The sequence below is a fragment of the Punica granatum genome, chromosome 6, assembly GCF_007655135.1.
Source record: "Punica granatum isolate Tunisia-2019 chromosome 6, ASM765513v2, whole genome shotgun sequence".
In the NCBI taxonomy this organism is placed as follows: domain Eukaryota; kingdom Viridiplantae; phylum Streptophyta; class Magnoliopsida; order Myrtales; family Lythraceae; genus Punica; species Punica granatum.
Window position 1 is genome coordinate 6473395 of NC_045132.1, and position 144179 is coordinate 6617573.

Consider the following 144179-nt stretch of genomic DNA (forward strand, 5'->3'; position numbering starts at 1 on the left):
TATGGTACCCGGAACCGATCACCCCTATTTAAAATGGTGAAAGAAAAGGCAACACATTGTTTTCACCCTGCCCAGCTGGATGAACAATCAGGTCATGCAAAGATAATTAGACGTAACTAAAAGGAGTGCGTTCTTGATAATGTCATGCTATAGTATAATGCTTCAAATCATGGACTTACATGGCTATATAATTAACTGTTTTTCCACCTCCAACTATTACAGGGTATATCACAAAGATATGTTGCCGAGATTAGCGGAGATATGTTGTATCATATATGTCAGCACCCAATTTCGGTCCATCGGCTCCAGGGGGCAAAATCGTCATTTTTCCAATTTATTACCTTTTCTAAAAATATATATATAATAACTAATAATAATAATAAATAAATAAATAAATAAATAATATTTTTAAAAAAATTTTAATTTCCGGGCAAGGCCGGGCAGCCCTCACCGGCTGCTCGTGAATTGCCGGTCCATAAAAAAAAAAAAACTCTTCGGGCAGGCCGGGTAAGGCCGAGCAGCGCTCGCCGGCTACCCGCGATCCCCGCCGGCCCGGAACCCCCCAAATCGCGGATTTCCGCGATTTTCTCCAAAATCGACCGAAATCTTAACGGAAACGAGGAAGAGATTACAATTAAATGGACAAAAATACAATTCGGGGAAGGAAGAATAAGGCCCAGTAAGAGAAAACGGGAAATTGGCTCTCGTTTTAGAGAATTTTGAAATCGGGGGAATTCGGGAACCGTCGCCGGAAAATCGAAAAATTCCCCCGATTCCGACCGCTTAAACTCCGGTGAGGCCCAGATCGACCACGGCGAGGCGTCGGCGGTGACCAGAACCGTCACCGACGTCCATTCCGACCCTCACCGCGGCGTCCAGAGGCGAGAACCGCAGCCCGCAGCGCCGCCACCGCCGTTCCCAATTACCTCGATCGCCCGCCGGCTAACGGGCCTCGGCCCCTTTCTCTTTCTTCGCAGGTCCAGTCCAGAAGTTCGGCCTATTCCGGCCCAACATCCCCAATCTAGCCCAACGCTCTTCCGGGCGGTTTCTCCTTCGGGCGGGCGATCCGATCCGATCCGATCCGACCCGATTCATCCGGCGATATTTTTTTTTATTTTTACAGAGAAGCCCCTCAACTTTCCGAATTAGGTAAATTCTCGACTTAGTGGCATAATTAGGGCTCCTTTCCTGAATATTATTGCTTGCTTGATGGATATAATGTGAAATGAGTGTTCTTCAGTCGCATGGGTGATCGGATTTGTCCCGAACTCGATTTTACGAACTTTCTGTTTTGTCACATTTCAGTCCAGATGACGCATTTTATTTTTTTTAGATCTACCCTGATTTCAAAAATTCCTTTCAATCAAGTCCCGACCATTTTACTATTTTCCAATCAGTCCTTAGATTTTCCAGAATTTTTCTAAACACCCCAAAGAACTTTTCAAATTGTTTCAGTTTAGTCCCGGGTCCATTTTTCACCATTTTCAAATCTACCCAGAATTTCAAAAATTCTTTTCAATCAAGTCCCAGTCATTTTACTATTTTCCAATCAGTCCTGGAATTCCCAGAATTTCTCAAGAATCCCAAGGAACTTTCCAAGTTGTTTCAGTTTAGTCCTGGGGCCATTTTTTGTTTTCAGATTAGTCCAGATTTTCAAATTCATTTCAATAAGTCCTAAGCCATTTTCAGTAATTTTTACACAGTCCCCAATTTTTTCAGAATTTTCAAATCAGTCCCCAATTTGTTTCAAAATTTTCAAATCGATCCCCGAAACTTCATCCGAATTTTCAAATCAGTCCCTGCTCTTTTAAAATCGTTCAATTCAGTCCCCTGGACATTTTCTAAAAATATCCGACCCTTTCCTACTTGGATCACCCACCGACAATGTATGTGTCCCATTTAAATATTTTATTTTCGTAATTATATGTATACAACGTGATAATGTCGAAATTAGAGTTTATCGGGCGGTCAACTAATGGCTATCTCAACGACTCGAAATCCGTAGACTAAAACATTCGGCAAATTTCTAATTAACCTAAAATTCTACATACGGGATAATCGGGACGTTAAATTTGGCTAAATTAAATCACTTGACTCTTTTAAATGAATTATACAAACCGATTAATAATCTGTAATCGCGTCGACAGTTCAAGAACTGTTAGTCACTCTCTTTTTAAATTCACAATTTCAAAAGTATTGAGATAGGTGCTACGTAATCTTGATTTTTCATACACACATATTTTTCGATTTAAGGGGGATAACTATCGGTTCTTGTCTTGCCGTCACTCTAGTATAGGTTTGTGTTTAGAACGGGTTAAAACATGGAAAAACAGATTAATCTCAAACTCGGCTTAAATCAAACATGGGCAATAGTCAATTAGAGGGTTAGGTTTTGGGTTTTAGGTGAAAATATTCTTAATCTGTAAAAGCCATATTGTCACGATACATAATAATCTAGAAATAACCCACACATTCGAGACTTGACTACAGACATCATGTCTGTCGGGTCCTTTAAAATAATGCCGAATGCTACACGTCCTCTCCATCACCCTGTTTGTTTGTTTTAGGGTAGGATTTGCATGCCAAGATACCTCGGTTAATAATTGGTTAACTCACGTAAATTCGGTAATAACAAAACTCCATTATTTGTTTATTTATGCTTACTTGTTACATTTGGGCACTTGTTTGTTATGCGGGTCAAGCCCAATCCTTTAGGACACGATTCACACAGGGTCCAACGCCCATAACTGTCGATCACGGGGTCTAATGCCCCCACACACCGAGTGCGCATTTAATTTAATTTTCGGTCTTTTCCAAAATCATACGGTGAGCATGAGTGAAATCATGGCCGAACGCGAACCGACCGGGATTTAGTCATTGTAGCTTGTCTTTTATTTATTTGAGAGAACAATGTAAGGGTTTATGATGTATATTTATTCATGTAATAATCCCGGTCGGAGAGTGGACGGTTCAAGTGTCTCTTCAAATTTATGGTGTCAAAACGGACGAGTCGAGTGTAATTCTAAATCATGCGGTAAATAAATAAAATGGCAAGCCTAGCAAACTAGAGTACCGAAAGGGCGTGTGGGATATAGGCCCACACGTAATAGAACCCCCGAATTCGGAATTTCCGGTTCCGTACAAGACCATTGCCTTAGCATACTAGGTGTATCAATACCCCTAGACCCGAGCAACTCACCAGCCCTCGACTTTCGGGTCGTAAACAGGTAGTGGCGACTCCTTCTCACGTGCGTCCGTCGCGCGTCCCCGGGAAGGTGGACACTCCCAAGCCGCGTTGCATAGGCACGCGCATGCGTGCCCCGACGAGATTAAAATTCTGGTGTGCACAGCTTGGCGACTCCACTGGGGACACTTAGAGGGTTCGGGCTCGTTCTCGCTTGCTTTGTTTGCTTGTTTATTTACCGCTTTCCGTAATTTCCTGCTTATCTACTTTTCGCACTTTCATTTATGCACTTGCATTGCATATCATGATAACTCTAGGTACCTATGGGTCGCGTCCCACGACCGGAAATAGGAGCATAGGTTAGATAGGGGTTCGAAGTAGGGGTACGGCGCGCAGTTCAACTGTCGCTTAGGCCTTGAAAAGAATCCCGCTCGATTTCAAGGAATTGACACCCTTGAGTCGGGGGCCCCCATCCTTAGGCAGCACGGTCATTGTAGTGCCGAAACCATGCATACTGCAGGAGTTTCATGCCATCTTCCAACCCAACTTCAATAATAGTCCATCGAGTCGGCCTGCGCGCCATTTGAGTCCTTGTCTGTTTTGAGAGAGATGTACGTTGTATACATTAAGCCGTTGGCATTTATTTTTTGTACCCATACATCATCTAATTTCAAAATTAGACGTCATTTGTATTAACTAATCCTAAATCGGTTTTCTTTTCATTTTGGTAAGAGATTGCGCGCTCGGTCTCCTTTCTACACCTCGACAGGGTCACGCCACCACTCGAGGAAATCAGTCACATCTGGGCTTATCTACGTCAAGTCGACCGCGATTACATCAGGACCTTTGTTGGGGATATACCAATGCTAGCCACGTGCCGAGTGGATTGGAACTTCTTGGGAGTAGTGGTGACGTTTTGGGACCCAGTCCACGCCGTCTTCAACATCCAAGGTACCGAGCTCACACCTACCATCGAGGAATATCGCACTCTCGTCGGAAGAATTGCAGCCATCCGCGGCATTGTGGAACCTAACTTCGACACCACCCGACCTGTTTTGGTATCGCGTCTACTCGAGGTGCATAGTTCGCAACTACAAGCCGAACTTGCATATTTCAGTAGCACAGAGATAGTCAACGCGAAAGTCCTCCGTTTTATTGAAATACGAGCGCACGAGGTTCAAGGGAATCTTTTACAAAAAAAATTTGTCATGCGATCTTATTCTTAATTTTCGGGACTCTATTATTCCCTCGCTCGACCGGTCAAATTGACGCAGCCTTAGCTAGCGTTGTCCTCCAAGTGGTTGGAAGCCGCGAGTACGAGGTGGCCTTGTTGGCCGAGACCATACGGTCCCTTGATCGCGTTACGAGAAAGATCGATCGAAGGTTGAGAGGGTCCCCAATCCTTTTGCAAATTTGGCTCCAAAGCCATGCAAACCCCTTTGGCCTTGTTCGTCCGGTTATGTTTTTCACACGTCCGGAGTCTATCATTTTGCGGTTACTACCTCTGTTGCGTGTGGAGGAACGCAAGGTCTCCGAGTGGATCAAAATTTTTCGTGAAATAGCACCAAAGGGCTTTAAATGGCGCGCCGCGTGGATGCCCCCCAGACCCATGACTCTTAAATGTCCTTATTTTAACGGAGTACCACTCGTGAGCCATACAGGGTCCACCACCTATTTTCCGGCACGAGTAGTGAGGCAGTTAGGTGGCTTACAGACGGTTTCCAAAGGTACGGCGCGAACCAAGTTCGAACACACTTGGCGGGAGGACCAGACGTCCATAGATCGCCTAAGTGAAATCGAACGGGTTATGACCGCGTGGCAGACTACAGTCATTGAGCATCCTTACTTCCCCAAGCACTCGACCCAAGATGAACGGGACTTTCAAGCCACGGAGGAATATATCCTCCGCTTTTATCGATGGGGTCCATCAGAGAATGATAATTTCACAGACTCCCCTCCGGTCGAGAGTAGCACATCATCTGAGGCACCGGTATCGGACATGACCATCCAAGCCGAGCTCGTCAATCTCAGGGCTGAAAGGGATCGCCTCCGCTGAGAGATCGCCGAGAAGAATGAGCAGCTTGGCGATCAGCACCAACTATAGAAGGAACTTGCCCAGGCCTGCGCCCAACTGCAGAGGCGTGATCAGGAGTTGGCGCAAGCAAACACTGCTTTGGAAAGGTTCAGGAAGAGGGCCCGTGGAGGTCCACGCACATCCTAGGATAGACACCTCTACCAGCCCTCACTTGGAACCGGTGCTTTCCATGGCGACGGTCGCTTGCACTTCGGGCACGTTGGAAGACCGACTTAGGACTATCTTTTCAAAATTTGTATTTCACTTTGAACCATTCGGAGTTAATACGAATGACAGCATTAGTTTTTGAAAATTCATGCATCTCATGCATTTCTTCATTTATTCATTGCTTTGCATGTTATTTTAAAGATAATTTTCTTGCATTAAACTCACGCACTTATGGAATCCAAGTGTTAACAACTGGCGGCACCTCATCGATATCCCACTCGTTTCCAGCAAAGAATGGCAGAGGAAAATCAAGTAGCTGTCTTTGAGGAGGATACGCCGCTCACCCCAATTCATTCTTAATCATCGACTATGCATGCGCCACCACCACACGTGTCCCCTACAGGCGTGTCACCAGCACATTGGGGAGCTTCCCCGACTCATCTTCCGCCACCTGCATTTTCGGGCCCATACCCGGCATATTCAGGAGGGCAGCCATCTTCTGCAGCTGATGATCGTGCACGTATTGCAGTACTCGAGAGCACGGTCAATCAATTGGCTGCCACCATGGCTACCAATATGGCCGAGCTCATGGCCCTACTCAAAGGCCCAAATCGCGTTTCTTCGAGCTTCACCCCACCTCCTGGGTACGGCGAGCGGTCGATCCAAGCCCATGGGCCAAGCCGACCTTGATTCCTGCTAATGGAGATACGTTTGCTCCAATGATAGTGAATGCGCCGGCGGCCCATCCGGTTAACAATCTTCCAGCACCACCTTCTTTCTCGCACCCGGCTAATCTCCCGGCGGTCAATCCTATCACTTCGGCGACAATGTTGGAACTGCCTATGCTCGTACCCCCATCGATCTCCACGCCAGTCCCAGTTTCGGTCTCTGCGTCAATCCCAGCTCCGACTTCTGCTGTTCCACCGCCAATTATATTCCTGCCTACAACTGCCCAAGCTCCTACTCACACTGCTGAACCTCCCCCGTACCAAGCTCCACAACCCCATATCGGTCTTTCTTACCAAGCTCCACCTCTCATAAATATCGCTTACTCTAAACCAGGCACGCTGAGCCACGCGGCCCTAGAGCTCCACCCACAAATTTTCTCCCGGAAACGGGGACTGAACAGGAACAGAGATTGAAGAAGTTAGAAGAGAATATCCGAGCCCTACAATCAAGCGGCTCCCGCCTCGATGCCGGCGACGGTGATTGGAGTCTCTTCCCAGGTATGCAGCTACCCCCAAAGATTAAGGTGCCTGAATTCCAGAGGTACTACGGCACGACCGACCCTCGTCACCATCTCCGTCACTACCGAAGAAAGATGCTGCAGTACTGGGACTATGAAGAGTTCGTCATCCATACGTTCCAGGATACTTTGGCAGGAGCGGCTCTTGATTGGTACATGTCACTGAAAGTTGCGGATATCCCTACTTGGGCAGACCTCTCAAGCAAATTCATCGACCAGTACAAGTACTGTGCGGAGACGCCCCCGACTCTGCTGGAGCTTAGCACGATGGAGATGACCGAAGACCAGGGCTTCGAGGCCTATGCAGTGAAGTGGCGGGCTAGAGCGGCGAAGCATGCCCCTCCGATAGGTGAGGCACAACAGATCCAATTATTTCACTCCACTCTTAAAGGGGCCTACTACTTGCACTTGTTAGCCCACACGTCTTCATTCTCCAACCTTATCGACGCCGGAAAGAAGCTCGATATCGGCGTTAAGCTCGGCAAGATAGAAGGTCCGGCCGAGAAAAAGGAAGGAAAGTCCTCAAAGAGGGCCGCCACTAGGACAGCGAGAAGTAGGAGAGGGAAAGACACGTCCGTCAATGCTGTCAACTCAGGGCGCCAGGCCCCCCAGCAATATTCCATAAGCTACACGCCCGCACCACCGGCCACTCAAGCGTATGCCCCACCTTCGATGCATTATCAACAACAACTCCCAGCGCAGCAAGTTTACTATTCCGCCCTGCCGACTTCCTTTCCGTCGCCGGTCCCGCAGCAATACGCCCATAATTATGCCTCTGCTCCTCCTTCGATTCAACGAAGTAGGCCCCCTGCTTCGAGGAACTCCTCAGCCGGTGCAACGGGCTCCGACCCCACAGGACCAACAGGGCATCGCAACACAAACGCGGCGTAAACAGCTCACACCCCTGCCGGCTCCGCTCTCCCACATATACCGACAATTCCTCGCAGGTAACAAGATCCGATCGGTAGCACCTAAACCTGATTTCGACCCAACTATCCAGGATCAGAGTCGGCGCTGCAAGTACCATCAGGGCGCACCCGGTCACACCACCGAACGCCGTCAAGCAACTCACGTTCAACGCCGTCAAACCCCCGAACGTGCAATCAAATCCTCTTCCCGATCACGGGTCAAGATCAGGACCAAACATTAACATGATCGGTGATTGCGCTATAGGGGAATACGAGACTGAACAGGAGGCACCGGCCCCGTTCGTAATCGAATATGTTCCTGCGGAAACCGGTGTAGGGTATGCAGGGTTCGATGCCACGCCCGTCCCATTCGTGATAGAAGTCCCCGTACGAGAGCCATATCAAGATAGCAAGGTCCCGTGGACCTACGAAGGGAGTGTCGGGAACCTCGAGCGTCAATTTAGCATCATGGGCGTGACGCGCTCGGGACGAGTCTACGAAAATCTGGAGGCCGCAAACAAAGGGAAGGCCCCTGCTGCGGCGTTGGGAATCGCCCTGTAAGCTACACCGATTCCCCAGAAGAAGGTGACTGAAGAAGAAGCTGAGGCCTTCATGAAGATAATTAAGGCGAGCGAGTATAAGGTGGTAGAGCAAATAGCCAAGTCTCCGGCCCATATTTCGCTACTCGCTCTCCTCCTAAACTCGGAGGCCCACCGAGAAGCCCTTTTAAGGGTCTTGATAGCAGCGCAGATCCCCAAAGAGACGGCTCCTGAGCGGATTGAGGAGACTATTGGTTCGATCTTCTCCAACAACATTTCATTCTCAGATGATGAACTTCCCTCAGAAGGGTGGGCATACTCGCGGGCGCTACACATTGTCTGCAAGTGCAATAACTTTATCATCGGTCGGGTCATGATCGAAAATGGCTCAGCACTCAATGTTTGCCCGGTTTCCACGCTGAAGCAGATGAACGTGGACTTTAACCGCATCCGTCCGAGCAAGACTGCGGTTCGAGCCTTCGACGGCTCGCGGAGGGAAGTAAATGGAGAGATCGACCTAGTGATCGAGGTGGGTCCCTGCTCATTCGCTGTTACGTTCCAAGTCCTAGACATTCCGAATGCTTTCAGCTTGTTGCTCGGGAGACCATGGATCCATGCGGCTGGCGCCGTTCCTTTGTCCCTACACTAAAGGATCAAATTCATCGCAGAAGATCGACACATCACGGTCAATGGTGAGGAGGACTACGCCATTTACAAGGAGACGTCTGTCCCCTATGTCAGCATTGGGGACGATGAGAACCTCCCCTTCCATTCATTTGAAACCATTTCCGTCATTCGGGACTACGGGGAGATTGATCCGACCCGTGCTGACCGTATGATTGGAAAGGTTTTGCTACGCAACAATTACATCCCTGGCACCGGACTCGGAGCACATGGTCAGGAGATCAGTCGCCCCATCGAGATTGAAGAATACAATAACAAAAGGGGACTCGGTTTTCGCCCTTCCTGTCACGAGATTATTGAGGCTCGCAGGGGCAAGCACCTTCACTGTCTCGCTGCACGCTATAGGAAGATCAACAGGGGCATCTTGGTTCATCCGCTCTCCTACTTTTTTCCTAGGCCGCCACACATCGTCGGAGGTACTCTTGACGGTCCCTCCTCGGATTCAGACAGCGAGCCTGTTGACCTGCCAACCATACACCGTCACCGAGGAGACTACTCTAGGGGCTTACATCCGCCTCGCGCAGGAAAATGAGGAACTCAACAACTGGACCTCAGTCCCGCGTTACTCGGCTGTAATCGCCGATGTGTAAGGCCATCTATGTTTTGATATTCCCCGCGTGTCGGCATAGCCATAAGCCACACGACGGAAGAGGGATTCTTGTTATGGCATTGCGCCCTCATCATTAATAAAATCCCTACATGCATTTTTCAAAATTCTCGCGTCTACTTTCTTTTTCTCTCTCACTTATTCGCAGCACTTTAAAATTTCTAAGACAATTTATTTAAATCGCCAGGCTCCACTCGAATCTGAGTCTTCGACGCGTCGATTTGAACCCATCCGAGGAACTCCTTGAAGAGTCCTGACCCATATACTTCGGGGAATGACTCGACGAGGATGGTCGAGTGCCCGAGATAAAAGAGAGTTTGCGCCGCCTTGAGAACCGCCAACTCACTTCTGTGGAGCCGACAGAGGAGATCATTGTGGGTATCGAAGAAGAACCTCGCATCCTAAAGATCGGGACGGGTCTCAACCCTACACAACGAGCCAGGATGATCGAATTTCTAACCAACTACCAAGAGGTCTTTGCTTGGTCCTACGCTTGATACAGAGAGGTTTCCACCCAAACGACAGCACTTACGGCGGCAACGTGCCGGCCTTCTCCTCCGCATCAAAGAGGAGATTATTAAACAGATCAACGCAGGGTTCTTGGAGGTTTGCAATTATTCTGAGTGGGTAGCGAATATCATACCCATGGAGAAGAAGGATGGAAGAGTTAGAGTCTGCGTCGACTACCGAGACCTCAACAAAGCCAGCCCCAAAGATAACTTCCCCCTGCCTCACATTGACATCTTAGTCGACAACACAGCACGCCACACATTGTTCTCCTTCATGGATGGCTTCTCCGAGTACAACCAGATTCGGATGGCCGAAGAGGACAAGATCAAGACGACGTTCATCACAATGTAGGACATTTTCTGTTTCCGAGTCATGCCCTTCGACCTCAAAAACGTCGGGGCAACATATCAGAGGGCGATGGTCACCCTATTCCATGACATGATGCACAAAGAGATCGAGGTCTACGTTGACGACATGATTGCCAAATCCAAAGAAGGAGAGGACCACCTTTTTGACCGCCTCAAGTAGTACAAGCTCAGACTCAACCCGACGAAGTGCATATTCGGCGCTAAGTCAGGGAAACTGTTAGGATTTGTGGTCAGTGAGCGAGGCATTGAGGTTGATCCGGACAAGGTGAAGGCAATCAGGGATCTACGTCCGCCATCAATAGCCCGCGAAGTACGAGGTTTCTTGGGACGGTTGAACTACATTGCAAGATTTATCACAAACCCGACAGACAAATGTCAACCACTCTTTCGTCTGCTTCTAAAAAATGCGACAATTGAGTGGGACGAGGAATGTCAGAAGGCCTTCGATACTATCAAGGCATATTTGGCTCAGCCACCAGTGCTAGTTCCGCCGACACCAGATCGTCCGCTGATCCTTTACTTGACAGTGCGCCGGCAATCCTTGGGATGCATGTTAGGGTAGGAAGACGTGTCCACGCACGCAGAACACGCCATTTATTATTTGAGCAAGAAGTTTACCGAATGGGAGTATAACTACCCGGAGATTGAGAATATATGTTGCGCGCTAGTGTGGGTTATGCAGAAACTTCGACAATACACGCTCTACCACACTATCCACTTATTGTCAAAAGCGGATCCCCCGAAGTACTTGCTTGATAGTCCATCTTCCATAAAGAACATTTCAAAGGGGCGATGTCAGCTAACGGAATACGACATTGAATATGTGCCCCGCACGTCAGTTAAGGGGCAGGCAATTGTGGATCACTTAGCGGAGTTCCCAATCGAAGACGACACGCCGATCAACTCTGACTTTCCGGACGAAGGGACCCTCCAAGTGGATAGTGAGGAGAACAAATTCGCATGGAAAATGTATTTCGACGGCGTAGTAAATTCCACTGGGTCCGGCATTGGTGCAGTACTGATATCCCTCGACGGACGCTACTATCCGATTGCAGCAAAGGTTGATTTCCCTTGCACTAATAACGTAGCCGAATATGAGACATGCATCCTTGGCCTGAAAGCGGCGATCGACTTCAAGGTGAAGGAACTGGAAGTGTTTCGGAGATTCTATGCTTACAATCTTCCAAACTCTGGGGCAATGGAAGACGAAGGACGAAAAGCTAGTGCCATATCACGAGTATTTTGAGGAGTTAGCGGAGAACTTCGAGAAAATCTCATTCACATACATACCTCGCATCAGAACCAATTTGCAGATGCACTCGCGACGCTCGCATCCATGGTGAGCATCACGAAAGAAAACCTTATTGAACCACTCAAGATTGAGATCGCCAAAGGCCCTACTCTCTGCAACGCAATCGAGGCGACCGATGAGCAGCCATGGTACGAAGACATTAAGCATTTCTTGCAAACTGGTCAATATCCTACAGTCGCTAACCGTCGTAATCGAAAAACACTTTGGCGACTCGCAGCACATTATTTCCTGTTTGGAGAAACTCTCTATCGCCGTTTCTTTCGATGCCACACTACTCCGGTGTGTCGACGAAGTCGAGGCACAACGTCTTATGGGAGAGATACACGAGGGGAGCTGCGAACCCCACATGAGCGGGCTTATGCTTGCCAAGAAACTCATGCGTTTGGGTTACTTTTGGTCCACCATGGAAACCGATTGCGTCAAACACGTTAAGCATTGCCACTTGTGCCAGGTATACACCGACTAGATCAAAGCACCGCCTAATGAGTTGCGCCCGATGGCCCTTTTCAATGTGGGGTATCGACGTGATCGGTCCTATCAACCCCAAAGCATCTAACGGACACCAATTCATTTTGGTGGCGATAGACTACTTCACCAAGTGGATCGAGGCTGTAACGCTTGCTTCAGTCACTGCTAATGCCGTGGCACGTTTTCTCAAGCGTGACATCATCGCCCGATACGGAGTCCCCGAGACAATCGTCACCGACAATGCCAAGAACCTGAACAACAGGATCATCGACGAGCTTTGTGAGCGATTCAAAGTGCATCACCGCAACTCCACTCCATACCGTCCCCAAATAAACGGTGCAGTGGAGGCTGCAAACAAAAATATCAAGAAGATCATCGAGAAAATGACGGTGACTTACAAAGATTGGCACGAGATGCTTCCTTTCGCGCTCTTGGCATACCGAACATCTATCCGCTCTTCAACCGGGGCAACCCCGTATTCTTTGGTCTACGGCATGGAGGCCGTCCTCCCGATCGAAGTGGAAATTCCTTCCATAAGGGTCCTCGCCGAGACCGAATTTGAAGAAGCAGAATGGGCGAAGCAACGTTGTGAATAGCTCAATCTCATCGACGAGAAACGGCTAACAGCACTCTGTCACGGGCAATGCTACCAACAGAGAATGGCCCGAGCGTTCAATGCTAGAGTCCGTCACCGCGAGTTCAAACCCGGTGACCTCGTCCTGCGGAAAGTCCTACATATTACACCTGACTCTCGGGGCAAGTTCGCATACAAGTACAACGGGCCTTTGTCGTCAAGGAAGTCTTCTCCGGAGGGGCAATTATCTTAAGCGACATAGACGGGACCGAAAATGCGCTCCCAGTCAACGCCGATGCCCTTAAGAAGTATTATCCCTGATTGGGTGCTTCGTCGTTCTACAGCCTTTGCATGTCCCTGCAAGCTACAACTCACACTTCCAACACTTGTCTCTTTCTGTATTCTTCAGGCTCCGCGCCCATTTCACTTCAACGCATTTTCTGTTATCAGCATTTATGCCATCTCCATCCAATCCTTCCATATAAGGGCATCTCTGAGAGAAAAAGAATAATTTTTCCGCTAGGTCGAAAACCTTCTCGAGGCGACCTAGGCAAAAATTAGGGAATGAGGGGCACGGCTTAAAATCCCGCAAAGGGGAGCCGTGACAAAAGGAGAGCATGAATTATATCCTTGCTAGGCTGAAAACCCACAAAGGGTGGTCTAGGCAAAAGTTAAAGGAACCGAGAGGTGCAATCGAACCCTATCTTGGGCGGTCGCAGCAAAAGGTGAGCATTTATAAGGGAAAAATGAAAATAAAATACCCCGCTAGGTCGTCACACGTCTTGCGACCTAGGCAAAATTTAAGGGAAATTGTCGGTTCAACCACGAAAGAGCTGCGACACCTCGTGTGGAGTTATGACAAGTAGTGGTTTAACGGTTTTCAACGCAAGCAAACTCTCTTCGACTCTTCGGGTGCAAGACATGCCTCGAAATGAGTTCGAATCGTTGTATCCTTAATTTAGAGGATCCCTAAAGATCATTCCTTTTACTTTCATACAAAAACTCTGCGGGTCATGCCCGCCTTGCAAAGGCCATTCCTTTAAGTCAAATACATGTCATACTCGGGGACGCGACCACTCCTCAAACAGCCACTGAATTTAAATTCCCGGAATATCATTACATAGATTTATTTACATATCGCAATTTCAGCAAGTCCTGCGCGACTGACAACGACCATTGGTTATCGTTTTCCTGCATACAGGTCTGAGTGTACAGGTCCCGGGAGGCGTCCCCCGAGCGGGCGTATGTCTGTCTCGTTCGACAAGTCGCAATCCCTATCCGGGTGAAGGGCCCGAAAAGGAGCACACGTCAACTTCGCCAAACAAACCCATAGACGCACGACCAGCGACAGGGCGCGGTTATCACTGCATTATTTCAGTACAATACCGGCTTAACACCGAACAGATAGCCCTACACTATCCCATAATAGTGATTCTTACTCTTGCATTTTACCGCTTTCCGGACTTCGTGTCCACATTTACTGCCTTCCGGACTTCGTGTCCGCATTTATTTACTGCTTTCCGGACTTCGTGTCCGCATTCACTGCATTCCGGACTTCGTGTCTGCATTTACTGCTTTCCGGACTTCGTGTCCGCATTCACTGCATTCCGGACTTCGTGTCTGCATTTACTGTTTTCCGGACTTCGTGTCCGCATTCACTGCATTCCGGACTTCGTGTCTGCATTTACTGCTTTCCGGACTTCGTGTCCGCATTCACTGCATTCCGGACTTCGTGTCTGTATTTACTGCTTTCCGGACTTCGTGTCCGCATTCACTGCATTCTGGACTTCGTGTCTGCATTTACTGCTTTCCGGACTTCGTGTCCGCATACACTTTTCTTCGGACTTCGTGTCCGCACTTACTGCATTTCGGACTTCGTGTCCGCATCTACTGCTTTTCGGACTTCGTGTCCTCATTTACTGCTTTCCGGACTTCCTGTCCGCATTTACTGTTTTCCGGACTTCGTGTCCGCATTCACTGTTTTTCGGACTTCGTGTCCGCATTCATTTACTTCTTTCCGGACTTCGTGTACGCATTCACTGCATTCCGGACTTCGTGTCCGCATTTACTGCTTTTTGGACTTCGTGTCCACATTTACTGCATTCCGACTTCGTGTCCACTTACTGTTCTTCGAACTTCGTGTCCACATTCAGTGTTTTTCGGACTTCGTGTCCGCATTCACTGTTTTTCGGACTTCGTGTCCGCACTTACTGTTTTTCGGACTTCGTGCCCTCATTTACTGTTTTCCGGACTTCGTGTCCGCATCTGCATTTCGGACCTCGTGTCCACATTTACGGTTTTCCGGACTTCGTGTCCGCATATACTGCTTTCGGACTTCGTGTCCGCATTTACTACTTTTCGGACTTCGTGTCCTCATTTGCTTCTTCCCGGACTTCATGTCCGTATCTACTGCTTTCCGGACTTCGTGTCCGCATTTACTATTTTTGGACTTCGTGTCCTCACTTACCACATTCCGGACTTTGTGTCCGCGTCCATTATATTTGGACTTCGTGTCCTCATCTACCACTTTAGGATTTCGTGTCCTCGTTTACTGCTTTCCTGACTTCGTGTCCGCATCCACTCCATTTCGGACTTCGTGTCCTCATTTACTTCTTTCAGGACTTCATGTCCGCACCTACTCCGTTTCGGGCCTCATATCCTCATTTACTACGTTTTAGATTTCGTGCCCGCATTTACTGCATTTTGGACTTCGCGTCCACTTTTACTGCTTTTCGGACTTCGTGTCCATATCGCTTTCTGGACTTCTTGTCCACATTTAATGTCCTTCAAAGTATGCGTTCACATTTACTAATTTATGGTTTTTACTATTTTGCAACAGGCCCACATATTAGCAAAAACGAGGAGAATGGCCAGACGATCGGCAGGACCAAACGAGGTGCTTCTCATAGTCTTTGGCTGCATCCTCTATCCAAGCACACAACCAAAAAGGGGTAAGCTGTCAGCACCCAATTTCGGTCCATCGGCTCCAAGGGGACAAAATCGTCATTTTTCCAATTTATTACCTTTTCTAAAAAATAATTATAATTATAATTAATAAATAAATAAATAAATAATATTAAAAAAAAATCTTCGGGCAGGGCCGGGCAGCTCTTGCCGACTGCCTGCGATCCCCGCCGGCCCAGAACCCCCGAAATCGCGGATTTCCGCGATTTTCTCCAAAATCGGCCGAAATTTAACGGAAACGGGGAAGAGATTGCAATTAAATGTACAGAAATACAATTCGGGGAAGGAGGAACAAGGCCAAGTGAGAGAAAACGAGAAATTGGCTCTCGTTTTAGAGAATTTTGAAATCGGTGGAACTCGGGAACCGTCGCCGGAAAATCGAAAAATCCCCCCGATTCCGACCGCTTAAACTCCGGTGAGGCCCAGATCGACCACGGCGAGGCGTCAATGATGTCCAGAACCGTCACCGGCGTCCATTCCGGCCCTCATCGCGGCGTCCAGGGGCGAGAACCGCCGCCCGCAGCGCCGCCGCCGCCGCCGCCGTTCCCGGCGACCCCAACCGCCCGCCGGCTAACGGGCCTCGACCCATTTCTCTTTCTTCGCAGGTCTAGCCCAGAAGGTCGGCCCATTCTGGCCCAACATCCCCAATCCGGCCCATTGCTCTTCCGGGCGGTTTCTCCTTCGAGCAGGCGATCCGATCCGATCTGATCCGACCCGATTCATCCGGCGATTTTTTTTTATTTTTACAGAGAAGCCCCTTAACTTTCCGGATTAGGTAAATTCTAGACTTAGTGGCATGATTAGGGCTCATTTCCTGAATATTATTGCTTGCTTGATGGATATAATGTGAAATGAGTGTTCTTGGGTCGCGTGGGTGATCGGATTTGTCCCGAACTCGATTTTACGAACTTTCTATTTTGTCACATTTCAGTCCAGAGGACGCATTTTATTTTTTTTAGATCTACCCTGATTTCAAAAATTCTTTTCAATCAAGTCCCGACCATTTTACTATTTTCCAATCAGTTCTTGGATTTTTCAGAATTTTTCTAAACACCCCAAAGAACTTTTCAAATTGTTTCAGTTTATTCCCGGGACCATTTTTCACCATTTTCAGATCTGCCCAGAATTTCAAAAATTCTTTTCAATCAAGTCCCAGTCATTTTACTATTTTCTAATCAGTCCCGGAACTCCCAGAATTTTTCAAGAATCCCAAGGAACTTTCCAAGTTGTTTCAGTTTAGTCCTGGGGCTATTTTTTGTTTTCAGATTAGTCCAGATTTTCAAATTCATTTCAATAAGTCCTAGGGCATTTTCAGTAATTTTTACACAGTCCCCAATTTTTTCAAAATTTTCAAATCAGTCCCCAATTTGTTTCAGAATTTTCAAATTGATCCCCAAAACTTCACCCGAATTTTCAAATCAGTCCCTGCTCTTTTAAAATCGTTCAATTCAGTCCCCTGGACATTTTCTAAAAATATCCGACCCTTTCCTACCTGGATCACCCACCGACAATGTATATGCCCCATTTAAATATTTTATTTTTGTAATTATATGTATATAACGTGATAATGTCGGAAATTAGAGTTTATCGGGCGGTCAACTAATGGCTATCTCGACGACTCGAAATCCGTAGACTAAAGAATTCGGCAAATTTCTAATTAACCTAAAATTCTACATACGGGATAATCGGAACGTTAAATTTGGCTAAATTAAATCACTTGACTCTTTTAAATGAATTGTACAAACCGATTAATAATCTATAATCGCGTCGACAGTTCAAGAACTATTAGTCACTCCCTTTTTAAATTCACAATTTCAAAAGCATTGAGATACATGCTACGTAATCTTGATTTTTCATACACACACATATTTTTCGATTCAAGGGGGATGACTATCGGTTATTGTCCTGTCGTCACTCTAGTATAGGTTTGTGTTTAGAATGGATTAAAACATGGAAAAACAGATTAATCTCAAACTCGGCTTAAATCAAACATGGGCAATAGTCAAATAGAGGGTTAGGTTTTGGGTTTTAAGTGAAAATATTCTTAATTTGTAAAAGTCATATTGTCACAATACAGAATAATCTAAAAATAACCCACATATTCGAGACTTGACTACAGACATCATGTCTGTCGGGTCCTTTAAAATAATGCTGATTGCTACACGTCCTCTCCATCACCCCGTTTGTTTGTTTTAGGGTAGGATTTGCATGCCAAGATACCTCGATTAATAATCGGTTAACTCACGTAAATTCGGTAATAACAAAACCCCATTGTTTGTTTATTTATGCTTACTTATTACATTTGGGCACTTGTTTGTTATGCGGGTCGAGCCCGATCCTTTATGACACGATTCACACAGGGTCCAACGCCCATAACCGTCGATCACGAGGTCTAATGCCCCCACACACCGAGTGCGCATTTAATTTAATTTTCGGTCTTTTCCAAAATCATACGGTGAGCATGAGTGAAATCATGGCCGAACGCGAACCGACCGGGATTTAGTCATTGTAGCTTGTCTTTTATTTATTTGAGAGAACAATGTAAGGGTTTATGATGTATATTTATTCATGTAATAATCCCGGTCGGAGAGTGGACGATTCAAGTGTCTCTTCGAATTTACGGTGTCAAAACGGGCAAGTCGAGTGCAACTTTAAATCATGCAGTAAATAAATAAAATGGCAAGCCTAGCAAACTAGAGTACCGAAAGGGCGTATGGGATATAGGCCCACACGTAATAGAACCCCCAAATTCGGAATTTCCGGTTCCGTACAAAACCATTGCCTTAGCATACTAGGTGTATCAATACCCCTAGATCCGGGCAACTCACCGGCCCTCGACTTTCGGATCGTAAACAGGTAGTGGCGACTCCTTTTCACGTGCGTCCGTCGCGCGTCCCCGGGAAGGTGGATACTCCCAAGTCGTGTTGCATAGGCGCGCGCATGCGTGCCCCAACGAGATTAAAATTCGGGTGCGCACAATATATAATCATAGCTACCCGTATTGGTTACATGTATATTAGACAATAGATATCTTAGAAATATTTCCCCTTTTCCCCTATAACCAGTAATATATGTACATGATCAAGTAATGAAAGATTTTAAGCTTCCAGTTTGACAAATTATCACTGACTAACAACGTCATTTGATTCTCCAAAAGCAATTTCTTCTTAAAATTTGGTGTTTCTCTCATTACACTGATGAAAATAAATTAGTACAAGAAAAATGTCATTAGCACAACAAAAAAGCTCATTTGCATATATTTAGATTAACTTTATGTACCTATTCCTATAACAATATGTAAAAAGAGTAAATAGAAAGATATATTCTGGAATTGCTCTTTAAAACAACATACCTCATTATTCCCAGATTGTTTCCGTGACCAAGGTATTAGGCATGATCATAGAGTTGCGCTTCTAAGCGTACGTCTTCTAAAACTTGCAACAGATTACCCAAAAATAATAATAATAAATGAAGATTAGTGAGAAAAAAGAAAAGAAACTTGCAACAGCAAGGGAAAAAGAACCAGACAGACGTTTGAAGAGTTTCTCTAACGCATAACGCAAGCTAGTGGCACAAGAACGAGAAAAGCCGGACCGAAAACAATGTTCTTCCAAAGGAACTGCATTCACGGCCCTATATTGACTTCAGGTTTGAAATTTCATTGATTTTACCACCTTACATCACGAGGATACATAGTCGGATCGGATCTTCCAAGATACCCATCAACAAAAAGAAAATAATATATACAGGACCAGTTATAACAGAAATTACGTACTATATATGATTTATTAAGGGCTGCCAAAGACCTATTCTCAGACTACGAACTCCTGCAATGATGGTCCATATCCCTTCTCCGTATTGACCCCGTACTCTTGCGATTTCCTGAAAGAAGAGGGAGGATGCGTTAATATTCGCCGCAGTATCAAGTATGAACATGCAATGTAGGTGATCCATCAGACGGGGAAGAGGCAGCGAATAGAGGCACACAAAATATATAATAAAATATATGACTTTGAGATAATTAAGTTGCAGGTTGGCTCATGCATGTATGAGTCATCCTTTCGTTCCTGTAGTTACATCTACCGCTAAATCATAGAGTAGGTATCTTTTATCTGATGACCAATAAAGCAACACTAACGCAAAATTACGGTCTAATATCTGCATGAAATCGGGTTTTTCTTAGCATGGTTTCATGGACAATATGTAGTATACAAGTGTAGCATATTGGATTTAACATCCTGCGGCTACTTGATATATACTATCATATAATTGAAGTATATCTAGTTATCTTATTGGAAAAAACGTCGAACGACCAATGTACCCTTGTATTAATTCTTTGCGAATAGTTAGATATCTATTTGGAATTGTTTAGGAATGAGATGATTGGTCGGGATCCTAGGTTTCTAAACCTCTGATTTAGCTCACTTATGTCCTTGTTGATCCAAAAAGAAATAAAAAATCTTTATTGTGTAACTTAATAGTATAAAATATTTTACGTAAGTTACATGATAGTGCAAAATTTACAGATCTTATAAAGGACGTCTTGACGGCATCAACGGCGAGATGACGGTTTGTACTATACTGAAACAACTTTGAGACATTTTATACCATCAAATAGCAAAAAAAAACTTTTTGTACCATTGTAAAACATTTTGGACTACCCGTGCAATTTATCCTATTTTTCACTAACAATAAAATCAATCTCCATCATATTCCATAATTTCTTTTTTTTTCCATATTTTTCCACTTACAATTGCACGTTCTCTCTCTTATGTTTAAGCCTCTCTTGCTTGAGAGATTATTGGGTGATCCTTCCTCGCCACATGCCATGAGAAAGAACTAATTAAATTACAATAAACTAAATAATAAGTGTTAATCACTCGATTAATTGTGATAAGTTTTCTTAATTGAAGCAATCTTATTGGTTCTTCCTCAACACATCATTATGAAGTAGGATCATTCAAAATTTTCTGATCTCTCACACAAACACATATCACATGCTTATTTTTCCGATTATTACGTCATGGCACCCCATATTATTTCGCTCGTTCATCACCATGGCTTAGATATTATTTGATAGTTCATCACCTTAGCTTTGAAAATTTATCGAGATAGGATAATTTCTCTCCCCTCACTCATTGACCAATGATAGCACCTATATGATACAAAACTCTGAAAGAAGAAATCATCTAGCTGCCTATAATTTTATCTCTACGAAAAACGAGTCAATAGAAAAAAGGAGATAAATAACAAGAAGATAAATACAAGAAATTTATACTGAGTTTGAGATGATCTCATCTTTACTTGTAATTAGCTAAGTTGGAGTCCTTTCTTTGAAACGCGAGAATGAAAGAGATCCATAGTTGATGGGCCTTGCTCAGTGATATTAGAGAACTGCATCAAGAAGCAAGTGGAAGAGGTTCAATCATCATCAACGCGAAAATTCGGAGCCTCATCAAACCCATGGTTGAATCATATGTGACAGGAGGATTTTGGCTCATAATTTCGGGATTCTACACATAATTATTATGCCCCTGTTTACATTATGGTGTAAACTTTTCTGGTCCAGGACTCAAAATTCAGCTTATCCGACCAAGTTATATATACTAAGTTGTTTATTCCCAATCGGAGGGCCTCTCTAAGCAATTCTGGACTCTCCATTTGCACAGAGAAAGTGAAACAATCAAATAAGCAGCGTTTCCTTTATTTTGCTCATTGAGTACTTTCATTATTGAAATCTTCCGCTCATGTCTTTATTTTGAAAAGAGAAAAATGCATGACATTTTCTTGAAATCCTTTTATATTTTTATTCGGCAACGGTTCCGATTTGGTGAGAAAATTAAATAAGCAATCTCATATATATAAAGTAAATTAACATTCTATAATAGTACTTAACAAAAGCAATATCATATAGTAAGAGTAACATGCCTTCCATTTTCTCACTGTATAATCCCACTATAAGTTTATTTTATCATCCATGTCGAGGTCTTTCAATTTTTTTTTAAGATCCTCTCTTTCCTTTTTTTTCTTTAAACATTTTAAATCACTAAAATGATCCTCATGCTTTTCCCCGTCGTGCTTATTTTCTTAACTATTTATTTATATATTAGCTTTTTCATTGGGTGTCCTCTCTACAATATCTCTTTTCAATAGTTACTTTCAGAAGGGAATTACGTATAAATGGCAGTCTGTTTCGGCAAAATCATAGCCCAAAAGGTTAGTGAGTATCAAGTCAAATGATATTTTATTTGGTCTTCCAATTGTCAAAATGAAAATATTTCATATAACTAAGTCAGAGACCTTTCATCACAAAATGAAATCGGAAGAAACCTGCATTGGACGGCCTATGAAGTGATATTATAGATCGTACCCCGAAACAAGCAAAAGAGGATGCAACATCTCTTTAGTGCGACAATTATTGAGCCTATCAAGCCCATTGTCAAATCACATGTTACTTTGAGGGTTTTGGCCTGTAGGGTCAGGACTTTCCACATAACTTTGACTAGCTTTAATTATGGAAAAAAGTTCTTTAGTGTACAGACAATTTTAGGGATACTTTTGCTTATTTTTAGAGCCAAATTATATGTTTCTAATTGCACTACTTAGAAATAAATTAAAATTCGTTGCAAATTTATCTCTAAAGATCTATAGAATCAACAATAACATGGTCAATTGATTTATCTGTCAATGAAGGTTTTAGAGATAAAAATGGCCTAGAGACATAATAACGTTTCAATAGCTCACTAGTGTTGTAAAGAGAGATGGTAGAATTGCTTACAGGGGCCCTCCGATTGTGAATAAACAACTTAGTACAAGATGGTCGAATAAGCTGAATTTTGGATCCTTGGACTAGGAAAGTTTATACTCCATAATCTAACCAGGGGCATATTAATGATGTGTAGAATCCCGAACCGAGCTACAAGCCAAAATCCTTTAGTAACATGTGATTTGAGCATGGGTTAGACGAGGCTTGGAATCCTCGCACCAATGATGATTGAAGCTCTTCAGCTTGTTTTGGGCCCAAATCTTTAGCATATATGCATTCCATCAACTGTGGATCTCTTCATTTTAACAAGTTGAAGTACAAACATAATCACATTGATTCACTCCGAGACTTTCTCAGTCTTGAGTCAAGATGGAGTGCTTATGGAATAACCACTTCCCAAAAATCCGTAATATATATATATATATATATACACACACACGCAAATATAACTAAAATCCTAATATGTAAGAGAGATCACTATGAGATAATTAAGTAGCAGGTTGGCTCATGCATGCATGAGTAAACCTTTTGGTCCTGCAGTTGCATTTACCGTCAAATCATAGAGAAGGTATCTTTTATCTGATGACCAATAAGGCAAAATTAGGCTCTAATACCTGCATCAAATCGGGTTTTCTTGGCATGGTTTCATGGACAAGGTATAGTATACGAGTGTAACATATAGGATTTAACATCTTGCGGCCACTTGATATATACTATCATACTATTGAAGTATATCTAGATATCTTACTGGAATAAAAGTCGAACGACCAATGTGCCCTTGTATTAATTCTTTGCGAATAATTAGATATTTATTTGGAAGTTAGAGTGAGATGACTGGTCGGGATTCTAGGTTTGTAAACCTCTGTATTAGCGCACTCAGGCCCTCATATTGACCCAAAAAAAAAATACAAAAGCAATTAATTATAAGAACAGAAAGAACATATACATGTATGTATAGTAGGGGAAAGCGCGGCACGGCTGCGACGGGATTATAATTTTTCCACTAAAATACTTTATCCATACTTGGAATCATTGCGTTTAGACATTACTTCGGTAAATTTTAATCATTTCAAAATGACGGCAACATGCCTCTTTTAATTGACGCTCAATCAAACACATAATTTCATTATATAATAATAACAGAATTAAAATCAATCATTCTTAATTGTGAGCAGAAATTTTTAAATTTTAGATTAAAGTCTGTTTCAATAGCGAGCATTGAACCGTTCATTTTCATCCATTTAGAAGACAATTTTGCACGCTCACTCGCTCTCGATATTGCTTTTCTGGCACGCTGGATCGAACATCCTAAAAAATTTTGAAGATTTGACTCAGACTCCAATAGTATTTCGGTAATATAATTATAACATTCTCTCTCATTTTCTTTCCGTTAAGAAGGCAGGAAGGGAATAAAAGTCCGTGTTGGCTTATAGGCACAACTCATGGGAATGGAAAATATATCACCGAATTCAAAGGGTTACAATTGCAAACTTAGCTATTTATAGGCAAAATGTCGATTAGAAAATAAAAAAGATCACCTAACTAATATGAAATAAACCAAATATCTAAAATCTAAACAAACCAAATATCAAATTATTATTATTTTTTTATTTTTTTTATTTGCATGCTGGTATCCGGAAGTTCAATGAGTTCCGACTAATTTACTAAAGCCGGGTCAGCTTACTAAAGGTAAAGTTCTTCCGACATGAATTTTCTCCATTAACAGTTGTTCACAAGAAATAAGTCGAATCACTTTAAACCAACTCACATTGGTGAATATTATTTTCTGATAACAATAAAATCAATCTGCATCAATTTCCATATTTTCTTCTCTCTCTTTTTTTTCCATATTTTTCTCCTTCCACATGATTCTCCTCTCTCTTCTATTCAAGCCCCTCTCTATTGTTTGAAAATTTTTTAAATCCCGAAAGTGCACCGGTCGTTACAAGTAAGATAGTAATGAGTAAAGTATTATTCCCACGAGAACTTAACATAAAATTCTACTAGCGTTTGAAATTCACAACTCAATTGAATATGAAAGTTAGTCATGTGCTAGTTGAAATAAGTTGGTCTACAGTAGTGCCCATTCCAATTTGAACAATAAAGAAAAGGGAAAAAAGACATTTTTTGTCAAATAAATTTAGCCTTCAACAATTTTGATACTTTAAACTTTAAAAATGTCGACTTAGTCCTATTGTTTGCTTCATAAGGTAATTTTGATCCATTTCGTGACTTATAAGATCAAAAATGTCGTTCTTTTTCAAAACTTATAGAATCACATTTTAATTTAAAGTCAACTTATAGGATCAAAAATGTTTTTTCTTAAATTTATAAGACCGAAATGATCTTATGGAGCAAATGTATTATACTAATTCGGTAGTTTTAAATATTATAGGATTAAAATTGACTAAATGTCAAACTTATAAAATCAAAAATGTCTTTTTTTTCCCGTAAAAAATTACTTTTTTTATTAGATTTAGCTCATAAGACTATCTTGGGTTTATGTCTAGTACTATTTTAAGTTGATTCTCCCATAATCTTCGAGTTCAATTTTTTTTACAAGGGAAGCATGTGCATTTAGTACGAAGAACTAGAAATCCTAATAGTTAATAAAGGGGCATGGATATTCCCATTGAATATCAACCATCTTGGTTACCATGCGAGAGCGTATGCCACTACGTTATACTCTCTTTTGATATCTTTGAGGTCAATTTCATTAGTATTATATTGCACATATGCAACTGACTATAATAAAAAAGAAGAAAAGTAGGGGTATGCATGGATACCGAGTATATCCGAAACCGGTTGGAACCTACCCTTTATGGTAGGATCCGAGTAACTCCAACTGAAAATATGGTAGAATCTGAATAGTAATTTAAAGAACTGATAAAAGAGATTTCAATTCTAGTACCATGTACAAAAACGGTATCTGAGACCTATATTTTTCTAAAGAAATTATTTTTTATTTACATAGTTTTCTATGTGCAAAATAGTAACGTTAAAATCCTAAGAACAACTTATTTGCTTTGTCGACTAAGAGGAGCTAGATCATCTTTTTTTTGCTAAATAGCTACATAATCTTTTAGTTGTGTAGTTGTTTTGTCTATTATATAATATTAAGGAGAGATACATAATCCTTTAGTTCTGTGGATGGATGTGATCCAATTAATCTATGTTGACTATTATTTATTTTGCGTAATTGTGAATGAGATCTTTTCGATTTTAGTTATTTATATTCATTTATTGTGCTTGAAGAAAAAAATTACAGGTTTCAACAGAGTATCCGAAAAAACTATAATATAATTCAAGTTCCAAGTAGGTTCCGATTTCAGGTTCTAACAAGATACGGTCCGGTTCCAAATCTTGAAACATGTTTCCGACAAAATAGGGTTCAAGTATGTTAAAAAAAAAAAGTACCTAGGTCCGCACACCCCTAAGAGAAAGGGACAAATGCATTATATGACACAATCTTTGGACTTTGTGTAAAATTTGATATATTTTTAAAAATTGTATAAAAAGACGTAACTTTTTATATCTTTATCAGATTAGACACTCTTATATTTTTTTTAATTAAAAACTTGATGGTTTTTTTTATGCGACGTGCAAAGATTTTGCCTAATCGAGCGGTCACAAGTGTGCTATGTTTTCCAAATAAGTAAGCCGTCAATTTAGGGGAAAAATATTAGAGTGTGCCATATTTGATACGAAAATAAAAAGACCCAACCTTTCATATATTTTCAGACAATTTTTAAAGGTTTTTGTACCAAAATATATATATATATATATATTCAACATATAAAATCTAAGATGACACTACTTATCATGCCCCGTTGAATGGAGGAGGCCTTCTATTGAGTGGCCATATTCATATTCTAGCCAATCGATTAATGACACTTATCTTATAAATCGTAATGACGCATCACAATTCATTAAATACATTAAAATATATGGTATAAAAGAAGTTACGAGTCTAAACAATGTATTTGAGACGACCTTCCAATCGTTTCCATCTACATAAATATTAATCATATCGAGTTTTTCCAGAAAATCTGGATAACAACAACATATAAGAAGTAGAGTGACAGAGAGTTGGAGGCGCGTGCGAGATTGTGATACTTCACTTCAATCAAGTGAAATTTTTTTATTCTCTCACGAAAGAAATGCACAGCCATTCATTCGATTATCTAAGCAATTGTTGGTGGGAACGGAGAACCATGTAAGATTAAAAGGATGCACAGAGCCTACCCCCGTACGTTGATTTTTCCTACGCATGACAGGCCTTCATTCATTTATGAACGCGTATTTTTGTCAGATTTTTTTGGCTGATAGAGGGATCAAATGGTATAGCTCACTCTATAATTTCACAGATAATTATAGCTCTCTCTATAATTATTATTAGAATTAAGATTCGTTCAAAAAACATCGATGATGATTCGTGATACAGAGAAGGTCATGAATATTTAAAGAACCCTTCATACATTATTTATGTAAGCTACGACTGTTTCCTTATGGCTTGGATGGTCTGGTGGCATGCGTCTGCTGAAGTATGAACATGGCAAGGTCCGTCCTCATTTCGATTATTTAGAAATTAATCAATCGTCCACGCCGATCAACAAAATTAATCAATATCAGGGTCTAAAATTATTTCTTATCATAAACCGAGCCGAACCAAAAATTTACACTTCAAATATTTTGTATAATGTTAGCACCTCATTCCCTTATAAATTTACACCTTCTAATATTATGCAAAATATGTTAGCACCTCATTCCCTTATAAAATATGATTTTCTCTCCCATTTAATCCCACAGAGATGCTATGCCGTTCAGAAATTACCAGTTTTTTTTTCGATATGTAACATAATATCTGAAAGTCTAACGTGTCTTGATTAATTTAATTCGAGGCGAATCGGCCTACTAAAAATAAACTCATCCAATTATAGATTTTTTGTGTGTGCTAAACTCAAATTTGCAACCTTATTTAAGAAGATAAGTTTTAGATCACTTTCTAATCCATTACTTTTAAGGTTAAATTTATGCATTGCATGTGTGACGATCACACGTCCTCCCAATCTCATTGTCACCTTGAATTAATTAAAAATCTCTGTCCAATAATAACCTTGTTTTCGGGGCAACCCTTCCCCAATTACACTTAGTCGTTTATTAAGTATGTATTGTTTTTAATTTTATTGGTGCAAAATTACTTATAATAAGAATTCTCTTTACTTCAGCCGCCAATAGAGAAAACAAAAACGTCGATTAGAAATTATTTCTAAGCAGTTGCTCACATCATCAGCACAACCTTGCTCAATGTCCACTCTAATTGATAAAACCAACTGGCTTACATTAATTAATTAATTATTGCTTTTTCTGTGGACAAGCTCTTTCCTGTCTGTCCTGTCCTCTTGCACGTTCAGCCACAATATTGATGCTTTCATTTTCGATGGGACAATGGTTGTGCTTTGATTTTATCTTTTCATAATCATGGTCAATTAAATAATTAATTAATAAGTGTCCTATCTCGACTTCCCAAAACATGCAATTAAAGTCAAGTTAGTTCAAAGAAATTGGAACACTCAAAGTGAGAAATTCTTTTTTTCAAACCAATAAGCTGTCATAAATTACGATGTATGATGCGATAAACTGCCTTTCAAAAGTGAATTTGAATTACCAAAAGCACAAGGGTTTGGAATTAGTACGCATATGTTTATTTTTATACAACAATAATATAACTTACAGTTTTTAAACTTTAATATACTACTAATATTAAAATTTATATTTCATTGTACTAAACTCACGGACCCCTTATAATAAAAAAAATATATTTTTTTTCCTAACATTTCAGTAGCATATATTGCAACTTGATCAAAACACTTTTTAATGTACAGTGTAAGTTTACTAATAAATGAATAGTGTAAAATACAGTCTCATTCCTTGAGGTTTTACCTAATGACACTCCAACCAAATCTTAATCGAAATAGACACTACACCCTCATTCTCAATCGTAAAATTGATAATCCATTTCATTCTCCATGTTGACCTAATTGGAAAAAGTTTTTTTAGTCCTTCATCTTTAGTTTATTTTTCAATTTTGTCCTAATTCATACTATTTTTTAATATTGTTTCAAGGTTACACAATTAGTCCATGTTTGGATCATATTATTTAAATCATCAATAAATTTGTTGACATACAAATTTTTTATGGATGAAAAAAGTTCGAAAATTAGTTTATACATAAAAAAAAAAGAAGAAAAAGAAATGCTTATAACTACTCTATTGGAGATTATCGGTGATCATTAAGGTGTTTGATTACCTATGGTGGAGCATTTGTCATTGGCGGGGCTCTACTTGTAACACTGACATCTTAAATTAGGACCTCTAAAATCTTAGTATAGGGCTGATGTTATAAATCTTGAAAATAGTCGCCAGTAACTTCGTGGGAGTGTTGATGGTATTTATTGTGAAACACGAGTATTCGGTATACGTACGATCTCTTAGTGTCAAATGTAGTGATTTTGGATATCAATCTCGAGGTGTGGATGTTTGGTTGTCGGACACCCTTACTTTATTTTTCTAATGAATGGACACATTGGCTTTAGACTGTTGAGAGCTCTAATGGTTATTGACGAATTATTCTCTTCTCTTATTTATTTGAAAATATTTCTTGTTCTTAAAAATATTATACATTAATAAGTTTATCGAAAATTCAAACAGTATAATCAAAGGAAATAACACCGTAAAATGTTAAAGATCAGAATAATTCAAAAGCATAAAAATAGGATGAAAGTGAAAAGAAAATAAAAATTGAGCGTCAAAAGAAATTTATCTTATTAAGTCAACAAGTTCAATGGTAGGAGTGTTTATTTTGATTAAGAATGGAACAGAGTGTCATTTTATAAAATCTCCTAGGCGCAGAGTGTATTTTACCCGGATAAATAAATAATAACGGAGTACAGGTTTGATACAGTATCACACGAACAAATAAGGAATCAAGTAGCCTTCAGGTCGGCATAGATTCATGCATCGGGACGTAAAAGCATACAGAAAGACTAGCAACAGGGTGCAATTGTGGAAATCTTCATACCTAATTCACAACACAAAACTAAAAAAATACATGATCAAGACAAAACATCACTAGCAATGTCCTCAGATGATTAGTGACAAATGTTTTCTTTTATCTGAAATTTTTTTTTATCGATTAATTCAACTGCTTCATTAACATTTCATTCCATTCCACTCGGACGTGCTAGCTCAATTCTAGCTAGTACATCAATATGTCAGCAGGGGCCATGATAGGCTGGGTTGCCAGGAAGGAGTCGGTCCACAGACTGTTGTTGTTCACCGCGATGCTTCCGGCACCGCCGATGTCATCATCTTCCTCTGGGAAATAGATCACTGAGTTGATGCAACCAACTATCTGGTCGAGGGACTCAAGCCGGCGGGTCAACTCGGCCACCTGGGCCTGGAGCACCGAGTTCTCTGCCTCCACGGTGAGGTAGAGCTGGACGGTGGTCCCGACGGCAGCCATGAGCTTGCCGTTCTCAGCACGGAGGGATGCCAGCTCCGCTGTCAAATCATTGAGGTGCTTCTGCTTCCTCATCCTCGACCGGCGGGCCGACTCGCGGTTCGAGACCATGCGCTTCCGCTTCCTTTGTTCCATGGTGAGCTGCCGCTCCGAGTTGCCTGAGCTGCCCGAGTTCTGACTCTTAGCGCTGACTGACGCGCTCGAGTAAGACGCCATGGGAGAACAAGAACAACAAAGAACAACTGAACCCTAGATCAAACTAAAAACACCTAATCGCGTTACAGAAGAAGGATTACGATCGTTCAATCGAGATGAATGGAGGGTTTGTTGGGTGAGGGTCAGTTCATGAGAAAACGTAGAACCAGTAGAGGAAGACGACGGAGAAGGACTGGACGAGGTGGGTGCGGCGGCGGAGGGTGGAGTTGACCATAAAACCGGAGCGGAGGACTTCGCTCAGAACCGGAGACATGGAATGGATTAGCTTATTGCCTCGTACATACACACCATAGCCGATCTTGATTGATAAATGGCAAGAGCTTCAGAGGTTGGGAGGCAATTCGAGAGGTACGTATTAGTGGCGGAGGAGAAGATGGGGAAAGGGAAGAGGTTTATAGAAGGAGGGGAAGAAGGAATATATAGACCAGAGGGCGCTCACTGGAAATAATTAAAAAGTTGTATATTGCTTTTCTTTAACTTTTTTTTTTTAAATTTCTTGGGTGGACAAAAAGCTATAAATTAAGTGGGGTTGCAACTATAATTACTTTAAACCACGTACTGCTGGCAGCATAAATTATTATAATAAAATAAATAGTGTGGGCTCGGGGGGATTCTGCCGTTTGACAGTTTTGAGTGAGTTGATTTGTTTGTGGCTCTTTATCATTTATGAAATTTAGATAAAACTATCAAGGTTGCTTGAGGTTGAAGTCTGATGTTTCTCTTATATAAAGAAAATACATGGAAAGTTTTACCTTTCAAATATTAGGTGCCCATTAAAATATAAATTAATAGTAAACTGTCATTTTAATTCTCTTGCTTTTGCTATAGACTAGCCAACATGAATTAATTTAAACAATTGGACATTTATTAGGCTTAAGTAAAATCTCGGATTCGAGTTTTTATGAATGCACAAAATTCATGCTAAAAAACCTTTATCCCTTAGTGGGTCGACCCGACTCGACTGAATTAGTTGGGATCCAATTAAATTTTTCGGATATTAGAATTCACACCGAAAAAATAGTTTTAATTCTCTTCATCTAGTTAAGGACTAGCCAACATTTTTGGTTCCATATTTGATTGATGAATAGGAGTAGATTTGAACACATCAGGCTTTTAACGGCTCGCAAACTGAACTAGGTAGGCTGGTAACTTTAGCTCAGGTCATGAGCAGGATCAGGTCGGCAATAGGACGGGCAACAGTCGATGCAACTAGACGCGTAGTGCGCACTAATGTACCCAGTGACTGCATATTGTTGTCCTTAATAGCGAAATTCACTTCGATATAAAAGAAAGTTATGCAGATTCATGTGATTTCAGACTTTTTGGGATTTTGACTAAAACGCGGAGATCAAATGACCTGAAACACTTTTGAAACCAGAATGAAGGGAAGATTTTTGAAGAATGATTTTACCATCGGAAACCAAACAAAGTCCTGGATTTATTCTATATAACTCCAATAGCATGAGGGAAGTGGGGAGAGAGAGGAGAGAGAAGATTCAGATTGGGGTCAATTTCTGAAAGGACAACAAATTTGGGCACTTTTGAAATATTAGGATGGCACACTTTTGACGCGTCAGTCTTCTAGTGGATAATTCATAGATGACGTGGTATAAATTCTACCGTTGATCATGTTGGCGCAGTCTTGTGATCAACGGGTAAGAAAACTTGGGTGCATATATACTAATTATCGTAATCGTACTGGAGAGTTCCCTCTGAGGAATGGCCACGGACGCAGTATATGGCAGGAATATATGATGGAGAGATTGTTGCAATCTTGTACGGTACCGACATCATGTGCGTCGTCTCAGTAAGGATAGTGGGCAAGTTGATGATATCAAAGAGGATTTTCAGGGAACAAATAATCTTGCCCACACGAACCAGGTTCGAACTCGGGTTTCGAAAGCGGTTTTGAATTTGAGCTCTCCTTAGCAGTTTTTATGGTTGAGCTCTTTTTGAGATCGTACTAGTAAGAGCAATTAGATCTTGAGAAATGGAGAATTGGATTTCAAAGTCGTCGTATGATCTTTTTTTGAATAAAGTAAATTTCGATAATATCCCTTATAATTTATGAAGTGATTATTACACAAACCGATCTCTTATCTGATTTTTTTACCGTAACCAAATTTTATCATATTTAAAGGAAAAATAATAGAAATCAGTGAAATTAAGGATAATGTATAGTTAATTTTAAAAGAAGAGGTGTTACTGATTATTTTATAAATTATAGGGGGTATTGTCGAAATTTATCATTTCAAATATAAAGTAAGCTCGCAGACTTAGTAGGGATGGGAGTGAGGAGTTTAAGCAGCGGATAGAACCTCATCAGTAAGAATCAAACCTAATAATTCTTTGTCTTTGGCCGAAAATAATATCACCCCATCAGATTTCGTTTCTCAGTTCATCATCATATACTTTTTAGATGAGACTATGAGACGTAATTGAGTTTATTGGTTCCGTAAAATATATATATATATATATATATTATTTATTTGCACACTGCACTGCGGACATCGTCCAAATTTTATAGTTTATTAGTCAAGAAAATTCACAGGATGATCTGACCATAGAAAAAAGTCGAGACACAGTAAGGTGGTCGCCTTTATCATGCTGGAGCTAGAATTAGAAGGCTTGAATTTCCACGTGCTGCAAATGTTACCGCAGTATCCTCCTACGTACTCCCGGTGCACCGTGGGCCCAAAGCACTTTCGACAAATTTGCCCCGCTGGTCATTTCGAGGTGTATCTGGACCGGGAACGGTAACCTTTTTTACCATTAAAGCCAATCGACGACTTGAGGCTGCGCGTCTGTTTCGACCCTTTTTTTTTTCTTTCACGATCTCTGTATCTCTTCGTCCAAATTTACCTCCTCTTTTAAGTCAGCCCAATAAATCGTTCTTATCGGCTTATGTGGCTGCGCTTTCTTTTTTTTTTTTTCGATGGATTAAGGGGCAAGTCTTAAAGCAATTTACAAATTACAAAGAAATGGTATAATAGCCCCTACAATGCCGTCTGCTAATAACAGACCTAACGTATCAAATGTAGAGTATAGATGCTTAATGAAAGACCGATTTCACATCTCGCCAATCGATCCGTACAGCGATTTTCCTCTCGACAAATATATTGTATTCATACCTCTAAGCTTGTCAAGATTAAGAATTTCACGGACCGATATTTCATTATTTTTCCCAATAATTTATTATAGCACGCATGCATGATAGCTTGCTGCTGGTATTGTTAAATATTCATTAGATAAAGCTGTTTTATAACATATGAAATAAAAGGACGAGAGGAAAAGATAAGAATGCAGACAAGAAAAGTGGGCTGCCATATTTTATATGCATGCAAAGCAATAAAAAGATACAATAGAGAGAAAATGCTTTTCAATATCTGCATTCCTCATCGAACATAATTTGTTCATTAAAAAACCGAGGGTTTTCAACTCTTGTGGGCACATTAATTTATTACGACGTTTGTTTGAATTATGCATGCGATTTTTATTAATCTTAGTGGTATATATCAATTTGCCTAGGCATATAAACTGTTAAGAAGTTACCAATTAAGTGTTGGTTTAGACGGTTCGAATATCAGTTTTGAATATTGTAAACAAAAAATCCACCATCATGTGAGTTTTTTTTTTCCTTAATGGGTCAACTTGTCTCAAATTTAGTTTAATCAAGGCACATTAAACTTCCAGATATTGGATGGTCTAAATTAAAAATTATCGAAAGATTATTAAAAGGGGATGTAGCGTAGCACATGCTCTCTCCTGATAATAAAGAGGTTATTGGTTTGATACTCATTGGAACTCTCTGTATCCCTCTATTAGCTATTAGTAATTATCTTTCGTCATACTAGGTCTCTAGACCTCCCTTATAACAAAAAAAAATCAAAAAAATTAATGGCATATATCAATATTAAGCATTCTGTGACTTTTAGGGCTTCAGTTTCTTCATGTGCAGGAGGCAGTGACATCAAGATTTCTTTTTTCCTTTTACGTTATTTTTCAAAAATTCAATGAATGTAAACTAATTCAGTTCGAGTCATGTTAGTATATTAATGAATAAATTTCTAATAACCTTGATTTTTCCCACCCATGACACTAACAATTTGACTCTTTTGTCCTATCTTTATTCTCTCGATATATCATTTCAGATAATGTTGGTACATCAAGATTCCATTCAATTTGACTGTTTTGTCCTATCTTTATTTTTGTTAATTATTTTTTCCATATATATATGTATATCACATGTCCCGATTTGACAATTTTCTTCTTAAAATAATTCTAAAAAGTATTTCCATTATAGTTTTTGTTTAATAATTCCCTCCTCTTTTTGGTATCATTAAGAATTCCCTATTTTAAAGTTGGTAAGGAGGTTGGAAGCTTCCCAACTGCAACGATCCCCCTTTTGATTAACTTTTCTTGTACATAATTTTCCATAGAGATGCACCACTTCAGACTTCTATAAAGAAGTGGACTTACGCACGCCTAATATTTTCCAAGGATAAAGTCCAATGATAAGTTCAGAGACTACTTCTTGGTATTCACCTACATTGTGTTCAAATTGGCGACTCCTTTCTTACGACAAATAGTAATTTTTAGAGTCCACATAACTTGATATCTGTATTTAGTCAATAAATTGAAGGCACTATATTTATAAAAAGAATAATTTTTACAATTTTAAAGCGCTTTTAGAAATCTCAAAAGGAGAATATTATTAAGTGCATGATGACCATATATCCTTGACCATTTTGGATTTTTTTAAAAAAATTATGAAGGAAACTCAATAGTTTAAAAAAGATAGATAGGAAAGGGGAAGTAACAGGACACGAGAACTTCCATTGGTGAAAATCAAATCAAGATATTTAATTAACATGTCAAAAGTGATGTCACCATACCAAATTCTCTTTCATCATTTTCGATTTAATTCATATATATTGAGTATCTTCGGAAAGGGGAAGTAATAGGAAACGAAAATTTCCATTGGTGAAAAATCAAGTCAAGATATTTAAGTCACAGGTCAAAAGTGATGTCACTGTACCAAATCCTCTTTCACCGTTTTCGATCTAATTCATATATATTCAAGGTATCTCAGTTTTGAAGCATTAATTATTCATCTCTAAAGGAATGTGATTAATTGTTGAGATAATTGCATCTATAGTCCAAAATGTTTTAGAAACGGTAGATTTTGATCCAAAATATTTTTTCTACTACTTGTTGGTACACGAAATTTCAAAATCATTTCTATGTGGTACAGTCTGTCATCCCGCATTTGACGCCGTCATATATTGAAATTTCATATACCAACAAGTAACAGAAAAAATATTTTGGATCAAAGTCTAATGATTCTGAAATTTTTTGGACCACAGGTGTAAAAATTAAATGCTTATTTTGTTCCAAATCTTGTCAAGAAAAATATATGAATGAGAGGAGAGAGGAAGGGCAAGGAGCTTATAGGAAATATTTTCCGGCAAATAGAACATGTAGAGGAGCGTATAGAAAATATTTTCCTACACGATTTCAAAATGACACTAACTTTCATTTTTACCACTTAATAACCAGCCAACCATGTTATGGTTACTCTTCGACAAATGGTTATATTATGTAACTACTCTTTAACAATTCTTTAATATTTTTCAAGGGATCACAAATCAAACTTACATAAGAACTCGCCTGACCAAATGTCCAAATGTTAATCGTTTTGCAAGTGAGGCAACGACCAAATATTGTCGGTCGTTTCCGGTTGAAATTACAAACAGAAGAGTGTTCTCATCACATGAAAATGGAAAATACAGTAAGGGAGAACTAACTATGATTATTTTGTGAACAATGAAAAAGCAAATTGTGAAGAATTGCCAATATTTCTTTTTTGTTTTTGAAAAGCAAATAGTGCAACCAAATTAAATTTGATGCTGATCCATTCCCAATTTCAACTATCGTTTCCTTACTCACCCTCCCGTATGCTTTTCGGAGACACAATGAAAGAGACAATACCCTAGGAAATTGAAAAGGGACTTTTACTATTTATATGTCATGTCCACTTTCTTTAGCTTCCATAGTCAATGCCAACGTGGAATACTTCTACTTTCTTCCTTTTTTTCTTCATTTTCTCCCCATTACTTGATGGCAAAATATCATGGACTATTGTAATATAGAATACTAGTTATATGTTAGCATTACGATTAGTTAGCACGTAAGGGAAAAATGGGTTGAGCAGAATGTGTTTAATTTCTTATTCTTGTAAGATACCGTGTGGTGTTATCTAACTCCCATTCACAATTTTTGAATACTATATAATCTTACATCTCTTTAATGTTGGGCATGAATATAAACGTAGTGCTAATTGAGAATCATGTAGTGGCTTAATCAAAGAGATTATAGCATAATGACACACGCTCTCGCTAATAAATCAGAGGGTATAGGTTTGATACTAATGATCCATGCCCCTATATAAGCTATTTAGATTTTTTATTTTATATTACTAAATCACCTCCTTTGTGATCGAAAAAAATATGTAATGACTTAAAAGCTAATCGTCTGTAAAATTTCATTGGAGCCATAAGCAATTGAGTCAATTTCTAACCCAAAATCTCGAACTAATAGTCTATAAAACCCAATTTTTTTTATAAATTCATAGTTTTCTATTCTATTTTCTAGTGTGGGATCAACCCTCAACACCCTCTCTCAAGTGACAGCGTGTGACTTTAGCATTTCACCTACACGTGTCTCGGGTGTAGAATATATTGATTGAATATGACGACTCATCGAATAACATTGAGGACTCACCTATTTATAGGCTACAGAAAATCTTGAAATAAAGATTCATAAATGCATAACAAAATCTAAATCCATTTTAAAAAAATCCCAAGAATATTTATTGACCCAACTGATTGATATGATTTTGATATGAAAATATTATATTTTCTTAATAACCAAATAATATATGTAAACCCCGTCAAGCAGACGATCCTATTGGCTTTAAATTAAAATCAAATTTAAATACATAAGAATGAAAGTGAGCCTTTCATAATTTTTGCTTGATAATAGGTTCATTCGATCTTTAACAAGGTTCATGAGGTGGTCCAACTCAACTCCTAAAAAGAGACCCTTCTTGCATAGCTAAGAATGCACTGTGCCTTTGCGCATCTTTTCCTAGATGGTAAGGTTTTCCCAGAAGGCCTCTTGGGTATTATTCGTAAGGCCAACTTATGGCTGGGACCCTCGATGATCCCCAAGTCTTTGAAAGAATTAATTAAAATGAACTTGAGTCTTTGAACCAAAGGGACCAGACCTAGTCATAGACACGGCTCTTATACACCATAACTGGGTCCTCTTCTAGCCCGAAGAAGGTAAATGATCATTTTGGAAGACAAAAGTAGTATATAACGCAAAGCGGAATACCTTTCGCATACGTAATATGAGCAAGGTTTTCCTGTTGATAACAATCTTGTGGACGAAGAAAAGTGGCAGTTTTTATACATGGATTGTCATTTTGTACACTTTCAATGGAGTTTTCGACTCCACAAGCGACTCATAAGTCATGCCTTTTATATATTTCATTCGTCCTTCGACCTTTTATTTCTTCGATTACACGCTTGTCCTTTGACTTCGTTTTCAGGATTTGCTTTTCGTAACAAAAGGATTTTCAAGTGAAAGATCGACTTTCAACACAATCTTGAACGAGACTAAGAATAATTTAAAATAAACTGCTGAAAATTAAGGATTAATTTTAAGGCATTAATTAATGAATTAAGTGCTTCAATTGAATAAGTTGATTCTTTTTTTTTTGGGTACTATGATTTTTTTTTCTTTGGTGAATGGATAAGTTGATATTATTTGATGGGGTGATTCTAATACGGTACGCTCTCTTGTGCATCATGGTAATATACGAATATCAACCATTTTTCTGTCCATAATTTATATATTTTGCCCCCAAGACTTTTTTTATCTTCACATTTTCCGCCCACAATATTATATCATAGTTCTGGATTCATACTACCACATGAATCAAACACATTCCGCCACGTAACCTACCACATTCACGTCCTGATTCATCCTGAAACGTAAACCAATCACGACATGCCACATCACCCACTACCTAATAAACTAGTTTAGTAGCCAAACCATGCAACCCAGTTTATAAATCAAATTTCAGAAAATTAAAAAAGACTTGAAATTTAAAAAAAAAGGAAAAAAAAAAAAAGCTGCTGAAAACGAAGAAGAGACGAGAGAGGAGGCGATGGTGACCGACGACAAAGTCAAAGGTTGCCGGCAACATCGTTGGATCGGTAGTGGCTGGGGTCATAGACTTGGTTTAGGAGTATTGCTATTGATAGAATACTATAAGAAAATTGTCGAAAATTAATTGCTTATTAGAAATTAAACTAACATGTTATGAACATACTAATTTTTAACCTATGAAATTTAAAATAAATGATTGATTAATGCTTAAAATATAAGTAAAAGAAATTTTAATAATTATTCCGCTAGAGAAAATCGCGTTTGCAACTGCTATATTTAACTCATCAAATTTTGATTCTTCTTAAAATTGAGAAATAATTTTTATGAAACACTTCAAAATGAACTCTAAATAAAAATGACACAGATGCATGTTAGGAAAAATGAATAGAAATTTGTTTATTTAATTATTAGACATTACGGCTTGGTTTAAGAGTGTTGTTACTAAAATAAAAGTGCTGAAATATAATTACTTAAAAATAAATGCTAATTTTTTAATAGAGAATAAACAGAAAACAGATTGGATAAGTATCTATTAACATACTTGAATCACGTTTTCAATCGCAGAAATTAGCCAAATTATGAATTCGAAAGATTTCATCAGATACTATTTCTGTTGAAATTTTAATAAAATAATCACTTATTTAATTGCCACCGCACTCCCAAACGTAACATACAACTAACACAAGGGTTTCCCTCACTTCCCATGTCTACATATAATTCACGTGTGACTTGTGAGGCTTCAAGCTGGGAGAATATTTGATCCAGAAAATACTTCGATAGATTATATATATATATATATATATATATTGCACCTGAAGTCAAGAAATGCCTCCTCTGACTAGTTAGAATAAAGATTCTCATCGATAAGTTGAATATTAATTCCAAAAAAAATTAATAATTTATTTTAAAAATGATAATTTTAGCTAATTTTGGAAAAGAAAAAAATGAAAAAAAGAGTAATTTTCACAATAAATTATGGTAACTAATTAATCAAAAACCTTTTTTTTTTTTTGATAAACGGGGCAATCTTGAAATTGCAATATTACTGTCTATAGCCAAAACCTAAGAGCTTATATACTAGAACCATATGCTGCTCAAGCACTAGATAAGATCAATATCAATTAATGGGACCAAATTCCATTTGCTTCCATCAAACAGACATGTCATTGAAAATATAAGGTTCAAATTTATGTGAAACACTTGTAATGAAATTAAAGACTCATAGTTTCAAGATGGCAAGTGCCACAAAAAGCCAAAGAACTCCATATTAGCACAACAATAAGCAAAAGGGTTTAATTTTGAGTGTATAATCGAGGAAGACAGCATATCATGTTTCAACAGAGCCTTTTATCCTACTCGCAAACCTGAGGGCGAATCTGCGTCCGATGATTGCTGAAATTCAGATCCCACCCCGACATGCTTACTTCTCAGGACTGAAATGATCAGTGGAGAGAAAATCACGCACTTGCAGAGCGAACAGAATTGTTAACTCGTGCCAAAATCTAATCCACGGACTCATCAATCATGAGAGAGTCTGATAAGTTGTACAGTAAATGCGGATTCTCAATGTTGATACAGCAATAATACTAAACTCTCAGAACAAGCAAGTTCAGGGGAAGATTTCATACTACCAATAAAATTGCTGTTATGATAGTGAGGATGGCTACAATAAACACCACAATTGGACCCATTTACTTCTTTACTTTTGGCTGCTGAGTCGTAATCACAAGATGCAAACATTTGCCCGGTAATTTTTTTTATGAAATTTTATTGAATATTTTGCATTCAAAAGTAAAATTACACTCCTTAATGTTTTCGAATGTAATTATACTTTTCGGGTTTCAAAGTAAAGTAAATTTTGCTGATACAAAGGTCTCGTAGTGGTTGTGGATTTTTCACAGATAAAGAACTTTCACTTGATCATAGTTCAGACGAGCCTGTCCATGTAGGGGATTATGCAACCTACAGATCCCGATTTTCTTCAGAGTAGCACCAGCCTATGCTGTTCGATCTCCTCTCCAACCAGTTGGAGCAGGGGGATGAGGGCGACTCCGCCCATGGGTTGGACCACATCTGCCTGAGCATTCCAAAAACAATATTCATCTTTTAGGTTTTTTTTTTTTTTTTTTTTTGCATCTCCAGTTAGTAGAAATATAAGCCAAACGAAGGTTCGATATTTGGGACTGGTGCAAAAATCATTTCACCCAAAGGGAGTGACACCAACAAATATAAGTGCCTTCTTTGAAAGAGTAGGCTGAACGAACTCCTTGCAGCTCCAAACTTGCTCATGGAGATCCCCCAGCATCCCACAAACTGAATTTGCTGCCCAAGTTCTGCTCGATAACCTCCCAATCCTCAAGTAAAGCAGCACGCCCGCCGAACTCAATTAAGCACATATACACACCAGTGTCTAACTCGCGGCAGGGAGGGGTACCGCTCGAAAAGTTTCCAGCCTAACATCAAATGACACCGTATAGGTCTCAAAATCTTCAGTTACACCAAGAAGATACATGACCCCTCCAACTCATTTTACTTTCATTCTGGATTTTTTTCGTTCAACCTTATCCTTGATCAACGTTATTCGCTTTACTCACTCTTGTTCTACAATTTGACATTATGTCAAAAACTAAACATTCTTACATTGTCTGTGTTTCATTAATTTTTTAAATTTTACGATGAAATATTTGGACGGACACAACCGAGAGGCAGAGGGGGAGGCCAGGGATTTTTTTTTTCTTTGCTGCTTTTTTAATTGTTCTTTCATTTTCAAAAAATAATTTATATTTCAAGAAAATGTTATATCAATTACATGAAGGAGTATCAAATATTAGGATGAAGGTTAATGAAAAAATAAGTATCGTTGAGGACAAAATTGAATAATTTAAAAGTGGATTGGTCTACAACACATAAGGTTGAAAATACATGAATGGTACATGCAAGTAAACTGCTAGTATATTTCCAAGTAAATTACTTGGGCTAAAGTAATTTGCCTTTTTTTTTTTACTTAATGACTTATTTTGGATGTTACCAAGAATCCCATGGACGAAGGCGAATGTTCTATGTTAATATTCATTAGAATTAGAATTTCAATTTTTAATCTGCACGTTGTAGAAATGGTTCAAATTGGTTTACTGATTATTATCTATATAAAAATAATAAAAGCCGGGACTAAACATAGGGAAGCACAGCATAGGACGAAAAACACTTCCCATCGTGTGACTTTTCATGTTCCACCAATAAAAATGTGATAAGTGGCAGAATGTAGTGTTGCCACATCGCTTCTGAAAATCGAAAAGACATGTACTCATGATATACGATAAGAATAAAATATAATAAATTAGTTAATTGGATAATATTATATTACAATTCGCTAGCAAAAATCTCTTTCAAGATAAATGAATAATATTATGATGTCGAGTATAGTTGCTCTGATATGGGTAAGGTAGCGGAATTGCATTATGAATATAACTTGAGAGAGTGAGTCATTCTTCATGATGATGGGAACAATTTCGTCCATCAATGTCGTATTAGAATTTTTTACTATAGAGTTTGTAAATAATAAAATGGTCAATTACACTGTTGATACAAACTTTATTACAGATGTAACACTTTGTTACAAACTTTTAAAATGTAACAATCGAATACAATATTTTTTAAAATTGTAGCAATCAGTTACACTTCGTCAATTTTGGGCCAACAACGTCAATTTTTGCTGCCGTTGACGATAACATGTAATACTTTGATGATGTGGCTCTTATGTGGCAGGCATATGTGATATTTCTAAATTTAAAATAAATAAAAATAAAAATAGAATATTATAAAATTCAAATAAAAATAAAAATGATAAGATTTTAGATTAAAATAAAATAACAATAAAAAATAAAAATAATTTTTGAAAAACTATAATCAAGAAAAAATATCGTTTTCAAAATTATAAATAAAAACAAAATTAAAATTAATAAATATGAAAAAATAATAAATAATAAATGTGAAAAACTCTAAAAATAAAATAGAGAAATTAATCTATAAAAAATAAAATAAAAACGAAAATTTTATACATTCATCCAGAAATTTTTTAAAAAAATTGAAAATAGAAAACAAGAGAGAAAGAGACAAGGAGGAAGAATAGTGGCCAATTGTCGGGGAAAGGGGTGGGGACATCCGTTCTGGCCACCACCTCATCGACTGAGGTCGTCGAGGGTCTCTGACCATGCTGGCGACCTCTGTCATGGGGTGGTGGCCGGAGGGGGCACCCCTAACCCTTTTTCTGAGAGATCTAGCGTGGTTTGAGATCCTTGACGACCTTCGTTGTAGGGGTGGTGGCTGGAGGGGGTGCCTCCACCCCTTTTCTCGACAATCGCCATTGTTCTCTCTCTCTCTCTTTGTTTTTTTTTCTATTTCAGTTTTTATTTTATTTTTTGGGAAATAAAAGTATAAAATTTAATATATTAATTCTTTTTTATCTTTATTTTTATTATATTTTCGATTTAGTTTTCATTATCTTATTTTTAGTATCCAATTTTATTTATTTGTTCGTAATTTTATTTTTATTTTAAGTTTAAATTTTTTATATTATAGTTTTATTTATATATTATTTGATTATTTTTATTTTATTTTTTTATATTTTATATTTTGATTTCATTTGTATTTTGTTTTATTTATTTTTTTATAATTTAAAATGACATGTCAAAGCCACGTGAGCGCCAAATAAATAATGTCTGACGTCAACTGCCACATTGGAAGCCACGTCAGCAAAATTAACGCCTTTCCGTCCAAATTGACGGAATGTAACCGATTGTTACGATTTTAAAAATATTTATGCTCAATTTTTACATTTTAAAAAGTTTGTACTAAAGTGTTACATGTATAATAAAGATTGTATCAATAGTATAATTTACCCGAAATTGTACAATTAAAATGACTTTTGTATTTTTACGGAGAGATGAATATCAAAGTGATTTCACAATTTTTCATAATCATATTAGTAAGCGGGAATATGGAAAACATAATTCAACTTAGGCAATTTGGGGTTTGATGTACTTCAAAAAAAAAAACTTTTAAATTGAAGAGGAGAAAATATCTCACTTTGACTGTGTTATATTTTTTGAAATTTTTTAAAACTAAAATATTAACATTAATAAGAAAATTTGATTGGTCAAAATATACCTCTAACCCGCGTATGTGCCAAGCCGGTTCGTCGAGTTAATATTAAATAGAAAAGTAGAGATAAGCACTTTTTATATGTCTACTGTTTTGTTTTCTTTTTTTCATAATTATTATTTTTTTAATTTATTTTTATTACTGGAAAAAAAAAAGCACGTAGATTTTTTAAATGAAAATCAAAAGGTATGATTAACGATTAATCTGTTGAATACTGAGGGGCGAGGACAGATTAAAAATGTGAATATTTTCCTTTCAAACTGGATCACCTCCTTTTCCTCGCAGCTCTGCTCCTCGCTTGCCAGTTCCAAAGGTTACCCGTCTCCCAGGCCAGCCAGAGTAAAGGTCCAATCTTTTGCCTCAGGTTCGCCTTCCGCCACCCATACCATCCCACTATCGCCGCCGCCAGCTCCGGCGTATTCTCCATTTGTAGTAATGTCGCGCACGGTTTGCCATTTTCGTTTTCTTTTTTCTTCTTTTTTTAATTGTTTGGACTTATTGACCAGCGTCCGATTTGGCTTAGATACTGCGGGGAAAGTCGATTTTGGGGTTTCCATGACATGCAATTGGACCCAACTGATGTATTCGCCATTAGTGGGTTTATTGTTCTCCATTTATATATTGGAGGGGTTTATGAATTGGTTGGTGTTCTTTGGGGGAGACGATGATGTCGGGCATTCAGTGGATTGATGTTATTCCACATTTTTCTAGAGATTGAAGACAGTAATCGGGTTCACAAACTGAAAGGCTATGAAACATTTCCCTTGCTGAAGGAGAGGGAGAGGGAGTGGTGGAGCAGCTGTTTCGATTTTGTTTTCATTTCTTGATTGAAAGAACTTGTCTGGATGAATCCTTTGAGCTGCTGAAAGTTAGAAATTGGTGTGACGAGGATACAGGGGCAAGACTGAAATAGGTCTGATGATGATTAGACCGGGGAAGAGGGTATAGACTGTTTAGACCGCCTGTCATTGTTGTCATTCGGTGGTGCCAAAATGGGTTAGTTTTGTATATTTGACAGGGTGTTTCTTGCATTCGTTTGTTTGAAATATCGACGGACTCCCTGATATCCAGGGATTGGCAACTGCTATTGACTGGGCTGTCTCTCCTGCATTTGATGTATTAAGATAGATTACTGAACTGTCTAGAGCAAAGTGCGCGTGTGCGTGTTCGTATCCCCGGAGAGAATTTCCTGCTAGAGTTTGACGGGATGTTTTCTTCTTCTGAGACTTGAAAGTACAATTAAACATATGTCGGGAATCGATATTCTTGAGAAGGTAGGTTAAATACTGACGAGCTTCATCTCCATGACAGATCTCTCTTCCCAAAATGTTCCTCGAGGTGCAGCTTCCGTGGAATGTTATCATCCCTGCAGAGAACCTCGACGAGAAGGGGCTGATGCTGCAGAGATCCATTATCATCCGCCTCTTGGATGACTTTGCCTCCAAGAAGGCCACTAAGGAACTTGGCTACTACCTCGCTGTGACAACTCTCCTCAACATCGGGGAAGGTAAGGTGAGGCAACACACGGGTGATATCCTCTTTCCTGTGGTGTTTCGCGGGATCACCTTCAACCTCTTCCGAGGGGAAATCGTGGAAGGTGTTGTCCACAAGGTGCTGAAGCACGGGGTATTCTTGAGGTGCGGGCCCATGGAGCACATATATCTCTCCAGCACTAAGATGCCTGACTACAGATACGTGCCTGGGGAGAACCCGGTTTTCCTGAATGAGAAGCTGTCGAAGATTGGGAAGGATGCGATGGTGCGCGTCATCGTGCTCGCAACCATGTGGTTGGAGGTGGAGAGAGAGTTCCGTGCATTGGTGAGCTTGGAGGGCGACTTCCTAGGGCCTGTTTCTTAGCTTTAGAACATCTGCTTCAGCTGTGCCCCCATTAATCACTAGGAATGGTTAGTTAGGACTGCTGTATGATATTAACCCTGAGACTACATTTGGTACGTAATGTGCAGAGGAAAGGAGATCGATATATGTGTGGCTTTTGAGTATGTTTGTTGCTTGTGGATTATTGGAAAATGCAGCAGTTCATATGTATATATATGTTTGATGCTGCAGTAGAGCTCAGTCTTACCAGTGGTTCTACTATTGGAAGCATCGTTCATGCGAGGAACAAACGCAGTTCTGTCAGGGTTGATTTCCCGTATGTTTTCTTTGTTGCGACCCAAAGACATTGGATATATTGCTGTGAATTGATGGGCCTGCTCGACGTATAGGAGAAGCTGCATTCTACAGGCCGCCTCGGTACGCATTATTCTTCTGGTAATGATCTATTTGTATATTTTCATGAAAAGTAGACCTTTGGTTGCCCATAAGTTAGGTCCTCTTATCAGTTAGTGCGAAAGCGGATTTTGATTGTTTTCCGACTATATATATAAATGGCGGACATAGTCAAATGCTGATAGGAAGTGCCGTGAGCAGGGAATGAATATTTGATATATACCCTGGTCTGATTTTTTGCGGTCGCTTCTGCCTATGGCGCTTAATTCGGTATCGAGAATTAATTACAGACTTCCGTGATATGTACAGGAGAAAGCTAGTTCCAAAATACATGTATAATTAGCTCCAGAGTCGAATTATGCAACGAAACTCTCCAAGAAACGAATTTGCTTTGTGAAGCCATTGGAACTTTTGAAACTTAATTAGATGTGAATGTATTGCTCGATCAGAGAAGAAGTGTGAAGTCTTGTCGACTTCTTTATTGAGATTGTCGCATCCTAACGTGGAATTTGACGAATTGCATGACACATTAGGGTCACAGGAGGTGCCCGTCCTGATCGAGTTACCCTCGATGGAATTAAGGTTGGTTTTTGCTCTAAATCTCTCTGCTTTTTTTTTTTTTCTTCCCACCCTTTCTCATTCTCCCGTTTCTTTTTTTTTTTCTTTTTTTAACCTTTTCTAATATATCGTATTCAATTGGAAACTGGAAATACCTGAAGACCTGGAGGAAGCGAAATGAGCGAAACCGTCAAGAACACGGTCACGAAGGTGAGGAATGAGCTTGAGACTTGTGACGGTTTGTTCGATTTTGCCATATAGCTATATTGGGACCCCAGGACCTGGGGTTATCATTGTGACCTAATGAGATTTAGAGGAATACCATCCATCTGTAAACCCATAGTCAAAGTACTAATACCGCAAGCGAATTTCATGATTGGACATTATAAAGTTTTGGTAAAATAACTATTTCCCAAATTAGAATTCCACGTGTATGCACACACACAAAAGTATCTCTAGAGTAAATGATTACGAGAGGAAATAATCAAAAATGAAATTATTCTATAAATTTCCTCTTCTTAATCAGCTTGATTTACTGGTGATTCTGACAATTATCTTCGAACAGATTTATTATTTCCTTCAGTACTTAGTTCAGTCCTATTCCAATCGATTAGTGCAACTAAAAGGTATCGACTATAAGCAAAACAAAACGTGCAATAGATTTCCTTACGCACGATAATTCTCTATTGATGGATCTCTTTTATTGTTTTTAAGTTGTTCGTGAAATAAGCTTCACTAAACTGTAAGAAGGTTAGCAGGTTCAGGAAATCCATTACCCGCCTTAACTTCTTCGTTTTCTGTCACTAAACATTCGGCTGCTGATATTGCAGTATCATTGTAGCCCCCGGCTTGTGAGAAGGAAGACACTTCAATGGATACTGCAACATATGCCACTGAATATTCAGGACCGGACCTCGTTATTGTTCCGGATTATCCAGAGCTCGGGGCAACGAGATTTTCACACAATAAAGGAGCTATGTTTTGTAGATGGAAACTAACAGAAGGTGAGCTGACTCAAAGAGAGAGAGATGAGGGAATTGAAACTCATAAAGCAAATATTCACCCGTAAAGCGTTAAGGGAAGACCACAGAAGCAAAAAGTGTGAACTAGTATTTGATGATACTCTTCATTATTTTATTTTTTTTGGGTGAAATATGTTTGGTGATATTTAGAGTAGAATTTAGAAGTGTGCCGGATGCTTAATAAATAGTTTCCCTTCACTTCATCTATTTACATATTAGAATGACCAAAAAATCTGAATTTTGTCAAACGTGCAGGCACGCCCTTTTTATTTCATTTAATAAGTAATATATTATATATATATTAGAGTAATAATCCAAAAGAGCCACGGTACCATGCATGCAAAAAGTGTAACAAATAGTTGTGATGGATCAGTCAAATGCTGAATGCACAAATTGCAACATTGAATATGTTTGGTTCTATTCTAAGGCCCCTACTGACGGCAGACCTAGTGGTTGATGATGGAACTAGAAAAGCTTATATTACATTGTTTGATGTAGCAAAAAGATTATTGGACAATTCATAGATGGAGCTCATTGCGTCCAAAAAGATATGTAATTTTCTCTTTTTATTCTTAAAACTATGTATAGATGGAAAACAATGCATTTTAATAACTTTCTACGTCGATAGGAGGTTGTCGGGTACTTCATACTAACAAGAGTTGAAAGACTTAGCATGTACTTGTTTGAACTTAAAATTAAGTTAAGCTTTGAAACTTTTAATCACTTAATAGAATAAGACTATAAGTGCTTAATTGGTAAGTCTAAATTGTTTGTGAAAATAAGTTGGCAAAAGTTGAAGTTCTTGAATAATATTTTCAATAGGTAGACCAATATTCGTGCTTATTTGCATTTTGACCCAGCATTTTATAATTTATAATTTCTGGAAAAAAAAAAGATTAGATCAAATCTGATCACAGAGGCAGGAAGGGGGCGGTGGTGGGTCGTCAACCAGCCTCCACCACCGAGAATTCGTCGACCAGCTTCTATTTTGGTCAGAAATCCAGCCTACCCTTTGTACTGCATTATATTGCCATGAATTACTTGCTTCAATCCCTTAACAGCATATTTGTTCAGTACCAGGCCCATAGGCCCCCCTCTGTAACCGAAAATAACATATTTGTTCTATCTCCCACAGGGCATAAGAATTAACTGGAAGAGGAACAGAGGAATCGGCGTATGGGATGGCAAAGCAACATAATTTAGGATTTGACCATTTGCATTTGATTGTCAGCTGTAAGTAGGAATGACCTCCGTCACGCTTAGCTGGATTCAGAGCTAAACAAATGGCCATATAGGAGGGCTGCTACAGAGATGCATCAGTAAGTAGATGAAGGAAGCCACTACCTCACAGTACACAAGTGTAGCCCACAGCCCCATATACAAGGAACCGCAGAACGTAGTGACTCAAGGCCTATTCACCTACATCAATAAAAGGAATTCCCCTGGCAACAAAAATAAAACCGAGCAAGAGTCGTTAATGAATAGAGACCATGGAAACAGTGGTGCCATGGCAGTGAAAACATAGAAAATGTGAAGGGGAGTGTAATAAAATAATAACGATTGCCACATACCATCCTCCATGCCTTGAGAAGTAATCATTATCCAATGATATAGCAAGAGCAAGTGTCACTGCTCTCTCTGAGAGGGTTAAAGGACGGGCTACTTCCAACTCCTGAATCTGCAAAATCCGAGAACTCCGCCACATTAATACCATATAAGACCATAGACAAATGAGAGAACCTCAAACATCAGTACTTGAGCTTTACTTCTCTGGCACGGCCTGTCTTTGACGAAGGATCTGAACTCCCAAACCGAATGACATACTGACCCGCATCAGTAAAAAGCTGTAGGAGGTAAAAAAATGTTGATGAAATTACTAACCGTGCCTGGATATCCGAATAACTTTTCCCCACTTGCAGACGAAAGCAAAGCCAACTTGGATAGCGATGAATTTTCAAGAAGACTGCATTATCATATACTTTACAAGGATATCTTCAAAATAGGACCAAACAAGTCATAAGTGGCTCCACAAATTCAGATTAACCACACACCAATGAAATGGAGATACTTATACCTAGCTTGAATTCAACAGATAATAATTTAAAATTCAATCACCTTTGCATGGAAGCCCCATTCCACCTCACATAAATCTTCTAGTTAATTCCACTAACACCCACTTGCTTGATGGCTCAGGCCCCTTGCCTTGCTTTAAACTTCGTTGTATTTTTGTTTGTATTTATCATAGTGAATCAACTCATTGATTGTTATTCATACTGAAACCAATCCAAAAAACAAAAAATGGTCAAGTGGCTATTCTGAACCCCAAGTGACTGGCCAGCCATCATAGTCTAGTGATCCCATCACCATCTCAGCTAGTAGGTGAACGTTTACAGTTTCATACAGCTTCTATGAAACTGTAAAAGTGAGTGGTATTGACATCTTTGATAAGCTATCACAGTATTGTCCAACATAATCTAATTTTAAGTAATTGACCTTTTTAGCTCAGCCTAACTCCTCTATCAGAGTATGGGTACAAAAATGATTCAGATATAAAAGAGCCTAACTTCTCTACCCTAGAGTTCTTCCAATAGCCATACACAAGTGTAAAAGATTAAAACAAATTTCATTAAAAGTACGCATGTGACCAACCTCAAAACCAAAGCCCCGCCAATCCCGATCTATTTCAGCCAAAACTTCACCATTTATGTCCTTTAAAGTAAAGGTCCAATTCCACAAGCCAGGATTTTCCACTACTGCAAATTGCTCATTCCTGAAAGAATAAAATGAAGATTGAACACATCAGCAGTACTAAATAACAATTAGCAATTGATAAGGCTCAAGTTACTGCTGGCTGAAGAATGATTTCCACGAGATGATTATTACGTTGGACAAATGTATCACTATTAGACCAGACGATATACTCCACCAGATGTAATGAAGACATGACATTCTAGCAAGGACAGGAAAATGAGCATGCAAGAACAGGAAAAGCACACCCAATTGTTCAAGGTTTTTCTTCAAATATAAGGACCACAGGACCAAGAAGTCACATTTTACTTTCTGGAAGAAAATCTCATTTAATATGACACGTTACAAACAGGAGGAGGGAAAAGCTTGTCAGTAATATTTACAGGCTCATAAAATATAAAGCCCATCAGTTCTGCATGTTTTAGAGATCTGGCCAGAGGTTTAGCACTTCACAAGGAAAGGAAAGTTTATCAAAGGATTCTACATGAGAAAGCGGTTCATGCTAACATTTCGTTTTTCACTTTCATCTCCATCTGAGCAGCACAATAAGTTGTTAGTATACAAGCTCACTGTGATCAGACAATAAGCGATTACCCTAGGTACAAATCATAGATCCTCCTCCACAGGTGCCATCTTCGATGAACCACACCCACTTCCTAAAAGTACAAGATCTGTCAGAATTTTACGAGTCAACTACCAATAACCTCGATTTTGTTCAGATGAACAACTTGAAATATTGTGTAAGTAGCATACCTTTCCATCAATCTCAACATAGATTGAGCTTGTTATCCACCAAAAGGGCCTGCGAACCTGAACAATAAAATCACAACTCCTCCAGAATAAGCTCTGCTATTATAAGCCAAAAACTTAAACAAAGCAACAAAAAAATTATATTTCTGATTTTTCAGAGAACAGTTCCCCTTACCCGATAAAGTTCGTTACCCATGGCATCAGTTATGTATGCTACAAAAGAACGTCTCAGCCTAAGCAACTGACACGAAGAAGCACCATAAAGATGAACATTCTACATTCATAACTAAGTAAATATACTTACAAGCATGAAAGTTTGCGGTATGTCTAGTCAAAAAAATGTAAATGGCAAAGGATAGAAGATTCAGCAGTTTCAAGGCAGTTTGTTGAACATGCTATATCCTTTTCCTTTCACATCCATGCAGCCATGAGAGTGTTATTGTAATAAATTCAGATCTATAATATAATGTTGGATGAAAAATCAAGGTCCTACTACAAAGTTGCAGTCACATATAAAATACTTAGGCTACCCAGAATAACTTGCTCTGTCATCAAAGGCTCACGTGTTTTGGTGAAGCAACTTTGACTAACCAAAAGTCTTTATCTAGATAACACCTTTATAACATGCTCACTTTTCACGAATAAATGCTTACTGCAATCTGGGAAATGTAAGTCGCTCCTAACGTAACTTATCTAAATGCTAGCATTACTGATCAGCAGTCTATTTTTTCTTTTCAACATGTAAATTTTACCCATTTTCATAATTACTGCTTCAAGCTACGACACAAGACAATTTACCAGCTAACCATAAATAATTGCCAGATGATCCTCTGAAAAGATTATAGAGCTAGAGGGCATTTTACCAGAATGATAACAAGATTAGTCATCTAATTAAAATTCATAACCCCAACTATCAAATCGATACATGATTGACAACTGGAGAAGGACTATACCAGGGTGTGATAACATGTACCTGTCTGGCGAGAACATTACTCTGCTCACGTATCAAGCCCACCGGCTGGAACATCAACCAAAGGAATTCAGAAACTTGCCAATTGAGGAATTGGGCCATTAAGCAAATTCATTAAAAGAATTAGATACAAGTGAAAAAAGGTATGATCAAAAGGGATATAATCACTCACAGACTGAGGGTAACAGACGTCCACTATTGCGTAGCGGTTCTCCTGCATTCCAAATAATTTGATAATTGACAAAGAAATAGATTTAAATAAATAGATCAAAGCCTCTACATTTGCCATATCTTAAGGACAAAGGATCTGGACAATAAGCATTTTGAGGTATCTAATCTTGAATGAAGAATAACTATCTATATATTACTTAACATTTAAAAACATCACAGATAGTCTTCAACAAATACAAATGATGCCACCACAAAATGTTGACTTTGTATCAGAACATCAGCATGTCGGTGTAAGTCTCAATTCTATATCGACTTTCAAAAAATTATCTTAGACATAGGCTGGTCTGGTTGATACCTGCTCGAAACCAAGTACAAGGTTCGCCCATTCTATATCCCTCGTGATAAGCAAATTGGACCTTGCAAGAAGAGGTGCAACACGGGCCTAACAATTCAAAAAAAAAACAGCAATCAAATTGTTTATTTTCAAACTCCACTAATACATGCCTACAAATGTGATATGCACTAACATATAATTCAACTAGTTGAGAACCACTTATGCAGATAAGCATGATATTAGTTGGAACAAAGGTTTTAAAAAATTTACTGAGATTCTACTAGCATGGGAATTCCACATAAGACTGATATCAGATAAAGAATTGTTCAATTTAACCTCCTCGGGAGATGCAGGTTTCAGCAAACCAGAAACTGATTGGCTCGGTGGTGGCTGCTGCAGAACTCGCCTACTGGGCCCAGAATTCTCTCTTACGGTAGAATCACCAGAAAACCATCTTTCTGCTATACGATGGAGTGGCTGATCAACATAGGATACTCCACCTAAATTCTTTTGCCTGCCTTGTTTTCTTCTTCTCTTTCCACCATGCTCATTCATTTTCTTATCTGAAACCCAAAGTTGTACAAAAAAATCTCTATTCAGGTGCAGTTCTCTCTCCGTACTGTTTCCAACTTGGTGAGACATTGTCTTCAGAGTCCTTCCGGAGAAGAGGAGATTCCCTTCAAAACCGCAGGGTGTCCCAATGTTTCTAGACCTATTTCTCATTAAGAATGACCTCTTCTCATATTCTATCGTTTCAAAGCCCCATCCATCTTGCCACAATGAGGTTGCCTTTTGAATTTGTCGAGAGAAAGGTTGAGGAAAGTTCTCACTACTTATAGAATATTTGGGTCGACTTGCCCTTGCCATCAAAGAAAATAGAGCACCATATTTTGAACTGATTCCACGTGTCTTATAAAGTGTAGCAAAGTGCTGCCAACCCATCATGAGATTATACCAGCACTAATGCCTGCAGAAATGTGTTAAATTTTCCAAGTAAGTTCAATTTGTAAAATAACAAAAAAGAAGGAAAAAAAAAGTAGTAAAAACACATAAAAGAAGAGGAAATTTGTCAAAATCTAACCTAAATAACAACTCGATGTTGACTAAAGTACTTCCTTCTGGTGTAATATGTTCAATCCAATATATTTATGCACTGGCAGTGCAAGGCAGCAAATGAAGCTAAATGGATTACCATTGAAACAGAGCAGCGAAGTGGGAAAAAAAAATCAAGTATTGGTCAGAGGAAAACAAAGCAATCAACCAGGTCAGCCAACTTGATCATAAAGCAAAGATGAACTTGTCAAGTGGGAATTAATGGTAAATTGAATGAGTAAACAGAGTGGCAGTACTCGGCAGGATTTCAAAACAAAGTGCAAATGGAGAAAGAAACAATTTTCATCATACTACCAAGCAATGCATCTTCTTATATACCTTTCCTTTGAGAATCTTTGAGGCTTGATTAGATGATGTAACCACGTGGCAAGCAACAAAGACTCCTTAAAAACATCCTCCCAGATACTCACGAAAAGCTGAGTATTCATTGAGCAAACAAAGGCGAGGAGAATCAACTTTCTGCAAGAAAACCTAACACTACAACCTAACTCAATAATCCTGTGACATCTATTTTTTTAAACCATATATTTAATGACCCCAATTAGAGCTTAAAACCAGCTATTCTTCATAATTTAATCAGAAAACGAGAGCAATTCAAAAGGCTTAACCCGATCAGCTCAAAACTAAACACATTGGACCAACATAGACCTTCCTACAATACAATCTACTCTAACGCCAATTCCCACCCCATACCTTTACAAACATATGGCCTCCTCATACAAATATGAGATCAACTCAAGCCATTCACATCTCGTCATCTAGCACGTATACATGTAACCACATAGACCAGCTTAGGTCTTCCAAAGCAAAGCAGAAGTTCTTAGATCGTATCCAACAGCTAGGTAACATCAGAGATTAAGAAAAAAAAAATCCATTATCGATGCTTTGAACAACATAAGGCATGCAGCTAATATCCTATAAGAAGCTTAAAATACTGAATAATATCAAGCTTATGAACCTGATGAGTATGAACAGTGAAATTAGATCACCAGAGCTGTGCAAAGCCATAATATTAACACTTGAAAAAAAAAGAAAAAAGAAACACCATTAACAAATGAGAAACAGCTTAGATTTCATTTTCAGACAAACGAAGCTACATCTGTCTTCCGAATAGGCCGACAAGAAACACATCATTCTCAGCAACAATCAGCAGGCTCAGCCATTGTTTGAACCTACATTCATTAACTTGCTAACCTTTAAAAAGAAAAATGTGACATCAGCTGAAGCCATTTAGATCAACTCAGGCCATTCTCGTCAACAAGCAGAGACCAGAAATGACTCGGTCATCTGAAACTCGGAGGCTTTACGGCTGAAACAAGTGAGAAACAGAGACAATACCTTCACCGGCTACTGTGGATTTCACTTCCTTCCTTCGACCTAATCTTGCGGGAGCTGCTCGTCAGCAGCTGAAAATGGCCGAAAACCTCCAAAACCAAAGCTTCAATCAGATTTCATCGAGCATCAATCCTGTCTTCAGTGAACTCCTTCGCTCCCTCACCTCTGCAAGTCTTCCCCGGAAGTCACTGACCGCCGCCCCGAAAACTCCGATCACTGGCCTCGGTCGGACTACGAATTAACTATTTCACTCGCTCCCGTGTCCTGTCTGCCAACTGGGTCGGATCGCGGTTACCAGTCTCCACGTCAAGCAAGGATGGCCGGAAAAACATCCATTCTTCTTGATGGATTGCTGCCGGAGAGATTCCCCCGAGCTGAATAATAATAAGGAGAAAAATGGCTTTCCAGCATTAACAAAAAGGATGCATCCTTACTCCGATGGATGTGCCCATTATTTCAATCGATTAAAGATCGTAATTTGAGGGAGGCGGTCGAAAGAGAGATTATGGGAGCAGGTTACATGAGAGACTTAAGATGATACCCGCGCTATGCACGAGTTTCACTAAACCACGTCAATCGGCTACCCGTAAATTCCTTTTATCTTAAGAGAGGTTGTAAGGGTGACAATATGTTGCCGCGTGGTGTCGCAAGTCGTGTCTAAAATAATTCGTGTCAAAAAGCTTTAAATTCGAACACGACACGTTTAATAAATGTATCAAGATTTTCAAACACGAACACGACACGTTTAATTACGGTTTGACACAGATACAATACGTCTAACTCGTTTAACTCAGCATATTGTGTATGTATACTTACCTATACAATATATCACTATTATCTTTAGGTACATACTATACCTACATGATATAATACTATTAACTTTAATTATACGTTATTATACAATTGATATGATAAAAACACCATAAACGAGTGATTTATATAAAGAAATTCAAGTGATTTTAGTGTATTTTCTTCTATAAATTGATACAATATGTGAAACAAATTTATTAACACGATAACACACAATATAAACTGGTCTAACAGTGTCTGAACGGATTACAAGAATTGAATCTATTTAAATACGTTTATTTATCGTGTCTAAACGGATTTGACCCGTTGAGACACAAAACACATTTAGCCTTTACTAAACCCACTTAATCCCGTGTCGTATTCATGTCGTATTATCGTATCGTGTCATATACTGTCGACCCTAATCTACAAGGACACAGTTTCACCATAACCCTCGCATCTCAACCGTGTGTGCCGTGTGGGTCCCGCGTGGGGCATCTCCATCGGATGGCTGAGAATGCGGTTACGGTGACTTAGTATCATCTTAGAATTTCCCCATATCTTATTATATACGCACAATTAAATTTGGGTGACGTCTGTAGTAATTAATGAGAAATATTAGTAAATTACTCTTTTAAAGTAAGTATTGCACGTCGAAATTGAGGTAGGAAGAGGGAGTGACAGAAAGAGGAGAAGCGAGTAGTTATATTAGTAAATTTTATTCTTAATCTAGCGAGTTTTAAAAATTAAAATATTTGTAGTAATAATATTTTGCAAAGATGAAAGAGACCGAAAGTTCATCTTTAGTTTTATAAAAGTGGGAGATATTTTTAAAAAAATTGTTCTAAAAACATGGGGCAATTGTTAGAGGATATTAGGTCTGTTTAAATGATAGTATTATTAAAGGAACGATTACAACTTTCACTTCTTGTTTAAATAATAGTATTATTATAAGTATATATTTCCGAAATCTATCACGTTATTTCAATTTTTAAAATTATTATTATTATTATCATGTGAGTTCAGTTTTGGTCCAAATATATCACATCATATCCAAAACCAACCTTTCATACTCCAAAAGTTTACGTATTATACAGACATTTTGTGATTTGCACACTTCGGTCTATCACCGTTGTTATAAAAGGCGGGGCTACCATCATGTCCGTCTACACGATAAATAAATAGATCTGCTAGTGTTGTCAGACCCCACCTCAATCCGAATCATCAGACATTATAGCTTGGGGCTTCAGTTCCATAACCATCCTTGTTAGACATTCTCCCATTTCTTCCAACTCATCCCTACCAAAACCCCAACCTCTTAGCAACTCGGAACCAGCTGCTCCTCGTTGAATCCCAAACCTCTGGAGATGTGTCAACCTGTTCTCAAGATGTGGCAAGATGGCAATGCTTGACCGCAGCCTTGTTCCTATAGGGATGGAATGCACATCGACGGATCCCCTCGACAAAGAGCCCGCAATGGGTTCACCCAGTAGCTTGCCCTGACCGCCCACGAGACTGCTGAAGATTCGAGGAAATGGCAAGGGTATCGGAAGCGGAGTACGGGCCACCGATAGGTGGCAAAACTTTGGCATCGCATTTGCATGTTCATAAGCAGCATGAATGTAGTCCTTCACTTCAGAAACCGAAGCATAGTGGCCTCCTGTAAAGACGATCACAAAATGGCACATCATCAGCATAAAAAGGCAAAGAATCACCATTAGCTTTTGAAAAATGCAATCAGCAGAATCTGTTCCAATTATATTGGAAGATACGATGTCCAAGATGATTGTTTCAACATGTCTTCAAGGTAATAATTTCATCTACTCAAGGTGCTCTTGTGAGGAGCATATCAACCTCATATCTTTAGTAGCTTTCCACATGAAAAAACATAAAAATATGACGCTGTACCTAGGGAAGTGAAACGCATGAAGTTTGGGGATTATGCCACTGGCAGCAAAGACGAGATGAGAAATGCTGCGCTAGAGTGGATGCAATCAAGAAATGACCAAATCCAAGTAGAGTCTAACCACACGCAATAGTTGGGCAATTTTGACAACCCAATTAGCTAATCAGCTTCACACAACCATAATATCTGAAAATCAAAGAAAACGAAGTAGCAAAGTGCTGCCTATAGTAATATTAATAAAAGAAAATGCTTCTGCCTCTTCCTCCCCACATCACCAATCTCCCTCAGTTCATCTTGTTCTTTGAATTCCCTTCTCTAGTGAGAGGAATCATGAACAATAATTTTGAAGGGTCTCCCATAGTTAGAAAAGTAAAATGGAAAACAACAAAGTTTAGATAGATCTAGTCCAGGTAATGCCACTTTGGTTATTCACTAGGACATTAAGAGACTACATTAGCTGAACCAATTTAAAAGTAATCTACCTTGTGATAACACTTTCAGGGAAAAAATAGATCAAACAACCAGAAATAGCTCTAGATTAGGAATGACCATTTCACTTCAATTTGAAATCAGTAAGGAAAAGATAAGTACTTATTCTGATGTTTTGTACGATTAAATAATAGAAGTTCAAGGATGAAAGGAAAATCTAAATCAAGATATGAATAGACATGGTCATCCAAACCATTGAAATTAAGAAAATTTGCATCATGAAATGATCTTCTAGAAGAAGAAACAGCTAAATTTGGAAAAAGAGCTCGTTTAAAGTGATTATTTGTATCACATTTAACATGACACTATCCACAACTATGCGTGACATTTAAAAATGCTGAACTCATTCTAAGACGTAAAGATCAACATGATTAGTACCTTGGCCAATGACTCCATGAATATTCAAGGTTTCCATTGCCTGCGAGTCTTCCACATCCTCTGCTATTTCATATGTTACTGGGTGTAAATGACCAAGCATAGACTGCCCAACATCTCTCCCTGAAATAATTTATTTAAAATTCAATTATGGTGTAATAACAGAGAGAGCGAGTGAGAGAGAGAGAGGGACAGAGAGTCATACCACTCAAAGAAGGTGCAGGCATTGCCATGTCCAAAATAGCCACCATGTTTTTCCTAGCATTCCCTGATAGTATTTCTACAAGATCGCTTACACTCACTGCACCCGATACATCTTGTGAATCAGCAGCTCGTCCAACAGATTGCATTCTGAATGGCAGACTAGTAGAATGTAGTGCAGCAGCGTAAACTGCACTACAGTGGTAAGGCTTCTCATCTTTAATGCTGAGGTATGCAGATGCTTTACCTTCAAATTGATTAATAGACAAAAAAGGATTAGCTGTGTGATAAAGGAATAACAATGGCTCAGGATGACTAAGGGAAAACAAAATACAGATCCTATGCAAGACAAGCCTGTCAAAGAAGCTGCTTGTTGGCAAACTGAAAGAATGAGAAGTGCTGTGCAAATGTGTTATGCCAATTCAAAGCTTGGTCATGAAATAAATAGAATTGTCAGCTAAAAATAGAAATGCTTCAGAGCAGCAAATTTTCATTATATGGCTCTGCCAATTCAAAGCACTCGATATCAAAAGAAATAAAATTTTCAGCTACAAATGGAAATGCTTCAATGCAGTTCCTACAGTAAGAATTTCTAAAACTAGTTTTTCAAATTCAAGTTCTACATGACAAGCTCAGAAATATCCATCAAGCTGACAAAAATAATTGAATTGTGACTTGTAGCTTACTTCTACTCAAGGAAGGCAGACCTAGGGGTACAATCAATTTACAAAGAGATGATAGCCTTGAAAATGAAACAGCATCATGCAGTCCCCGAACCACCTTATGCTTCTTTTGTCCAAGGTTCATGTAAGACGCAGGACCTCGAGTAGTATAGAGTAAAACCGGGGTGTTTGTGTACTCATCAGCAATGTTCTCAAGAAATTCTGCAGCAACAGCTGAAAAGCCTCCGGAGTCATCGACAATGAACTGGAAACCCTGTCAGAAGTAACAAGTCAATAGTGCTTTTATACGTAGCTGAACTAAAAGATAATAAACAGAAATATGAGGTAAAATTCCGCAGCTTGACGATCAAGATCATATATACATATGAATGTACTTTAGATCTAAGTTTGGTAAGGACAATATCCTAAATACCCCTCTAAAGCAATGGATAAACCGTTCTACCACTTGCACAGTCTGGTAGTCCACCCAAAATGAATATTCAAGAAAACTTAATGCTGGAAATATTATCATGTAGATTAAGTTATATTACTTGCTTCAGGGTATTAGGGACGAGAAGTCATACTCCAGCAGTCAAAAAAAAGAAAAAAAAAAAAAGAAGAAGAAAGATAAGTAGTAAAAGTTACACACAGGGTCTGGCCATAAGTTCTTTACGTCTATCTTTGTTTTCCTTGGGTAATGGAGCAATACAACAATATGATGCAGAATATATTCATATAAGTTACACAAAAACAACTGGAGCTTATACAACAATATGATGCAGAATATATTCATATAAGTTACACAAAAACAACTGGAGCTTATACAACAATATGCTGCAGAATATATTCATATAAGTTACACAAACAACTGTAGCTTAAAGGATCAATCAAAACCCACACCTGAATATGGTCACACTCTTCTACAAAAAATCTAAGCCTCTCGCTTATATCCTCTTGATGACCGGAAGAGAGTGCTTCCCTTCCAATGCCATAGTTGTCAAAGTCCTCAACATCCATCCACAATCCACTCAACTCATATAGACTCTGAGGATGATAGTGAACCTTTGAGTAGTCCGTCCAGAACTTCACGCCATTTTCCAAACATTCAACTATATCCTTCTCCTGATATTCCCTCTGAGAGTCAATCTTTTTTCCCTTCCTTTCAGTAGGGTTCTGCTCCTCTTCCAAACTTTGCAAGAACAAATTCTTCTGGTGGGGTTCAGATGCATGAGTTGAAACAGTACCTCTCCTATGTATCATTCTTCATACATTCAGATCAATTAGAAATAACAAGCAAATCCATTATATAAGTATATATACACCACAAAAGAAACAAGGACAACTGTTACAAACTATATCCTACTAATTACAGCTTTAAAGAGAATGTAAGATAATGAATTAAATCTAAAGGTCCAAATTATTATTATAACATCCACAATAAAATCAGGGCACCAAGAAAATACATCATATAACAATTTTTTCCTCCTAGCTCTTATGCAATTCACTCAGGTGACAGAAGATTACAGTTTACCATGAAATCATGGTACAAACACTCGTTGAAGTTGGTCAACAGGACAAACTCAATAAGCACACGTTTACAACTTAGATGGCATACTCACATGAAGTTGAGCAAATAGAAAGAGCTTATAAATGTTTAAAATCAGTTCAAGGAAGTCAAGTTTTCTTATTCTGAATGTTTACTTCAGGGCAATCTAGATTTAGCAAGCAAAGGATGTAAGATGAAGTAACAAATCCCTCACCACGTATTGACCTCAGATGCGGCCTGTGAATCAACATTATACAATGTACCCCTTGAACTCATAGATCCAAGGGTCCCTACAATACAAAGTTACTGTAAGAGATTTGTCCAAGGAAATAAAAGAAACCTCCTCAGGTATAAATTCATATTGAAAGATTTGAACTAAGAAGTATGTTATTGCTACAGATGTTTAATTATAACTACTGTAGGAAAAAAAAAAAAGTCTACTACTGCTCAGAGAAAGCACGAGGATGTTTTCCATCCTTAATCTGAAAAACAGTAAGAATATTTTTGGTTGTCATGTAAGGACATGATATAAGCAGGATAGAAATCGTGGAACGTGACTTAAAATCCCCCAAATATCCAATATTTCAATCAAGTGTTTGGTAGATGCCAAGGTTTAGACTAGATATGAAAGTAAATTGAGAAAAAGCCCTTAGAAATATTTTTTAACTTCAGAAAGTAAAAATCAATTACAATAAAAAACTGAAATTAAAAAAAATAACTGTACAGAGATGGAGAGAGGGGCAATGGAGGCCACATAGAGATGACCTTGACTGGATAATGTTGACTGGCCTGGGGTCCCCATTGCACCAGATTAGTCCTCTCTCTAATCCTAGTCCTTATCCTATTGCCACCAAACATGGAATAAGGATTTCGAAATCCTAATTCAATTTTCATCCACCCCAACAAACACACCCTAAGTTTCCAAGTTGCAGAACAAAGTTACCAATGATCTTGTAATAATGGACTTCAAAAAAATTATCCAATCAAAAATTGTACGCAACATCAAAAGTGTAGAATCGCTTAAGATCAGCTAACCGAGCAAGACTACAGAACTACACTATAAATGACCAAACTAAAAATGATCACGTTTCTACAATACTTAGTACCTTGGAGATCTACAGAAACAAGTCGAGGAGTATATGTAAGGATGCCCTGCAAGTGCAAATCAGTATCAATTAAAGCGTGTCTTTAGTAAATCACAAAACTGCAGAATCAAATTTGTAAGAACCACATGACGCATTGCGTACATTCTAAGTCATCACTCTCTGAATCTAACCTGTACACAGAGCAATCAAAGCCAAAGTTCTCACCTGATGCGTCTCACCACTACGATAGAGTACGTCCACGTCAAGCAGCGGGTTCTTGAATATCTCATCGGCATTTGGGTCCTCAGCCAGCCCCAGCAACTCATCCTTGAGGAAAAGGATGACAACAGATGTTTTACGACAAACCAGTAGTGTCAAAAGGCACAGAGCAAGCAAAACATATATCTCTACCACTAAGCATATCAATTCCAAATTTCTCCTCCTTTCAAAGAAACTGGGTAGACAGGGTAGACATCAATCAAACAAAGTTATTCAATTCAAAGGGAAATTAATAGCAAATGGGGCTAATGGAAAGAATCAATACGGCCCCACCATCCATGTTGTGACTATATTAATTCAAACAAGAAAAAAAAGAGTAATCATAGTACAGTACCTGAAAGTTCCAGAAGTGAGAGCCAATGAAATTAGCAAAGCCCCCGACTTGTACGGTCACAATTTCCCTCATAGCTCCGGCAGCGGCGGCGGCGGCAGCTGAGTATCCCTGCAAGGAAATGATTTTCTTCTTAGGGAGGCGCCAGCCGAAAGGTTTTCAGTGATGTTAAGGCGGCTCCAAACTGGTGAGAAGGAGGGTACAGCCGCAACTGCGCTGCAGCATTATACTATACTTGCAGGGTTTAAGGAAGGATAGGAGACCGGCGAATTACTTTTCCGTCCGGAGGAAAAGCTTTCGGAGAGAGGGAAGCGGAGTATGTGAATGCCGTTGGCCGGTGGGAGGAGGCGGAGCGAGGCGGCGGAGGCGTCGGTTTTCAGGTTTGAGAGCAACGCTGTCGATAGGACTCCCGGTGGTCGAGTAAACTGGCAATTTTGTCCTGAATTGTACAAGTTGCATCCATTGCATCAATATTAACGCCCCTTTGATTCCGCAATCAAAATTTGAAGTCTAACTTTCAACCGCAAACACTATACAATAAAAATCAATACCACAATTATTACTTTTTCTTTTTTCTTCAATTTTTTATCATTTAATTCAATTTTTAATATAAAATTCTATCAACTATCTATTACTTCTTCTACAATTTAAACAATACAATCAATACTTTTTTTAACTATTCATTATTTTTCTCACTTTTTTCTCATAATTCAACAACACAATCATTACAACCCAATTAAAATCAAAACTCAACTCTATTCAACTCTAAAACCAAACGCACTATAACTATATAAATTTTTTTGATTAATGACTCATAAAACTTTTCTCTCTAAAATACGAGAATAAATTCTTATAAAATCAATATTGATTCAAAAAATTTATATAGATAGATTCTTCATATCGTAAGGAAGCTACACTACTTGACGGACCGTAATTTCGTTGCATGATTTGAGAGATATCGCTCTCTGAAATTTCTGACTTATGAGTGAAAGTCAAATTTCAACCGTTTTTTTTTTTCTAACTTGTTTATTTACTTTTTGGCTCGAAACTTGATCCTAAGTAGTAGTGCTATATATAAGCTTTCTATAGCCAATAAAAACACGAGAATCGGAGATCTGAGCAATGAGAACGAATGCTCCAAAATCGGCTCCGAGGCAAAAGTAGTAAAAAGAACGAAGAGACTAGAGGGACCTTTTTGATGTAAATAATTGATGTTGGCAATGACCAATATGATGCTACCAAGGAATGACTGAATTGATGTGATCAAACAAAATGACTAAGTTGATGTGACGAAAGACCAAATTGATGTGACGAATAACTAAATTGATGTGACCAATGATCAAATTGATGTGTCCAAAGATGAAATTGATGTGCCCAAGCATATTGATATGCTCAATGACTAAATTGATGTGACAATGGACGAAATTGATGTGATCAATGATCTATTTCATGTAACATTTTTCTCAAGGATTTAACTGATGCAACTTGCATAAGTCAGTGACAAAATTGCCAGTTTACTCGACCATCAGAAGAAACAACTCCGAAAAGGGGTCGGGCAAACTTTTAAATTCTTTAAAAAAAATCTGGGGCCATCTTTTCAATTTTCAAATTAAATAATCAAGTGTTCACAAAAAAAAAACTATAATAAAGTATATATTTGATTGTTATTTACCAAAAAAATCTAATTAGTTATTATGCTAATGATGAGCCTCCTTAGGAGGAGATATATAGAGCCCACTCAAAGGCTGGCACGTTGTAATAAGTCAGATAACTGCAAGTCAAAAGTATTATAAAATGAAAGAACCATTAATATTTTGTAAGAAACTTATTATTTTTAAATAAAAGTGCTAATATACTTGTTGAATGGGGGAATTTGTTATTTAACAAGCTTCTCTATTATTTAATATGTACACGTGCAATATTTTAAAATAATAGGATTTCGCATCAAATAATAACATCCTGTTTGATTTTACAATATAATTTTAAGATTTTAACTCTAACTTTAACTCCAATCACAACAACAACAAAAATCAAATCTTCCAATTCAATAAGGTGGGCCTTATATATAAACTCACATACAACTCTATTATACTCAATTCAATTTTTAATACTAAATTCTCTCAACTATTCATTACTTTTTTAACAATTTAACAACACAATCATTATACAATCATCACTTTCTCTTAACTATTCATAACTTTTTCATACTTTTTCTCATAATTCAAAACACAATCATTATAACCCAATTAAAATCAAAATTCAATTTTACTTAACTCTAAAACCAAACACACCATAAGATTCTTTCCAAATGGCAAAATTATATTATTAGCCCTAGTTCAAAGCTAGAATCTTATTATTTTCGAAAAATAGCACCATATAACACGAATTTTACTTGATTTTCACATGCTAGCATGTTTTTCAAAGTTGTTCCGTCCCAACACAAATGACCATTTTCTTTTTAGATTTAGCACACCATTTAATTTTCGTCAAATGCACTAATAGTAAGCTAAGTAGGCTTGACTGTGAGCCCTCCCTGCATACGCGGACATGACATGTGGACCAGATAATAAAAAAAATTAAAAAAATAAAGGAGGAGCCAAGATCAAGGAAGAGGCTCCCCCCGATCCTCCACTCGGGCGAGGTTGCTGAAGTTGAGCCTCCGGTGACCTCACCCGATTGGGGGGTAGCTCCCCCCCGATCTCGGCTCCTCCTTATCTACTTTCAATAGAGATCAGGGAAGGGGCTCCCTCGATCTCTGCTCCCCCTCTGTCTCTGATTGAAAAACAGAGATGGAGGGGAAGCCGAGATCAGGGAAAGGGGTTCCCCTGCCAATCGCCACCTCTCATGATCTCGACTGTCCACTTGTTTTTTTTAAGTTTAAAACTTTTTATTGTTATCTCATCCACATGTCACGTACACATATGCAAGGAGGGCCCACCCTCAAACCAACTTAGCTTACTGCTAGTATTTCTGACCAAATTTAAATGGCACGCTATATTTGAAACGAAAATGGTTATTGTGCTAGGACGTGATAACTTTTAAAAAGGTTGTACGAAGTGAAAATTGGGTAAAATATATGCTTTATGGTGCTATTTTTCCTATTATTTTTTTACAACATCTAAAACCATTGTTTTTTTTAGGATGCCCCGAATGATAGCAATACTTATAAATAAATCCATATAATTCCTTTGACACGCCATTTGTATAAAACATATATACTGGTCGTTTTCATGTGCGGTGCACAGGTTTTAGCTAAAGGGAAGGATTATTTTTTGGGAGATTTTTCAAATTTTATAATCAAGGGTATTTAATTAATTTAATTGTTAATCCTAAGGGTTAGTGCAAGTGGTTAGGACGTGCATACTTTGTGAGTAGTTCACAAGGTCATAGGTTCCAATCCCCTTTGCACGCATAACCCTTGGTGAGGCCACCCACACATGTGTTTGCACATGGACTTATCTAGATCCATGGACTTGTGAGGTGTTCATGAGCCCAGGGAGAATAAACACTTCATTATTAAAAAAATAATAATTTAATTGTTGTGCTATATATAAGCCATATAATTTCCTTTTACACACTGTTATTTATTACAAGGGGCGAAGCCCGCCCTTCGCTACGGGACTTGGTAAGCATACTCGAACAAATATTGAAGAAATTAGACAGTCCTAAATTGCAGGACATGGGGATTCTTCTTGAGATGAACAAATGCCAATATACCCAGCCAAAAATCGGAATCAATATGATAATAATTAAGAAACATTAAAAGCCGGGACAGAACAAAGGCAAGAGGAAGAAGAACAAACATGAAGATGCCTCTACAATAGCTCTATGAAAGCACAAAAAGATTGCAAAAGAACACAAGAAATGAGTGAGTAAACAACAGGCCAATGCGTAATGCCAATAGATATCCTAAACCCAAACCAAGCTTGTAGCATGGATTCAACTCTGAATTGAGGACAAAAAGCCCCACGATGCGCTGTTTGTATGCGCTAGTTCTATTCTAACAACACAAAGCCCTGTTATGACTTTGACGGACCTGCAGTTATAGCCATTAGAGATCAAGTCATTTTCTCCTCACTTTCATATTGAAATTCTTAGCAATAATATCAGTAAACCAACTACTTGTCAAATAAGGTTCATCTCAAACAGTGAGGAATATATATAATCATCAACAAATCTGAAATATAACCCAAGTAGCACTACTAATAGAACGAAGAAAACTTCTGGAAAGTCTATGGAAAAATAAAAGGAAACGATCTTCAGTGTCATGGTAATTGAAAAGTTGATGAACTATTCTTGAATCTTCATGGTCCTTCCCTCCCTCTATTTTAATTTATATTAAAAGAAAATATTGGAATGTCGGCGTTGGAAGTTTTTCTTGAAATTCGCAGTTCTCTTCTCTCATTGCAAATGCAGGCAATTTTTCTAGAATTATGCATTGAGACATGGGCTTACTTGTCCATCCACCTGCTATGTCAGCAGAAATTTGCCGCTAATACGTAAAATTCAAGACTTCTTGCATGCTAAGGAATATGGTCTATCATTGCTTGCTTGATTATCTGCCCGACACTTTGCTTTGAAGATTTACTTATGTATTCTGAAAAATAGAAAGGACAGACTCTATAACATAATTTGGAGCCAAGACTCATTTATATGGACTGATGATAATTCCCCTTACTTTTTTGTGCTGGCATTAACTCTCCTTTTCTTTTTCTCTTTTTCTTTTTTTCTTTTTTTTCAATCATTGACTGACTGTGGCAGAGATCTCTCTTCAAATTTGAAGAAATGCCACGGAATAGACAAAATACAAAGAAGAAGAAGAAAAGACTTAGATGGTTCAATCTAATCAACTCCAGCCGCATGCAAAAGAAAAAAGTTCAGGAAACAAGATATCAAAAATTCTGGCCCAATCGAAGTCCCACAGCCACGCCATGGAACATTCAAGAACAGCCGCATAAGGAAATCCAGCCTAACCTCAAAAAAGTAGTAGGCATGAATCGACCCGATGACCACACGGAAAAATGACGCGCACTACCCCACCAAGAGGAGAAGCCACTTCAATCTTGCTCAACATAATATATTATATCCCATAATAATTCGAAATAAAAAAGGGCAAAATTTTAATTTTGACAGCTGGCAGAATAAATAAAAATTTTAGTTATATTTTATTTTAATAATTTGAAATAAAAAAGAGCAAAATTTAATAGCTTGATAGTTGGCAGAGTAAACAACAGTTTTAGTTTTATTTTATTTTATATTATATGTTGAGTATGCATATGATTTTGTCTGTTCTAAAAAAAATTATAAATATATATTTATTATTTTTATATAATAGATAAAATTATATGCATTCTCTTTTTATATTAAACAAAAAATATGCATATAATTTTTATCTGTTATTAAAAAAAATTATAAATTACACTTAATGATGCATTCCTGCGAGTGCTCATGAATATTTTAAAAAATATAAATACTATATGGAATGATAAGTTTGGCCATGTACATATCGTGCATGTAGCCCTACAAAAAGCATTATTTTTTATAATATAATGAAGTATTCTATACATTTCTTTAATAACTAAAATTCTTTTTTAATTTAAAAATTCTTAATTTAAATTAAAAATATATCTATCTATATCTATATCTATCCATAATATAATAAAGTATTCTATCTATCTATCTATCTATCTATCTATCTTCTATTAAAAAAAAAACTGGTCAATCTTTCCCACATGGCCAGCAGGAAGGATTTTTTTATACTTTCAATTTTTTTTTAATTTTTAAACTTTTTTATTCTTATGCATATTTTTTTATAACGAAGGGTGTTCAAGTTGCAACCAGTTATTTTTCATAACTCTCTTGAATGCCTATAAAGTTCCTGACCGAGGTGTTTGAGTTCCAACCGACAAAAGCTAGTCCATCCTTCCTACATGGCGACTAGGGAGGATTTTTATACTTTCATTTTTTTTTAGATTTTAACATTTTTTATTCTTATGTGTGATTTTTTTTGTATAATGAAGGGTGTTCGAGTTGTGACCGATTATTTTCCATAACTCTCGTGAACATTCTACAAGGTTCATGGAAGGGGTGTTTGAGTTTCAACCTACTATTTTTCATGACTCTCATGAACACCTAACAAAGTTCATGATGGAACAAATTATAGTTTGATTACACACCTTTTTTTTTTTATCCTTATGTGTGATTCTTTTTTTTTTCTCCTAATAATGAAGGGCGTTTGAGTTTCGACTGACTATTTTCCATGACTCTCATGAACATCCTATAAAGTTCATGATAGGGGTGTTCGAGTTTCGATCGACTATTTTGCACGATTCTCATGAACTCTCTACAAAGTTCATTTCAAAGTTCATGATGGGACAAATTATAATTCGAGTACACATCTTTTCTTTTAAAGGGTGTTTGAGTTTCAACCGAATATTCACCACGATTCTCAAAAATACCCTACAAGTTCATGGGACATATTATAATTCGGCCATACATGTCAAACGTGAATTTTATTCTATTTTTAAAAAGAAAACATAGGATATTGCCTAGTTAAATGGATTATGTAACATAGAAGGAGAAAAGCAAGTTGCGGCATTGCCGCGGGCTTTTTACTAGTAACTACTAAGTCTACTATAATACAAATTGAGGGTATTTGAATTTTAAGCTCCCAAGCCTATAGAGCCGAGTATTACCAAAGTCGTCTCCGGGATTCATCGAGCGACTAGCTCATCATGAGTGGCCTCGACTCACAGTGCTCCTACTGAGACTTTAATAACGTTTGATTGATTATGTTTAATTAATTCGTAGTGGAATTTTTGATTAAACAAAGCTTGTATATATGAAACTGTGAACATCTATAAATTTAAGGGTCGATCCAAAATGTGTCTACGAAAATTAGAACGTATAAAATTAAGGGTTGGAAGGTCGCAATTGACGTGTCGATATTTTAATTTTTTTATTGGAAGGATGGATTTAAAATGATAATCCTACAGCAAAAGAGCTTCACCTAAGGGAATTGTTTCTCGACGAACTTAAAAAGGAATACGAACTTAAGCGAGAAGGTGCAATTTCAATAGAGCCAGAAATGTTTAAGCGAGGAGACAATGAACCACTTTTATATGCCATGGATTGAGAAATTCGAACGATTCACCACCGTGGGAGCCAAATATATAGATTTCCTGCGATTTTCCTTAGTTTTCTCGATATAGAAGGAATCCAAACAACTCCGAAAAATTCATTCATAATAGAAAACAAGAAAATTATCACCTCATATTTAAAGCTGCCATTTATACAATGGTAGGCAGCTATTGCAAGGGGATATGGTTCATTTTATTTGTATGTATTTGTATATATTTAATTTATTTATATATATATATATATATATTTACACAAAAGAGCCAAAAGCCTCTCTATTTCATCTAAAAATATTACAAGTTACGTAATATGCTTACACAGTAAAGAGGCTACAGCTTAACCCAGACCACCATATTTGTTCATCAGCAGTTCCTTATACGGTCAGCTTCTCCGATCTACCAGCGGAACTGCAGTCAAAACCGAAGCAAAATTTCACGAATAAGCCAACCAAATCCACGTTATACAGTTAGTAAGGGGCAATTATCGTAGATGGGTGGTATTATTAACTTACCAGCATCTTCTTCTTTTTCTTGTCGATGTAAGCTTGGAGCTCATTCTGTCGAACCATCGCGTCCTCTAAGGCCTGCACCATCCAAACAGTCATCTGGTTGTTAACTTAGCCCCGTAAAGAGTCCCTCATCAGGAAGGAAAAGGAAGTAACAGTTGGAAGTTGAAGCTTACCTTCTTAGTCGTGGTGAGCTCCTCCTCCAAGGCACTAACCCGACTCATAGCAGCATTCAGCATCTCCTCCTTTTCTGCATTCATGGCAGCGTGCCTTGAGGTCAGCATGTCGACTTTGTCCTCCAACTTCGCCATGTGCTTGATAATTGCAAAGCACTCAGGGGCAGAGAGAGGGGCCGGAGCAAACTGTTGGCCCTTAAGCATCGGATCAGCACAGTAGACAGCCGAGGAGTAGAGAGATGCATTGGTGAGCCTCCTGGGCACTGATCGGGAGACCCTGGCAACGGTCACTACACCCATGACGAGTGCCATTATTGCTTTCATAATCTGGGACCCGAATTTGTCAGCTGGGGCCTTGTACGAGTTTTGCACCGAGTAACAGTCCACTCCTGCTGTTTTGGGAAGATGATAGTATCAGAATTGCCAAAGTTTGAAAGAAGACCTGAATTTATAAGCCAAATAACGATGTCTAATAAATCGTGATAGTTTCACGTGATGATAAGGTCATTGCAGACCTAGCTAAGTTGATAAGGATGGGATAAATCCCAAACTGGAATGTACTTCGAACGGTACCAATTTTAAGTGATTATAAAACAGATATTAACAATGGAATATACCTTTTGATTGCACGAATCTTGCATTTTGCAGAAGCTTCTCAAAGGCCGGGTCGACAGTTTTTCCGATCATTGCAGCAAGATCCTCGTACGCAGAAGATTTCTTGCAATTATTATTGCTGAATGAAACCTGCATTTTAATTAACAATATGAAGATGAGCATCAGGGGGCTCTCATTAGATTTAGAAACTAACGGGATAGAAGTAAAATGGAAAATCTTTTCCCTTTTTGGGTAAGACAAGGGAAGTTCATTCTCTTTTACCATTTTCGGGAGGTGATGAGGTTGTGCGTATTCTGCATTGTCTTTCGGCAGTTGAGCGTGTGAGTTTACAACCTTCACATCCACACACATGCTGTTCTCAGACGAGTCGAGTTCCTACAAGATTTTAGGATACAATTTAAGGGATTTGCATGATTGATAAAATCAAAGGGAAGATCGAGTTGAGCCTCAAGATCAAGGATAAACCTTAAGGTGCTCGGCCTCATCCTTTAAGGTTGTCTTCTCATCAACAGCTTCGGACACGGATTTCCGGCATTTGTGATCTCCATTTTGGACCATCTAAAAGAACATCAAGCAAGAGAGATTTTAGGTCCTTGGACTTTACATGAATAGCCATTGTGAATTGGGGATGAAGGAAGATCGGGGTTACCTTCAGAATCTCCGCGTCCTTCCAGGGGCCTTTGTCGGAACCCATGCAGCCACCTTCACAGTTGCAGGTGCCTCCGAGAAATTCGGGCAACTCACTGATACAAATCCAACAATGAAAAAATACTATCAGTCAAGCTCCATTCATAGAAGACGAGAAATGAAAAGATCTATGGATGAAAGAATTCTAATTAATTACCTTGCGTCGATTATCTCGAGCAACTTGCTCTGATATTTGGTACCAAGAACCTGGTGGACAAGGATTGTATTAGTGGTATTACATGATTCGATTATAACTATAAAAAAGTCGAAAGATTGAGAATCTGATGTTTACATTAATCTTGGCTGCAGTCTTTGGGTCGAGGAACGACTTAACAGTGTTCCACAACATTCTGAATCCGGAGCCGGCATTGATGATAAACATGCGGTTCAAGGACTAGGATAAATATTGTAAGTCAATACAAAATGAAGCCATAGGAACAATAGAGATCTATCAGGATATAAATAGCTTGTGAAAAGTTGGTACCTCAGGGTAATTGTCACCGTCGATCTTCTGAATACGTGTGAGAAGGTCCCTAGCAGCTTTGCTGAATTGCTTGAATCCCTGCAAAACCAACAGATCTCACATGTTTTAGTTCGCGTTTAGGATAACATAGTCGCTATTATTCCTTCTTCCTTGTGAAGACAAACGTTTGTTAGGGTGAATTCGAGAATGACTACTCTTGGGATCGAACGTACCACGCCGTCCACATCGAGGATCGTGGTGCTCTGATCGATGTGCTTCTTTGCTGCAATCGAACAGGCGGGGAACTTAACGTTTAAGGTCCTCTCAAACTCCTGAACATGGTACTTCACATAGCGATCCATGTTTGTAACTTGCATGAGCTTGTTTGCATCGACTTGTCCGAGCCTCTCAATGTACAAGGGTCGACCTTCCTTGTCCACTCCGTGGTGTCCTTGTGGGTAATACTTCTGGACTTCCTTCAGCTCTGTGAACTCGAAATCCTGTAATTCAAGAAAAGGGACAATGAGTAAGTGATAAGAACTTATAGTAATCCAAGCAAGTTCCGAGATTCCCCGTTAAGGCTTGGCGAGAGGAATTAACAAGCAGGATACCTCCATAATAGTATCAGCAGCAAACTCCTTCCTCCATTGGAGCATGTCAGCCCACATTTGCTTTGTCTTCTCAATGTCAAATTTCCTGGCCTTCAGAAACCTGCACCATCAACAGCAAAATCACATAGTACTTTCAATTACTTCAGAAAATAATCTCCTCTACTGAAATTACGTAGCGATTCTATTACATTGTTCAAAAGAAGATCTCATGCTGAAGTACCTGAGCATCAGATGATAATCATCGTGCTTCGAAGGCAACAGTTCCTCGAGAATAAGTGCCTGCCTGAAGGCATCGACTGCCTTCAACTCCTCAGCATCATGCACGTCCTCGATGTCTACAGCCATGACTTTGCTGCTCCTCCGGCCCTTCCATGTCAGAGAATCTCGGAATTTGTTGGAGGCGCTGATTGCTTTCTTCTTTAGGGATGCAATCTTGTTCTTCCTCTTGTCCTCGCAAAAATCAATCTCGCATCGATCGTGAGCTGCATGTAAATAAGCCAGGCATCAAATACTGACCTTTTTTTCTAATCGGCAAGACCCGGAAACAAATAGACGAACTAGTTAAAGAACATAATGAGCGAAGCCGATCGAGAGAGAGAGAGAAGGAATACCAAATCTGGGAGATAGGAGTCCTGACATGGTGTCCCTCTTCGTCGCCATTTCGATGATATTGGATTTACTATGCCAGAACCAATAGCCCTTGCCAAATGTCTACAGGCATTACACAATGAACAACAAGAACCACAAAACCTTCAAGCTCGGTACGGAAAAACAAAAGCGGATATTACTCCATGAATATCATTGAAAACACATTCCACAAAGTAAATCGACGCAATATCACCCCGAACTAGGATGTGATTTCGTATTGAGAATTCTTGTGGGAATTTTTCTTTTCTTACCTTTTTGAAAATGTAGCAGAAGGGGTTTGGGGGAACGGGAAGAGTGGGAGAAGAGGGAATTTAAAATGAGGGAACTTCTGGAGCAGAGCTTTTCTCGAGATTTGGCTGCCATTAATGGGCAACTGAGCTGAACCGTAAAAACAGAGTACCCGCCATTGTTAAAGCAGAAGTTAGTGACCGTTAGGGGCTGATCTTCTCCGCTAAACTCGAGCCTCCTCCGTTGGAATCTATCTATCTAGAGGATTGCTAAATCCTCCAAAAAATTAGCCTAATTTCTCTCGCTTTAAAATGATATTTTCTTCCTAATTTGTCCCGGACTCCTAACGCATCGGAATCGACATTTTTTTTTCCTCCTGCAAATATGGGGACTGCTATTTTCTTGATTCCACCAATTTTTATTTTGCGTAATTTTCATATCATAGTAGTCGTTCGTTCTTTCTCGGTCGAACTCTTCATTCACTTGCATTACATAAAATAAGATAATTAAACAGACATATAGGAGATTGAAATGATATAGCATCACAACACATAATAAATTCTGTGGTTCATGTAGGATAATTTGCTTAATTAATCGACTGAATTAGTTATATATCATCGGTTTGGGATACTAGTTGTACATGTTAATACTGCTATAACTCTTAATAAAGAAATAAGGACTCGAAAGAAATGCAAATACTCATAAGCCAAAAAGAAACTACGCATGATATCATGCGGTTCACTTACCCTCTATTTAGATTGAGGGAGACAGAGGGGGAATAAAAGTACAGAATTGCATATGAAATTTTCTGAATATCCCATACAGGTACCTTCCCTAGTCTGAGAAAGCTTTATATGTAATGGGTGTACCAGGTGAACAAAACATTAAATAGTTTGGTTCGGTAGCTCAAATCTTAAATGATTTTCTTCACAAAATATGGTTTTGGTCGATAGCTATAAACGCAGGGTGATTTTTATTTTCAAATAACCCTTTGATACTCTGCAGATTACAGTTCTTATTATTATATATGGGATTTTTTAATTAGAAAGATTTTTAAATTGATTATTAGGAGGATATAGTCATTAGAGACTAAAGGGCAAATTAGGAAGGAAAAAACACTCGATTTTCCTTCATATTTCTCAGAATAGCATCTTCTTCTAGAAATAACTATTCTTAGCATGACAATGGAGAATCTCATTGCTATTACTCAAACAAGCATGAAAGGTATATGCCGCGTCGATTAAGTCAAATTGAATTTGTAATTATTGGGCTAATTGTTGGAGACTCAAATGATGGATATGTGAATACAATAACTTAAATGATTTCTATTCCTCCATGAATTTAGGAACTTTTGCTCGAATTGTATGGTTTACATACGGGAACTGATAACATTCGAAATTAGAGAGAAACACTTATTACTTTTAGGATCTAAAAAATTTGCCAAGATAACAGTACGATACTATTAGATTGATATGTTCGGACGATTTGCCATTTTAGCAACTAAAAAAAAAGATATTCAGAAAAAAAAATAATAAAAGGGAAGATTACCCTGCTTCGATTCCCCATTTTCTCAACGGATAAACTTTCCTTCTAATTTTGGGAAATAAATGTTCCAAGGATTTAGCATCCTTTACGAGCCTCCTAAAATGAGTGCTTTTTTCCATATGCCAGCCAAGATTCGCCATGTCATATGATGAGGGAAGGATCAGCCAAGATTTTCTCATAAACTAAACATGTGTTTGTTTGAATTTATTTTCAAGTATTGAATTTTAAGTGGTTACAATCTTACTCTCATGTGGTTTGGTAATCCTAATGTCCTAAATTCAAATTCCTTCTATGTATTTGTCAAAACCATTTGCTAGTTGTGAGCCCTTCCAGCTTGGATTGGGGACATCAGCTTCTGTTAACTATACTAGGCCTTTGACGGTGCTACATTGACGGGACCAGTACTTGCGCTGATTGTTCAATTCGTCTGAGATATCTGTGGTTTAACATAAGAGTCTAAACATTGTGTAACGGAGGCGGTAGAGTTGTTATCACTGCTGTCCACAATTTTATTCATAAAAAAAAGTATTGAATTTTAGGTGTTTTATTTTGAAGTGTTCAGTTGACAAGTGCTCAGCATAATAAGTCAATCTTGTTTGGTAGGAAAAATGGAAATACTTTTTAACTTATTTTACTATTAATATGAAATATTAATTAGTACAAGCTTTTGAAAAATTTAGAGCTCTTTTTTTTTTATCAATCAAGAGTTCATAATTTTACACATAAATAGCTTTATCATTACTTTCAATTATACTATATATATTAGTTTTCACATTAACTACTATGACAAATCAACAAATTCTGGAAAAAAAAATTCTGACCTGTGGCATCGTACATATGCAATATCCTAGTTATTTTCTAAAGCATTATCCTTTGAATATGCTCTGGGTGCTCGCAACACCTTATATTTAAGAGGAAACCATCTTCCTTCTATACCTTTGGGTTGGTTGACTTTTTTCGATTATAAAAGAGGCTCATGGCATGGTACAAGAATAGCAAAAACCTTTTTTTTTTTTTTGCTGTATAAGGAATAGCAAATACTAAATAAAGCGGTATAGAAGTCCGACTTACGGAGATTGAAACCTAAAACTTTATGGTCTTGAGTTGGTGATTTATGCTAATGCACCAAGTCACCTTCCTCATTGATTTCATTCTGCCTCCGATAGTCTGAGAGAAATATCAAAATGCACCTTATATTAAACTTCTTGTTGAAAGATTTGTAGAATGTTTGTTTTAATTAATGACAGTTTTCACAATTAGTGGAGCATTTTGAGACTATTTTTAGACTAAGGGGCAAATTGAAATTAATAGTTTGATTCCATAATCAATGGACTAAAGGCTTGGTATGAGAGTGTTGTTGCTGAAACAAAAATGCTAAAATATAATTGCTGAAAATAAGTATTAATTTGAGGAAAAGAAAAAGTATTTGAGATGTTACATTTGAAACTGTTGAATTAAATATTAATACTTAAAAATATAAAATCTATATATAATATATAAGCGCTTACATATTCACCATTGCATGTCATTTGTCCAAAATTTTAAAATGGAGGCATCTCATTCACCGACTTTTCATATGCCCACAACCTCCATTTTATTAATTGATATTATTATTATTATTATTATTATTATTATTATTGTTATACTAAGCCAATTAAGCTCAAACTATATATAATACATAATTGTTGATATATTAATTATTATTAGAGTAGACTATTACTGTCGCTTTCCACTTATTCATTAGCAACAGTTTTTGCCCGTGATATATTTTTGTCACCAACTAGCCCCAAACGTTGGCATTCCGTCTACTATTTATACCATTCCGTAACGGAAAGTGACGAAAAAGATAATGCCGTCCATGAATTTTCCGTCACGGAGGTTAACGGAATGGCATAAATGGTAGACGGAATGATAATGTTTGGGGTTAATTGGTGGCAAAAATATATCATGGGCAAAAATGGTTGCTAATGAATAAGTGGAGGGCGACAGTGGTATTCTACTATTATTATTATTATTAGGGTAAATTACAAAAAAAAATCCAAGTTTTGTAAAATGTCTCAATTTTGTCATAAATTTTGTTTTGTAACAAAAAAAACCATAAGTTTTCTAAAATGTCTCAAAAATGACCTCCGTTATAACTTCCGTCAATTTTTGCTGCTGATGGTGGGTCCCTTTAACAGTGCACGTAGGTCACACGTAGGCAAAAATTAACGGAAGTTATAACGGAGGTCATTTTTTAGACATTTTAGAAAATTTATGGTTTTTTTTGTTACAAAACAAAATTTAGGACAAAACTGAGACATTTTACAAAATTTGGGTTTTTTTTTGTAATTTGCCCTTATTATTATTATTATTATTATTATTACTAAGCCAATTAAGCCCAATCTTTATATAATAATATATAATTGTTGAGACATTCACCATTGCATACTATTTGTCCAAATTTTCAAAATGGAGGCCTCTCATTTATCGACATTTCGTATGCCCATAACTTTCGCTTTATTAATTAATATTTTTATTTTTCTTAGTATTATTATTATTAGTATTATATATGACTGAGCCAATTCAGCCCAATGGGATAATTGCTATGCCAAATGGGATAATTGCTAGGATGATGATGATGATTATTATTATTGTTGTTGTTGTTCTTATTGTAATATTGCTATTGTTATTATTATTATTGTTATTATTATTATTATTATTATTATTAAGTCAAATGAGATATATTATTATCGTTAAACCAATTAAGCCAAATGAGATATATTGTTATCGTTAAGCCAATTAAGCCAACCAACCTAGTAATGCCTTTAAGAAATTAAAAAAGCTTTAAAACCTTAACTTCAAACCCTAAAATATATGACTTAATACTTTGTAGATTTGATATTTTTTTGTTCACTGTTAACTTGACAGTTGGTAGAGAATTGATCATATATTTATGTACTAATAATTATTTCTAGAAATCTAGTTAAACAATAAAATGTACAAGTTTTTGCAAATAATAATTCAGCACGTGGGTGAAATCGCTTGTTAATACTAAAGCACATATTAACCTATTGACGAAAATCATGCTTCAATCACTAATATCAACCAAACTATGATTTTGAGAAGCACATATTAATCTACTGAAAAAAAAAATCACGCTTCCAATCACTAATATCAATCAAACTATAGTCTTGAAATAGTTTATCAAACACTACTTCTATTTAAAAAATAAAAAAAAATATTAAAAGACTGACGCCACGCTCCAAGATGAAGTCTCAAAGCTTTTTGTTAAACATATGCTCATTTGCTTGTAGGCCTGGACAAATTTGAGATGGTATCAAAACAAAGGTTTGAAATAACATCCCTTCACATGCCCCCTTCAATTTCACCCGATTAATTTCCAAAATTATTTTAACCCACACTTGAGGGATTGTGGTTATCCAATGAATTAATATCATCGTGTAATAAATAAAGTCGATCTTTTTAGATTAGATAATTCGAGGTCATACCTAGTCTCACTTATATCAGTTGAATTGAATGGAAAAAATCTAAGGTTTTATTTGGGAATAGAGTAGAGTTCATTGAAACTATAAATAATTATATTTATTTAGGATTGTGTTGTTAAATTATGAAAAAAAAAGTGAGAAAATGTAATGAAAAGTTGAGAGAAAGTAATGATTGTGTTGTTGAATTATGAAAAAAAATAATAAATAGTTAAGATAATTTAATATTAAAAATAGAATTGGATGGTAGTTAAGATAAAAAAAATTGAAGAAAAACGTAAAAATAATAATTGTATTGTTGAATTAAATATAAGTGGTAAGCCACTTCATACGACATTCTCTATATAATTTTCATGTTCTCACCATCAAGTTCCTCCGTCGATAGCCGGAACAGCTCAGGCGTTCTAAGGAAATACTGCTATCAACAAAGCTCAGAAAACCATCCCACAACTTGTCTTTCTGCCTTAGAAGTAAATAGAAGACGACGACTATGTTGAAATGGAATGTGAGATTTCAGCCAAAATTATACCACCGCACAGCTACGAAAACAATCCAGTCCTTAAAAAGAAGAAAAGATAATTATGCAGGTCCACTAGTCAGAATCAGAGTCGGGGTCCACTGAAGATCTCACCGCTCTACGTCTACTTTCTGGATAGTCACCATCCTCATCATCTTCATCGTCCTTCTTCTCGCTTATCATACCTGTGAGCTCATGGAGCAGTAAAATGAACAATGAGTTTAATGAAGTCAGCATCGGAATAACTAGAAATTCCCAAAGTACCATTACCTTTCTTTATCAAAAGGTTCTCGAGCGTCTTTGTAGCGAAATCGTCTTTTCCTCCTAGATCTTGAAACCCGACCAGTCTATCCACTGCAATTCCGTTTCTGAAAATAGAAGCCACAATCCCGTAAGCTTCCCACGCAATCTTAATTATAGATTATGGAAAAGTGAGCTTGGGTTCTTAAGGAGAAAGGAATACAATGTTCTCCCCATTTTGCAATATCAAGGTTCCCTTGTTTTTCTTTTTGAATGCCTTGTAGAATGCAAACTTCCTCCTCTCTGTCATAAGAACTTTCTGACACTGTTACCACTTGTATTTTGAAAAACTAGGAGAGTTCTCCATTTTCAATTTCTCGATGAATGTCCGGTCGCTATTTAGAAAGTGTGTTTTTCAATAAAAACATGAAAACTTGTACAAAGTGAATAAAAAAGAAACTTATTCTTTCCATGCAAGAAAATAGATATATGGAGAGCAAGTAGAATTCCAACAACTCACCTAAAAAGTACAACGCAAGGCAAGGTTTTGATGCCGAGTTTGGTCACGAAGAAGGGAGCATTCTGCAGTCAAAGTTTCAGATCACGATTTCCAGTCTACTAAGATTAATTATTCAGTGACCTGAAACTGAGATCACAATCCAACAACAGGAAAAGGCGGTCTCCAGTCTCACTAACCTCTGCATCGAGTTTAATAAATTTGGTATTGAGATGCCTGGGCGTGAGGGACTTCAGATGCTTGTCCATTATCCTAGATGTAAAAGAAATTTGTTTTCAGCAACAATGTAATACAAAACGAACCTGCATGAGAGAGAGACGCACACACTTATAGAGACACAGAGACAGAGAGGGAGCATTACTTGCACCGGTAAAACTCCCGATGGTAGAAGTGGCAAATAACCTTTTCGCTCTGTGTCACCTCACCCAAGAAGTCTCCCTCGGTTATCTCTCTGTACTCTCCATGACCGTGCTTCTTCAGTTCTTGTCGCTTCTCCGCTTCTTTCTGGTGACGAAGAAAGCAAAAGGGCTCTTAAACAAACCTCCTCATATCAAAGCAACACCGACATTGCCTGCTTCCTCTCATGCATGTAAAATACGTGAGTAGGAACACCAGAAAAACAAACCTTCAGGGCTGCGATCCTATCAGCGTGCAACTTCTCGAGTTCGGGGTCCTATCACATGACCAGCAGAAACGGAATGAAACATTTAAACCCGACGATGCCGAACCTATTACGTATGTGTTGCTCTGAACAGAAGAGAAAACTTACATCCATTAACTCGTCGAGATCGACCTCCTCATTGATAGAACTCGATGCTGGTGCCTTCTCCTGGGCTAATATCCCCTGTAAGTCAGTGAACGAAGATACGATGAACAGTACGAAACTCTCATCGTAAACAAATGATTGATTAAGATATCAAACTACCGAAGATCACAAACTCCGACCCAATAACAATTAACAGAGGCATGGCTTCACCAATAAGTAAACACCAAGAAGAGAACTTTAACCCGATATCAGCCTAATCTCGAAGCTCAAATGCAAGAAGCTAACATTACTCAATCAGTTGAGCTTCAACTTCAGGTCTCGCAGTAAAATGGCAGCAGCAGAAGGCGAAGAAAGAGATTGAAAATCAAAATGGCCCCCGGGGGGGGGGGGGGGGGGGGGTGGGGGAGGTGGGTGGGGAAGAGCGGACCTTCTGGTAGTCGCGAGCAGCAGCGGCCATTACATTCCCGAAGGCTAAATTCGAGAGGGTCGATTTCACTGAATTGGGATCCATCTCCTGCTAGCTCCGTGGTCTCTTCTCCTTCTGGAAATCAAGAAAATCAGAGCAGGTTCGGAAATGTTGGCAGAATCACAATTCAGGGCATGGGGGAGACGATCAATGCGGATCTGAGAAGGGTTTGATGCTTAATCGGAACTGGGATTTGAAGGAAGCATTACCTTGGGATGAAGAACAAGATCGGTAACGGAGGTTTGAGCTATCGGTCGGAAGTGGCTGGCGAGGGGTGGGGGGTGATACTGATACGGAAAATGGGAGGGTACGTAATCGGGCGTTGAACCGGACCGGATATGGCGATTCGACCGGTTAGATGGATGAAGATGAAAACTTCCGCTAAGTCAAGGGGACTGAAATCAAATTTGTATCAAAATTAGGCCCAGAAGTGGAAAGAAGAAAAAGTTAATGAAAAACCTTAAGCCTGATCTACGCCTATTGTAGGTAATTAAAATGGGCTTTCCCGCGCTTACGATGAGAAACTCCATTCGTATGAAAAGAATATACCACGTCGTTAGCTGCTTGGCAATTTTAAAAGTTTTTGATTGATCGATTTTTTATTTCCCCCCATTTGTGGAAATGCATTTTTCTTTCACAAATCTATCATACAATATAATTTACAAATATCATCGTACAAAAAAAACATAATCCCAAAAATGAAGAAAGCTAACACGGGCTCTTGTACTTGTCAATTTTAAATAATAATTGATTTCCCTAACATGACACTGGTTTCCCCACGTTAAATACGTGTGAACTATGCTACACACTATCTATCCGACTGTGAGAAGACCCCGTATCACTGGCACACGGAGTCATGCTAAAAAGTTCTTGTATTTGAATATTTAATGCATTCAAACACGACTTAACAATCGGAAGAGACGCTGGTGAACAATGAAAGTGTGTGTTGGCTTTCCAAGTAAACCACGTCCCCTAAACTTTTAAATATTTATTATACTCCCCATACTCTATGTCCCTATTCATATTTACAATGGCACTCGCACGGTGAGATCTACATTATTATTAGTAACTGAATTAGAAAATGGAATAATACAGGGACTCGTCATAAATAATAATAATAATAATAATAATAATAACCGTCTTTCACCTCCACAATATTCCGGAATGGAAATTTTAACTTTTGCCAGAAAAGGTCTCAAATACCCATAATAAACCGTAAAAATTTGACGTGCCAATTACACAACAAAGTTCGATCTGCCCATTACACAACTAATTGCTATATAATGCATATATTATTATGACAGTTATCATATATAAATATAATCTCATAACAAACACGGCATCGCTATTCTTCATAACGATAACCTGACGTACCAAAACTACTGCTGCCTCTTTTGTTCAAGAAATTGATGCATTACGAAGAATGATAGAAGCACAGGAGCAAGAAATTGTAACTGCATTGTTTGAGCTATCTCTGCAGAATGCTTTCGTCTACCATACTGTCGTACACGTACTATTGTACGAGGCTTCCCAATCTGAAAAAGAATTTGTTTCAATGCTTAAAACTACACAACTTGATGCATACCTATTCCAGTACTCCTGCGGGATTTATGCTGCATTTGCTCCGAAAACAGTGGGATGGAAGATGGCCTTAATTAGTTCTGCTTCTCACCCTTTGTCCACACACCACCTCTGAAACCGACATCTTCAATTGGGAAGGACTCCAACTCTGGGCACCAACACACACTCACAACCCTCAGGTAAGGCATTGCTGCTTGGAAGTTTGACCACTCCTCCGCCAAGTCCGACAGAGACTCCAACATCAGACCTCTAACTTTCCAGACATTCCTCTCTCTCCCCCAAAATCCTTGGCTCATCTTTGCAAGATTTCCTGACGAGATTGAGAGATATGTAAGCTTAGGAAGTGATTCAGGCCTGAGCCACATTGGGCTCGTGTACCCAGGATAGAATTTCAGTGATAGTTCATGGAGATTCTGCGGAGGAGAGAGCTTCTCAAGCTTTGTTATGAGGTCGCTCTCATGAGCGTCGAAGCAACTAATTGAGAGAAACTCCAACCGTTGAAGATTCAATAGTGTGTCAACCTCATTTTCCCCGATCTCATCGCCCCGGGTGAACTGCAACCCAAGTTTTCTCAGCTGGGTCAGCTTCTTCAGCTCGGAAACACGAGAGCCTCCGAATTGGTCCGGTCTTGCAGGCCTGAAGCCCAGTAAGACCTCAAGGCCCGACAGGTTCCCGATTCCCTGGGGCAAGTATCGGAGGGACCCGCAGTAGGCCACATCAAGAACCTGAAGATTCTTTAGAGTGGCTACTGTAGTTGGAAGAATTCTCAGATTCTGACAGTAACTCAAGTCGAGAATCTGAAGGTTCTGAAGCTTGTTCAAGGACTCTGGTAACTCGATCAAAGGGTGACTGTTGCTTAAGCTCAGATAGGTCAAATGTCGCAGGGATGCGATTTGCCTTAACAAACCAAAGAGAGGTGTCTCGAATATCGACTTGGAGAGGTCTAACACTCGCAAGTATCGACACTCGACAAAACTCTTAGCATCTTTGGAGGCAACTTTATTGACTTCACCTGTTTTTGTTGTAGATAACAATGTCCGAAGCTTTTGATTTGCAACAAAGTTATCTTGCTTGACCGTGTTATTGATCCCCCAGTGGCGGCAGCTAATAGAATCTTTCAGGTCAAAGAATGAGTCCTCCCGTGCGATCTTCATGATCAACTCCTGAACCATATCATGAATCTTACAAGTGATTATCACCCCATTGTAAGTCTTGTCAACTGGTTCTATAAGGCACCGGTTGGATAGTTCAGAGAAACAATCTTCAGCAGAATCAATCATAGATCTCCCAGTCCTCGTCGGAACAAACCCTTCCCCAATCCACCAATACATTAGTTGCTCCTTGTTTATGACACAATCTTCAGGATAGAGAGATAGGCAGAGGAAGGATGACTTTAGGTGACCCGGAAGCTCATCATAGCTCAATTGAAGAGAAGCATTCAGGGCCTTCAGTGAGTCCGAATAATCTCCTGCCAGCTCGTCCCGGAAATGTTCTGCAATCATCTTCCACTCTCTGTGGTTTGGTTCCCTGCAAAGCATCATTCCTCCGATGGCCTTTATTGCCAATGGGAGGCCCTTGCACTTGTCCACAATCTCCTTCCCAATTTCCTCTAGGTGAGGATAGATGCACTCTCCCCCTGTGGCCGCGAACGCGATCTTTCTAAAGAGGAGCCAACTCTCGTAGTCATTTAAGAATTTCGGGCGGTGAATTCTCCAGTCAGGCACTCTCATCTTCTTCGCTACAACCTCGTTCCTCGTTGTGATTATGATGCAACTTCCATTTCCTTTAGGAAGTCCATCATAGATTCTATCCCACCAATCTACCTCCAGGCTCCACACATCATCCATCACGAGCAAGAAGCGTTTGCTCAATAAAAACTGGTTTATCTTCTTCAACAATTCCCCATGATTATCACCCAGGCCCACATCCCCCAAGCTTCGAAGCATGTGTCTCAGGATCTTCTCCTCTGTGAATGTCTGAGACACTGAAACCCACATCCTCCTCTCAAAATACAGATCAATTTCCTTTTCGTTAAAGACTTTTTGGGCAACTGTGGTCTTGCCCAATCCTCCCATCCCAACAACCCCGATAGAGAGTATCTCAGGACCTCCCTGAAACAGCCAATCTTTGATCTTAACTGTGTCATTCTCCAACCCAACGACTTGGGTATGATTGTAGATCTCTGAGCTCCAGCGCAAGGGCTTATCTCCTGCCTCAGGAGTACTCTGAAGTGGCACTCTGAGGTATGTGAATATCTTTTGCCTTATCTCAATTATTTTTTCGTTAATTTCATTCAATCGCTTTGCCAGCTGATATTGGAATGGAAGCTTCGAAGGGCCGACACAAACTTTCCACGAACTGCTTCTTGAGAAGTCTCCAATTCCATCGCAGTTTTGAAGTTGGCAGTCTGCCAATATGCCTTCTGCTTCGTATATCAATTCCCGCAGTTCCACCATGACCAGTTTAAGGGTGAGGTTCCTTCTCTTCAATCTCTCTGCATCTTTTAGGAAGCTCTCCATCATCTTAAGCTCGCTCCGCATTTTCCCGAACTGTTCCCTGAGATTGGCCACGAGGTTGCATTGCTCAGAGAGAACGTTTAACAGCTTTTCGAGAAGAACGCACACTACAGCATCCAACATCTTCTTTCCTGCCGGGGCAAAAAGAAGAGTCTCCAATCCACAAGCAAAAGGAGAGCAACTATTATCGCCCTGCAACAGAAATAGGATTGCAACATCATAATACATAAACCATTGCATTCCATTTCAATGCCATTTCAGTAATGCAACTCAGACAATTTATCGAACACTTGACGGGCTAGCACAGGAATTCCGAAGCATATTACTATCGGATTTTTATCAATCCCTCGCTTAGGTTCCTCGCATTAGGGAAGCATAGGGAAGTTCTGCTTCGAACCACGGCTTCACATGGGCATAACTATCGACATGGGTCAAGTGAAAAATCTACCCGTGAAGAAACCTCTGATTGAAACATGGGGTGGGAAGACATCAAGGATCAAAGGGAACTCACAAGTGAATACTGGAAACGAAGATCGGGAGGAAGAATAGCAGGAGCAATTAAGGCCCTTTTGCTGAATGGTTGATGTTATCTCTTCCTCGCCGTCGTCTTGTTCTGAGAAGAAACTGAAGAGAGCAGAGCTTCTTCTCCGGTGACGGCGAAAACTTTTGACTTGGACTTGGAGCAGAGAGATGAGGGGATAGAAAGAAAGAAAGAACGAACTTCATTGCGCACAGGATTTACATCAAATGGATAAAATATTTCTCTACTTTTAATCAAAATACTTTCGAGGAATTTCAATATGTAGAGTACATGTTTTCTTTTTTCTTTTTCTTTTTTTGTTCTCAATTAAATTCTTAAAATATTTTATAATAAAAAGTAAATATACTATGTGCAAATTTTATTATAATAATAATAATAATAATAATAAATATTTTTTTTTTTGGGAAGGGAAGAGTGTGCACGTGCACTGCGTAATCAATTGGAAGGAAGAAGGAGAAGGAGGGAGAAGGAGAGAGAGGGCGGTGAAGAAAAGGGAGAAGTGGGTGATTATTATCATAAATTTATGATCATGTTCTTGATTTAGGGACTCCTATAAATCTAATTATGTAGAGTATGAGCATTTTGGGTATTTGGAAGTGAGACAACAACTTTTTTGGGCCTTTATAATAGTACAGAATATTTATATCTATATATATATATATATATGTTTTATCTTATACTATTATTTGAACAAGAACAAGAGTTCGATTTATAGAATGACAAAAAAGTCAAAAGTACCAATTATTTTTAATTTAAATATTATATAATTTAAAATATATTAGAGAAGTTTAAGAACATTAGTGACAATTTAATATTATTTTCCCCCATCATTCCTCCCATTTGTCAATCAATCTCTCCTTATTTTACTTTTTCCTATCAACCTCCTAATCCATATTCTCACATTATTTTTGATATTTTGCATTTCATTGATGAAATACAATTTAGTAATTTTGTGCTTTAGACAAATATAATTTGATATCATGTATAGTGAGATTCACCTTTAATATTTTCAATGTGAATATTGATATTCGGAAGCTTAAATGAGTCCTGACTGATCCAGTCAAATTGAGTCGACCTACTAAAAAGTAAAGCTCTTCCAGCATGCATTTTCTTCATTCACAAGACTCGTACCTAAAATCTTACTTTAAGGAAACAAGTGTCGAATTGCTCGAATCAATTCACTTTGGTTTTTTTGAAGGGTCACCTCTATAATTACAAGTTGGATTATGGGGTAACTTTTATTTCCAAAATTATTCTTAGTAAAATTCTTACAAAAACTAACAGCCAATAAACGTAACGGTTATTTTATAATTTTGACTCCCCATATCTGACTTTACTCATTTTTTTCTCCTATAATTTCTCTCTACTCTCTTCTCTCTTTCCCTCTCTTCAACGCACATTCAACCTCTATTCTTTTATTTAAATAATTGTTGCTATAAATTAAATTTCGTAAAATTTCATATAAAACAAAGGAAGATTTTATAAACAATGCATAACGCGATTCCATTTTATTATTCAGACGAAATTAACGTATATTGATTACATAATAATATCTCGAAATTTAATCCAAAATTATACTTTGTATTTGTGAAATAATTACGAGTCAAAATATTTCACAAGTTCAATTATATAATTTGAGTTTGATTTTGCGCATAACACGGGTCGCACACTTGTATTACTTTATTGGAGAATCACAGAGGCGTCCACAATGGGAATCATCCATTCACTGGGGGACTCTAGGGAATGGAGAAGAAGAATCAAAATTAAATTAAATTAGTTCTTTTTTTAATATGATTTTGAATTGAAAATTCAACTAAATATTAAAACTTAAAAGGAAATCTCGTTAATAGTGAATGAACAAGAAGTTGATGGAAAGATTAGATGTTCCCAAGATCAGCAAACACAATAGCATGTTATTAAATAAATTTGATACATTTTTCTTAATTTTTTTCGATAAAAGAATATCTTGAATTATTTATATATGCTATATGAATAGTTATCTAGCAGTATAGATACGATGATTTCTTGAATTCTTTATATATGTTATATGATTAATTACTAGCCATATGGATACTTGTTAGTTTCACTTGAAAGGCGATGAACCAAACATAACCAAATGTAATTGAATTTCGATTCCTTATCGAACCAAATGTCAATCCGTTTCCAATTCTGCCCAATTTCACCTTATTTTGATTTTGTCTACATTTCCATTTCTGGATCTCAAACCAAACAGGCCCTTTGTGGTGTAAGTTTTAGTTTTTAAAAATACCGTTTTTTCATATATATATATATATATATATAAGTAAAATTGACTCTTAAAAGCAATTAATATGGTTAGAATCATCAATCTGCTTCATCGATAAATGATAAAGTTTCTCATATTATCATAAAATTAAAATGCAAAAAATATATATATTTCTATTACTTTAGCCACTATATTTGATATAATAAAAGTTTGAGGTACAATATAATTTCAAATTACTTATATAATTACGAATGTATATTTTAATTATAGTATTCATATATCCACACTTAGTATATAGGCAAAGAAACTATTTAATATATATAAGGGCAAACTCGTTCGAAATAATACAATTTCGAAAATTGTTAAAATATGATAATATATGTAGAAATCGGTTTCTAGATAGAATCTAATCTATATATCTATATTTGTGGTCACCATATTTCGGAATTTCTGAAATTAAAGCCCAATTGATGAGATTGTACTAGACAGCCCATTGCGATCTCAACCCGGATGGATTCGTTTTGTCACGTTTGGAGCATGTGGGAGCCCGTTCAGACCCCAACTCGATTTGAAGTCCGAATGAAGAGATAATCATGGAAATAAAGCACATGTGATGATTATCAAGAAATCTAAACGTGTTCTTATTCCTCAAGAATAGGGAGAGCAGTAACCATCCACCACCCATCAAGAAAGTGGGAAGTTCAAACCATCTGATAATGGGAGTTGTGGGACTTAAAAGAGCAAGCGAGACACCTCTATCAGTAGAGGTCCATGGAGTTCAAGGAGGACAGGCAGCAATCAACACGCTCAACAAAAACACAATCAGCCCAAATTCTGTAGCAGCATTCTGTCATTCTTGCATTTTGTTTTTCAATTGTTTAGCTTCAAATAGGCGTTCTGACAGACAGTTTACTTCATTCTTCTGTGTTCAGACATGTGCAGATTGTCTATGTTTCCCCTGTTCCGACAAGCACTACTCTTTTTAAGTACTCGTTGCAAGTTAATAAAGTTTGTTTCATCCCATTCGTTACTAGTTTACTTTCTCGCACCCACTTAATTTCTGGTGCTTCGTTTAAATTTTTGCTAGATTTCTAAGTCCTTTTACATAAGACTTATCGTCTCTGGCATGTGCGCACACTGTTGACTAAAAAAACCGCAGCATAGGGTCACATGTTGCGGGCGTGCTAGAGACGATAAGTCTCGAAAGTGTTTGAGTGCGTGGAATCTAACTTCTAATCAAAACGATTGGCTCAAGCCTTGCTATGCAAAATGACTTAAAATCTTGCAAAAATTTAAACGAAGCACGGGAAATTAAGTGGGTGCGAGAAAGTAAACTGGTAAGAAATGGGATGAAACGAAGTTTATTAACTAGCAACAAGTATTTATAAAGAGTTGTGCTTGTCGGAACATGGGAAACATAGACAATCTGCTTGTCCGAACACAAAAGAACGAAGTAAACTGTCTGTCAGTACGCCTAATTGAAGCTAAACAATTGAAAAACGAAATGCCGGATCGATATAATGCTGCTACAGAATTTGGGCTGATTGTGTCGAGTGTTGAGCATGATGATTGTTGCGTGTCCCCTTGAACTCCATGGACCTCTATTTATAGAGGTGTCTCGCTTGCTTTTCAAGTCCCACAATTCCTAGTATCAGATGGTTGGTCCTTCCCACTTCTTGGTAGGTGGTGGATGGTTACGGCTCTCCGATTGTTGAGGATCAAGAACGCGTTCAAATTCATGCTCATCTCTTCCATCGGGCTTCAAATCAGGTTGGGCTTTCAATGGGTTCCCACATGCTCCAAATAGGATCAAACGAACCGATCCGGGTTGAGATCGCAATGGGTCATCTAGCACAATCTCATCAATTGTGTTTTCATTTCGGAAAATACAAAATATGGTGTCAAGAATATTATATAAGTAAATTGACTCCAAAAAATAGTTAATAGGATTATATTTAATAGGATTAGAATCGTCAATCTGCTTTGCCAATAAATGATTAAAATTTCTCATGTTATTATAAAATTAATAAAATAAAAAATAAGTATATTTTTATTATTACTTTAGCCACTATATTTGATATAATAAAGTGCGAGATACAATGTAATTTGAAATTACTTATATAAGTGCGAATATATATTTTAATTAAAGTATTTATATATCCACACTCAGTATATAGTTAAAGACGCTATTTAATGTATGTAAAGCAAACTCCTTCGAAATAATATAATTTAGAAAATTATTAGAAAGTCATAATATAGAATTCTAGATAGAATCTGATATTTAGACATACATTTAAATATATAATAATTCAGCCAAAATTTGGTTTATCTAAGTATTAATTTAATAGATATATAATTCATATTGAATAAGACAATTTGTTGCGATATTATTATTGGATTATTTATACTTAGTATAATGTTATTGAAAATTATTATTTTAATTTCAAATTAATCATTTATTTTTATTAATAATTTTTTTCGAAATATATTAATTGAGTGTATACCAGATATTGATTAGGCATATTAAATCAACGCTCAATCGAGATTAGTCTCAACCAGTTGCTCATAAATATTCGTGATGAAAAAAACGAGCACCCGCATGAGAGAGGGGGTACCGCACTCATCTTAGTCATAAACCAACAGACTAAGATTTTTTTTTTTGGGTAAAAAAAGAAAAAAATATAAGAAAAAAGAAAAACAAAATAGACCAGAAGTTGAAGCAGTTAGCAGAAAGGCAGAGTAGGGGCTTGTTTGCTGGAGGGGCTCCGGCCACTATCCCTCCGCTGACTCCCTCTCTGACGGCCAGCACCCCTCGGTCCTCTCTCGGCCGCCGGTCCATTTCCGTGTCTGACATTGTTCGTCCCAGTCCACTGCTGCCGTTCCGTTCGACCCAAGCATCTCGACGGCGTCCCCCGCCGTGAATCGTCACCGCAGCGTCCTTCTCCGGCGTCTCGGCTTCAGCTGCTGTCTCTTCTGGTCCTTTCATCCGCTCAACTTTTGTCTCATTCCGCTGCGCTCCTCAGCCTTTCCCTCACTCTCTGCCAGGTGAAGCACAGGCCGGGACCCATCCTCTCTGTCTTTGCCTCGAGCGTTTGATCAGCGCTTCGATCAGTATAACCGCCTCGTCCTTTTACTTCAAAGTCTGATTCCGGTCGTCGTAACTCGTCATTGATGTTTTCACTTGCTGGAGAGCATGCCTAGAGTAGATTGCGGGATTGCATTATTGCTGCCGATGCTGATGCTGCTTTGCTTTGTCAATATGATTATGGTTTTGAATAATGTTTAGGATCATGTTTCGAGTCCATTTTGCTGCCATGGAAGATTTGCATTAAACGTTGAGTTCATCATTCCACTTGTTAGGGAAGTAAATCCCTGATTTGCTGGCAATTTTATCCCGACTTTCTTGTTTTCTTCCTTATTTATTGTAATTAGCCAGCTGTACATTATTCGTTCCTTTGAAGTTACCGTAGGCAGGCCGATGTACATATGACACAGCTTTGTATACAAGCAATCAAGAGAATGAGAATACGTTAACTCTCCAAATTTATTATGGTATCAGAGCAAAAGCGTTTCTGAGACCTAAAAGAGGGCGAGACAATGAGCAACAACAAAGGAAGATGATTGATGTCACTTTCTCCTTATCTTCTGAGCACGTCTGATGGCACAGGAGCTGTCCTGGTGACTTGCAAGCTCACAAACATGAGTTATTCAACCTGGCCTAGGGCCATGTTGAATGCTTTACAGGCCAAGAACAAAATTGGCTTTATTGATGGGAGTCTGCATAAGCCTGAAGAGACAGCAGAGGACTTGGGAGCATGCAAGATCTGTAATGCTACTGTGGTCACCTAGATCTTTAACTCATTAAATACAAGTCTGCCAGCCAGTGTTGCCTATGTAGAGGAGGCCAAGGCACTCTGGGATGACCTAAAGCAGCGTTTTTCACAAGGGAATGCGATGACGTTCAGCAAATCAAGGCTGAACTCAGTGTTTTGGCAAGAAGGGCTCACAGGTGGGAAATATTACACGGCATTGAAGGGCTTATCAGATAAATTAGCTGATTACTCGCCAATTCCAAAGTGCACAAGTGCTGTAACGACTGAGTTTGTGAAGCGGAGAGAAGAGGAGAGGATGCATCAATTCCTAATGGGATTGAATATGGAGACGTTTGGGACAATGCATTCTCAGATCCTGACCTATGATCCCTTACCATCGACGGGAAAGGTCTACAACAATGTGATTCTAGAAGAAAGCAGAAGATGGTTGCGAAGGGTCAGGATAAATGTCAACATGGATGGTGCTGTCCTTGTAGCAATGGGCAGTGATCGAACGAGAAAGAAGACTTGCAGCTATTGTGGGAACGCTGGTCATGAACGAGCTGAATGCTATCGCCTGATGACCTGCAGCTATTGTGAAAAGACTGGACACAAGAGAGCTGACTGTTATCACTTCAATGGGTATCCAGTAGATTGGGAAGCAAGAAGGAATGGCTCTGGGAGAAAGGACACGGCTCAACAATCCACTGGCAGGAATAGAGGGTGGATCAAAGGCGAGTCAAGCAGGATTGGGAAGGGACAGTCTTAGCCTGGAGGTTCGAACTGGGGAGCATAGCCAGGACCTCAGAAGGATGGACAGTAGAAAATAGGTTATCTGGTCAATGATAATCCCTTTGAAGGATCGTGGAAAAGGGGAGCAACAACTGCTCTTACAAATGATCAAGTTCAGCAGGTTCAACAGTTGTTAACTCTGTTACTGTTGACTCACAAAACTAATTCCGAGCAATTGGCTGGTACGTATTCTAACTTGATAGCAGGAGGATCGAACTGGAAACTCGATATTGGGGCTACAGAGCATATAACAGGAAATATAAATTACTTGATGGATTCTGTGCCAATAAAATGGCCCTATCCCATTTGGATACCTGATGGAAGATCCGTTCTTGCTAAGAGGGTTGGTCAGGCTCTATTAAGACCTGATTTCATCTTGAACAATGTCCTTTATATACCTAAATTTAATTGCAACCTTGTTTCCATGAGGCGCTTGGCTAAGGATATGAATTGCGTGTTCTCATTTTGCTCAGATTTTTGTGGGATGCAGGACCGAACCGAGAGGAAGGTGATTGGAGTGGCTAGGCTGCACGTGGGTCTATATCGATTCGGGTGTGTGGCATCTCATTTGGCATTGGCAACTTTCGAGAAGTGGGATTTCGAGAGATGGCTGATTTAAGCATTTGATATCTCATAATTTATGACTCGCTATTTTGTGGTGCCCACTGCTCAAACCAAACTGGAAACATGTGATTAGAGTACTACAGTTGAAATTAACCAGCTAATCTAGAGAAAGTAAATTTTAATCCAAGCGTTTAGCCTAAGATTTCTATTTCAAAAGTAAATACTCAGTCCTATAAGGAAAAATACACATTTAAACTTCATAGCTGTTTGCAGGCATATAATCCCTCTAATTTTCCCTCTAAGCAAGTCAACAAGGTAGTGAAAGCATATGGTAGCTGCTTCGTCCCTAGGTTTTCTTCCTTTTTATTACAAGTCTTAATTCATTTTTTTGTTTTTGCATTCAATTTTTCCTTTCTGTTTCAGAAGCAAATTTTTTTTTTCAAGTCCAATTTTTGTTTGAACTTGTGCCTTTCCGCTCTTCTCGTTATAGTGAGTTCATTGAGTCGGCACATCCCGGGCTCATCACCCAAGTGACCGGGTTTTAAAGGGACCCCTACGAACTCTTCCTCACTCTAACATTCAAGTTAGAATACTCATAACTCAATTCTTGACTCATTGGAGTAAAGGCTATGCTTGCTTTTTCTTTTTTTTTTTTGAATGCTCACTAACACTTTTCAGACTTCTTTTATAGGAATCACTACGTACAAAGCTTCTTCTACCTCTTTCACTAAATGTTAAAGTGCTATTAGAATAATTAAAAAGAGGATATACTAATTAACTTTGCTTCGAAGTAGACTTGTTTATTTTTCACTTAAGGACTTGACCGACTCTTAAACTTCAAACTCTAGGGCTAAAAACTAGGTAAATTTGATTTCTAAAGATTTGACTAATTAATTTTAACTAAGTACAAAAATCACAACAGTGGTGAGTAGGGCGCCTAAGTGAGTCAATTTTTTTCAAACAATTCCTAAACAAATGCTATCAACAGTATTCTTCGTACAATCTCTAGATTTCAATAATTAAAAAAAAATTAAAAAAAGAATTTGGCCTAACAATTGCCAGATAACTTAAGGACAATTATAATTCAAGGTGACAGGGAAGTATAACTATTTATCAACAAAGACAGGCATCAGATGTCATGAGTAACAAATTAAATCACAGAATTTAGACATCAACACTATACTCAATTTTATACTCCATCTGTTTAGTATCTCCCTTCCCCACACTTAGATTAAACAGTGTCCTCACTGTTCCTAATGTAGCTCTAGTAAAACGAAAATAAAAATAAAGAACATAAGAGAAAAAGATATACTAGTACTTCCCCGGTTTCGAAAAATTAAGTCGAAGCAATTGGAGTTCCAACTGGTATAGCAATAGAGAAAGTCAGCAGTTGTTATCCACCCTGGCTTCAAAAACAAAAAGAAAACAACAAAAAGAACAAAAATAGCAGATAATCCATCTTAACTAAAACAATCAAATAGCAAATATCCCAAGTCTACCCAATAAATGGGTGCTTGATAAAGTACAAACCAACAGCAAATCAAAATAAAACAAATGAAGCAAAAGAATTGAGAGCTAACAGGGACTTTAGCTCTATGACATGGGCTGCCTCCCATGAAGCACTTAGTTTATAGTCGCTAGTTCGACTTTTCCAGTTCTTCAACCGAATTTGCTAGATCCACTGTAGTGGCATCACCATCAATGTTTTCCCCTTCAAAGTAATGCTTGAGAAGATGACCGTTTACTTTAAAAGTGCGGTCATCTTCTGACTTCAGCTCAACTGCACCATAGGGAAAAACATTAGAAATAACAAATGGTCCAGACCATCGAGATTTTAACTTACCTGGAAACAACTTCAAGCGAGAGTTGTATAATAGGACTTTCTGACCAGGCAAAAACTCTCGCTTTAGGATGTTCCTATCATGCCATCGCTTGGCTCGCTCCTTGTATATCCTAGCATTTTCATATGCTTCATCTCTCATCTCAGCCATCTGATTCAACTGGAGCAATCTCTTTTCACCTGCAGCTTGTAAATCAAAGTTAAGGTATTTTATGGCCCAATATGCTTTGTGCTCAAGCTCTACTGGTAGGTGACATGATTTACTATAAACAATCTTGTATGGGGACATTCCTATGGGGGTTTTGAAAGCTGTCTTGTAAGCCCACAATGCATCATCAAGTTTTAAAGACCAATCTTTCCTAGATGCATTGACTGTTTTCTCTAAGATACGCTTTATTTCCCTATTGGACACCTCAACCTGTCCACAAGTCTGTGGATGATAAGGGGTGACAATTTTATGAGTAACTCCATATTTTGATAATAATTTTTCAAATTGCCGATTGCAAAAATGTGACCCCCCATCACTTATAATGGCTCTAGGTACCCCATATCTTGAAAAGATGTTCTTTTTCAAAAATCTGATTACAACTCTGGCATCATTACTTTGTAGAGCAACTGCTTCTACCCATTTTGAAACATAATCAACAGACACAAGAATATATTTATTTGAAAAAAAAGAGGGAAAAGGACCCATAAAGTCTATTCCCCACACATCAAAAAGCTCAATTACAAGAATGTTATTTTGTGGTAATTCATGTCTCCTAGAAATATTGCCAGTTCTTTGGCATGGAGCACAAGACATAATGTAATTCCTGCAATCATGCAATACTCTAGGCCAATAAAATCCACAAGATAAGATCTTAGTTGCAGTTTTTTCCACACCAAAGTGGCCTCCTGCTTCCTTAGAATGACAGTGTTGTATTATGCTAAGCTGTTCAGTTTCAGGCACACAGCGTCTAATTACTTGGTCAGCACAATATTTAAACCATCCCAAAAATAGTATTTCACATCATGCAAAAATTTCTTTTTCTGTTGAGATGACAAACCATATGGTGTGATGTTTCTAACCATGTAATTGACTATATCAGCATACCAAGGTAATCCTTGGATTTCTGCTACATGCAATTGTTCATCAGGGAACTTTTCATTAATGGGTGAATCTAAACAATCAGATTCCAAACGGGATAAGTGATCAGCCACTACATTTTCAGTTCCCTTTGTGTCTCTAATTTCCAGGTCAAATTCTTGTAGCAGTAGAATCCAACGAATTAGCCTAGGTTTAGCATCAGCTTTGGCAAACAAATATTTCAGGGCAGCATGGTCTGTGTATACTATGATCTTAGAACCTATCAGATAAGGTCGAAACTTGTCACATGCAAATATGACTGCTAAAAGCTCCTTTTCAGTTGTGGCATAGTTCTTTTGGGTCTCATTTAAAGTTCTACTAGCATAGTATATTGCATGAAATACCTTACCTCTCCTTTGCCCAAGTACTGCTCCTACAACATAGTCGCTGGCATCACACATCATCTCAAACGGAAGCTCCCAATTAGGTGCAACGATCACTGGTGCAGAAGTGAGTTTCTCTTTCAATAAATTGAATGCCTGCAAACAATTGTCATTAAAAACAAAAGCAGAATCTTTTTCAAGTAAATTACGAAGAGGTCTAGAGATTTTAGAAAAGTCCTTGATAAATCTCCTGTAGAAGCCAGCATGTCCTAAGAAGCTCCTTACCCCTTTTGTTGAAGTGGGTGGTGGCAATTTCTCTATTATCTCCACTTTTGCTTGATCAACTTCAATCCCTTTCTTTGACACCTTGTGATCTAAGACTATTCCCTCTCTTACCATAAAATGACATTTCTCCCAGTTCAGAAGCATATTAGTCTCCTTACATCTTTTAAGCACACAACCTAAATTTGTTAGACAAGATTCAAATGACTTCCCAAAAACAGAGAAATCATCCATAAATATTTCAATAAAATTCTCTAACATGTCAGAAAATATAGACATCATGCACCTCTGGAAAGTGGCAGGTGCATTACAGAGACCGAAGGGCATTCTCCTAAAGGCAAAAGTCCCATAGGGACAAGTGAATGTGGTTTTCTCCTGGTCCTCGGGTGCTATATGAATCTGATTGTAACCAGAATAACTATTTAGAAAACAATAATAGTCATGCCCTGCAAGTTTTTCTAGCATCTGATCAATGAAGGGGAGGGGGAAATGGTCTTTACGGGTAGCATCATTTAGTTTCCTGTAATCTATACAAACTCTCCACCCAATCACAGTACGAGTCGGGATTAATTCATTGACCTCATTTTTAACCACAGTCATACCACCCTTTTTAGGCACTACTTGAACAAGACTAACCCATTTACTATCTGAGATAGGATAGATAATACCTGCATCCAACAGTTTAAGCACTTCTTTCTTCACTACCTCTTTGAGAGTTGGGTTAAGTTGCCTCTGTGGTTGCACTATGGGTTTGCATTCAGCTTCCAACATTATCCTATGAGTGCAAATCAGAGGGCTGATCCCTTTGATATCTGCAATAGTCCATCCTATTGCCTCCTCGTGCTCTCTCAGCACGCTTAGGAGCTGCTGCTCCTGATCACCTGTCAAGGAAGAAGAGATAATTATTGGCAAAGTATCATCTATTCCAAGATAGACATATTTTAAATGGCTAGGCAATGGTTTAAGTTCTAGCACCGGGGATTGTGTCAAAGATGACATTGGTTTTGTCGCACTAGTGCCCAGCTCCTCATAGTAGCGAGCCTTGATTTCTGACACCTTCTCCACAGATTCTTCCTCATGCTCATCATCATCACTCCAATCGTCCAGATCCCTAAGGACTGATTCCATTGTATCTACACCTGCTTTCTCCTCCACAGACTCAGAGATAAGCTCATCAATAATATCAATGGTGTAACAAGATTTGCCATCATCAAATTTCTTTATGGCATCATAAACATTAAAAGTTATTTGTTCATTCATAACTCTTAAAGTGAGCTTACCTTGTTCCACATCTATTAATGCTTTACCTGTCGCAAGGAACGGTCTGCCAAGGATCATGGGCACCTCTCTGTCCTCCTCCATCTCCAAGACTATGAAGTCGACTAGAAATATGAATTTGTCTACCTTCACCAGGACATTCTCGACAATACCCTTTGGATATTAGATACTCCTGTCAGCAAGTTGCAAGGTAATATGAGTTTTCTTGCATTCTCCAAGTCCAAGTTTCCTGAAAATAGACAGAGGCATTAAATTTATACTTGCACCTGAATCGATAAGAACGTTCTCAAAATGAAAATTCCCTATAGTACAAGGAACAGTGAAACTCCCCTGATATCTTTGTTTGCGTGGTAAGTTAGGCAAGTCCTTTTGGAGAATCATAGAACACTCACCTGTAAGCATCACAGGCTCACTCCCATCAAACTTCCTCTTTTTAGTGAGCAGATCCTTCATGAATCTAGCATATGAAGGCATCTGCTGAAGTGCTTCTGCAAATGGAATGTTGATTTGCAGCTTTTTAAAGACATCTAGGAATTTAGCAAATTGGGCATCCAGCTGCTGTTGCTTCAATCTTCTTGGAAAAGGGACAAGAGGAACATACGGTTTCACCCCTAGTGACTTCTGCCTTGGTTCCTTCACCTTTTGCTTACCTTTGTCTTTTTCTAGACTCTCCTCCTGAGTTTGAGCTTTTCTATTGACTGTTTCCAATTTCTTGCCACTCCTCAGCATTATAGCATTGACACCCTTGGGGTTCTCTTCAGTGTTGCTGGGTAAAGACCCTGATGGTCTATTACTCAATTGTTGAGAAATCTGACTAATTTGACCCTCTAGGTTTCGAATAGTGGCTTGTTGATTTTGTAGCATGGTGTTAGTCTTTTGCATATAGCTCAACATGAGCTTTTCCATTCTCGACTGACTTTGCTGAGGTGGAGCATTCTGAGCAGGGCCTTGCTTTTAGAATCTAGGTAGCGGTTTAAGTGCATTATTCTCATTCCTCCATGAGAAATTAGGATGATTACGCCACCCGGGATTGTAATTGTTCGAATAAGGCCCTTGATTACTCCGTTGGAAGTTGTTGACAAAGTTCACTTGCTCTCCATTGGGTGAAGCCGAGGGATTTCCAGACATGCATTCAAGAGTCGAATGTGGTCCTGAACACAACTCACAAAAAGCAACCTGATTAGTATTAAAAGAATGTGCTGAGGTGAGTTTACTTACATGGGTAGTGAGAGCTGAAATCTAGGTTGTTAAATTAGCAATAGTGTCCATGTCATTGACTGATGCCACTCTTGATTTACTTCTCTCATTCTGCCAATTATGTGCACTGGAGGCCATCTCTTCTATCAAAGCACTTGCTTTATCATAATTCTTACCCATCAGTGCGCCTCCTGCTGCAGCATCTACTAGAGACCTCAATGTATCATCCAGGCTAAGATAGAAGACCTCAATTAGGAGATTATCTGGCAATCCGTGATGTGGGCACTTTCTGATTGCCTCCTTGAATCTCTCCCATGCCTCATAAAGTGATTCACCATTGAACTTGGTGAAGTTAGTGATTTCGTTCCTCAATCTTGCAGTCCTAGCTGGTGGGAAAAATCTCCTGAGAAACTTAGATGAAAGGTCGGCCCAGGTGGTGATGGACTCTTGTGGCAGTGAATTGAACCAGGCTCTCGCTTTATCCCTAAGTGAGAAAGGAAAAAGCTGTAATCTAATAACATCATCAGTGACATTATTCATCTTTACCGTGTTACAGTATTGGAGGAATCCTGCAATATGCTCATCAGGACTCTCGTTGGGATATCCTCCAAACTGATTTGATTGAACCATCTGGATGAGTGCTGGCTTCAGTTCAAAGTTATTAGCTGGAATAGTAGGCCTTCTGATCACAGAACCCATAATAGTAGGTACTGCATAGTCTCGAAGTGCTCTAGCAGCACCCTGTATTTGGCGGTTGATGTCATCATCTGCCATCTCAACTACCTGCAATTCTTCCCTTCTTCTGTTCTCTCTTCTCAACCGATGCAAGGTGCGCTCTATCTCAGGATCTAATGGTAGAAGTCCAGCACTTCTACTCCTGCGCATAGAATACCTGCAAAGAGAACAAGAAATAAACACACAGTAAAGTGCGCCTAAATTAACAATAGAACTAAAGGTGGTCTAATATTAAGTTAATCCCCGGCAACGACGCCAAAAACTTGATCCATTGCAAATATATATAAAAATAAACTCGAATTCTACTAGCAAGTGTACTGGGTCAGATCAAGTAATATAGTGATGAATAGAGTGTCGATCCCACGAGGATTAATTAAGTACTAAACCTATATTAGATTCTATTATTATCTAAGCAATCAAATTAAGAGAATTAACTAATTAACTACTAATCAACCTAAATCGTCACAAAGAGCAGAAAGAGAATTGTATGAAAATATATCAATTGAAAGTGGGAAAAACAGAATCCACCCTAGTTTCACTAATCAGATTGCCATCATGTTATATAGATTGATAGCTATGTGGTTATTCAAGTGAGTTTATCAAGCCTTTAAAATTAAAGTCTTAAACCTCTAATTAATCAATCAGCTCCCGCATCTCTAATTAATAGTGGACTCTAAATTATAATCATACACCTTCCAGTGCTATGATTGTCTAATGCCCTAAATTAATTATCCCTAATGTCTTAGCGAATAACTAACTAGAAACATTGCATTAATCCCTGGATAATCTCTAATTAAACTAATTAACGCAGCTTTCGCATTTAACTAATTAGTCTAATCAAGAATTCCTAACAAACACTATATCAACTCCCGTATCAATAGTGTTTCTAACAATTATAACCAATTAAGAATTAAAATTGAAATTATAGGAATTGCAATCATGAATCATCAACACATCTATTAATCCTATAACATGGCGACAATCATCATATTAGCTACCTAGGGTTTCATCATATTCTCACAACAGAAGCTTAGAACATCATGGAATTGAAAACACAATTATAATTCCAAGGAGTCATTGCAATAGAATTCATATTCAGCAGTAAACTCAAGATATTGAATCCTAAAACAAAAACCCAACAATTCCTTTAAGGAATTGTCTCTTCCACAATTCTTCGCTTCAAATCAATTGATCCAGGTGACGGCTCCAGACAAGACTTTCTCCAAAAACTCTCTAGGTTAAAAGAATGGTGAAAGATGGCTCCCCCCCAGGGTTTCCTAATCTTGTTATGAGGAGTATTTATATCCAAAACAAAAAAAAAATTCCGAAAGATATAGGCTGGCTCCAAATTGCGCAAAACTCCTCAATATTGCTCGTAATTCCATCTAAGTCCTCAAAGACCTACAATATCAAATTACACATAATTAAGCACCACCTTCTTATAATTTCTATAAAATTAATAATAATTTAACATGAATTGCACAATAAAATATGAGTATAATATGCCCTTATCAATGGCATATCAGACTGCAGCACCCATCACGAAAAGCTATGTCTATGTTTTCTGAAATTGAGCTGCTTGTCAGTGAGAGTAAGGCTTGTAAAGTTTGTTTTAGAGCCAAACAGAAGCGTGCGTGCTGTATTTCCATCAAGTTCGAATAAAGTCAAGCATATTTTTTTATCTCATTCATTGCGATGTCTGTATCATACCTCTTCGTTGTCAGGTGCACATTACTTTATAACAACAGTGGATGACTATAGTCGTGCTACATGGGTGTAGTTGATGTGAGAGAAGTCTGAAACATCAAAGAAGCTGTTTGAATTTTATCGTATGGTGCAAATGCAATTTGATAAGTCAATCAAGGCCATAAGGACAGACAATGGAACCGAGTTTCTCTCAAGAACAATGCTGAAATTTTATGCAAATCATGGGATATTTCATTAGACAAGCTGTGTTGAAACACTGCAGCAGAACGACAAAGTAGAGCGGAAACATCGACACGTGCTAAAAGTAGCGAAAGCATTACGGTTTCAAGCACAACTTCCTCTAAAGTTCTGGGGAGAGTGCGTGTTAAGTGCCACTTATTTAATTAACTACATGCAGACTCTAGTGCTGTCCAGGCTAATGCTTTCAAGCACAACTTCCTCTAAAGTTCTGGGGAGAGTGCGTGTTAAGTGCCACTTATTTAATTAACTACACGCAGACTCTAGTGTTGTCCAGGAAAAGCCCGTACGAAGTCTTGTTTAGTCACTGCCCCAACATCGATCACTTGCGAGTATTTGGCTCACCGTGTTATACATTGTATAAGCCGAAGAGTAAAGACGGGTTTGTAGACCGATCGAGGAAAATGCATGTTCCTCGAATATCCTTATGAGAAAAAAGGATGGAAGGTGTATGATCTCGAGACCGAAAAAGTACTTGTTTCACGGGGTGAGATTTTCTATGAAGTTGTGTTTCCCTTTGCAAAAAAGGAATCAGAGATTATAGAGCAGCAAGTTGCTAGCACTGTAGTACATATCCATACACAAGATGATAGTGTGCAGCATGAGAGCTCGATTGATCAGTCTGACTGGGAGTCTACAGAAAGGGGGAGTAGCATAAGCTCACCTGAGGAGTTCAGTGGGTCAGGAGACTGGGAAACTGATGAGAACAATTCAGTTGAACAATATGATGAACATTTGAATGCGGAGGAGACTTAGCCCGAAGGGGAGATGAATGATTCAACTGAACATGGAGGCGCATAACAGGTGCTCAGGCGATCTGAGAGGATTACTTGAGTTCCAGCCCGCTTGAATGATTGTGTATGCCGTGCTCGAATACCACTCACACCTCCCGCGGCCACTCTGTCTCCTTACTATGGTATGGTCATTGATATTAAGCATAATCTTAAAATCATTTTTCAAACTCACACAAGGCCTTTGTAGCATTGCTAAACTCAGAAATTGAGCCCAGCACGTACAAGCAGGCGGTACGTGACCCGCGGTGGAGAACAACAATGCATGAGGAGATTCGTGCCTTGGAGGCCAATCAAACGTGGATGATTGAGCCACTTCCACTAGGAAAGAAACTGATAGGATGCAAATGGATGTTTAGGATAAATCGCAAGGCGGATGAGAGCATTGAACGATTCAAAGCAAGGCTGGTAGCTAAAGGCTTTACGCAAATTGAAGGGATAGATTATAACGAGACATTTGCCCCGGTAGCCAAATGGGTCACCATGCGGTTTTATTGACATTGGCCTTATTCTGTGGATGGGATCTTCGCCAGCTCGACGTGAACAGCCTGTTCCTTCATGGGGATCTCACGGAGGAAGTATATATGCAAATGCCCTCGGGGTTCAATTCGACCGATCGTAGCAAAGTGTGTCGGCTTCAAAAGTCATTGTATGGCCTATGTCAAGCCTCACGCAACTGGTTTTGCAAATTTGCTACAACACTATGGCAATATGGCTTTGAGCAATCCTCAGCCGATCACTCCCTCTTTACACGGATGGTGATTTTCTTGTCATTTTGGTCTATGTCGACGACCTAATTCTGACAGGAATAGTTCGTCTAGATGTGTAGCTTTAAAGGAGTATCTTGATCAATGTTTTCATATCAAAGATCTTGGCTGCCTAAAGTTTTTTCTTGGTATAGAGGTTGCAAGTAGGGGATGCGAAATGTTTCTTTGTCAACGTAAATACAAGTTAGACATATTAACCGAAGCTGGCATGCTAGGAGCTATGCCCGTGATATTCCCAATGAAACAACAGCTTCGGCTCTCCTTTGATTTGGGTTCCAAAATTGCAGACCTAGGACAATATCGATGTCTAGTAGGGAGACTTGCCTATTTGACAATCACGCGACCGGAATTGTGTTATCCGGTGCATGTTTTATCTCAATTCATGCAGGATCCTCGACAACAACATTGGAATGCGACTGTGCGGTTACTTAGATACCTCAAGGGCACGCCCGATCAAGAAATAATTCTAAAGCCAACGTCTTTCCAACTGCAAGTGTACTATGACTCGAATTGGGTAGTTGCCTAATGACTCGACGATCTTTAACAGGTTACACTTGGAAAATGTCCCATTTGTTGGAAAACCAAGAAGACCACAATGTCGAGATCATCACAGAGGCCAAATACCGTTCGATGGCTGCTACAACCAATGAGATATTACGATTAAAGAGCTTACTTCGGTCTCTCAAGGTCGATCATCCTGAGCCAGTTCGGTTACATTGTGATAGCCAAGTCACGCTCCATATTGCAATGAATCCGGTTTTTCATGAGAGGACAAAACACATAGAAATCGACTGCCATTTTGTTCGAGAACATTTACAGTCACATGTCATCGTCGCATCTCATGTGCTTACACGATTGCAATTGGCCGATATCTTCACTAAGTCACTTGGGAAAGATCGTTTCAGTTCTCGCTAGGCAAGTTGGGCGTAGGGGGAGTGTTAGGGAAGTAATCCCTCATTTGCTGGTAATTATATCCCGACTTTCTTATATTCTTTTTATTCATTGTAATTGGCTAGTTGTAAATTATTCTTTCCTTTGATGTTGCCGTAGGCAGGCTGATGTATATATGATACAATTTTGTATACCAGCAATCAAGAGAATGCGAGTACGTTAACTCTCCATAATTGTTACCTTTTTTGAGTTAGTGTGTGTTTGACGAGATAAAGGTTGAGTTGTTGATATCAAATCGCAATTTTGTGGTTGTGGCATCTTCAGTTTACTGGATTCATTCCATCACATCTTAGGGGTAGGATCATCACTCTAGCTTTAATCATTCACTTGTTTTATCGCAATTTATCATATGTTGGACTAAGTTTAGATGCATGCTCTTATCTACGGAAGACAGCCATTCTTGGCCCATTCTGAGGCATACTCATTCTCCATCTTAATTAAAATTTGATAACATCTATCACATTTGTAGGAAATTTATAGTTGGAGTGTTGTGCAAAAAACTAATATCTCTACTGCATGTAAAATATTTGGATGGGATGTCAAACTGAACATAGTATAAGTCCGTGGAAGATTTTCTTAGTATACCATAAGTCTGAAAGATAACTTCCCTTTTGATCCTTACTCTTTTTTATTCCATTTCCTTATTTGTTTAACTAATTATATAACCCTGCTCATTGTATTACATGTTCCACTGACCTCGAACTACATATCTAGTCTGCAGTTCAAAACCTTATTCAAACTAAACACCGTTTGGAGAGAGACGATGGAGAACTTTTCTTGTGGGTCTGAGATGTCTTGGGCAAAGGCTATCTTTATGGTAGGTTCCTTTGTTGCTGCTATAGTGGTGTTTTGCTCTATGGCCTAACCTCTTCCCCGACGAGGTTTGGGAGTACTTACATGCATCCATCAGCCATTGGCTTGCCCGATTGACCTTTCGAGTGACACTCGTGATTGAGGAATATGAAGGCCTTGTGAAGAACGAAGTGTATGAGGCGGCTCAGGAGGTTTTTTCTGCTAGGATCTCGAAGTTAACGAGGCTGAGAGTCTTAAAACCCAAGAACCAGAAAGAGCTCAGCATATTGAGTGAGACCGGCACAAAGTTTGTGGATAAGTTCAATGGGACCAAGCTTAGGTGGGTCCACTCATTGAGGAAGGTCTATGGGGGTTTCAAGGTCAAACGTGATGAGGAGTTGGATTACCAGTATGATAATTGATACTTCGAGCTAAGCCTTCATAAGAAGCACAGGGATATGGTCCGTAATGTCTATATCCTATTGTGGAAACGTCTTTTGCAACTTAAAAGTCTTTGTGTGATTCATTTCAAGAAATCTATATGTTGATGATATTTTGAACAGGTAGTCAATTCCTATTCGTCTCACATAATCGAGGTGGCTACGTCCCTGAAACGAGAGAAGAAGACCCTCAAACTCCTCACCCTCGGTATAAGACGTTATAGTTATGACTATGACAGAAAAACCAAAGTAGTGGAACTCAGTGACTCTTGATCACCCAGCCACATTTGAAACCATTGCCATGGAATCGGGGATTAAACATACACATTTAGATGATCTCGATCGGTTTATGAAGAGGAGGAACTACTATCGGAGAGCAGGGAAGGCTTGGAAGAGAGGTTACCTTCTCTATGGCCTCCCACCCCAGGGACAGGGAAGTTGAGCCTGGTCACAGCTATGGCCAATTACCGTGAAGTTATACATCTATGATTTGGAGTTGACAGATGTGAATAGCAACTCAGAACTCAGGAAGCTGCTAGTTGCAACGGCAAACAGGTCGATCCTGGTGGTGGAGGACATCGACTGCTCAATTGAGTTCCACCAATGCCCGACCAAGGCAAACTAAGGGTTAACTAATAAGAGAAAAGAGAAGGTTAGATTAGATGTTACGTCTTTTACTCATAGATTTATATGTTGCTTCTTTTAGTGGGTATATATATAGATATCGATTTCTATGCCCTATAATATTTCTCCTAAAATTTGTACCGTATGTACCTTCAAGTCTGCCATACAAATCACTTGTTAAAAAGTTCTGATGTTTTCCAACCCATCTAATAATGTTTGACGGGATTTTCTTTGATATGCAGCGTCAGGAGGTGACATTGTCTGGAATGCTCAATTTCATCGATGGGTTATTGTCGAGTTGCGGAGATGAGAGGATCATCGTGTCCACCACAAACCATAAGGAGAAGCTTATCCTAGCCCTACTGTGCCCGGGACGAAAGGATGCCCATGTTATGATGTCTTACTGCAGCCCATGTGGGTTCGGGCAGCTCGCATCTAGCTACCTCTACCTTAGTGACCATTTCTTGTTCAGAGACATTAAGGATCTGCTCAAAACTGCAGAGGTCACACCTGCAGACGTTGCAGAGCAGTTGCTGAGGGGTGGGGGCGAGCCTGATGACATGCTATGGGACTTTGTTGAGTTCCTTATGGAGAATAAGAACGGAAATAACGAATTTAAGGCCAAGAAACTGAATCAGACAAAGAAAGTGAAGGCCAAGAAGAAGATTGAAGAAAATCCAGATAAAAAGGAGACAAGCAAATGCGTCTTGTTGAAGGAGATCGAGGATCTGATCGGAAGCCTGAAATTTACGACGGCTGAAATAGCGGAGCAGCTGCTTAAGGGTCCGACAGGCCTATTGATGCTTTTAAGGGCATGATCGAGTTCTTAAAGGAGAAGAAGAGGCAAATTGAAGACCGCACGGCTGCCGCATCGATTTGAAGATGGTTCAAATTGAAATGAAGGAAAATGGGGTGAAAGAAGAGATTTGACTCTGATGGATGGACGACATTTCAAGGTCAGTGGAACATGTTAATGAGCATTGTTACCATATCATTAGACTGTGATGGATAACTACCGACTACTAGAAACATAAACTAAACATACTTAGTTCTTTCGGCTTTTGTAGCCAAATTTAACATCGAAATCTGTCCATAAAAGTGAGACGCTCACATTTGGTTTCTTTATATTTCAACACCGAAATTTTTACCTGATATGTTTGTTATGATATCTAAGATGTCTGCCTGCATCTCAACAATGAATGGCTGTTCGAGATAGCACCTTTAATTAGTTCTTGGAGGAGCATTAGGTAAGATAATTGTTCTCACGGCGCTCCTAAATGCACTTCGACACCAATTTAATGGACAAAACATAGTTGTTTAGTGCCCCAAAAATTACTCAATATATACACCATAATAGGAAATATTGAACATATTGATATGTTTGAACCCAATAGGATTGGCTTGCTAGTTAAAGGATGTGATTACCAAGAAGAAGTTTCAGGTTCAAATCAGGTTTCGGCGGCCATGTAGAAGAATACTCCTTATTAGAGCTGAATTTATCTGTCCCGTGGACTTGCAGGGTGTCCACGTAGACCGTGGAATTAATCGGACGAAACTCAAACACTTTCGTTATATAAAAAAGAACATATTGATATTTTTGAATATATTTATGAAGCTTACTTATGTACTATAATTAAAAAAAAAGTTGGGAATATCATGCTACAAATTGACATAATTATAAAAAGAAGGAAAAAGTCTTTATATACTAATTAAATGGGATTAATAGTTCAAGGCTAGAATCATGAGTATTAAACATCATACATGCTAAAGAACAGTAGCATCAGACGATGCCGATAATCTCAATTGGGCTGTGGTGGTCGACGTTAGGCCATACCACTGCCCCCTCTCCCTCTTACCCTATCTTTCGTCGAAGAGAGGGATGGGAGGGCGAATCCGGTTCTTAGGGCTGCACGCCAACATCCACGTACTAGGCGAGTTTGCCAGTGATCTCATGGGGTGCGTGCGACCTCACCTGGGTAAGTGATGCCTGGCGCGGCCGCCGCTCCTCCCTTCGTCTTTTCAGGTGCATGCTTCTTGTTTCCATTTTTCTTATTGTTTTTAGTCAAATTTTAATTTCAAAGTTTATTTTTTGTTTTCAAAGTTACATATTTATTTTTAGGAAAAATTATAGTTTTAGTCCTTTAACTTTAAATGCTTTTCTATTTTCGTCCTTCTTTATTTTTTTTTCTATTTTCATTCTTTACCTTTAAAAGCTTTTCTGATTCAATTTTTCCGTTACAAAAAACCGTTCGATCCTACTAATGGAGCAATATTAGCAGTTACGTGTTGATAACTGTTCCACATCAATATTAAAAAAATAGTAAATAGATGAAAAATTGATTGTCTTCAACTTCCCCATCCCCCTCCCAAAAAAAAAAAACACGAAAACTCTCAGAATCCATACAACATCAGAAGAGTAATCTTCTTCTTCTTTGGTTGACATCCCACGGTCCAGAAATTCATTATTTTCTATCAATGCCATGTTTATTCCCACTTTTTTCTCCATCCACTTCAATTGAAGACAGAAAACAACAAAACAACAATTTTAACAATAAAAGAACAAACTTTAATTTAACAAGAGCTAGACTATAAGCAAAGCTCATCACCAGTGAAATGAAATCTAAAAAAGAAAAACAAGTATTAATAAAGAACTAAGAGAGGAAAACAAGATAACAAACACACCCAAAGATCCTTCTTGTTGAGCTGGCCGATGAGAGCGCGTTGTCAATATAGAGGACCAAATAGTCGCTGGTAACAACAGGGGAGATGGGCAGGAATGGAGGGATATATGATGAGGATCGTGGGCATGACAATGAGTCTGATGCACACGAGCTTGGAGGTCAGACTCGTGAAGAGGGAGCTGATGCACAAGATCTCGGAGGCTTGCATGTTCTGAGTGGGCCAATCACACATGCGAAGGCCAGACAAATCCAACAACCTATGGAGAGCTTGCTGATGGGCTTTTTGGGCCAAGAGGAGTCTAATTCAATTGGGTCTCCAAAGGCCTTTATTCAACTGACTTGCCATGAGATGCCGAAGATGGAATAAAAGACTACCAACCATTCTAGATAGCCTTCGTCAGCATCCCATTTTGGTCCACCGGCTCTAGGATATGACATCAACAAGGCTCCTGACTAGGGTTCCACAACTCTAACAAAAAAAATGGTGAGGGCAACATATGGAATTTTGTAACACATACAATTGATCTCAAAGAGTAAGGCACGAATTATCAATATTCGAACCGAAGGCAATGGATAAAGGGAAAATCACATCTCTGTATCATTTTCTTCGATGAGAACGACTATCTTCGTGGATCCTAGAACTAAGTTCGATATTTTTAGATCAAGGTTTGGTGAGTTAGGGACATTTCAATGCAAAAATCACGTCGAGAGCCCTTTCGAGCAAAAAGATAAAATTCGTGGGAGCTGGGGTGCCCAAACAATGAATACAACAGCTCGAGCATGGGATTCGACACATCATATCACGGTCAATCCTGTACCTAAAAGGGTGAATTCCATATGCTTGACCTAGGAAATCGAGTTAGGTTCAATTTGACGGGTCGTTCATTCCAAGATTCAATACGGAGAGAGAGTTATGAATTTTTTAGCGCACCATGCCCGAAACTGTTAAACCGGGACAGACTCTATCAGTCGAGGGAGAAAATCCATAAAAAATTCAATTCTTCGTATTTTCAAGTATGGCCAACGTCATTGGATTCATAATTCACCGAAGATTCAGAAAATAAAAAGAAATAGGAGATATTTTTGGCTAGATTAGTACATAATCGAATATATTCTCATAGATCATAATCAAATCTCCCGGTTCGGGCCAGCTGTCAAAGAAAAATTGTTTCGGGAACTTCCCGAAGTCGAACGATCTTCAAATTTTACGAGGATGTGCCAACTCATGTAGAGATCAAGGAAAAATATCAGATAGACCGAAAGGTTCATGAGAAATTCAGGAAAATTCGGAATATTCAGATCAGCTCAAGGACTGTTGGTGATAGCTAGCACAACACCCTGACTTCTCTCCTCCAGCTGTCTCCTCTCTTCTCGGGGTCCAGCTGGCTCGCACTCCAAAAAAAAAACCCTAAGGCAGCCTCTGAAAGACCTCAACCGGAACTCCCTTTGGCTGGCAATTGATCTCCCTTACCTCGATTAAAAAAAACACACCGCAACCCCGATTGCCCAGTGGACACCGGATTCTCCCTCAGCTCAGGCCTTGTTTATGTCTTCCTGCTCTTTTCCTCTTTTTTTTAGGTTGCTTATTGTTTGCTATCGTCCACCTCCTCGAGCTACCGGTGGCTGTTTGTTGTCTGGCTTTTGAGTTGGGATCCTCTCCATCTCGGTTGCCATGGTGTCGGTGCCATTGGCTACTGCTCGTCTCCCCCTTCGTAGTCGCTGCTGTTGTGAAGATCGTCTCCAATCAATAGCTGCAACTAGCTAATTAGCGTCCCTTCATAATTTCATTTTCTTGCATGTCTCATGGGAGGAGAAGAAAGATGGAGAGACAACAAGATAGTAGGCCGATGTCAGTGTGGGGGCTCTAAGATGACGGGGAGACTTACCTAGGCTTAGGTTGAGTCTCGACTTGAAGGCCACCTAGGTCCGTGGTAGTCAAAGATCTTCCGAGTTAGCTCATCCTGAGAATCTCTTGGGATCAGGTATAAATCTCCATCTTAGTAACATGCGATAGGTCTTTCGATGTTCGACGAGTGAATTCGATGAGCTTGACATGATTGTGTGCCCGTGATTCGTGTGTCTGGATGTTTCCTTGATAGTTTAATTAAAATCTCATATGAATTTGGATTAATCATATAAACTCAGTTTAAAAATTGAATTTAAATTCAGGACAGTCGGGAATTAGAGCTTTTGTCGGACGGTCCACCAATGACTGGCTCGATGGCTCGAAACTCGCAAACTAAAGCATTCGGCATATTTTAATTGAACTCAATAATTCCACGTACGAGGAAAGGGACGTGTAATTGGGCTAAATAAATCACTCGGCTTTAAGCAAAATGCATAAATTGATAAATTATCGATAACCACGCCGATAATTTAAGAACGAGTTCTTCTGTCATAAAATGCAGAATTTGACTAACTGTGCATTCGGCATAATCAAACACGGGTAAATAGGCAAAATGAGATAGATTTTGGGTTTTTAGGCGAAAACATTTTTGTCATAATCTGTAAAAGCCACATCGTCACGGTACAGAATAATTTAAAAATTACCTACACATTCGAGACTTGATTACATACATCGTGTTTGTCAGGTCCACTAAAATAATGTCGAATGCTACATGCCCTCTCCATCCCCCTGTTTGCCTATTTAGGGTAGGAATTCGCTTGCCAAGTAACCCCGGTGCATAACCTGATAAATCACGTAAACACGGCATTTAAAACACAACTTGTCTGTATTCATATGTTTTATCTGTTTTTGTCTGTTTTCATATGCTTTTGTCTGTTTTTGTTGCGGGTCGAGCTTGATCCTTTATGATACGATTCACACGGGGTCCAACGCCCCTAACCGTCGATCACGGGATTTAATTCCCCAATCACTGAGCGCGCATATTAATTTCAATTTCAGTCTTTTCAAACCACACGGTGAGCACGAGTGGTATAATGACCAAATGCGAGTCGATCGGGATTCAGTCATTGTAATTTGTATTTTTATTTGAGAGAGCAATGTGAAGGTTTAATGTTGTACATTTATTTATGTAAGAATCCTGGTCGGAGAGTGGACGGTCGGAGTGTTTCCTCGAATTTACGGTGTCAAAACGGGCGAGTCAAGTGCAACCCTAAATCATGCAGTAAATAAATAAAATGGCAAGCCTAGCAAGCTAGAGTACCGAAAGGGCATGTGGGATATAGGCCCACACGTAATAGAACCCCCGAATTCTGAATTTTAAGTTCCGTACAGACCATTGCCTTAGCATACTAGGTGTATCCTATACCCCTAGACCCGGGTGACTCACCGGCCCTTGACTTTCGGGTAGTAAACAGGTAGTGCGCGACTTCTTCTCACGTGCGTCCGTCGCGCGTCCCCGGGAAGGTGGACACTCCTAAGCCGCGTTGCATAGGCGCGCGCATGCGTGCCCTGACGAGACAAAATTCAGATGCGCACAGCTTGGCGACTCCACTGGGGACACTTAGAGGGTTCGGGCTCGTTCCCGCTTGCTTTGCTTGCTTGTTTATTTACCGCTTTCTGTAATTTCTCGCTTATCTAATTTACGCACTTTTATTTCCCGCACACACATTGCATATCATACTAGCTTCAGGTACCTACGAGTCGTGTCCCACGACCAATATTAGGAAACACAAGTTAGATAGGGGTTCCGAGTAAGGGTACGTCGCACGGTTGGACCGTCGATTAGGCCCCCAAAGATCCCCGTCCGATTTCAAGGAATTGACACCCTTGAGTCGGGAGCCCCCATCCTTACATAACACGGTCCCTGTAGCACTAAAACCATGCATTATGCAGGAGCTTCATGCCAGCCTCCAACCCGGCTTCAACAATAGTCCTTGGGGTCGACTGTGCGCCATTTGAATCTTTTTTTATTTCTATTTTTGAGAGAGATGTATATGTATCATGTACCTTTGTATATTAAGCTGTGGGCATTTATTTTCCTATAAGCATGCATCACACGATTTTTCAAAAAAAGATAGGGGTCATTCATATCGACGAGCTCTAGGTCGATTTCCCGTCATCTTGGTAAGGGATGTTGCGCCCGATCTCTTGCCCGTGCATCGACCATGTCTTGCCACCGCTAAACGACATCAACTGCATCTGGACTAGTCTTGCACACAGTCAAGCACGACCACATCACCTCCTTCATCGGAGACATCCCTTTACTAGTCACTCGTCGAATATACTGGAACCTCCTTGAAGACGTTTCATTCTGGGATCTTATCAACGAGGTCTTCGACATCCAAGGCATCGGAATCCACACCAATCATTGAGGGATATTAAACCCTCATCCAGCCGCACTCAAGGATCTCACCGAGTCTTCATAGAGCGAGGCCGGCACACCTATCAGGGCAGCTTTCTCTTTAGATGTAGCTGCCTTGGTCGGCTCACCAGCATCAGAATCGAGACAATTCGTCTTCACCGGATATAGCCAAGAAGGATGAGGAACTCATTGACCAGCGTCAACTCTGAGGAAACTCGTAGACGCCTACACCGAGCTTTCGAGACGTGATCAAGAATTGGCCCAAGCGAACATTGCCTTGGAGAGGTCTCGGCTCAGAACCGGTGCTTTCCAGAGTGGCGTAGGCTCACGCCCCGAGCGCAGTGGAAAATCGACTTAGGACTTCAATTTCAAAACTTACATTGTACTTTGAACCGTCTTAGTCAATGTGAATGACCGCATTAGTATTTTCAAAACTCATGCATCGCATATATTCTGTTTATTTATTATTTTGCAGCTACCACGCATTCTCACATGACAGGTAAGTCGTGCCAAATTTCGCTGGTAGACAACCTGCAGTCTTCACCATTCCTCTACGCCTCCATGTGTCCCAACGCGTTTCTTGGCCTGTCCTGTGCACCTCTCTCAGTGCAACAGAACGCGTCACTAGGCGTCGTGCGAGCACATCTCTCCCTGCTCGTGTCGAATCCTCAGCATACGTCCCTCGGTGCGCTCGCACGACGCCAACCAGGTTAGTCCGCTCCCCTTCACCCTTGCATTAAAACTGCAGACAGTTCTCCTTGCTCCTTCACTGTTTTTCCATTTTTCTCATTGCAGGAAATAACTGACAAGAAGGTAACCTGAATCCCAAACGACCATAATCGAGACAGGAAACACTTCTCTGCTACCTCCTTGGACTCCAAACATTGAAGACCGACCCTCCTTCCACGAAAGATCACAGGCGACAGCTCCAACGAACATAGCATGACCCAGCCCACCCGCCACGGGGCTTCCAGCACGATCACACTGCTGATCGAAGAATGGGTCCGACCCACCCTCCGCTATGGCCACCGACCTGCTACCGGGCAACACACATTCTCCTTCAAATGCTCTTTTACATTTATTCGCATTTCCAAACAAGCTCTCGGCATGAACGAACCATTCAAGGGGCACTTGAACAGTCTCGAAGACGCCCTATTGGTTCTGTCGGACTTGTTCGACTCGCATGTCCCAATGGGACTTGGCTCCTCGAGCTTTCCCTAGGATGACTGCGCAGACCAACCCGCATCCAGGGAAAGTACAACTACGTGGTTCCTAGTCACAGTCTAACCGCTCCAGTGTGGCGATGATCGAACTCCCGAAATTGAGTGCCCCCACGCGCGGCACCCCATGGGTCGCGCGCTGGATGAGGGAATTTCCCATGGGTCCACCTTACATTTCTTACCACATATTTCACCGTATAATCACCTAATACATCATCTTCTTTGTCATCCTTCACAAGGGCACACTGGCTACAAGCAAAGAGCGATACACGAGTTCACACCTCCACGAGAACTCCTTTCGGGTCTCTCTCCTTATACTTCGACATAAAAGAGGCTTGATGGGGAAGTACCCCTCTTTTAAGGAAGCCGAAGACAAAAACGACTGAGTGAGCCACATGCTGTCGACCCAACCATCTCAGTCGATAGCAAGCATGGCCCCCGAAGCAAAGCACGTACGCCGACTTCAAGAGCACCTATCCTCCTAGGGGCACCCTCCATGGGAGCGACAAGACATGGTCAGGAACGGCGTCCGACGCAGACCACGAAGACCGAGGCATCTGCGTTCAACACTCATGCCAGGGCAACCTCGATCACCTGCACCCCAGGGCAAATCTTGTTCTTCTTCATAGACTATAGGGGAAATCATTTGTAAAGTTTGCAAGGACGAGCAACACGAAGTTTAGCTTCTGAATATCCAGGAGCCAAACCTCCATGAAAGGCCAGCCCTCAAAAAATAGGGCAAGGCACACCAAAGCGACCACGCAATGTAAAGTCGAGGAGTTTCCAACAAATACACGGGGCACAAAACAAACCCCAGCTGCAAGAAAAAAAACAGAGCGAAAAGAAGCGGGAAAAATCCGCCAATGAAGAGAGAGAGAAAAGACGCGGGAAAAACCCGCCAATGAACAAAACAAAGCACCGCCGAAATATAAAACTCTGGCACCGCCAATTCGAAGAAGAAATCAACAAACCCTAACAAAAAGGGGAGCAGCAGACGCAACTCCTCGACGGAGACGGAACACAACGCACTCGGAGGTCGAATCCTTCGAATCTTTCGCCCTTGCAAACTCGAGAGACAAAATAATCGAGCCCGTTAGGTCGAAAACCCCTCGGGGCAACCTAGGCAAAAGCTAGGGCAATGAGAGGCACAACTGAAAATCCCGAGGCGGACAGTCGTGGCAAAAGGAGAGCTAATCCCCTTTAGGTTGAGAGGTACGGCCCCGAGGTGGGTAACCGTAGCAAAAGGAGAGTAAAACGAGAGATAAACAAAACAGTCACCCTAGGTTCTCGTACACTGCGCAGACCAGGGATCCCCAAGGAAAATGACCAGGTTATCTACTCCAACATTATCCCCGATGGGCTCTCTTGCACGACTCAAGTGTCCAAGGCGGATTCTTCCTCAAGTACAGTGGGCGACTAAGCACACAATCCAAGCAGTTTAAGACAGCCAACACCAACCAAAGGACGGAAGAGAAAGGGGGGTACATCTCACTGAAGGCGTGAATCCGTGTATCCTTTTAGCTTGGGGCAACGTGCTCCCCATGCTTTCTCTTTTCTCTCGGCCCATAAATGACTCTAAATGGGTCATAGCCACCCTACAATCGGCTACCACAAAGCCAAAATCCTAGACACTCTTCTCCGGGAGTCAAGTCATAACACTTTGGAAATGAATAGACTGAGGTCTAACCAAATTTGCACAGAAATCCCCATGCAGGTCACAAGCACAGCCGCCCTACGGTACCCTGACGAGAAGGGTCCTGCGCTGACGGGCGTATCGAATAATCGACAGAGCCGCTAGGGCATCATTGAGAATGTCTCGATATGCTCGTGTATGGCCAACAGGAGCCTTAGAGGCCTTGCATTGAGGCCTTCGAAAATGGGATCTCATTCGCATCGCCAAAGCAAAAACTCTCTACGGGTCGCCCAGGTGACCCGAAATTGAAGAACATGCGTCGCGAACACATCCTTTTACCTGTGCTTACAAATCGCTAGTAATCCCATGACTTACTAATGATGTCAGGATCACAGGCACAACGAACGCGGGAACTACGACGGACTCTGATTTCCCATCCCTCGGGGTACGTGGGCACTTCATCTAGAACTCGAGTCCTTCATCGCAAGACCGGGGCATCCCTAGCAAAATACAATCGCCCCTACGACAAAGCCAGCATCCGGCAGAGCAACGAGCAACCGTCCTAGTAGCGAGGCCGGCCTCCAGCAGATCAGCACATTTGGGGTAGCATCAGCCCTGCACATTCATCGTACGCCACTGTTCACACGACTAATGGAAAGTGGCGCCCATCTCTACGGGAGAGCCACGTGCAATCCTCACTCTCCACCGAGACAAGATGCGTCTTGGCCCCAAAAGTTAGTCCAACCCACAGCCCCGCTTCACTATGGCAACATTCACAAGCAACAGCATCCTCGGTGAACACAGTGATCAGACCATCCCCACCAAGCGCGCGACACAAGTCATCCAGCATGCGCCCAATCACGCGACAAACTGCAGGCCACGCCTACTGCTGCACCATACCAGCTTGCCCCGACCCAATGCCAAGCTCCCCTTTTCAGCGCCCTGCGCCATTCCTTAGCAATTATCTTTACTTCAGCATTTCCTACATTTTCCTATCAACTTACATTTACTGCTTTCCGGACTTCGCGTCCACGTTTACAGCTTTCTGAACTTCGCGTCCACGGACTTCGTGTTTACATTTACTGCTTTCTGGACTTCGCGTCCACGTTTACAGCTTTCTGGACTTCGCGTCCACGGACTTCGTGTCCACGGACTTCGTGTCCACATTTATTGCTTTTCGGACTTCGCGTCCACATTTACAGCTTTTTGGACTTCGTATCCACATTTACAGCTTTCTGGACTTCGTGTCCGCATTCACTGCATTTCGGACTTCGTGTCTGCATCTACTGCTTTCCGGACTTCGCGTCCACGGATTTCGTGTCCACATTTACTGCTTTCCGGACTTCGCGTCCACGGACTTCGTGTCCACATTTACAGCTTTCCGGACTTCGCGTTCACATTTACTGCTTTTCGAACTCCGTGTCCAGGACTTCGAGTCCACATTTACTGCTTTTCGGATTCCGTGTCCAGGACTTCGTGTCCATCTTTACTGCTTTTTAGAATCCGTGTCCATCTTTACAGCTTTTCGGACTCTGTGTCCAAGACTCCGTGTCCATCTTTACAGCTTTTCAGACCCCGTGTCCATTTTTACTGCTTTTCGGACTCTGTGTCCATCTTTACAGTTTTTCGGACTCCGTGTCCATCTTTATTGCTTTTTGGACACCGCGTCCACATTTATAGCTTTCTGGACTCCGCGTCCACGGACTTCGTGTCCACATTTACTGCTTTCCGGACTTTGCGTCCACGGATTTCGTGTCCACATTTACTGCTTTTCGGACTCCGTGTCCAGGACTTCACGTCCACATTTACTGCTTTTTCGGACTTCGTGTCCATCTTTACTACTTTTCGAACTCCGTGTCCATCTTTACAGCTTTTCGGACTCCGTGTCCAGGACTTCGTGTCCATCTTTACTACTTTTCGGACTTCGTGTCCAGGACTCCGTGTCCGTCTTTACAGCTTTTCGGACTCCATGTCCATCCTTAATGTTTTTCGGACTTCGTATCCATCTTTACAGCTTTTCGGACTTCGTGTCCAGGACTCGGTGTCCATCTTTACTGCTTTTTGGACTCCGTGTCCATCTTTACAGCTTTTCGGACTTCGTGTCCAAGACTCCTTGTCCATCTTTAATGCTTTTCGGACTTCTTGTCCATCTTTACTGCATTCCGGACCTCGTGACCACATTTACTGTATTTCGGACCTCGTGTCCACATCTACTGCTTTCCGGATTTCGTGTCCGCCTTTACTACTTTTCGGACTTCGTGTTCTCATCTACTACTTTCGGACTTCGTGTCCTCGTTTACTGCTTTCCGGACTTCGTGTCCGCATTTACTCCGTTTCGGACTTCGTGTCCTTCATATACTACATTTCGAACTTCGTGTCCTTATTTACTTCTTTCCGGACTTCGTGTCCGTATCTACTGCATTTCGGACTTCGTGTCCTCATTTACTGCTTTCCAAACTTCGTGTCTGTATTTACTGCATTCCGGACTTCGTGTCCGCATCTACTGCATTTTGGACCTCGTGTCCGCACTTACTACATTTCGGACTTCGTGTCTGCATTCACTGTTTCTCGGACTTCTGTCCGCATTTACTGCATTACGGACCTCGTGTCCACATTTACTACATTTCGGACCTCGTGTCCGCATTTACTACTTTTCGGACTTCGTGTCCTCACTTACTACATTCCGGACTTTGTGTCCGCGTCTACCACATTTCGGACTTCGTGTCCTCATCTACCACTTTCGGACTTCGTGGCAAGCACCTGGTTTGGTCCCGGCGATCGTCTGGCCATTCTCCTCGTTTGTGCTAACATGTAAGCCTGTTGTAAAATGGTAAAAAAACATAAATTAGTAAATGTAGACGCATACTTGAAAGACATTAAGTGATGACACGAAGTCCAAAAAGTAGTAAATGCGGACACGAAGTCCAGAATGCAATGAATGTGGACACAAAGTCAAAATGCAATAGATGCGGACGCGAAGTCCAAAATGCAGTGAATGCGGATACGAAGTCCGGAAAGCAGTAAATGATGACACGAAGTCCGGAATGCAATGAATGTGGACACGAAGTCCAAAATGCAATAGACACGGACACGAAGTTCAGAAAGCAGAAAATAAAGACACAAAGTCCGGAATGCAGTAGATATAGACACGAAGTCCGGAATGCAATGAATGTGGACACGAAATCCAAAATGCAATAGATGCAGACGCGAAGTCCAAAATGCAATGAATGCGGACACGAAGTCCGAAAAGCAATAAATGAGGACCCGAAGTCCGGAATGCAGTAGACACGGACACGAAGTTCGAAATGCAATGAATGTGGATACGAAGTCCAAAATGCAGTAAAGATGCGGACGCGAAGTCCCAAAATGCAATAAATATGGACACGGGATCTTGGACACGAAGTCCGAAAAGCAGTAAAGATGGGCACGAAGTCCTGGAGGCGAAGTCTGAAAAGCAGTAAATGTGGACACGAAGTCCTGGACGCGAAGTCCAAAAAGTAGTAAATGTGGACGCGAAGTCCTGGACGCGAAGTCCGAAAAGTGATAAAGATGGACACGAAGTCCTGGACGCGAAGTCCGAAAAGCAGTAAAGGTGGACACGAAGTCATGGACGCGAAGTCCGAAAAGCGATAAAGATGGACACGAAGTCCTGGACGCGAAGTCCGAAAAGCGATAAAGATGGACACGAAGTCCTGGACGCGAAGTCCGAAAAGCAGTAAAGGTGGACACGAAGTCCTGGACGCGAAGTCCGAAAAGCAGTAAAGGTGGACACGAAGTCCTGGACGCGAAGTCCGAAAAGCAGTAAATGTGGACACGAAGTCCTGGACGCGAAGTCCGAAAAGCAGTAAATGTGGACACGAAGTCCTGGACGCGAAGTCCGAAAAGTAGTAAATGTGGACACGAAGTCCAGAATGCAGTAGATGCGGACACAAAGTCCGGAAAACAATAAATAAGGACACGAAGTCCAAAGAACGGTGAATGCAAGAGTAAGAATCACTGTTATGAGGTAACGTAGGGCTATCTGTTCGGTGTTAAGCCGGTATTGTGCTGAAATAACGCAGTGATAACTGCGCCCTGTCGCTGGTCGTACGCCCATGGGTTTGTCTGGCGGAGTTGACGTGTGCTCCTTTTTGGGTCCTTCACCCGAATAGGGACCGCGGCTTGTCGAACGAGACAGACATACGCCCGCTCGGGGGACACCTCCCAGGATCTGTACACTCAGACCTGTATGCAGGAAAACGATAACCAACGATCGTTGTCAGTCGGGCAAAACTTGCTGAAATTGCGATATGTAAAGAAATCTATGTAATGATATTCCGGGAATTTAGATTCAGTGGCCGTTTGAGGGGTGACCGTGTCCCCGAGTATGACATGTATTTGACTTGAAAGAATGGTCTTTGCAAGACGGGCATGACCCGCAGAGTTTTTGCATGAAGGTAAAAGGAAGGATTTTTAGGAATCCTCTAAGTCAAGGATACGACGACTCGAACTCATTTCGAGGCATGTCTTGAACCCGTAAAGTCGAAGAGAGTTTGCTTGCGCTGAAAACCGCTAAACCACTACTGTCATAGCTCCACACGAGGTGTCACAGCTCTTTCGTGGTTGAACCGACAATTTCCCCTAATTTTTGCCCAGGCCGCAAAACGCGCAACGACCTGACGGGGTATTTTATTTTGACTTTTCTCTCATGAATGCTCTCCTTTTGCTACGACTGCCCAAGATAGGGTCCGATCGCACCTCTCGGTTCCTTTAACTTTTGCCTAGACCGCCCTTTATGGGTTTTCAGCCTAGCAAGGATATAACTCATGCTCTCCTTTTGCCACGGCTCCCCTTTGCGGGATTTTAAGTCGTGCCCCTCATTCCCTAATTTTTGCCTAGGCCGCCTCGAGGAGGTTTTCAACCTAGCGGGAAAATTATTCTTTTTCTCTCAGAGATATTCTTATATGGAAGGATTGGATGGACATGGCATAAATGCTGATAATAGAAAAATGCGCTGAAGTAAAACGGGCGCGAAGCCTGAAGAATACGGAAGAAGGCAAGTGTTGGAAGTGTGAGTTGTAGCTGCGGGGACATGCAACGGCTGTAGAACGACGAAGCACCCAATCAGGGATAGTACTTCTTGAGGGCATCGGCGTTGACTGGGAGCGCATTTTCGGTTCCGTCCATGTCGCTTAAAATGATTGCCCCTCCGGAGAAGACTTCCTTGACGACAAAAGGCCCGTCGTACTTGTATGCGAACTTGCCCCGAGAATCAGGTGTAATATGTAAGACTTTCCGCAGAACGAGGTCACCGGGTTTGAACTCGCGGTGGCGGACTCTCGCATTGAAAGCTCGGGCCATTCTCTGTTGGTAGCATTGGCCGTGACAGAGTGCTGTTAGCCGCCTCTCATCAATGAGATTGAGCTGCTCACAACGTTGCTTCGCCCATTCTGCTTCTTCAAGTTCGGTTTCGGCGAGGACCCTCATGGAAGGAATCTCCACTTCGATCGGGAGGACGGCCTCCATCCCGTAGACCAAAGAATACGGGGTTGCCCCGGTTGAAGAGCGGATAGATGTTCGGTACGCCAAGAGCGCGAAAGGAAGCATCTCGTGCCAATCTTTGTAAGTCACCGTCATTTTCTCGATGATCTTCTTAATATTTTTGTTTGCAGCCTCCACTGCACCGTTCATTTGGGGACGGTATGGAGTGGAGTTGCGGTGATGCACTTTGAATCGCTTACAAAGCTCGTCAATGACCCTGTTGTTCAGGTTCTTGGCATTGTCGGTGATGATCGTCTCGGGAACACCGTATCGGGCGATGATGTCACGCTTGAGAAAACGTGCCACGGCATTTGCTGTAACTGAAGCAAGCGTTACGGCCTCGATCCACTTGGTAAAATAGTCTATCGCCACCAAAATGAATTGGTGTCCGTTGGATGCCTTGGGGTTGATGGGACCGATCACGTCGATACCCCACATTGAAAAGGGCCATGGGGCAGCCATCGGGCGCAACTCGTTAGGCGGTGCTTTGATCTGGTCGGCATACACTTGGCACAAGTGGCAGTGCTTGACGTGCTTGACGCAATCGGCTTCCATGGTGGACCAAAAGTAACCTAAACGCATGAGTTTCTTGGCAAGCATAAGCCCGCTCATGTGGGGTCCGCAGCTCCCTTCGTGTATTTCTCCCATGAGACGTTGTGCCTCGACTTCGTCAACACACCGGAGTAGTGTGGCGTCGAAAGAACGGCGATAGAGAGTTTCTCCACTCAGGAAATAATGTGCTGCGAGTCGCCGAAGTGTTTTTCGATCGCGACGGTTAGCGAATGTAGGATATTGACCGGTTTGCAAGAAATGCTTAATGTCTTCGTACCATGGCTGCTCATCGGTCGCCTCGATTGTGTCGCAGTGAGCAGGGCCTTTGGCGATCTCAATCTCGAGAGGTTCAATGAGGTTTTCTTTCGTGATGCTCACCATGGATGCGAGCGTCGCGAGTGCATCTGCAAATTGATTCTTGTGGCGCGGCGTGTATGTGAATGAGACTTTCTCGAAGTTCTCCGCTAACTCCTCGAGATACTCGTGATATGGCACTAATTTCTCGTCCTTCGTCTTCCATTGCCCCAGAGTCTGGAAGATTGTAAGCATAGAATCTCCGAATACTTCCAATTCCTTCACCTTGAAGTCGATCGCCGCTTGCAGGCCAAGGATGCATGCCTCGTATTCGGCCACGTTGTTGGTGCAAGGAAAATCGACTCTTGCTGCAATCGGATAATAACGTCCGTCAGGGGATATCAGCACTGCGCCGATACCAGAACCGGTGGAATTCACTGCGCCGTCGAAATACATCTTCCATGCGAATTTGTTCTCCTCCCTATCCACCTGGAGAATCCCTTCGTCCGGAAAATTAGAGTTGATTGGCGTATCGTCTTCGATTGGGAACTCCGCTAAGTGATCTGCAATTGCCTGCCCCTTAACCGATGTACGGGGCACATATTCAATGTCGTATTCTGTCAGTTGACATCGCCACTTTGAAATGTTCTTCATGGAAGATGGACTATCGAGCAAGTACTTCAGGGGATCCGCCTTTGACAATAAGCGGATAGTGTGGTAGAGCGTGTATTGTCGAAGTCTCTGCATGACCCACACTAGCGCGCAACATATCTTCTCAATCTCCGGGTAGTTAGACTCCCCTTCGGTAAACTTCTTGCTCAAATAATAAATGGCGTGTTCTGTGCGCGTGGACTCGTCTTCTTGCCCTAACATGCATCCTAGGGATTGCCGGCGCACTGTCAAGTAAAGGATCAGCGGACGATCTGGTGTCGGCGGAACTAGCACTGGTGGCTGAGCCAAATATGCCTTGATAGTATCGAAGGCTTTCTGACATTCCTCATCCCACTCAATTGCCGCATTTTTACGAAGCAGACGAAAGAGCGGTTGACATTTGTCTGTCAGGTTTGCGATAAATCTTGCAATGTAATTCAGCCGTCCCAAGAAACCTCGTACTTCGCGGGCCGTCGATGGCGGACGTAGCTCCCTGATTGCCTTTACCTTGTCCGGATCAACCTCAATGCCTCGCTCACTGACCACAAATCCTAACAGTTTCCCTGACTTAGCGCCGAATGTGCACTTCGCCGGGTTGAGTCTGAGCTTGTACCTCTTGAGGCGGTCAAAAAGGCGTTTTAAATTAACCAGGTGGTCCTCTCCTTCTTTGGATTTGGCAATCATGTCGTCAACGTAGACCTCGATTTCTTTGTGCATCATGTCGTGGAATAGCGTGACCATCGCCCTTTGATATGTTGCCCCGGCGTTTTTGAGGCCGAAGGGCATGACTCGGTAACAGAAAGTGCCCCACATTGTGATGAACGTCGTCTTGATCTTGTCCTCTTCGGCCATCCGAATCTGGTTATACCCGGAGAAGCCATCCATGAAGGAAAACAACGTGTGGCGAGCTGTGTTGTCGACTAAGACGTCAATGTGAGGTAGGGGAAAGTTATCTTTGGGGCTGGCTTTGTTGAGATCTCGGTAGTCGACGCAGACTCTAACTCTTCCATCCTTCTTCTCCACGGGCACGATGTTCGCTACCCACTCAGAATAATTGCAAACTTCCAGAAACCCTGCATTGATCTGTTTAATGATCTCCTCTTTGATGCGGAGGAGAAGGCCGGCACGTTGCCGCCGTAAGTGCTGTCGCTTGGGTGGAAACCTCTCTGTATCAAGTGGTAGGAAGTGCTTGACTATCGACGGATCTAAGCCCGGCATGTCGGCGTAGGACCAAGCAAAGACCTCTTGGTAGTCGGTTAAAAATTCTATCATCTTGGCTCGTTGTGTAGGGTCGAGACCCGTCCCGATCTTTAAGATGCGAGGTTCTTCTTCGGTACCCACATTGATCTCCTCTGTCGGCTCTACGGAAGTGAGTTGGCGGTTCTCAAGGCGGCGCAAACTCTCTTCTATCTCGGGCACTCGACCATCCTCGTCGAGTCCTTCCCCGAAGTATATGGGTCGGGACTCTTCAAGGAGTTCCTCGGATGGGTTCGAATCGACGCGTCGAAGACTCAGATTCGAGTGGAGCCTGGCGATTTAAATAAATTGTCTTAGAAAATTTAAAGTGCTGCGAATAAGTGAGAGAGAAAGAAAGAAGACAAGAGAATTCTGAAAAATGCATGTAGGGATTTTATTAATGATGAGGGCGGAATGCCATAACAAGAATCCCTCTTCCGTCGTGTGACTTATGGCTATGCCGACACGCGGGGAATATCAAAACATAGATGGCCTTACACATCGGCGATTACAGCCGAGTAACGCGGGACTGAGGTCCAGTTGTTGAGTTCCTCATTTTCCTGCGCGAGGCGGATGTAAGCCCCTGGAGTTGTCTCCTCGGTGACGGCGCATATGTTTGGCAGGTCAACAGGCTCGCTGTCTGAATCCGAGTGGGGACCGTCAAGAGTACCTCCGACGATGTGTGGAGGCCCAGGAAAGAAGTAGGAGAGTGGCTGAACCGGGATGCCCCTGTTGATCTTCCCATAGCGTGCAGCGAGGCGGTGAAGGTGCTTGCCCCTGCGAGCCTCAATAATCTCGTGACAAGAAGGGCGAAAACCGAGTCCCCTCCTGTTCTTGTACTCTTCGATCTCGATGGGGCGGTTGATCCCCTGCCCATGTGCTCCGAGTCCGGTGCCGGGGATGTAATTGTGGCGCAGCAAAACCTTCCCCACCATGCGGTCAGCGCGGGTTGGACCGATCTCTCCGTAGTCTCGAATGACGGAGATTGTTTCAAATGAATGGAAGGGGAGGTTTTGATCGTCCCCGATACTGATGTAGGGGACAGCTGTCTCCTTGTAAATGGCGTAGTCCTCCTCACCCTTGACCGTGATAAGTCGATCTTCTGCGATGAATTTGATCCTTTGGTGTAGGGACGAAGGAACGGCGCCAGCTGCATGGATCCACGGTCTCCCGAGCAACAAGCTGAAAGCATTCGGAATGTCTAGGACTTGGAACGTAACAGCGAATGAGCAGGGACCCACCTCGATCACCAGGTCGATCTCTCCATTTACTTCCCTTCGAGAGCCATCGAAGGCTCGAACTGCAGTCTTGCTCGGACGGATGCGGTTAAAGTCCACGTTCATCTGCTTCAGCGTGGAAACCGGGCAAACATTGAGTGCCGAGCCATTATCGATCATGACCCGACCGATGATAAAGTTATTGCACTTGCAGACAATGTGTAGTGCCCGCGAATGTGCCCACCCTTCTGAGGGAAGTTCATCATCCGAGAATGAAATGTTGTTGGAGAAGATCGAACTGATAGTCTCCTCAATCCGCTCCGGAGCCGTCTCTTTGGGGATCTGCGCTGCTGTCAGGACCCTTAGAAGCGCTTCACGATGTGGCTCTGAACCCAAGAGGAGGGCGAGTAGCGAAATATGGGCCGGAGACTTGGCCATTTGCTCTACCACCTTATACTCACTCGCCTTAATTATCTTCATGAAGGCCTCAGCTTCTTCTTCGGTCACCTTCTTCTGGGGAATGGACGAGGCTTCCGGGGTGACTTCGGGCATTGCCAGGGCTTTCTCTTTGTTTGCGACCTTCGGATTCTCATAGACTCGACCCGAGCGCGTCACGCCCATGACGCTAAATTGACTCTCGAGGTTCCCAACACTTCCTTCGTAGGTCCACGGGACCCTGCTGTCTTGATATGGCTCACGTGCCGGGACTTCTATCACGAATGGGGCGGGCGTGGCATCAAACCCTGCATACCCTACACCAGCTTCTGCAGGAACATATTCGATCACAAACGGGGCCGGTGCCTCCTGTCCGGTCTCGTACTCTCCCGTAGCGCAAACACCGATCATGTTAATGCTGGGTCCCGAGCTCGACCCGTGATCGGGAAGAGGATTTGATTGCACGTTTGGGGGTTTGACGGCGTTGAACGTGAGTTGCTTGTCATCAATCAACTGTTGGATCCTCTCCCGTAGTTTCCAACAATTGTCAGTGGTGTGACCGGGTGCGCCCTGGTGGTACTCGCAGCGCCGACTCTGATCTTGGATGGTTGGGTCAAAATCAGGGTTAGGTGCTATCGATCGGATCTTGTTACCCGCGAGGAGTTGCCGGTATATGTAGGAGAGCGGAGCCGGCAGAGGCGTGAACTGTTTACGCTGCCGATTTTGCGTTGCGCCACCTTGCGCACCTTGTGGGGCTGGGGCCTGTTGTGTCGGCTGAGGAGTTCTCGAAGCCGGAGGCCTGTATTGCGGGGCCTGAGGAGGAGCAGAAGCATGATTATGGGCGTATTGCTGCGGGACTGGCAATGGAAAGGAAGCCGGTGGGGCGGAATAGTAAACTTGCTGAGCTGGGGGTTGTGGTTGATAATGTATCGAAGGCGGAGCATATGCTTGAGCGGCTGGTGGTGCGGGCGTGTAGCTTATAGAATATTGCTGGGGGGCTTGGCGCCCTGAGTTGACAGCATTGACGGACGTGTCTTTCCCTCTCCTGTTTCCCGCTGTCCCAGTGGCGGCCCTCTTCGAGGACTCTCCTTCCTTTTTCTCGACCGGACCTTCTATCTTGCCGAGCTTGATGCCGATGTCGAGCTTATTTCCGGCGTCGATAAGGTTAGAGAATGAAGACGTGTGGGCCAACAAGTGCAAGTAGTATGCCCCTTTAAGAGTGGAGTGGAATAATTGGATCTGCTGTGCCTCACTGATCGGAGGGACGTGCTTCGCCGCTCTAGCTCGCCACTTCACTGCATAAGCCTCGAAGCCCTGGTCCTCGGCCATCTCCATCGTGCTGAGCTCCAGCAGAGTCGGGGGCGTCTCCGCACAGTACCTGTACTGGTCGATGAATTTGTTTGAGAGGTCTGCCCACGTGGGGATATCTGCAGCTTTCAGTGACATGTACCAATCCAGAGCCGCTCCTGCCAAACTATCCTGGAATGTATGGATGACAAACTCTTCGTAGTCCCAGTACTGCAGCATTTTTCCCCGGTAGTGACGGAGATGGTGACGAGGGTCGGTCGTGCCGTAGTACCTCTGGAATTCAGGCACCTTAATCTTTGGGGGTAGCTGCATGCTTGGGAAAAGACTCCAATCGCCGTCGCCGGCATCAAGGCGGGAGCCGCCTGATTGTAGGGCTCGGATATTCTCTTCCAACTTCTTCAATCTCTGCTCCTGTTCAGTCTCCGTTTCCGGGAGAAAATTTGTGGGTGGAGCTCTAGGGGCCGTGTGGTTCGGCGTGCCCGGTTCAGAGTAGGCTATATTTAGGGGAGGTGGAGCTTGGTAAGAAAGGCCGATATGGGGTTGTGGAGCTTGGTACGGGGGAGGTTCGGCAGTGTGAGCAGGAACCTGGGCAGTTGTAGGCAGGAATATGATCGGCGGTGGGACAGCGGAAGTCGGAGCTGGGACCGACGCAGAGACCGGAACTGGGACTGATGTGGAGATCGGTGGAGGTACTAGCATAGGCGGTTCCAACACTGTCGCTGAAGCCGGTGGTGCTGGAAGATTGTTAACCGGATGGGCTGCCGGCACATTCACTATCGTTGGGGCAGACGTATCTCCATTATCGGGGATCAAGGTCGGCTGGGCCCATGGGCTTGGATCGACCGCTGGCCCGTACCCAGGAGGTGGGGTGAAGCTCGAAGAAGCACGATTTGGGCCTTTGAGTAGGGCCATGAGCTCGGCCATATTGGTGGCCATGGTGGCAGCCAGTTGATTGACCGTGCTCTCAAGTACTGCAATACGTGCACGATCATCAGCTGCGGAAGATGGTTGTCCTCCAGAATATGCCGGGTGTGGGCCCGAAGATACAGGTGGCGGAAGATGAGTCGGGGAAGCTCCCCGATGTGCTGGTGGCACGCCTATAGGAGACACGTGTGGTGGTGGCGCATGCATAGTCGGCGCTTGAGAATGAATTGGAGTGATAGGCGTATCTTCCTCAAAGACAGCTAATTGATTTTCTTCTGCCATTCTTTGCTGGAAACGAGTAGGATATCGATGAGGTGCCGCCAGTTGTTAACACCTAAATTCCATAAGTGTGTGAGTTTAATGTAAGAAATTATCTCTAAAATAACATGCAAAGCAATGAATAAGAGTAGAAATGCATGAGATGCATGAATTTTCAAAACTAATGCTGTCATTCATATTAACTTTGAATGGTTCAAAGTGCAATACAAATTTTGAAAAGATAGTCCTAAATCGGTCTTCCAACGTGCCCGAGGTGCAAGCGACCATCACCATGGAAAGCACCGGTGAGGGCCTGGTTGAGGTGTCTATCCTAGGATGTGCATGGACCTACACGGGCCCTCTTCCCGACCCCTTCCAAGGCAGCGTTCGCTTGCGCCAACTCCTGGTCACGCTTCTGGAGTTGGGCGCGGGTCTGTGCAAGTTCCTTCTGTAGTTGGTGCCGATCACTCAGCTGCTCGTTTTTCTCGGCGATCTCTCGGCGGAGGCGATCCCTTTCAGCCCTGAGATTGGCGAGCTCGGCTTGGATGGCCATGTCCGGTACCGGTGCCCCGGATGATGCGCTACTTTCTACCGGAGGGGAATCTGTGAAATCATCATTCTCTGATGCATCCCATCGATAAAAGCGGAGGATATATTCCTCCGTGGCTTGAAAGTCTCGTTCGTCTTGGGTCGGGTGCTCGGGGAAGTAAAGATGTTCAATGACCGTAGTCCGCCACGCGGTCATAACCCGTTCGATTTCACTTTGGCGATCTATGGACGTCTGGTCCTCCCGCCAAGTATGTTCAAATTCGGTTCGCGCCGTACCTTTGGGAACCGTCTGTAAGCCACCTAACTGCCTCACTACTCGCGCCGGAAAATAGGTGGTGGACCCCGCATGGCTCACGAGTGGCACTCCGTTAAAATCAGGACATTTAATGGTCATGGGTCCGGGTGGCATCCACGCGGCGCGCCATTTAAAGCCCTTTGGTGCTATTTCGCGAAAAATTTTGATCCACTCGGAGACCTTGCGTTCTTCCACACGCAACAGAGGTAGTAACCGCGAAATGATAGACTCCGGACGTGTGAAAAACATAACCGGACGAACAAGGCCAAAGGGGTTTGCATGGCTTTGGAGCCAAACTTGCAAAAGGATTGGGGACCCTCTCAACCTTCGATCGGTCTTTCTTGTAACGCGATCAAGGGACCGTATGGTCTCGGCCAACAAGGCCACCTCGTATTCGCGGCCTCCCACCACTTGGAGGACAACGCTAGCTAAGGCTGCGTCAATGTGACCGGCCGAGCGAGGGAATAATAGAGTCCCGAAAATTAAAAATAAGATTGCATGACAAAAATTCTTTTGTAAAAGATCCCCTTGAACCTCGCGCGTTCGTATCTTAATAAAATGGAGTAGTTTCGCGGTGGCTATCTCTGTGCCACCGGAATATGCAAGTTCGGCTTGTAGCTGAGACCTATGCACCCCGAGTAGACGCGATACCAAAACAAGTCGGGTGGTGTGGAAGTTAGGTTCCACAATGTCGCGGGTGGCTGCAACTCTTCCGACGAGAATGCGATATTCCTCGATGGTAGGTGTGAGCTCAGTACCTTGGATGTTGAAAACGGCGTGGACTGGGTCCCAAAATGTTACCGCTGCTCCCAAGAAGTTCCAATCCACTCGGCACATAGCTAGCATTGGTATATCCCCAACAAAGGTACTGATGTAGTCGCGGTTGACCTGATGTAGATGAGCCCAGATGTGACTGATTTCCTCAAGTGGTGGCGTGACCCTGTCGAGGTGTGGAAAGGAGACCGAGCGCGCCATCTCTTACCAAGATGAAAGGAAAACCGATTTAGGACTAGTTAATATAAATGACGCCTAATTTTGAAATTAGATGATGCATGGGTACAGAAAATAAATGCCCACGGCTTAATGTATACAACGTACATCTCTCTCAAAAACAGAAAAGGACTCAAATGGCGCGCAGGCCGACTCGATGGACTATTACTGAAGTCGGGTTGGAATATGGCGTGGAGCTCCTGCAGTATGCATGGTTTTGGCACTACAAGGACCGTGCTACCTAAGGATGGGGGCCCCCGACTCAAGGGTGTCAATTCCTTGAAATCGAGCGGGATTCTTTTCAAGGCCTAAGCGACAGTCGAACTGCGCGCCGTACCCCTACTTCGAACCCCTATCTAACCTATGCTCCTATTACCGGTCGTGGGACGCGACCCATAGGTACCTAGAAGCTAGTATGTTATGCAATGCGTGTGCGGGAAATAAAAATGCATAAAGTAGATAAGCGAAAAAAATTGCGGAGAGCGATAAATAAACAAGCAAACAAAGCAAGCGGAAACGAGCCCGAACCCTCTTGATCCCCAGTGGAGTCGCCAAGCTGTGCGCACCCGAATTTCGTCTCGTCGGGGCACGCATGCGCGCGCCTAAATGCAACGCGGCTTGAGAGTATCCACCTTCCCGGGGACGCGCAACGGACGCACGTGAGAAGGAGTCGCCACTTGCCATTTTACGACCCGAAGGTCGAGGGCTGGCAAGTTACCCGGGTCTAGGGGTACGGGGTACACCTAATTGCTAAGGCATATGGTCTGCGAAACCCGAGGTTCCGAATTCGGGGGTTCTGTTACATGCGAGCCTATATCTCGCATGCCCTATCGGTACTCTAACTTGTCTAGGCTTGCCATTTTATTTAATTACCGCTTAATTAAGTTCCGCTCATCTCACGCGTTTTGACACCGTAAATTCGAAGAAACACTCCGACCGTCTGCTCTCCGACCGGGATTTTTACATTAATAAACATACAACATAAATCCTCACATTGTTCTCTCAAATAAATAAAATACAAATTATAACAATTGGATCCCGGTCGGTTCGCATTTCGGTTATTATCCCACTCATGCTCACCGTGTAGTTTGAAAAGACTGAAATTGAAATTAAAGTGCGCTCTCGGTGTATAAGGGCATTGGGCCCCATGATCGTCGGTTATGGGCGTTGGACCCGATGTGAATCGAGTCCTAAAGGATCGGGCTCGATCCGCAATACAATCAAGTGCAAAAGATGTAACAAGCAAGTTCAAATAAACAATCAATGGGGTTTTATTATCACCAAATTTACGTGGATTAATTGATTATTAACCGAGGAATCTTGGCATACAAATCCCACCCTAAAACAAGTAAAAGGCAAGACGGGAATGGCATGTAGCATTCAGCATCATTTACCGGACCTGACAGACTGTGTGTGTCCGTGATCAAGTCTCGAATGTGTGGGTTGATTTTAAAATGTTATGTATCGTGACACTTTGATTATGATAGGTTATTATAGAATGTGGATTTTGACACGAGAATCCTACAGCCTAGTGCCTAGCCCGCTATCCCCATTCTGTTTTCTATTAGGCCGAATATGCGATTAAGTCAAATGTTGGTATCTTAAACCGTTATTCCCGATCTAACTACCCAAGATCATGCATAGATAACAATAAATTGTAAATACGCCTTTTTGCCTTTGTATAGAAAATTTATTTTTGAAAGAGAGAATACGCAATGCGGGCCACCTCGGCCTGTGACAGGCGCTGACTGATTCCCTGATTCTTCTAGGGTTATACGAGAACCCCAAAAAGTCAAAGAAACGGTCAATCTATCCGGAAGTGATCTAAAAAGAACTTCCACACCCCGACTTGAGTTACCTAAAATTAGGAGGCCTCGAGTCAAAACATGCAAGTTCTTCCCAGACGTCCATGTCACATCGGATCACGAGTCTCAGATTTTAGTATGAAATTTGCGAATTTTGAAAAGAAGGCGTCAACACGTATTTGCAATTTATCGACGCGTATTTCCGATTAATTACCAATTCATGCAAAATTATTAAGGTCGAGTGAATTAATTAGTCAAATGAACGTCCCGTTTACCCGATTGGTGAAATCATTAAGTTTAATTAAAATCTGCTGAATGCTTTATTTTATTTTTTTGGATTTCGAGCCGTCGAAACGATAAATAATAGATCGCCTGATAAACTCTAATTTCCAGTTATCTCGAAAAATTTGCAATAAGATCGAACAACATAACGTAGAATAATAAGGACTAATAAAACAACGAAAAAAATTTGGAGAATGATTTTTTTCTAAATTCTATAAAATTTGGAGAATGTCCGGGAAAGTATAAAATGGGCTAGGGTTATTTGAAATTAATTCTTTTGAAATTCAGGGCTTTTTTTTAAAAAAAAAAATGAATAAATGTTGCAGGGACTAAATTGAAACAAATTGAAAAGTTTATCGGAGCGATTTTAAATTCTAAAAAATTCGGAAGATGTGCTAGAAATAATGAAATAGCCCAGAGTATGTTTGAAATGAATTTTTAAATTTAGGGCTGATTTTAAAAAATAATAAATACTCCAGGGAATGAATTGAAACAAATGTAAAAGTTTTCTGGAGCAGTATTTGATTCTGAAAAAAAAATTAGGGATGTGATGGAAATATCGAAAATGCCATGGAACTGGTTTAAAATTGATTTGGGAATTTGGGCAGGATTGAAAAAAATGAAAATTCGTTGCAGGACTAGAATGGAACAAATCAGAAAATTAGAATAATCGGATTCGGTATAATTTTGATAATCTATGCAAACAACAAGCAATTATTTCATGTCATCATCATTCAAGTAAGCATGATATTTAATATAAAGCCCTAAACATGCCGCTAAGTTGAGATTTTTACCTAACCCAAAAGTTTGGGGGCGTTTCTGTAATATACGAAAATTGTCGGACGGACGGGTCGGGTCGGATCGGATCGGTCAGCCTATCCGAAGGAGGAAACCGCCCGGAGAGATCTTGGGCTGGACTGGATTTAGGATCGGGCTGGGCTGGATTTAGGATCGGGTTGGGCTTGGGCCGCGGAAAGCTTTAGGCCGCGGCTGACGGGCTGACGGGCTGGACCTGCAACAAGGAAATAGTGGGCCAAAGCCCGTCAGTGAGGAGCTCCGAAGGAAGGTGGTGCTGGCGGCGCCGATCGGCCGCGAGCGGCGGTTCCGGCTGTTGGACGCCGCGACGACGACGCGAAAAGGATCGGGTGAGGGGTCTGAGCACCGCCTGGGTCGCGCCGGCTCCGATCTGGGCTTCGCTGATGGCTGGGATGGTCGGAATCAAGGCAATTTCACCGTTCTCCGGCGTTATTCCGATCGGGCAACCATTTGCAAAATTTCCCCAATCCGAGAGAGAATTTTACGATTTCTTTCTGTGGGTTCCTTTTTGTGTCCGCGCCGAATTAGGTTTTCCCCCCTTTAATTGCAATTTTCGGTCGAGATTTCAGCCGATTTGGGGAGGAAATCGCGAAATCCGCGATTTCCTATTCTGGGCGGCCGGCCAGATCGCGGGCAGCCGGTTGCCGCTGCCCGGCCTGCCCGGACTGCCCAGAACAAATTTTTTTTTTTTTTTTTTGAATTAGGGCCGGCGGGTCACGGGCAGCCGGTCAATGCTGCCCGGCCTTGCCCGGCCCTGCCCGAGACTTTTCTTTCCTTTCCCTTTTTTTTTTTTTTTTTTAAATTATATATATATATATATTATTAATTAATTAATTAATTAATTAATTAATTTTTTATTTTTTATTTTTTTTTAAAAAAAGAGTGATAAATAGAAAAATGACAATTTTACCCCCTTGGAGCCGATGGACCGAAATTGGGTGCTGACATCCTCGTTTACTGCTTTCCGGACTTCATGTCCGCATCTACTCCGTTTCGCACTTCGTGTCCGCATATACTACATTTCGAACTTCGTGTCCTCATTTATTTCTTTTCGGACTTCGTGTTCGTATCTACTGCATTTCGGACTTCGTGTCCTCAATTAATGCTTTTCGGACTTCGTATCCGCATCTACTGCATTTTGGACCTCGTGTCCGTACTTACTGCATTTCGGACTTCGTGTCCGAATTCACTGTTTTTTGGACTTCATGTCCCCATTTACTGCATTACGGACCTCGTGTCTACATTTACTACATTCCGGACCTCGTGTCCACATCTACTGCTTTCCGAACTTCGTGTCCGCATTTATTACTTTTCGGACTTCGTGTCCTCACTTACTACATTCCGGACTTTGTGTCCGCGTCTATTACATTTCGGACTTCGTGTCCTCATCTACCACTTTCGGACTTCGTGTCCTCGTTTATTGCTTTCCGGACTTTGTGTCCGCATCTACTCTGTTTCGGACTTCGTATCCTCATTTACTACATTTCGGATTTCGTGTCCGCAGTTACTGCATTTCGGACTTCGTGTCCTCATTTACTGCATTTCGGACTTCATGTCCGCACCTACTACATTTCGAACTTCGTGTCCACTTTTACTGCTTTTCGGACTTCGTGTCCATATCGCTTTCTGGACTTCGTGTCCACATTTAATGTCTTTCGAGTATGCGTCCACATTTACTAATTTATGGTTTTTTTTCTCGCATTTACTATTTTGCAACAGGCCTACTTATTAGCACAAATGAGGAGAAAGGCCAGACGGTCGCCATGACCAAACGAGGTGCTTCTTATAGTCTTTGGCTGTATCCTCTATCCGAGCATGCAACCAAAGACGGGCAAGCCGTCAGCACCTCATTTTGGTCCACCGGCTCTAGGATATGGCCAACGACATTGGATTCATAATTCACTGAAGATTCAGAAAATAAAAAGAAATAGGAGATATTTTTGGCTAGATTATTACAGAATCGAATATATTCTCACAGATCATAACCAAATCTCACGGTTCGGGCCAGCTGTCAAAAAAAATTGTTTCGGGAGCTTCCCGAGGTCGAACGATCTTCAAATTTTACGAGGATGTGCCCAACTCATGTAGATCAGATAGACCGAAAGGTTCATGAGAAATTCAGGAAAATTCGAAATATTCAGATCAACTCAGGGATTGTTGGTGATAGCTAGCACAACACCCTGACTTCGCTCCTCCAACTGTCTCCTCTCTTCTCGGGGTCCAGCTGGCTCGCACTCCAAAAAAACAAAAACCCTAAGGCAGCCTCTAAAAGACCTCAGCCGGAACTCCCTTTGGCTTGCAACTGATCTCCCTCACCTCGATTAAAAAAAAACACACAGCAGCCCCGATTCCCCAATGGACACTGGATTCTCCCTCAGCTCAGGCCTTGTTTATGTCTTCCTGCTCTTTTCCTCTTTTTTCTTAGGTTGCTTATTGTTTGCTATCGTCCACCTCCTCGAGCTACCGGTGGCTATTTGTTGTCTGGCTTTTGAGTTGGGATCCTCTCCATCTCAGTTGCCGTGGTGTCTGTGTCATTGGCTACTGCTCATCTCCCCTCTTCGTAGTCGCTGCTGTTGTGAAGATCGTCTCTAATCAATAGCTGCAACTAGCTAATTGGCGTCCCTTCGTAATTTCATTTTCTTGCATGTCTCATGGGAGGAGAAGAAAGATGGAGAGACAACAAGATAGTAGGCCGATGTCAGTGTGGGGGCTCTAAGATGACGGGGAGACTTACTTAGGCTTAGGTTGAGTCTCGACTTGAAGGCCACCTAGGTCCGTGGTAGTCAAAGATCTTCCGAGCTAGCTCATCCTGAGAATCTCTTGGGATCAGGTATAAATCTCCATCTTAGTAACATGCGATAGGTCTTTCGATGTTCGACGAGTGAATTCGATGAGCTTGACATGATTGTGTGCCCATGATTCGTGTGTCTGGATGTTTCCTTGATAGTTTAATTAAAATCTCATACGAATTTGGATTAATCATATAAACTCAGTTTAAAATTTGAATTTAAATTCAATTTTTCGGGAATTAGAGCTTTTGTCGGAGGGTCCACCAATGACTGGCTCGATGGCTCGAAACTCGCAAACTAAAGCATTTGGCATATTTTAATTGAACTCAATAATTCCATGTACGGGGAAGGGACGTGTAATTGGGCTAAATAAATCACTCGGCTTTAAGCAAAATGCATAAATTGATAAATTATCGATAACCACGCCGATAATTTAAGAACGAGTTCTTCTGTCATAAAATGCAGAATTTGACTAACTGTGCATTTGGCATAATCAAACACGGGTAAATAGGCAAAATGAGATAGATTTTGGGTTTTTAGGCGAAAACATTTTTGTCATAATGTGTAAAAGCCACATCGTCACGGTACAGAATAATTTAAAAATTACCCACACATTGGAGACTTAATTACAGACATCGTGTTTGTCAGGTCCACTAAAATAATGTCGAATGCTACATGCCCTCTCCATCACCCTGTTTGCCTGTTTAAGGTAGGAATTCGCTTGCCAAGTAACCCCGGTGCATAACTTGATAAATCACGTAAACACGGCATTTAAAACACAACTTGTTTGTATTCATATGTTTTTATCTGTTTTTGTCTGTTTTCATATGCTTTTGTCTGTTTTTGTTGCGGGTCGAGCTTGATCCTTTAGGATACGATTCACACGGGGTCCAACGCCCCTAACCGTCGATCACGGGATTTAATTCCCCAATCACTGAGCGCACATATTAATTTCAATTTCAGTCTTTTCAAACCACACGGTGAGCACGAGTGGAATAATGACCAAATGCGAGCCGATCGGGATTCAGTCATTGTAATTTGTATTTTTATTTGAGAGAGCAATGTGAAGGTTTAATGTTGTACATTTATTTATGTAAGAATCCCGGTCGGAAAGTGGACGGTCGGAGTGTTTCCTCGAATTTACGGTGTCAAAACGGGCGAGTCAAGTGCAACCCTAAATCATGCGGTAATTAAATAAAATGGCAAGCCTAGCAAGCTAAAGTACCGAAAGGGCGTGTGGGATATAGGCCCACACGTAATAGAACCCCCGAATTCGGAATTTCAAGTTCCGTACAGACCATTGCCTTAGCATACTAGGTGTATCCTATACCCCTAGACCCGGGCGACTCACTGGCCCTCGACTTTCGGGTCGTAAACAGGTAGTGGCGACTCTTTCTCACGTGCGTCCGTCGCGCGTCCCCGGGAAGGTGGACACTCCCAAGACGCGTTGCATAGGCGCGCGCATGCGTGCTCTGACGAGACAAAATTCGGGTGCGCACAGCCTTTATTTAGTTTCCTTTGTTATTTCTGGCTTTAGGAAACTAAGTTTATTCCAGTTGCCTAGTTTATTAGTTTCCAGTTTCTCCTAAGCTTATATAAAGGAGGCTGAGTAGCTAATCATAGGCAAACTATTATGGTATTTTGGTACGATTTTCTCCTTTATTCTTCATTGAACTCCTTCGAAAGAACAAGTGTGACAGCTTGTGATTGTTCGGCACAATTTGATATTATTGGTTCTTGTTTCTTCATAAACAACGGGTCAATAATCCTTGTCTTGATATTGTTGGTTCTTGTTTCTCTATAAACAACGGGTCAATAATCCTCTTTATCTAAATTTGTGTTTGGCGATCTGGGAATCGATTCAAGTTGGTCGTCGGGTTTCACAATCCTTCATGAGGTTCGCATCATTTTGGTATCAAAGCATCAGGCTCCAAATCAGGTTTATCCTATCCTTTGCGTTTCAATTCATTGAATTTCATTCCATCTAGCTTGTCTGTTCTGGATTGTTAGTAGCAATAAAAAGAAAAGAAAAGAAAAGCAAAGTTCCAGCTTTTAAAAAAAAAGAGAGAAAAAAAATTAAGCAAAGAAAAATAGAGCTGAAAAAAAAAAGATAGAAAGAAAAGAAAGAAGCCGTCGGTGTCAATTTGATCCGGATTCTTTGCATCTGATCATTCTAAAGTTGTTATTTACTTTTGTTGTTGATCCTCGTTGATTTTGCTCCCATAATTACCTAATACCCGATCTTCCATATTCCCTTCCCTACATCATCCTCCAAATCTTTCCATCCATATATTACTATGATATATTCCTTTCTTCATTCCTAAAATCTTTCCTTTCTTAACTTTCCTTTGACCAGTTATTTCCCTGTTAGTTTGTGTCCAAGTTAGGGCCAAAATATTAATTGTTGTTTTGAATTATTACGAGCTAGTTGCCTTTGATTTGTAAGCTGCTGAGTTCTTTAAAGAACTTGGGAAGGAAATTAGAGTGGAAAGAGACAGGAGTGGTGAGCGTATCAGAGGGAAAAAGCCATTGAACTGAGCGAAACAAGAGTGTTGAGTGACGATAATTTGAGGGCAAACACGTGAGCGAGTGGTTGTGAGGTCCTAACACCAATTTTCTTTTCGTAGTGCAAACATGAGCTTCGCAGGAAAAGGTAATGAATCTACAACCGAGGATGGAAGTAATGCCGGCCAGCAAGATGTTGCTTTTACTTTGAAAGCCATGCAGCAACAATTCGAGAGATTGGAAGTTATTTTTGGAGATATTCGTGATAGAATGGATCGGCAAGATCAACGAATTGATCAAATGCAGAGGGAGCAACCCAGGCAGCATGTGCAAGTTCCCAATGCAATGAGACTAATCCGCCAACCGCCGAATCCTCACGATGAAGAAGATGAAGATTATGAGGAAGATGATGAAATTGCATCTGTCGGAAGTGTGAGGAGAGCCTGAGGAGTTAGGAATGAGGGGCGAAGACATGGTAGGCGAGATCAAGCAATTAGAGATGGAGTAGATAGGAATATTTGGAGTATTAAAATGATGATACCACCTTTTCAAGGGAGGAATGACCCTGACACTTTTATCGAATGGGAGAGGAAGGTGGAGCTTGTATTTGATTGCCATAATTACTCGGAAGAGAAGAAAGTGAAGCTTGCAGTGGTGGAATTCACTGATTATGCCATCGTTTGGTGGGATAAATTGGTTAAGGAAAGAAGAAGGAACCATGAAAGGCCTATTGAGACCTGGGAAGAGATGAAAACTGTCATGCGGATGCGATTTATTCCCTCGTATTACTATTGAGACTTGCATTTAAAATTGCAGAGTCTAAGGCAGGGGACGAGGAGCGTGGAAGACTACCACAAGGAGATGGAGATAGCTTTGATTCCGGCAAACATTGAAGAAGATGAGGAGGCAATTATGGCCGGGTTTTTATGTGGTTTGAACCGAGAAATTGCTAATGTGGTGGAGTTGCAACATTATGTGGAGATAGAAGAGATGGTTAGCATGGCCATGAAAGTAGAATGGCAACTTAAGAGAGGGAGATCAGCAAGGCAAGAGGGTGGTTCGAATTCGGGGTCTTCATCAAATTGGAAGTCGAAATGGGGTGCCAGCTCAAGACCAGTAGAGAAACCCAAATCGAATGCTGAAAGGAGCATGAGCAAGAGCTAAGGGGACAACAAGGAGAGAGGTAACTCTACATCCCAACCTCAACAGAATAGGGATATCAAATGTTCGGTGTTTGGGGTCTGGGCATATTGCTTCTCAATGTCAAAATAAAAGGGCAATGATCATGCTAGATAGTAGGGAAATTAAAACTGAAGAAGATGAAAGTGATTCAATGCCAACACAAGATGATTCGAATAGTGATTATGAATATGCTGTTGAGGGGAATGCCTTAGTAATCATGCGAGCACTTAATACACAAAATAAGGAAGAAGAGAGAGATGATGTGCAAATGGAAAATATATTCCACACTAGATGCCAAGTGAAGGATCGGGTATGTAGTTTGATCATTGATGGGGGTAGCTGTGTGAATGTGGCTAGTAAGTTACTTGTTGACAAGTTGGGATTGCGTACATTGAAGCATCCTAGGCCATATAAGCTGCAATGGTTGAATGAAAGTGGAGAAGTGAAGGTGAACAAGCAAGTTCTAGTTTCCTTTATAATTGGGAGATACAAGGATGAAGTTCTTTGTGATGTAGTGCCCATGCATGCTAGTCATATGTTGCTTGCGAGGCCATGGCAGTTCGATAGACAGGCAATATATGATGTAGCCGAGCTATAAGTGTTGAGCATATATCACGAGATATTATTTGGTGTCTAGAATATCTCATGAACCAAAAATCTAGTATTCAACCTCCCTTATAACATAAAAAATCTAGTATTCTTTAAATTTAAAAAATATATAAATTGGCAATTTACAATTCAAACTTTATTTGGTTTTAGAATTTATTTTTAACTCTACTCCACTTAACTCAATTTATCTTCAATTCAATAACACAATTATTATTTCTTCTTTTTTCTTCGACTTTTTAACCATTCAATTCAATTTTTAATATTACATTCTCTCAACTATTCATTATTTTTCATATTTTTTATCATAATTGAACAACACAATCATTACAATCTAATTATATATATATATATATATATATAGTTAAAATAGAGTTGAGCTTAACTCATCTCTAATCCCAGATATATTTCTACTTAACATAAAATAAGTCCGGAGAAGATTCTTTTAATATTTCATAAGCCCATGAAAGATAAAATTCCTTTTTCAATCATGTCCTCACTCGTTATATATATATATATATATATATATATATTGGGTAATTACTGCTCATGATTTTATATATCCTTATTATTGGTCGTTATATGTTTCACCGACATTGAACACATGATTTATGTGTGTGTATGTATGTATGTATATATATATAATTCAATCAAGGTAAACATGATTGGTGAAAAAAAAAATGAATAATTGAGAAAATTTATAATTGAAAATTGAATTGAATGTCAATTAAGATAAAAAAAATTTTAAAATAGTAATTGTGTTATTAATTTAACGATAAGTGGAATTAAGTGAAATAAAATAAAATAAATGTTAATTTCAAAATCCAACAGAGCCGTATGGGCAACTTTTCTTTCATGGATTGGGGGTCCAATGGTTAAATTCAACTTGTACTCTTCGGATTGAGTCTTTTACTTTTCCAAGAAGAAAAGCGCCCCAAATGCCTCTTTCGATACGGTACACACTTCATGATTTAAAAGGCCACTGCAAAAGTGCAAGACGAAAGTCCACATCTTCTTCCACTAGCAATACGCATGCATTTGAGAAAACGAAGGCAAAAAGATCAAAAATAAAAAGAACATAAAGCAGCCTTATGGTCTTGGTCTTTTTCGTGCCCCGTTCCCCCCAAAAAAATAATATATATATATATATATATATATTTTTTGCCTGGTCTGTGCAATAAACGAAAATATTAAAAATATTTGTACCACTTATGCTTTCGTCATCGTCATCTGCGTCACCAAAACATGTACCTAACTGATTCTTTGTTTTGCGTTTAACTATTCCCGCAGCTTAAACTATTTTCAAAGGTCATGTTATGTAAACTAGTAGATGATGACTGGCCACTGACACGGCTGTCTTCCTTAGCCAAAATTGTGTCAGAAAAGATGCTTTGTATTTTGGAAGTACTTTAGAGTCGGACTTCAACTTTGCAAGCTATGTCTCCAATGAACTTTATCAGGGAAAAAAAAAGGGAAGAAAAAAGACATGTAGCCATTGATATTGCCCTACAGCAACAGTGTCTTGTACGGACGAAATTTTGAGATGGAATGATTGGTGGTCTCTATTTTGAGACAAAAATTTTAAAAATTAAGATGTTAAATTTTTTCTATCGTGGTAAATGGAAAAAAAATGCGGAAATATGCATCTCATTATTAGAAACGGATTAGGGGACGGAAAATATTATCTCTTAATATGGAGACGACACTTTCCATCTCAAAATTCATCTCTCCTACAAAGACGGAATTTTGAAACGAAATGAGTATGTCTCAATTTTGACAAAAAAATGTTGAACTGAGACGAAAGATTATGCCCATCATCAAAGAGACAAAAAATAAGACTTAGAAATCTATCTCTTTTTTTAAAGCCAATTATGAGACAGAAATTTCGTCTCTTAATAATAATAGAAGCCTCAGCGATAAGCCAACATGGAGCCGGATGGGCTATTAGCTTAGCTCAATGGCGAAGACGAATTTGGTATTTGGATATTCATTGTATTAATTTAATAATGATTGATTTATAAGATCAGGTAAGTAAGACGAAAATTAAAAAGGAAACTGGTTTAATAGGTATAAATTCTAATTGAAGAATGAATTTTGGACCTTTTATTCATATTATTTTGTTCACCATTATTCTGGAGACCCTTTTTGGCCCAAGTGGGTACAAAAATCACATGAAGTATACCTGTACGGACTAGAATGTGGACTCTCGTTGGGGCTCGCATCGCGCGACTTGGGGGTGTCCACCTCCCATGAGGACGTGTGACGAACACGCGTGAGAATGAGTCCCTACTTATCATTTTACGACCCGAAAGTCGATGGCGGATAAGTTACCCGGGTCTAGGGGTATGAAACACCTAGTTTGCTAAGGCATTGATCTGTGCGGAACAGGAAAGTCCAAGTTCGAGGGATCATGTTACGTGCCGGCCGATATCCCGCACGCCCTTTCGGTACTCTGGCTTGCTAGGCTTGCATGTTTTATTATTTACCGCATGAATTAAGTTGCACTCGGCTCGCACGTTTTGACACCGAAAATTCGATGAATTAAACGACGTCGGTTAAGAAACCGAGAGAGAAGTAAACCCGTGTGTCAAGGAAGTGGTTCACAATCTTGCGTTACAGTTCATCAGACCATGGAGGTTGAATCCCTGCGTGAACCAAAACCGCGAGATCTTGAATTTACTCGTGTCTGGGCAAGCATTAGACCGATTCGATTAATTCGACTTTCGGACCGTTCGCACACCGACTGAAATTCTTAAAGAATAAATGTACAAAATAAAATCCTTACAATGCTCTTGAAAACAATAAATACAAATTAAAAATGATCGAATTCCAGTTGATTCGTGTTCGGTTATTATTCCGCTCAAACTCACCGTGAGTTTAGGGAAAAACCGAAGAATTGAAACTCGACATGCGCTCTCAATGAATAGGGCGTTGGACCTTGTGAGTGAAGATTAGGGCGTTGGACCATGTGCTCGATGATTAAAGCGTTGAACCCTAATATTATTCGGCCTATGGATCAGGCTCGACCTGCATGGCAAACAAGTGTAGAAAGATAACACGCAACATGTTAATAACATACAAGGTGTTTTTATTGTCAAGTGTACGTGTTTTAACAAATTATTGATCCGGGGTATTTTGGCATGCAAATCCTACCCTAGACAAACAAACGCGTGCCAATGTTTTAGCATTCGGCTTTGGTTGAAATACCTGATATATCGGGTGTCCGTAACCAGGTTTCGTGTGTGTGGATTGCTTTTACAGTGATTTGGTGTTATGACACTGAATTAATCCAAAACTTTGACTCTAGATTTGGAACCTAGAGTTCCACCTAACCATTTTCTAGTGTTTGGTTAGGTCGTGTGAAATGATTAGTCAGGTAATTGCATTTTGATACATAATACCCAACTAGCACCCTAAACTATGCTAGGATGACAGAAACTCATCAGTGGGAATAAGAAAGGCTATGCAGATGAACCTGCGCCTGAACAAGTAGCCCGTTCCTATTTCGATACCGTCGTGTTTCTGTCAAACTAACCCTAGGATGTCGCCAAATCACAAAATGACGTTCTTGCCCTTGATTTGAAAATCTGTTTTTAGAAAAGGGAAACAATGCAATACGGGCCACCTCGGCAAGTAACCGGCGTCGACCAATCCCTTGGATCTTTCAGGGTTATGCAAGAACCCCATAAAAGCCAAAGATTTGGTCAATCTATCCGGATGTGATCTAAAAGGAATTTCTGTATTACGATTTGAATTACCTGAAACTAGGTGGAATTCGAGTCGAGATACACAAGTTTCTCCTAGACGTCCATGTTACATCGCATTGCATATTGTGAATTTGAAAGTATGCGTATTTTGAAAAGGGCATTAACATCGTTTTGTAATTCGTCGACGCAAGTTACAGATTAATGTCCAATTCATGCAAAGTTTTTTAAAGTCGAATGAATTAACCGTGTGAGCGTCCTGATAAACCCATTCGTGGAATTAATGCTTAAGGTTATCGCCGAATGCGTTA

General features: G+C 40.4%; 9 protein-coding genes, 1 non-coding gene and 1 pseudogene across 29 annotated transcripts; 4 read left to right on the top strand and 7 right to left on the bottom strand.

Annotated features, from left to right (window-relative positions):
• Positions 1-29351: 29351 nt before the first annotated feature.
• LOC116210330 (bZIP transcription factor 11-like) lies at positions 29352-30515 on the bottom strand. The gene has a single exon (XM_031544196.1). It carries the CDS (start codon positions 30108-30110, stop codon positions 29631-29633), a length of 480 nt encoding a protein of 159 aa, XP_031400056.1. The 5' UTR covers positions 30111-30515; the 3' UTR covers positions 29352-29630.
• A 13199-nt stretch (positions 30516-43714) lies between these two features.
• Positions 43715-45749, top strand: LOC116212521 (DNA-directed RNA polymerase V subunit 7-like). Of its 2 annotated transcripts, none has more exons than XM_031547174.1 (2): positions 43715-43872; positions 44820-45749. In XM_031547174.1, the coding sequence occupies exon 2, from the start codon at positions 44835-44837 to the stop codon at positions 45363-45365; it is 531 nt and encodes a 176-aa protein (XP_031403034.1). In that variant the 5' UTR covers positions 43715-43872; positions 44820-44834; the 3' UTR covers positions 45366-45749. The 2 variants fall into 2 exon arrangements, with proteins under 2 accessions (XP_031403034.1, XP_031403035.1); XM_031547175.1 differs by having other exon boundaries at positions 43717-43940; positions 44820-45730.
• Positions 45750-48303: 2554 nt separating this feature from the next.
• LOC116211103 (altered inheritance rate of mitochondria protein 25-like) lies at positions 48304-55315 on the bottom strand. 10 transcript variants are annotated; one of them, XM_031545323.1, is made up of 14 exons: positions 54742-55313; positions 53722-53819; positions 53372-53469; positions 52627-53257; positions 52312-52398; positions 51958-51999; positions 51789-51833; positions 50991-51056; positions 50819-50875; positions 50660-50721; positions 49967-50087; positions 49084-49161; positions 48889-48995; positions 48304-48759 (listed from the first exon to the last, which is right to left on the bottom strand). In XM_031545323.1, exons 4-14 carry the CDS (start codon positions 53233-53235, stop codon positions 48729-48731), a joined length of 1305 nt encoding a protein of 434 aa, XP_031401183.1. In that variant the 5' UTR covers positions 53236-53257; positions 53372-53469; positions 53722-53819; positions 54742-55313; the 3' UTR covers positions 48304-48728. The 10 variants fall into 10 exon arrangements, 6 of the variants coding, with proteins under 6 accessions (XP_031401183.1, XP_031401181.1, XP_031401180.1 ...); XM_031545321.1 differs by lacking the exon at positions 53372-53469; XR_004157617.1 differs by lacking the exons at positions 49084-49161; positions 53372-53469; positions 53722-53819 and adding exons at positions 49199-49309; positions 49433-49590 and having other exon boundaries at positions 48725-48759; positions 54742-55315.
• Positions 55316-56567: 1252 nt separating this feature from the next.
• Positions 56568-62854, bottom strand: LOC116211342 (protein misato homolog 1). Of its 7 annotated transcripts, none has more exons than XM_031545673.1 (10): positions 62676-62854; positions 62405-62512; positions 62017-62118; positions 61813-61858; positions 60921-60996; positions 60061-60409; positions 59185-59434; positions 58503-58745; positions 58301-58420; positions 56739-57187 (listed from the first exon to the last, which is right to left on the bottom strand). In XM_031545673.1, the coding sequence occupies exons 2-10, from the start codon at positions 62474-62476 to the stop codon at positions 56739-56741; spliced, it is 1707 nt and encodes a 568-aa protein (XP_031401533.1). In that variant the 5' UTR covers positions 62477-62512; positions 62676-62854. The 7 variants fall into 7 exon arrangements, with proteins under 7 accessions (XP_031401536.1, XP_031401538.1, XP_031401537.1 ...); XM_031545675.1 differs by having other exon boundaries at positions 62665-62854; XM_031545674.1 differs by having other exon boundaries at positions 62637-62854.
• Positions 62855-69645: 6791 nt separating this feature from the next.
• On the bottom strand, positions 69646-73823 carry LOC116210146 (phosphatidylinositol/phosphatidylcholine transfer protein SFH12-like). 2 transcript variants are annotated; one of them, XM_031543966.1, is made up of 15 exons: positions 73495-73823; positions 73207-73306; positions 72816-73077; positions 72596-72695; positions 72218-72484; positions 72006-72083; positions 71814-71915; positions 71679-71728; positions 71484-71577; positions 71300-71392; positions 71096-71209; positions 70837-70963; positions 70220-70608; positions 70050-70121; positions 69646-69945 (listed from the first exon to the last, which is right to left on the bottom strand). In XM_031543966.1, the coding sequence occupies exons 2-15, from the start codon at positions 73253-73255 to the stop codon at positions 69934-69936; spliced, it is 1809 nt and encodes a 602-aa protein (XP_031399826.1). In that variant the 5' UTR covers positions 73256-73306; positions 73495-73823; the 3' UTR covers positions 69646-69933. The 2 variants fall into 2 exon arrangements, with proteins under 2 accessions (XP_031399826.1, XP_031399825.1); XM_031543965.1 differs by having other exon boundaries at positions 70220-70611; positions 73495-73822.
• Positions 73824-78799: 4976 nt separating this feature from the next.
• On the bottom strand, positions 78800-81375 carry LOC116210044 (thioredoxin domain-containing protein PLP3B-like). The gene is made up of 9 exons (XM_031543837.1): positions 81217-81375; positions 80969-81082; positions 80545-80619; positions 80401-80448; positions 80137-80279; positions 79955-80027; positions 79779-79840; positions 79289-79386; positions 78800-79203 (listed from the first exon to the last, which is right to left on the bottom strand). The coding sequence occupies exons 2-9, from the start codon at positions 81050-81052 to the stop codon at positions 79094-79096; spliced, it is 693 nt and encodes a 230-aa protein (XP_031399697.1). The 5' UTR covers positions 81053-81082; positions 81217-81375; the 3' UTR covers positions 78800-79093.
• Positions 81376-82200: 825 nt separating this feature from the next.
• LOC116211283 (disease resistance RPP13-like protein 4) lies at positions 82201-85924 on the bottom strand. Its single transcript, XM_031545593.1, has 2 exons — positions 85616-85924; positions 82201-85296 (listed from the first exon to the last, which is right to left on the bottom strand). Exon 2 carries the CDS (start codon positions 85225-85227, stop codon positions 82663-82665), a length of 2565 nt encoding a protein of 854 aa, XP_031401453.1. The 5' UTR covers positions 85228-85296; positions 85616-85924; the 3' UTR covers positions 82201-82662.
• Positions 85925-90454: 4530 nt separating this feature from the next.
• On the top strand, positions 90455-93245 carry LOC116209909. Of its 3 annotated transcripts, none has more exons than XR_004157352.1 (2): positions 90455-92676; positions 92968-93245. XR_004157352.1 is itself a non-coding variant. In XM_031543662.1 (2 exons), the coding sequence occupies exon 2, from the start codon at positions 91845-91847 to the stop codon at positions 92469-92471; it is 627 nt and encodes a 208-aa protein (XP_031399522.1). In that variant the 5' UTR covers positions 90455-90935; positions 91450-91844; the 3' UTR covers positions 92472-93245. The 3 variants fall into 3 exon arrangements, 1 of the variants encoding a protein (XP_031399522.1); XR_004157351.1 differs by having other exon boundaries at positions 92985-93245; XM_031543662.1 differs by having other exon boundaries at positions 90455-90935; positions 91450-93245.
• A 6127-nt stretch (positions 93246-99372) lies between these two features.
• On the top strand, positions 99373-99479 carry LOC116212559. Its single transcript, XR_004157872.1, has one exon. It is a non-coding gene; the product is annotated as a small nucleolar RNA R71 (small nucleolar RNA).
• Positions 99480-103047: 3568 nt separating this feature from the next.
• On the top strand, positions 103048-106966 carry LOC116212095 (annotated as a pseudogene).
• Positions 106967-121022: 14056 nt separating this feature from the next.
• LOC116212096 lies at positions 121023-127475 on the bottom strand. Its single transcript, XM_031546677.1, has 3 exons — positions 125637-127475; positions 125234-125546; positions 121023-123959 (listed from the first exon to the last, which is right to left on the bottom strand). Exons 1-3 carry the CDS (start codon positions 127473-127475, stop codon positions 121054-121056), a joined length of 5058 nt encoding a protein of 1685 aa, XP_031402537.1. The 3' UTR covers positions 121023-121053.
• Positions 127476-144179: the final 16704 nt, after the last annotated feature.

Bases quoted from the DNA above. Each gene is read 5' to 3' on its own strand.
- LOC116210044 (XM_031543837.1), bottom strand. From the start codon at position 81,052: ATGGATCCCAATTCAGTGAAATCGACCCTCTCGAATTTAGCCTTCGGG. The intron at 80,620-80,968 runs GTCCGCTCTTCC...ACTGACTTACAG, and splicing joins CTGCTCGCGACTACCAGAAG to GGGATATTAGCCCAGGAGAA. The intron at 80,028-80,136 runs GTAATGCTCCCT...TTTTACATCTAG, and splicing joins CGGGAGTTTTACCGGTGCAA to GATAATGGACAAGCATCTGA.
- LOC116209909 (XM_031543662.1), top strand. From the start codon at position 91,845: ATGACGTTCAGCAAATCAAGGCTGAACTCAGTGTTTTGGCAAGAAGGG.
- LOC116211342 (XM_031545676.1), bottom strand. From the start codon at position 62,476: ATGAGGGAAATTGTGACCGTACAAGTCGGGGGCTTTGCTAATTTCATT. The intron at 60,410-60,920 runs GTGAGGGATTTG...AATGATACATAG, and splicing joins GCATCTGAGGTCAATACGTG to GAGAGGTACTGTTTCAACTC. The intron at 58,421-58,502 runs GTATGACTCTCT...AAATTATTTCAG, and splicing joins GCCTGCACCTTCTTTGAGTG to GGAGAGATGTTGGGCAGTCT.
- LOC116212521 (XM_031547174.1), top strand. From the start codon at position 44,835: ATGTTCCTCGAGGTGCAGCTTCCGTGGAATGTTATCATCCCTGCAGAG.
- LOC116210330 (XM_031544196.1), bottom strand. From the start codon at position 30,110: ATGGCGTCTTACTCGAGCGCGTCAGTCAGCGCTAAGAGTCAGAACTCG.
- LOC116211283 (XM_031545593.1), bottom strand. From the start codon at position 85,227: ATGTTGGATGCTGTAGTGTGCGTTCTTCTCGAAAAGCTGTTAAACGTT.
- LOC116210146 (XM_031543965.1), bottom strand. From the start codon at position 73,255: ATGGCGACGAAGAGGGACACCATGTCAGGACTCCTATCTCCCAGATTT. The intron at 71,210-71,299 runs GTTTATCCTTGA...AAAATCTTGTAG, and splicing joins ATGAGGCCGAGCACCTTAAG to GAACTCGACTCGTCTGAGAA. The intron at 70,612-70,836 runs GTATATTCCATT...TTCCCAAAACAG, and splicing joins AAGATTCGTGCAATCAAAAG to CAGGAGTGGACTGTTACTCG.
- LOC116211103 (XM_031545320.1), bottom strand. From the start codon at position 53,235: ATGATGGGTTGGCAGCACTTTGCTACACTTTATAAGACACGTGGAATC. The intron at 52,000-52,311 runs GTATCAACCAGA...TTTGGAATGCAG, and splicing joins TTGTACTTGGTTTCGAGCAG to GAGAACCGCTACGCAATAGT. The intron at 50,722-50,818 runs GTATGCTACTTA...TTGTACTTTTAG, and splicing joins ATGTTGAGATTGATGGAAAG to GAAGTGGGTGTGGTTCATCG.
- LOC116212096 (XM_031546677.1), bottom strand. From the start codon at position 127,475: ATGCAGCTACCCCCAAAGATTAAGGTGCCTGAATTCCAGAGGTACTAC. The intron at 125,547-125,636 runs GTCTGCAAGTGC...ACGCTGAAGCAG, and splicing joins ATTCGCGGGCACTACACATT to ATGAACGTGGACTTTAACCG. The intron at 123,960-125,233 runs GTATCGGGGACG...GAGTTAGAGTCT, and splicing joins GACAGCTGTCCCCTACATCA to GCGTCGACTACCGAGATCTC.